The sequence below is a fragment of the Bos taurus genome, chromosome 1 (assembly GCF_002263795.3).
Source record: "Bos taurus isolate L1 Dominette 01449 registration number 42190680 breed Hereford chromosome 1, ARS-UCD2.0, whole genome shotgun sequence".
Lineage (NCBI taxonomy): Eukaryota > Metazoa > Chordata > Mammalia > Artiodactyla > Bovidae > Bos > Bos taurus.
Window position 1 is genome coordinate 107,349,078 of NC_037328.1, and position 144,179 is coordinate 107,493,256.

Consider the following 144,179-nt stretch of genomic DNA (forward strand, 5'->3'; position numbering starts at 1 on the left):
GAAAGAGTGACATTACTCCCTTGGCCTCCTGCAACTCCCTGAAGATTCTGAAACAATTTCTCTCTGAGTTGATTTGGAAGATATTTGTGTGGGGTGGGGTCAGACAGCATCTTACTCTCTATTTAAAGATAATTAAAATTAAAATCATGCCACATGTACCACATGTACACACACACACACGTAAGTATGTGTGTTATGATGTGTCTGTATGGCATGATTTTAATTTTAATTATCTTTTACATATATATATATGATTTAAATGGATCACTCTAGTGGCTCAGATGGTAAAGCATCTGTCTGCTATGCAGAAGACTCAGGTTCGATCCCTGGGTTGGGAAGATACCCTGGAGAAGGAAATGGCAGCCCACTCCAGTATTCTTGCCTGGAAAATCCCATGGATCTCGGAGCCTGGTAGGCTACCATCCATGGGGTCGCAAAGAGTTGGACATGACTGATTTATATTTATTTATAAATATAAATCATATATTTATAATATATAAATATATGATTGATATATTATATATATGTATATATATTGTGTGTATTTATTATAAATTTATATAAATATATATATGTACATTGTTAATGTACATATATATGTTAAAGGGCTTCCCTGGTGGCTCAGTGGTAAAGAATCTGCCTTCAGTGCAGGAGATGCAGGAGACATGGGTTTGATCCCTAGGTGGGGAAGATCCCCTGGAGGTGGGGATGGCAACCCACTCCAGTATTCTTGCCTGGAAAACCTCATGGACAGAGGAGCCTGGTGGGCTATGGTCCATGGGGTCTCAAAGAGTCGGACATGACTGAAGCGACTGAGCATGCACACACGTATACATGTTAAAGATTTTATTTTACTTATTAATCAATGAAGGAACCAGGTAGGCATTGTAATTCAAAGAGACATATTTATAGATCAGAAATATTGAAATGAACATGTAAATGGAAGCAAACTGATTTTTCCACAGGGGATAGGGAAATCAATTGGACCTCTACCAGACAGGACAGAATTTGCACATCTATGTAAATCATCTTGCATTACTATCAATCACTTACAACTGGAAAGGTTGTAAAATAGCTCAAAGGCAATGAAAGATTAGAATCAGATAACCCGAGGGCTGTCCTCTAGACAATGTCTAGCTTTCCAGTAAAGCACGATTCTTTTTCTACAACCTCTAACTGAAGCACCGCTTATATTGGGATAGCCTTAAATGCCAGGGTTTCTGGGATTAATATTGGTGCCAACACTTCTTTTTCTCTTCTTTTGTTTCTCTCATGGTCATTTGGTCCTTATGTAAACAGGGCTCCTGGAGACCTGCCTTGGCCTGCCAAGGTTCCAACAAGAAATGCAGAGGCTAAGCTCCTCTGGGACCCTTCCCTTGACATAATGACAAATGCTTCATTTCTATTGCTGTAATGGGCAGGGGTTGAGTGGTGGTGCAGTGGATGTTGAAGCTTGAAGACTGGTGGGGAGAAGCTGCAGCAAAGACAGGATAGGATCAAGTTGCAAACCGTCTTCTGAGCCACGCTAAGGATTTTGATCTTGACCTCAAAGGCAATGGAGAACAACCACAGTCTGCTGAAAGGGTCAGTGAAGTGATCAGGGCTGGACTTCCTTAGACAGCTGGAGAGGGCATGAAAGACACACCACAGTAAGAAAACTGAAGATGCTTCAGGAGATAGGAGAAGGAAGGTGAAATGGAGAGATGGCATGTCTTGGCTTGTAGAATTGTCTTGAATAAATGACTTTTAGAGGAATTTCTATGCGTCACAAAGATGCACCTCTCACTCTTCTCTTTAAAATCTCTCCAGCTGTGTCCTGCTATCCCTTCCTGCCTCCTTAGGGCTTTGCTTTTTACAACAGCCTCTGAACTAGGAGAACATTCAGCCACCAACCTCCGCCAGCACTGACTCACTCATGTTTCCAGTGCTTAACTGCTTGGAACCATCCATAAGGAGAGCACAGCAGTGATGATGGCATCTGATGGAGGGGCAGCAGCCTTGTGGAGGGGCTGACTGAATGGCCAAGGCTTACCCAGCTGCCTGGCCCACGTTGGAAGCCAGGTGTCTGGGACTGTGCCTGCCCTTGCTGGGAACCACACCATCTCTCTTCCATTCTGGTCCTAAACCTCCTCTTTTATTAACAGAAAAATGAGAGGGGCTGGATGTTACACGGGAGAGTCATCATTTACTCTCTCAATTCTAAAATTCTGGGCAGCTTTTCTAATTTTACTTGCAATTCCCCAGAGGCATTTAGCAGGTTTGTAGGTTGCATCCTAGCTTACTTATTTTAGAAAATGAAGTTTTATATTTACGCTCAAGCTGGTCATCTGTTTTTTTCAGAAGGTGCTGTCTCCCAAGTTGCAGAATCTGAAATGACTATCAGTATCTTAAATGAGATGAAGGCGGAGAATAGACTAAAACAAGAATAGTGGTTCTTTTTTGTTCATTTGGCCAAGTAGTAAGACAGAAATCGATTATAAGTAATAGTGACTTTTAACTCATTGAGTTGACTTTTCCCTTATGTTTTTGTTCAGTCTCTAGGTAGTGTCCAGCTCTTTGCGATCCCACGGACTGAAGCACTTGAGGCTTTCAGACCTTCACTATCTCTCGGAGCTTGCTCATACTCATCTCCATTGAGTCAGTGATGCCATCCAACCATTTCATCCTCTGTCACCCCCTTCTCCTCCTGCCTTTAATCTTTCCCAGCATTAGGATCTTTTCCAATGAGTTAGCTCTTCACATTAGGTGTCTGAAGTATTCTCTTATAATCAAGATAAAACTCAAGTTGAAAATGGCTAGAGATATGATAAATTTTAATTTGCAGAAGGGCCTTTTCAGCCATCACACAGATAACAGATGGTTTCCCACCTAGTTCTCTGATTTATCTAGCTGTTGATGATATTAACCGAAATTAGAGATCCTCAGAAAGCCTCAGAAAATGGCCTTTGAAAAAGTACATTTTATTGAGTGGGAGCGTCTTATACTCTTTCATATTTTCTGGGTTCCTGTTGAAACTTTTATAGTTAACTGACGTGACAAGATAATGATACTAACTCCAGTGGTTTTCGTGTTGCCTTTGGCCTTATTTTGCTAGGAGAATTTTATTCTTCCATCGTGTGTGAGTAAAAGAATAAAAGGTTGGGCATCTGGGAAGACAGCCAAGAAACATCGCCCAGAGAAAAACAAAAACCATGGGAATAAAAAAGATGCCATTAACTACCTTATGAGGAAATGGCACATTTAAGTGATGATGGGTAAGTGAGAAGCATTAGACCAGAGCAAGATTCCTCAAAGTGAATTGTAAAGAGAAGCTTACTAGAAAGAGTTCCATGACCGAATACTTTCTGCAGATACTGAACTAAATCATGTTGAAACACATATCATAGCACTTCTTGAACCATTAATATGTTAAAGTACATGATGTACTTCTAAGAGAAGCTATGATCTGTGGTATTTTCCAAATGTGTTTTATCATAGATTTTTTTTTTCTTTGTAAAGAAATCTACTTTGGCAAGCTCCATGCTTTACAGCATTGTTTACAATAGCCAGGACATTGAAGCAACCTAAATGTCCATCAACAAAAGAATGGATGAGGAAGATATGGTACATATACACAATATATGCAATGGAATATTACTCAACCATTAAAAGAAATGAAATTGAGTCATCTGTAGAAATGTGGATGGACTTGGAGACTGTCATAAAGAATAGCATGGCTTTTTAATTTCAACAAGGGATTCTAATTATCTGCTTATATATAGTTCTACAAAAAGATTTATTTCTACAAACAAGTTTATAAAAATTAATTTGCACAAATGAATTAAACATATCTCAGTATATGCTGTGATTACAGAGGAAAACAGAAGAAACTGGGGAGTAGGAAGAATTTTTCTCGGGCTTACTAGGCATTTCTCTACAGTTGAGAGTGCTATTTGCTAGGGCTGCCATGACAATGCATCATATACTGGGTGGCTTAAACAGCAGAAATTTATTTTCTCGTAGTTCTGGAAACTGCAAGTCCAAAGTCAAGGTATTAGCTGAACTGGCTTCTTCTGACCCCTCTCTCCTTGGCTTGCAGGTGTCTTCACTCTCCCTGTGTCTTTCTGTGGTCTTCTTTCTGTGCTTGTCTGTGTACCTTTCTCCTCTTCTCATAAGGACATAGTTGTACTGGAAAACAGTAGCTGTGATGACTTCATTTTACCTTTGTTATCTCTTTAAAATCTCATCTTCAAATACAGTCACCTGCTGGGTTAGGACTTCAATATGCGAATTTTGAGAGGACACAATTCAGTTCCTAATGGTGTGTGCATGCATGCATGCTAAGTCGCTTCAGTCCGTCTCATGACCCTAAGGACTGGGCCCCACCAGGCTCTTCTGTCCATGAGGATTCTCCAGGCAAGAGAACTGGAGTGGGTGGCCATGCCCTCCTCCAGGGGATCTTCCTGACCCAGGGATCGAAACTGCATCTCTTATGTCTCTTGCACTGGCAGGCAGGTTCTTTACCACTAGTGCCACCTAGGAAGCCCTCAGTTCCTAACAGTGGGGTGCAAACATAAATTACCAAGAACTCACTACATATTCTATCAAGACCATAATATTCTTTGCACTCTCTCCCAGTCATTCTTGAGTAGTCTTCTGAACCTAAGATGGTTTCCCCAAGAATGTTCCGACTGGAAGAAACCAGCCTCACAGCCAGACATACTCTCTTTGACCATCATATTTCCCAAGAAACTTAATACACATCAGCTTGCTGGTTTGTGTATTTTCAAGCTAATCTCTTGAAAGTTTGGCTGAGGTGCCTCAGTTTCCCTGGCCCTGATCACACCTAACTGGATGGATAAAATATGGTTTTTAAACTAACAAAGCTATGGATGAGCTATTGCCCTGTGATGCCTCTACCTCTGGGGGCAGGGTGTGGGGGAGCAAGAGAAGGGAAGAGTCACCGACTGAAAGTCAGCTATGCAGCAGGGACTCCATACAACGGCTCACATGACCTGAATGGCATTGGACACTTTACCTCATTTTATGATCTCATGTATTGTTTATAACATCTGTTTGAGATAAAAGTACTATTATTCCATCTAGATTTTAGATGAAGAAACAAAATTCTAAAGAAGATATTTACTACAGTCATACAAATAGGGAATAATTTGAAGCTTCCTGTGCTCTTAATATAATTCCACATAGTTTGTATGCTTTCACTTGATTTCATAAGGGAACATAAACTGTTTTTCTACCTTCTTAGATTCTGTACCTAGGGCCTGTGATTTAAACTGATAAAAAACAGAATATTGGAAGAAGAGACAGATTTTATTAGTTTTTTACATTCATGGGATGCTTTCCAGATGGTGTTAATGGTAAAGGATCCACCAGCCAATGCAGGAGATGCCACTGATGTGGGTTTGATCCTTGGGTTGAGAAGACCCCCTGGAGTAGGAAATGGCAACTCACTTCAGTATTCTTGCTTGAGAAATCCCATGGACAGAGGAGCTAGTGGGCTACAGTCCATGGGGTTAGAAAAGAGTCTGACACAACTTAGCAACTACACAGCTTACATGCATGGCGGCTTCACAGAAAAGTGAAAACCCAAAGACACAGTTAGATTTGAGGGTTTATATATCATTTTGACAAACAGTGATGAATTGTGAAGAAGTGATTAGATAAAAGAGGGTTGGGGCTCCTTGGTGGGGGTGGTGGGGTGGTAAATTGTGGGAAGTTAACTAGGAAATGGACAATAGATAAAGAGTTTTTTAGTAAGATTTGTTATGCTTACCCTGACCCTCTTCAGTGATTAAGCTAGTTCTCTTCCTAGTTTTGGGGCAAGGAACATCCTTACAAAAGGAAATTTATGCCCTGATTTTAGGGAGAAAGGGAGAGGGCAGAGAGCTCTTTCTATTCTGACTGCTGTTTCCTAATTGCCTTTAGCATAAAATAATCAGAATAATCAGCTCTATGCCAAAGAGCTGTGTTTGGGGATGACGTATTTGGATCCCCTTCACTTTCACTTTTCACTTTCATGCATTGGAGAAGGAAATGGCAACCCACTCCGGTGTTCTTGCCTGGAGAATCCCAGGGACGGGGGAGCCTAGTGGGCTGCCATCTATGGGGTTGCACAGAGTCGGACACGACTGAAGCGACTTAGCAGCAGCAGCAGCAGCAGCGGCAGCAGATTCTACAACACTTAGAGTTGAGGTAAATGAAGGCAAGAAGCATCCAGGGTTACAAAGCTGATGAGATGAAACTAGATTCTAAACTGATCTCTCTGACTTCAAACCCACTAGCCTATGGACCACATAAATAGAATTTTTAAAAATAAACTTTTAATTTTAGAACAGTTTTAGATTCACAGAAAAACTGCAAAGATGATACAGAGAGTTCTTAAATACTGTATCCCTGTTACTAACATTTCACATCAGTATGGTACAGTTGTGACAAATAATGAATCAGTAATGAGTTTCAGTGAACTCCAGGAGTTGGTGAGGGACAGGGAGGCCTGGCGTGCTGCGATTAATGGGGTCGCAAAAAGTCGGACACGACTGAGCGACTGATCTGATCTGATCTGATCTGAATGATACATTATTATTAACTAAAGTGCCACACTTTATTCAGATTTCCTTTGTTGTTATCTAATGTCTTTTTTCTCTTCAGCGATCCCACCCAAGATGCCCTATTACAGATAGCTGTCATGTCTCTTTAGGCTCCTCTTGTCTGTGACACTTTCTCAAACTTTCCTTGTGTTTGATGGCCTTGACAGTTTTGAGGACTGGTCAGGTATTTTAATAGAATGTCTCTCAATTGGGATTTGGCTGCTGGTTTTCTGTTGACTAGACTGGGGTTATGTGTTTTGGGAATAGACCGCAGAGGTAACATAGCATAATTTTCATCACATCGTATCAAGGGTACCTACCATCAACATGACATCACTGCTGATATTGACCTTGATCTTCTGGCTGAGGTAGAGTTTGTCAGGTTTCTCCACTGTAAATAAATAGAATATTTTATCTGTCTCTACCTGCTCCTCACCCCCCAAGTTTGCTGTTTTTTCACTCTCACAGTCCTACACTGCTTTTGTCTTTCATGCTGCGTTTTCACGGTTACTTTACGTATTTCCCTTGTGCCCATGCAGCATGTAGTAAACGCTTGTCATTTTACTATTTAGATGAGGGATTTGATCTTGCTTGTGTCCTTTGTGGGTAAGGGTGTGTGTATGTGTGTGTGTGTGTGTGCGCGCGCTCATGTGTGTAGAAGGAAATAGGTGGCTTGCTGAGGGGTTTTTGATTTGATTTGAGGATCCCGCTGACCAAAACTGTTGCCACCAAGAGGGCTGCAGGGAGGTACTGGAGCGCTGGCCAGCAGAGGGCACTTAGCAAGTGACCAGACTGAGGCTCTGAGGGCAGGCAGGAAGTTTAGAAACTAGAGAATACGGTGGAGGAAAAGTTAGATTCTGTGAATTCTAAGGTCCCTTCTTGCTTTGAAACCAAGGATCTGGAATCTGCAGGTAGAAAACTAAAACAAGTTCTTCTCCTGTATCAACTTTCTTTCTTTAATAGCTCATCACAAGCTGAAGCATTCAAAAGAATCCTGATTCCTAGTCCCTGGAGGCATTTCTTTGGCTCGAGTCACTGATTTAATGAAAATATAAACATTTCCTGTGGGAACAGATCCCAGCTCATTACTTTGCCCACACTTGCTCCCACGAAGAAGTTCGGCGCTGTTTCTACTGTGTTTTCTACCGTTTTTCTGGCTACTTTATCCAGCTATGGTGAGATAAACAGCAGTAAAAGGTTTATTGTTGATTCTCCTGGAGCACTTTAGTAAATACAGGTGGGAACTCAGTACACAATCCCCTTTTTGGCCAAAGCTGTATCCATGTCTGCATTTCTCTTAGGGTAAAAGGGTTTGGAAAATTTTATTCTTGCTTTGTGAACTTGAGAAAAATCACAGTTCATTATTTGTATCTTTGGTCATTTGCCACAAGACTTTTTTAAAAGTGAAATTTATGCTGATATGCTGATACTTCTTTTCAACCTTCTTTAATTAAATCCTATATGTTAACAATCACACTAAATATTTACAGTATCTTGTTGCAATATTTCCTTCTTCTTCTTTTTTTTTTTTTTGATAAAGTATCCTAACATTCTTCTATTCAACAGTTAACTTTTGCAAGTTAGCGACTTGCCGATTCGTAATAGGCATCTGTAATATGTTATTTTTTGCCTCCAGGTGGAAAATGAAAACTCTAGGAAGATCTCATCATGCCTCAATTTGTCTTGACTCATTTCTCCTCCTCAGAAAAGGAGAATTAAGTCTATTCTCCTATCAATTTTTCTTTGTTTTTCTGTAGTCCCATTTAAGGAAAAAAACCTTCAGTTTGTGTGCTGTCAATACCCCTGGGTTCACTTCCATCAGCTTTGGCTGGGTTGATGTTTAAAACATTTTCAGAAGGGTAAATAATTTATTTGAAAGCTGGTGGAGAAAGGCACTTAAAAAAAATTAAACCAAGTGAGTGGAATTGAAGGAAAAAATGTTACTGGGAACCAAAATATGTGGCTTAAAGAGGAGGAGAGGGTTCCATTTCAAAAGCGAAAGTAAATGTCACTTAAGCGTTGCCTTCATACATATTAACCTATGTATCTTGTTTGAGCAGATGTTTACATCCATGCAGATGTAAACATGTCTGAATTAGTAAACATGTCTTTAAAAGGTTGACTTGAAGAAATGCTCCTAAGCTTTGATACTATCTTGTAACTTATTTTTATATCACATTGCAATTTTGAACAGATTCACTAGCTCTTTAAATAAATACCATTCAGGCCCTATTTCCACAAGTTCTCTAGGATTTTGAAAAACTATCCTGCTTTATTTTTATTCTACACTCTACTTTGATTATGTCCAGAACTGCTTCTGCCATATTTAAGAAAGTTTTCTAGTTTCTAGCAACTTTCATGGAAGGCCTATCCTCAAAGTTCTGCAGAAAACATTCTTGTTGATAAGCCAAAAAAATAACCTGAGACCCTGAAGGGATGACTTATCCCACTGAACTCAGAGGAAGAGCTAGAAATAAAAACCAGGAGGCTTGTTGGACTGTTTGTGAGCCAAGGACTCACACTGGGTGTCCACCAGTTCCTCAGTAGGTGCCACCGGAGCTGGGAAACTGGAGGGTGGACCCTGCCCCTTGCCTTCGAGAACTTACAATTTAGTATGCTCTGCTTCTCATTTTAGATTCCCTTGTAGCTTAGCCGATAAAGAATCCATCTGCAGTACAGGAGACCCTGGTTCAATACCTGGGTTGGGAAGATCTCCTGGAGAAGGGATAGGCTTCCCACTCCAGCATTCTTGGGCTTCCCTTGTGGCTCAGCTGGTAAAGAATCTGCCTGCAATGCAGGAGACCTGGGTTTGATCCCTGGGTTGGGAAGCTTCTGTCAGACATTATTTATTTTTAAAAAAGTCCCAAAGAGCTGAAAAAGAATATATATATATATATATGTTTTTACATATATATTAATATTTGTTATTTATTTATTTAGGTATCTGAATCACTTGGCTATATACCAGAAACTAAGGCAACATTATAAATCAACTATACTTCAAAAAAAGAAAAAAAAAGTCCCAAAGGATTAAAACCGTTGAAAGGCAATGGATTTTACTGTATTTTATAACGTGGGGTCTAGCCTGTGAAAGGATAAAAGATGTAGTCAAAATCTCTTCAGCTCAAGGTTTTGGCTAGAGCCTGGCAAACCCGAGGGAAGGAGAATTGGTTCAAGGCTGTCCTCTCCCGTCTTTGCCCCCAACAAGACAGGTAGCCTCCTCTCTCCTTCCGCAGACCAACTATGGCCAAACTTGTCCTGAGTCCCCAGGCTCAAAGGTGTCAATGCTGGCTTGGGACCTACTTTGTCTGCCAGCTCTCCTGAGGCAGCAGATCCCACGCCTTATAGAAGTTTCTGGATAGCCTTTTCAAAATACAGATTCCTGGGGACTTCCCTGGTGGTCCAATGGCTAAGATTCAATGCAGGGGACCCAGGTTCCATCCCTGGTAGGGGAACTAGATCCCACGTGTTACAACTAAGAGTTCTCATGTTGTAACTAAATATCCCACATGCTGAAACTAAGACCTGGTGCAGCCAAATAAATACATTTTTTAAAAATGTTAAAAAACAGACAAACAAAAAAATAAAACCCTAATGCTAGCTAATGCAGATTAGACCTCCCTGGGGCAGGGGCCTGGAAATCTCTATTTTGAAAAGTTTCTCAGACGATTCTGACGCTTAACCTGGTTCCAAGCTTCTCTTCTCTAGAATTACTGAATCAAAAGACCTGGGAATTGAAGCAGCTGTATTTTAAGCAGGTAATTTTAAAAGTAATTAAAATAACCTTGAAGGTAATTCTGACCTACAGCTAGATTTTCCCTCCTATGGTTCATATGCTCCTTTAGATGATTACTTATGTATAACCTTAGCCAGTGTTTTTTTTTTTTTTTTTAACTGGAAGTCTTTATTTTTTACTTACAATCCCTCAAATTCTGGCCTCTCATCTTGGTCTCTAGAGGGAATCCACACAAATCTGAGTAAGAACCTGCTTATATCACAACTGCTTTTGTACAACACCAAATCTTTTTGGCTCTAGAGGAAACATCATGCAGGGAACATTTGTGAAAATGTGGTTGTGAAATCATGGCAATAGTAGCACAGTAACATAAATCAGAGGGAAAGAAAAAAAATTTACCCATAAACCCTTCATCTACCCCTATAAATCAAATTACCTTCATTTTGTCTGATTTTTTTTCTATCCTTGTAAGCGTGGCTACATAAACAATGGAAAAGTTGATGTGATTCTCAATGTATGCTTGCATCTCCCAGAGGTCAGACCAAAATGAGTTGATATTTCCAGATGCTTAAGCAATTACCCCCAAATTATCTGGCTTTGAACCTTCTAAAGAAATAAAAATATTTTTCAGACATCGTCTACCAGAAGCTAAATGTGGCAGTATTTTATTCTCAACTAGCTAGTTAAAATCCTCAAAGAATGTATTTTAAAACTCTTTCAAAAGAACATGTTTTCCAAAAGTGTAAAATCTATCGTTCTTCTTTCTTTTAGGAGAAGTTGATAAGTGTCAAAATGACGATAAGATGTTGGAAGTTTTGTCTTAAAGTATGCAGTTTGGGGGGTTTTTTGGCATTTGGTTTCAAATATGAACGTTTCAGTTTATCTGCTTATAGTTCCCAACAGATGAAAGTGACAATAAATATTTTTTAAGACCCAGAATTTAATTTTTTCTTTATTGTTTGCAAGTTTTAGTATCTTTCATAATTGGAGTCTTGTGCAGTGTGCTTATGTTTTATTATCCTTGAACATATGGCTAAGCAACTTTACAAAACCCACAAGGCTTTTACGTAATGTGAGCCTCTGTGACTCCCTCAGGTTCTTTTTGGCGCCATCAATATTTCATTGTTTACCATTTACTTCATGGTTTGGAATGCTTCCTGTCCTCCTCCCAACCCCATAAAACTCTGCAGCTTAAGCAGCAGCTTCAGGGAATGAGGGAGGCAAGATTGGTTGGGGTCTTCTGAAACCAGAGGACAGGTACAGGAGCCTAAACCTACTTTAAAATGAACTTGTTGGACCCTTAAGCCCATGAAAGAGAGTTTTAGGAGTTGAAATATAGGAGACAGGCCATTTTATATTTTCTGAAAGTTATCTTCTCTGATTCACGTGGCACTTCAGTGTTGCTGACATAAAATTCTTACCCTCAAAAAAAAGAAAAATCAAACTGCACACAATTATGTTTAAGAATGTATAAGCAGGCTTCCCTGGTGGCTCAGAATCTGCCTGCCAAAGTAGGAAATAGGTTCAATCCCTGGTCTGGGAAGATGCCACATGCTGTGCTCCCGTGCGTCACAACTATTGAGCCTGTGCTCTAGAGCCCACGTGCCACAACCACTGAAACCCTAGAGCCTGTGCTGCACAAGAGAAGCCGCTGCAATGAGAAGCCCATGTACTGCATGGAGAGCAGCCCCTGCTCACCGCAACTAAAGAGAATCCCCAGCGGCAGTGAAGACCCAGTGCAGTAAAAAAAAAAAAAAAAAAAATTTATAAGCATATTTTGGACACAGATTCTAAAAGCAAAAGCAATCAGTCAGTTCATTTCAGTAGCTCAGTCATGTCCGAGTCTTTGTGACCCCACAGACTGCAGCATGCCAGGCCTCTCTGACCATCACCAAGTCCCGGGGCTTGCTCAAAGTCATGTCCATCGAAGCAGTGACATCATCCAACCATCTCACCCTCTGTCATACCCTTCTCCTCCCACCTTTAATCTTTCCCAGCATCAGGATCTTTTCCAATGAGTCAGTTCTTTGCATCAGATGCCAAAATATTGGAGTTTCAGCTTCAGCATCAGTCCTTTCAATGAATATTCAGGGCTGATTTCCTTTAGGATGGACTAGTTGGATCTCCTTGCAGTCCAAGGGACTCTCAAGAGTCTTCTCCAACACCACAGTTCAAAAGCATCAATTCTTTTGCATTCAGCTTTCTTTTTAGTCCAACTCTCACATCCATACATGACCACTGGAAAAACCATAGCTTTGACTAGATGGACCTTTGTTGGCAAAGTAATGTCTCTGCTTTCTAATATGCTGTCTAGGTTGGTCATAGCTTTTCTTCCAAGGAGCAAGCGTCTTTTAATTTCATGGCTGCAGTCACCATCTGCAGTGATTATGGAGCCCAAGGAAAGAAAATCTGTTACTGTTTCCATTGTTTACCCATCTATTTCCCATAAAGTGATGGGACCAGATGCCATTATCTTAGTTTTCTGAATGTTGAGTTTTAAGCCAACTTTTTCACTCTCTTCTTTCACTTTCATCAAGAGGCTCTTTAGTTCTTCGATTTCTGCCATAAGGGTGGTGTCATTGCATAGCTGAGGTTATTGATATTTCTCCCGGCAATCTTGATTCCAGCTTGTGCATCATCCAGCCCACCATTTCGTATGATGTACTCTACATAGAAGTTAAATAAGCAGGGTGGCAATCTACAGCCTTGACATACTCCTTTCCCAATTTGGGAACTAGTCTGTTGTTCCATGTCCAGTTCTAATTGATGCTTCTTGACCTGCATACAGATTTCTGAGGAGGCAGGTCAGGTGGTCTGGTATTTCCATCTCTTTCAGAATTTTCCACAGTTTATTGTGATCCACACAGTCAAAGGCTTTGGCATAGTCAATAAAGCAAAAGTAGACATTTTTCCGGAACTCTCTTGCTTTTTGGATGATCCAACAGATGTTGGCAGTTTGACCTCTGGTTCCTCTGCCTTTTCTAAAACCAGATTGAACATCTGGAAGCTCACAGTCCACGCATTGCTGAAGCCTGGTTTGGAGAATTTTGAGCATTACTTGACTAGCGTGTGAGATGAATGCAATTGTGTGGTAGTTTGAACATTCTTTGGCATTGCCTTTCTTGGGGATTGGAATGAAAACTGACCTTTTTCAGTCCTGTGGCCACTGCTGAGTTTTCCAAATGTGCTGGCATATAGAGTGCAGCACTTTCACAGCATCATCTTTCAGGATTTGAAATAGCTCAACTGGAATTCCATCACCTCCACTAGCTTGGTTTGTAGTGATGCTTCCTAAGGCTCACTTGTCTTCGTATTCCAGGATGTCTGGCTCTAGGTGAGTGATCACACCATCGTGTTTATCTGGGTCATGAAAATCTTTTTTGTATAGTTCTTCTGTGTATTCTTGCCACCTCTTCGTAATATCTTCTGCTTTTGTTAGGTCCATACCATTTCTGTCTTTTACTGTGCCCATCTTTGCATGAAATGTTCCCTTGGTATCTCTAATTTTCTTGAAGAGATCTCTAGTCTTTCCCATTCTATTGTTTTCCTCTATTTCTTTGCACTGATCACTGAGGAAGGCTTTCTTATCTCTCCTTGCTATTCTTTGGAACTCTGCATTCAAATAGGTATATCTTTTTTTCTCTCCTTTGCCTTTAGCCTCTCTTCTTTTCATAGCTATTTGTAAGGCCTCTTCAGACAACCATTTTACCTTTGTGCATTTCTTTTCCATGGGGATGGTCTTGATCACTGCCTCCTGTACAATGTCACAAACCTCCGTCCATAGTTCTTCAGGCACTCTGTCTATCAGATCTAATCCCTTGAATCTGTTTGTCACTTCCACCGTATAAGGGATTTGATTTATGTCATACCTGAATGGTCTAGTGGTTTTCTGTACTTTCTTCAAGTCTGAATTTTGCAATAAGTAGTTCATGATCTGACCTATAATCAGCTTCCAGTCTTGTTTTTGCTGACTGTATAGAGCTTCGTTTTATAAATTTAAGGGGCATATTTTTTTTGGTTATTTGCCCAATAAAGAGTGGGATTTTATTTTGTTATTTTTTTCTAATAAAGATTTTTATTTATTTATTTAATATTTATTTATTTTGCTGAGCTGGGTCTTAGTTGCAGCACCTGGGATCTAGTTCCCTGATCAGAGATCGAGCCCAGGCCCCCTGCATTGGGAGTGTGGAGTCTTAGACACTGGCCCACCAGGGAAATCCTGGATTTTATTTTGAAGTTGCCTTTGGCATTCAATAAAAGTGTATTCTAATTTTCAGTGACATGGATGGACTTTGTCCCCATAATGGACCTAAATAGGCTAGCTTTCATGCTAATGATAAAACTCTATTGTTTTACTCTGAATCCTGCTCCTCATTAAAAGCAAATTGGCTTACAGCAAAGTGATTCAGTTATACATATACATATATCTATTCTTTTCCAGATTCTTTTCCCATATAGGTTATTATGGAATATTGAGTACAGTTTGCTGTGCTATACAGTAGGTCCTTTTGACTATCTATTTATATATATAGGTAGTACGGATATGTTTCTGTACACCTGAAACTAACGCAATATTGTAAATCAACTATGAAAAGTAAAAGTGAAAGTGTTAGTCACTTAGTTGTGTCTGACTCTTTGCGACCCCATGGACTGTAACCCACCAAGCTCCTCTGTCTGTGTGATTTTCCAGGTGAGAATACTGGAGTGGGTAGCCTTTCCTTTCTCCAGGGGATCTTCCTGACCCAAGGATTGAACCTGGGTCTCCTGCAATGCAGACAGATTCTTTACTGTGTGAGCACCAAATCAACTATACTCCTATACAAAATTTAAAAAAATTTTAATGGTAAAAAAAAAAAAGAAAGAGAGAGAAAGCAAATTGGTTTATTCCATGCTGCCTAGACTGGTACCTGTCTCCCCTAAGGCCCTGTTTCGTTTTGCGGGTCAGTGTTGAATCCACCATGCATGTTGCCGTCACTGTGTACTGATGGCCTAACTGCAGATATGATACGTGTTTTGTACTCAAAAATATTGAGTCCCCATACTAGGGTTGGATGAGTGGTTGTCATACCTCAGAACAGTTTAGTCTTGATTATGCCATTAGGCATCTCATAGCCTTATTCATCTGGGGAGTGGGGTGTTCCCCAGGGGAACTCAGATCAATTGTCTGAAGCCCTCTGCTTTATTCCCATCAGAAACTTGGTGTCGGGACTTCCCTGGTGGTCCAGTGGCTAAGATTCCAAGCTCCTAATGCAGGGAGGCCGGATTAGGGAACTAGATCCCACATGCCACAACTAAGACCAGGCACAGCCAAATAAATAAATAATAAATATTTTTAAAAAGAAAGAAAGAAATCATTGTCTTTCTCTATTCTGTTCTACAGCTTCCCACCCATAAAAAAGGGCTTCCCGGTGGCTCAGTGTTTAAAGAATCTGCTTACAATGCAGGAGACATAGGCAGATGCAGGTTCGATCCCTGGTTGGGAAGATTCCCTGGAGGAGGACATGGCAACCCACTCCAATATTTTATTATTGCCTGGAGAATCCCATGGACAGAAGAGCCTGAGTGGGCTATAGTCCATAGGGTAGCAAAGAGTTAGACATGACTGAAGTGACTGAGCAGGCACGCACCCACAAAAACAAGGGGAATATATATTTGTGCATGGTACACTGTGGGGTGGGCATGGCAGTCTATATTTGACTGTTAGAACTGTAGACTTTTATTAATATAAGCATTTGGTCATCAAGGCTTATTGTTACACAGCACACCAGAAGCTACACAATATATGGCCCGATAGCCCAGTGGAAGATGTTTCCTGAAAATTTCTATTTTGATATCCTCTGTAGTAGATGTGACCTGGAAAAAAAAAAAGAGCCAAAAGATGCTGGAACATACTAGAGTTCCACTCAGTCATGGATAATTAGTTTGGTTCATCATTATATTGTATGACTAAAATGTCTCCCAGAACAATACCACTCAGGTTTGCAGATTCCAAAAGCTGAGCATACAGCTTTACTCTTTCAGGCATCTGATACAGTCATGCTAAGAAACAACATCCTTCTGTTGCTTTGAGCCTCTCTAGAGGCAACAATGGAATATTGGATTTCCCTTGTTACATAATCCATTTATTCATTCCTCTCCTCCCAGTTATTATTTCTCCTCTCCATTTGTCCTTGATTTTAACACAAAGTTTTCCAGCTTTTGAAGGGATATTAGGTTTAGTCACTGTGCAGGTCCAGATTTCTGGCCATAGTACCAGCCTATCCAGTGCCTCCCCCTTAGTCCCCACTGTTCATATAGGGTATGGTCACATCGCAACATGGCTGCACTCATTGTCACCTTAAATTTTTCTAGGTAGAGTGAAGGCACGATGTAGCTCATGAGGCTGTTAGGAATTCTGGCATAAAGTTTTAGAAGGTATAGTTACAATTTCATGCTTAAGGAACATCCCTATTTTATCCTGCTTCAATGACCCATGGTTGCAACCATGGTCCCAGAATACTGAGTCAGTTAGGAATAAAGAAAGTTGGGGTGATGTGGGGAATAATTGTATAGTTATACTAGCATCCTCCATATGCCCCTTCCCTTAACCATCGCCCTCCAAAAAAAACAGAGGAAATCTATAGAGTGTGAGCACACACTCAGGAAAATACATAAAACCAGCTCTGCATGCCTTTATCTCCCACAATTTTTGCAGTAAATGTTTCAATTGTCCCTGCCAATTCTCTACCAAACCACTACTCTGAGGATGGTAAGCAATATGATACATCCATTAAATGTGATAGCTCTTTGCACACTGCTGCACACTATGAGCTATAAAGTGTGTTCCTTGGTCTGAAGAAACGTTAACTCATTTCCTGGTCCAAATTGGTATCGTATCTTCTGCTTCATTCCTTCCATGGTGTTTCGAGCATTCACATCTACCACTGGGTATGCGAAGTCCAGTTTGAAGTGTCTATTTCTGTCATGACCTATGTATAGACTCGTGGGGCTACTGGGCAGTGGCCCCATATATTCTACTTACCAGTTATACTTGAGGGTCTTCTCTCCGGTAATATACCTCACAGCCGTCTGCAGTCCCTGTCTTGTTGGCAGACAGGATAGTTCTGGTTGGCCCTTTGTGTCTCTCAAGTGAAGGAGGATTGTATAGACAGTCAGCCCATCTCAGCGCTGCTGCAGCTCCCCCAGAGCCACTCATTTCATAGAGCCAGTTGAACACATTAAGAGAGTACACCGAGATACCCACTTGCTGGTTTCTATCACAGTGGAATCTGGAAAAGAGATTCTCCTCCTGGACATTGACGTGTCCTGTTTAATTGTGCTGAATCGTGCTCAGTCGTGTCCGACTCTTTGTGACCCCATGGACTGTATTCTGCCAGGCTCCTCCATCCATGGGATGTCCCAGGCAAGAATACTGGAGTGGGTTGCCGTTTCCTTCTCCAGGGGATCTTCCCTGCCCAGGGATCAAACCTGTACCTCCTGCCTCTCTTGCATTAGCAGGGAGATTCTTTACCACTGAGCCACCTGAGAAGCCCTATGTACATATATAAAAGGTAATTAAAAACATGCCACACACACATATCAGCATATTATCAATCCAAATTATGGCAGTCAGCTGGTAAATCCAAATAACCCTGGGGCTTTACAGCAAATGTGAATTGTGATCCTTTTCACATGAAGGCAAACAGTAGCTGGCTCCTTTTTTAGACTGTGGTTAAGAAAAAAGCTGCAGATGACACTACTTTATTCAAGCCTTGATAATCTACTGGAAATCGCTATGAGCCATCCAGCCTTTTCATGAACCACACGGGGCTAGTGCACAGAGAATTTGTTGGCACCAGCACTCCAACTTCCAATATGTCATTAATTAAAACGGAAAAAGTTTTGTGTCCACTAGGCATCCGGTACTGTGTCAAGTTAACAACCTCTGTGTGGGCAAGCAAATCTATGGGTTCTCATTTCGTATGTTCAAATAATGAGAGCCAAAAGGCAAACTTATATACCTTCAGTTTTACAGTATAAGATACAGAAAGGGTTCCCCCGTCAGACATAATATCCATCTCAGTAATGCATTCAAGTGGAGGAAACACAACCACTTAACATTAAGTCTGTTCAAACATTCCAATTTTGATCCCAACTTTCACCTTAATCCCATCACTGCTGTATCTCCATATGTGCCCAAGCTAACCATGGCCTTCTTTAGATTTTGAGCTCACCCAGAATATTTTGTGTCCACCTTCTGGTCACTTTGCTCATACATATGAACATGGCCTTGGGTCCTCAGCTAGGGACCAGACCAAGGGACCCTGACCCTTTTTGTTACTCTTCACCCAGATTAATTTGCTGGCCCTAGCCCCCAGGGATACAAAGTTGGGTTTTTCAATGCTGTCTTTGCCTTCCAGCTTTAAAAATTTCTTTAGAATTTTAAAACTAGAGTAAATAAAATGGGTTTGTTTAAGGCCCTTTCATGTTGGGGTACCAGCCAGAGTGCCATCAGTCCACTCAACCTCCAGCAGTGCCTCATGTTTTGACCCCATCAGTGTCCTCCATATTATTCCCATTTCTTAGTAACTTAATGAAGATTTCCACCCTGGTGGGACTAACTCCTTGACTATCCCTCTTTCCTCCATTATGCTTTTGTGAATGATTCCATTTTCTTAGACTAAGGGTAGTAAGTAAAAGTAAAGTCGCTTAGTCGTGTCTGACTCTTTGCAACCCCATGGACTGTAGCCTACCAGGCTCCTCTGTCCATGGGATTTTCCAGGCAATAGTACTGGAGTGGGTTGCTAAGACTAAGGGTAAGCTAAGATAAAAATTCTGATATGATTTATTGGACTGCTGCTTGATTTTGCAGAAGTAAGTTTATATGGGGTGTCTGTGCAAAAGGGGCTCCCTTAGTCACAGCATTTGTTATAAGCTAAGTAAGGAGTATATTATGTGGATGCACACCCCAGTCATCATAAAGCCAATTCAGCATATGAGCTGCCTCATCTGGGGAGTTCCACTCAGCATTTAAGGAGAGGAGTCATCAGTTAACATTCTCAGTGAATATAAGCCATACAGTGGCTTTCATCCAGCCCCTCAGTTTAGCTGTCCCTTCAGAAACAACCTACTGTTTGTTTGAATTATATATTGCCACCTCTGATTGTTGAATAGTAAGCTATGGGTCCTGCATGAATCAAACGTGCCCTTATTCTCTGCAGCATTCAAAGCCAAGAAGACCGCTCCTAAATTAAGCATTGAGGTGGGAGGGGCTTCCCAGGTGGCCCTAGTGACAAAGAACCATCTGCCAATGCAGGAGACGTAAGAGATTCCTGGGTCATGGAATATTCCCTAAAGGAGGGCATGGCAACCCACTTCCATATTCTTGCCTGGAGAATTCCATGGACAGAGGAGCCTGGCGGGCTACGATCTGTAGGGTCGCAAGAAGTCAAACGCTACTGAACTGAGAACGTATGCACGTTACCCATTTTAGTGAAAGTTCAGGAAGCTGATGATATTGATCTACAAAATGAAATTGCTTCTTCAGACTATACCCTTTGGTTTCATAGTTCCTTGGTTTTGCACAGCCGCGTCCCTTCACCACCTGGACCACCTTTAGGGACTGTAGGGGTATTATCTGATGTGCCAGCATCATTTGTCCCTTTGGTAGTAGTCCCGAGGGCAGCAACCACAGCTCTGACCCACTGGGGCAAATCCAAGTATGGCACAGTGCCAGCATCTCCTCCTTTTACTTTCATTTTAGTAATTACAGGTAAAAATAACCAAGGGATATATATTTAATTTGTTTCTCATTGTTTTGCTCCTTTCCCCTGGGTATCCAGTTAGCCAACTCTCTGGGAATTGGATCTGCCATTTCTGACTTCCATTTGTAACCTTATCTCTGTAACTGACAGGAGTGTGCCTGGTATTCCATCTCTATTTTGAGAGATGAGGGAACTAAAGTGCAGAGAGGTTATGTAGCTTGTCCAAGGTTACACGGCAAGAGAATGACAGAGCCAGTGTTTGAAACCAGGCCTCTTTGACTTCATGGCCTTACCTGTAACCATTAGAAACACTTCCTTTTATTAGCAGATTCTAAACCTTAAAAACTAGACTTGTGGACACAGTTGGGGAAGCAAAGGGTGGGACTAATTGAGAGAGTAGCTTAGATACATACACATTACCATATGTAAAATAGTCAGTGGGAATTTGCTGCATGACACAGATACAGCTCAAACTGGTACTCTGTGACAACGGAGAGGGATGGGATGCGGTGGGAGTCAGGAGGGAGGTTCAAGAGGGAGGGGACATATGAATACCTGTGGCTTATTCATGTTGCTGTGTGGCAAAAACCAACAGAATATTATAAAGTAATTATCCTTAAATTAAAAAGAAATAAATAAAAAAATTCAAATGCCTAGATTCACTTTCTAAGGAGACTGATTTAGAGATTTCCCTGGTGGCTCAGTGGATAAGACTCCACACTCCCAGTACCAAAGGGCCCAGATTCAATCCCTGGTTGGGGAACTAGATCCTGCATGCATGCAGAAACTAAGATTTCAAGTGCCACAGTGAAGATCCCACAAGCCACAGCTGAGACCCAGAGCAGTCAAAATGAATAAATAAAAATTTTAAAAAGAGCCTGATTTAATTGGTTGATTTCTGTCTTAGTCTTCTTGGGCTGCTTTAACAAAATACCATAGACTGGGTGACTTACAAAGAACAGAAATGTTCTTAAGGCTGGGAAGTCCAAGATCCAGGTGCCAGCAACTTGGCATCTGGTGAGAACCCACTTGGTTTTTAAAAAAATTATGTATATATCTTAAAATTTGTTATTGGGAGATAATTGCTTTACAAGGTTGTACTGGTTTCTGCCATACATCAATATGAATTGGCCATAGGTATACACATGTCCCCTCCCATTTGAACTCCCCTCCCATCTCCCACCTCATCCCACCCCTCTAGGTTTTCCAGAGCACTGGGTTGAGCTCCCTATGTCACACGGCAAATTCCCGCTGGCTATCTATTTTATATATGGCAATGTATATATTTCCATGCTGCTGTCTCAGTTCATCCCACCCTCTCCCTCCCACTGTGTCCACAAGTCTGCATCTCCATCGCTGCCCTGCAAATAGGTTCATCAGAGCCATCTTTCTAGATTGCATACACATGCGGTAATATACAGTATTTGTTTTTCTTTTTCTGACCTACTTCACTCGGTGCAACAGGCTCTAGGTTTATCCACCTCATTAGGGGGGACTCAAATGCATTTTTTTTATAGCTGAGTAGTATTCCATCGTATATAGGTACCACAATTTCTGTATCCGTTCATCTGTCGATGGACATCTAGATTGCTTGCACGTCCTAGCTATTGTAAAAAAGTGTTCCAACGAACACTGGGGTACATGCATCTCTTTCAATTATGGTTTTCTCAGGGTATCATATGGTAGTTCTATTCCTAGTTTTTAAAGGAAATTCCATACTGGAGAACCCAATTTTTAGTTTATAAATAGCCTGTCTTGCTGAGTCCTTACCTGGTGAAAAGGGTGAAGAAGCTCTTTGAAGCTTCTTTTATAAGGCAGTAATACCATTCCTAGATCTGATAGATAGAATGCCTGATGAACTATGGAATGAGGTTCGTGACATTGTATAGGAGACAGGGATCAAGACCATCCCAATGGAAAAGAAATGCAAAAAAGCAAAATGGCTGTCTGGGGAGGCCTTACAAATAGCTGTGAAAAGAAGAGAAGTGAAAAGCAAAGGAGAAAAGGAAAGATATAAGCAGCTGAATGCAGTGTTACAAAGAATAGCAAGAAGAGATAAGAAAGCCTTCCTCAGCAATCAATGCAAAGAAATAGAGGAAAACAACAGAATGGGAAAGACTAGAGATCTCTTCAAGAAACTTAGAGATGCCAAGAGAACATTTTATGCAAAGATGAGCTCGATAAAGGACAGAAATGGTATGGACCTAACAGAAGCAGAAGATACTAAGAAGAGGTGGCAAGAATACACAGAAGAACTGTACAAAAAAGATCTTCACGATAATCATGATATAATAATCATATAATCACGATGATGTGATCACTGATCTAGAGCCAGACATCCTGGAATGTGAAGTCAAGTGGGCCTTAGAAAGCATCACTACGAGCTAAGCTAGTGGAGGTGATGGAATTCCAGTTGAGCTATTTCAAATCCTGAAAGATGATGCTGTGAAAGTGTTGCACTGAATATGCCAGCAAATTTGGAAAACTCAGCAGTGGCCACAGGACTGGAAAAGGTCAGTTTTCATTCCAATCCCCAAGAAAGGCAATGCCAAAGAATGTTCAAACTACCGCACAATTGCACTCATCTCACACGCTAGTAAAGTAATGCTCAAAATTCTCCAAGCTAGGCTTCAGCAATACGTGAACCATGAACTTCCTGATGTTCAAGCTGGTTTTAGAAAAGGCAGAGGAACCAGAGATCAAATTGCCAACATCCGCTGGATCATGGAAAAAGCAAGAAAGTTCCAGAAAAACATCTATTTCTGCTTTATTGACTATTCCAAAGCCTTTGACTGTGTGGATCACAATAAACTGTGGAAAATTCTGAAAGAGATGGGAATACCAGACCACCTGACCTGCCTCTTGAGAAACCTATATACAGGTCAGGAAGCAACAGTTAGAACTGGACATGGAACAACAGACTGGTTCCAAATAGGGAAAGGAGTACGTCAAGGCTGTATATTGTCACCATGCTTATTTAACTTCTATGCAGAGTACATCATGAGAAACGCTGGACTGGAAGAAACACAAGCTGGAATCAAGATTGCCGGGAGAAATACCAATAACCTCAGATATGCAGATGATACCACCCTTATGGCAGAAAGTGAAGAGGAACTCAAAAGCCTCTTGATGAAAGTGAAAGAGGAGAGTGAAAAAGTTGGCTTAAAGCTCAACATTCAGAAAACGATCATGGCATCCGGTCCCATCACTTCATGGGAAATAGATGGAGAAACAGTGGAAACAGTGTCAGACTTTCATTTTTTGGGCTCCAAAATCACTGCAGATGGTGACTGCAGCCATGAAATTAAAAGAGGCTTACTCCTTGGAAGGAAAGTGATGACCAACCTCGATAGCATATTGAGGAGCAGAGACATTACTTTGCCAACAAAGGTCCGTCTAGTCAAGGCTATGGTTTTTCCAGTGGTCATGTATGGATGTGAGAGTTGGACTGTGAAGAAGGCTGAGCGCTGAAGAATTGATGCTTTTGAAGTGTGGTGTTGGAGAAGAGTCTTGAGAGTCCCTTGGACTGCAAGAAGAACCAGCCAGTCCATTCTGAAGGAGATCAGCTCTGGGATTTCTTTGGAAGGAATGATGCTAAAGCTGAAACTCCAGTACTTTGGCCACCTCACGCGAAGAGTTGACTCATTGGAAAAGACTGTGATGCTGGGAGGGATTGGGGGCAGGAGGAGGAGGGGACGACAGAGGATGAGATGGCTGGATGGCATCACTGACTCGATGGATGTGAGTCTGAGTGAACTCTGGGAGTTGGTGATGGACAGGGAGGCCTGGCGTGCTGCGATTCATGGGGTCGCAAAGAGTCGGACACGACTGAGCGACTGAAGTGAACTGAACTGAATACCATTCATGAGGGCTCCACCCTCAAGGCCCAATCACCTCCCGAAGGCCCCACCTCCAAATAACTGCACACTGGGGATTAGGTTTTAGCAAATGAATTTTAGGAGGACAGAAACATCTAGTCTATAGCAATTATTAGTGGGTTGCACAGCAATGAAGACCCAGCACAGCCACAAATAAATAAATAAATATTTAAAAAAATTATTAGTGGGCTGAACAGTTACTCCCCAAAAGGTATATTCACTTCCTAGAACCTGTGAATGTAGCCTTCTTTGGAAAAAGGGTCTTCACAGATGTAATGAAGTTGAGGATGCTGCAATGAGATCATCTTGGATTATCCCAGTAGGGCATAATTCCAACAAGTATCCTTATAAGAGACATTCAGAGAAGAGAGACCTGAAGAAGAGGAAAGAACCATGTGAAGATGGAGGCAGTTATGCAGCCACAGCCCAGGAACATCTGGAGCCACTGGAAGTTTAAGGAGACAAGGAAAATCCACTTGAGCCTTCAAAGGCTGCTGATACCTTCAATGGCAACCCTGCTGACACCTTGATTTCAAACTTCCAGACTCCAGAATTGTGAAAGAATCAGTTTCTATTGTGTGAAGCCTCTGTGTTTCTGCTGATTTGTTGCTGTCACAGGAAATTAATACAGTTGGGGCATGGCCTGGGCAGCATATGTTTTAATCCCTGGGTGTTTCTAAGGCACAGCCAAGGTGGGAATCCCTGGATTAGGGAATTTTGGAAGCATGTCCCCTGGCAGTTTTCCTCAGCTCCGGGGATAACTGCTTTTTGCAATATGGTGGCGTCTTTTTACTTAAGCTTTTATTATTTTTTTTAGCAGAGCAAAAGAATATACAAAGTTTATGGTGCATAAAAAGATATACAGGGATTCCCAGATGGCTCAGTGGTAAAGAATCTGCCTGCCAATGCAGGAGACGCAAGAAACACACATTTGATCCCTGGGTCAGGAAGATTCCCTGGAGAAGGAAATGGCAACCCACTCCTAATCCCATGGGCAGGGGAGCCTGGCTGGGCTACAGTCCATGGGGTCGCAAAAGAATCGGACAAGACTAAGTCACTGAGCACATAGGCACAAAGGGCTTGGCTTTGTGTGGTCCTTACTCAGGGGCTCAGGTTGACAGAGCCCGCACTGTCTAGATGTTGCCAGTGCCAGGGCAAGAGGAAGGAAATATGGAGAATTACATACTGATTCTTTTTATTTTATTTTTAAATTTATATTTTATTATTATCTGGTTGAAATATAGTTAATGTACAACGTCATGTTGGTTTCAAGTGTATAGCAAAGCGATTGTTATACATATACATCTATCTATTCATTTTCAGATTCTTTTCCCTTGTAGGTTATTACAAAGTATTGAGTATAGTTCCCTGTGCTTTATGGTAGGTCCTTGTCATTTACCTATTTTATATACAGTACTGTGTATCTGTTAGTCCCAAATTCCTAATTTATCCCTCCCCCATCCTCCCCATACTGGTGCTTACATGCTTCTACCCAGAAGATGCTTCACAAGCATCTTTTCCATTCATGTTTTATTGGACTGAGCAAGTCACACGGGCATCACCTAACCTCACAGGAGCAGAGAAGTGTCCTCCCTCCTGCTAGGAAGTAGAGGGGAACAGGAAGTGGGTGGGCAATTATAATGGCTGTCGCGCCCGCTCTCACCCGGAGACAGCAGTGTGGTAGGGCTCACAAGGTGCCCTCTGCTGGAGGAGGAGCAGCTGTCCCTTTTTGCCTGAGGAGTTTCCTCAGTGCATGGCACTTTCTGTGCTAAAACGGGGTGAGTTTCAGGCCAGTTGAGATAGTGGGTCACCCGTGCTAGGTTCTGCCTTGGGTTGCTCATCCTGAGGAGGGAGATTGGAGGCATCTCTCTGCCTGCTAATACCTCATAAGGCTGATGTGGGGACTAAGCAAGACAACGCATGCAAAAGAGCTCAGCGCTATTGCCAGTTGTAGTATAAAAAGCAGTGAAAATTGAGCCAATTCATTGGAAAAGACCATGATGCTGCAAAGATTGAAGGCAAAAGGAGAAGGGAGTCGCAGAGGGCGAGATGGTAAGATAGCATCACTGACTCAATGGACATGAATTTGGGCAAACTCCAGGAGATGGTGAAGGCCAGAGAAGCCTGGCGTGCTGCAGTCCATGAGGTTGCAAAAAGTCAGACACAACTTAAGGACTGACCACCACCACCACCAACATTATTGTAAATATTCAACTGTATAATCAACTGCAGAGTGTTGATAATATTGTTGATAGTACCAAAGGGGATTTAAGATAATATATTTCATTTATTAATTTTTGGCTGCACTGAGTGGCTTGTGGAATCTTCGTTCCCCCATCAGGGACTGAACCCACGCCCTTGGCAGTGAAAGTGAGGAGTCCTAACCTCTGAATTGCTAGGGAGTTTCCAGATAATATATTTAAATACTTGCCATAATCTTTACTGAACAATAGGCACAATCACAAATGGCGGTTATTATCAATACATACATCTTCAAAATAGAAAAGAACCCCTTTCCCCACAAAAAAGGCAAGGAAATAAATGTGAATAAATATATTTCAGTTTAGATAGAATGGTATTAATATGTATTTTTCATCATCTATTTGCAGAGCAGGGATTATAAAAATAAATAAAAAATAATATTCCTTTCTCTACTGTTGTAACTGAAAATCTATTTCTTTGAGTAGGCTATGCAAAGACATTTGACCTTGAGACCTCATCCAATTTAGAACTCTGTTGAAAAGCCTTTCACTTAAATGTAACATCAGTGACAAAGAAACGAGGAGAATTAGTGGAATTCACAACAGATGATAAAAGAAACGTAGGTTGTGACCTACCGTTAAGAGATAGATGAAAGGAAATTATTGTCTCTTTCTAGAGAAAAAAATAGAAGAGATTCATTATTTGCAAAACCCAAAATAAACATTGATTTTGAGGACAGAATGCCTGAATTCTGGTCTTATCATTTTCCTGGTCCTTTAGCTGCCTTGGAACCTCCTTGGATTGGTTATAGGAACTTGGTGAAGAATGTGGAAAAAATGAGGATAAATAACAAATAATTGAAATGGTCATGATTTTATTTCTTCAAAATAGTTCTAAGAAAACATGTAAGGCTTTCTCAGTTACTTCCTGCAGAAGACTCTGAACAATGGAACAACGCAGGGGTGATTAGTTTTTTCCATCTGGGTTGCTGGGGTTTCCTTTATTGCTCATTCATATGCAAATCATCACTGATATTAATTATTAGCTTTTCTTGGTAATAGTTTTACCACAACACAAGGAGAGAAAGGGGGTTGCTGATCCTGGGACCACTGTCTTGGTGGGTGAGTCAGTTCAGATAGCTGTGTGTTTGCAGAACGTTACTAGAGTAATAAGGAACACCTTTTATTTTTTTTTTCTAATTTTATTTTATTTTTAAACTTTACATAATTGTATTAGTTTTGCCAAATATCAAAATGAATCCGCCACAGGTATACACGTGTTCCCCATCCTGAACCCTGGAACACCTTTTATTGAGAGAAAGTGTTACAGTTTTCAACTTACTTTCACACATGTAAACTCATGTGGCTGTGGCTCCAGGGTCACAGTACCAGGGCTTGAAGCTCTGTGGTCTCAGCACTCCCAGGCAGGTCACTCTGTGTGTCTGTCTTTCCCAGTTTGTGAAATGGAGGTAACACTACTGTGTTCACCTATTACATGGAGTTGCTCTGTTAGCTCAAATGAAAATATATGCCTTGCCAACTATAAAGTTCTGTGTCAATAGAAACTATCACGTTAAAGATGAGGAAATCCAGGCTGTGAAATGTCCCTGCACTTGCAAAAGGTGTCTGGGCAGGTGATGGTGGAGTTGGACTCCACCATTCTTCTTAAAAAAAAAAAACACACAGGGAGGGGCAGTCTGTCATTTTTTGGCCACCCAGCAGCTGAACCCTCTTGCCTATGTTTTGAAGACGCCCTCCTTCTCAGAGCCATACCCCTCCTCTCATCATTTAAATGCTCACTAATTAAACTGAAAATGCTACTGCTTTACCTGGCCTCACTTAAACTGGGTGGCAGACTGACCCGGGCCCCAGGGTGGCTGTTCTCACTGACCCCTCTGAGGACTGACTTGGGTTTCACTCCTGATGTTAACATTCCAAATTTGACTCTTCTGAAGGAGAGTCTGTGAACTGCCCAGTATCTTTATTTATTTAAACATTACATATTAATTATTAAAATAATAAAATTCAATATTAAATAATAATTTATTTAATAATTAAAAAATTTATTTAGCTGCACCAGGTCTTATTTGTGGCACATGGGATCTTTCATCTAGCTCCCCCATAGCACTGGGATCTTAGTTTGCTGACCACGAATCAAACCCATGTTCCCTGTGTTGCAAGGTAGATTCTTAACCACTGGACCACCAAGGAAATCCCATACCTAGTATCTTTAAAACCAGTACACCTCAAAGTGTAAGATGCACACAAATCATCATACGTGTGTGTGTGCTCAGTTGTGTCTGACTCTTTGTGGGCCCGTGGACTGTAGCTCACCAAGCTCTTCTGTCCATGGAATTTTCCAGGCAAGAATACTGGAGTGAGTTGCTGTTTCCTCCTCCAGGGGATCTTTCCAACCCAGGCATCAAACCATATCTCTTGAGTCTCCTGCATTGGCAGGAGGATTCTTTACCACTGTGCCATCTGGGAAGCCCTACAAATCACTGCTGCTGCTGCTGCTAAGTCGCTTCAGTCGTGTCCGACTCTGTGTGACTCCATAGACGGCAGCCCACCAGGCTCCCCGGTCCCTGGGATTCTCCAGGCAAGAACACTGGAGTGGGTTGCCATTTCTTTCTCCAATGCATGAAAGTGAAAAGTGAAAGTGAAGTCACTCAGTCGTGTTTGACTCTTAGCGACCCCATGGACTGTAGCCTACCAGGCTCCTCCATCCATGGGATTTTCCAGGCAAGAGTACTGGAGTGGGGTGCCATTGCCTTCTCTGTACAAATCACTAGATTATATTAAAATGTAGAATGGGACTTAAGAGCTCTGGGTGGAAGTGAGATTCTGCATTTCTAACAAGCTCCCAGGTAATGCTGCAGCTGCTGCAGCTGCTGAGGACCCCACTTTGTGCAGCATGCTTTTTCTATTTCTTTTCAGCTTAACAAATATCTTGACTAATACTTGTAGATTCTGTCATCAATAATGGGCGGGGGGTTGTGGTTTATATACAAACCAATACTGAAACACACAAAAAGGAAAATTATCGATTTTTCTGGGATGACAATTATTCTATTTATTCTATTGTTTTCTAGGGAAAAGGCTGGATGATGCTTAATTTTAAAAATTAAGGTGAGTCAAAATTGTGTTGAGTGATATTTTATTGTTCTGTAATAGCCTTTAGAGTTAATTGAAGCGATGTATGAAAGGCAATGCCAAAGAATGCTCAAACTACCGCACAATTGCACTCATCTCACACGCTAGTAAAGTAATGCTCAAAATTCTCCAAGCTAGGCTTCAGCAATACGTGAACCAACTTCCTGATGTTCAAGCTGGTTTTAGAAAAGGCAGAGGAACCAGAGATCAAATTACCAACATCCGCTGGATCATGGAAAAAGCAAGAGAGTTCCAGAAAAACATCTATTTCTGCTTTCTTGATGATGCCAAAGCCTTTGACTGTGTGGATCACAATAAACTGTGGAAAATTCTGAAAGAGATGGGAATACCAGACCACCTGACCTGCCTCTTGAGAAATCTGTATGCAGGTCAGGAAGCAACAGTTAGAACTGGACATGGAACAACAGACTGGTTCCAAATAGGAAAAGGAGTTCGTCAAGCCTGTATATTGTCACCCTGTTTATTTAACTTCTATGCAGAGTACATCATGAGAAACGCTGGACTGGAAGAAACACAAGCTGGAATCAAGATTGCCGGGAGAAATATCAATAACCTCAGATATGCAGATGATACCACCCTTATGGCAGAAAGTGAAGAGGAACTCAAAAGCCTCTTGATGAAAGTGAAAGAGGAGAGTGAAAAAGTTGGCTTAAAGCTCAACATTCAGAAAACAAAGATCACGGCATCCGGTCCCATCACTTCATGAGAAATAGATGGGGAAACAGTGGAAACAGTGTCAGACTTTATTTTTCTGGGCTCCAAAATCACTGCAGATGGTGACTGCAGCCATGAAATTAAAAGAGGCTTACTCCTTGGAAGGAAAGTTATGACCAACCTAGATAGCATATTGAGGAGCAGAGACATTACTTTGCCAACAAAGGTTCGTCTAGTCAAGGCTATGGTTTTTCCAGTGGTCATGTATGGATGTGAGAGTTGGACTGTGAAGAAGGCTGAGCGCCGAAGAATTGATGCTTTTGAAGTGTGGTGTTGGAGAAGACTCTTGAGAGTCCCTTGGACTGCAAGGAGATCCAACCAGTCCATTCTGAAGGAGATCAGCCCTGGGATTTCTTTGGAAGGAATGATGCTAAAGCTGAAACCCCAGTACTTTGGCCACCTCATGGGAAGAGCTGACTCATTGGAAAAGACTCTGATGCTGGGAGGGATTGGGGGCAGGAGGAGAAGGGGACGACAGAGGATGAGATGGCTGGATGGCATCACTGACTCGATGGACGTGGGTGAGTGAACTCCGGGAGTTGATGATGGACAGGGAGGCCTGGTGTGCTGCGATTCATGGGGTTGCAAAGAGTCGGACACGAATGAGTGACTGATCTGATCTGATCCTAAAACTAGATTTGGAAACCATTCTGTGAGGTATTTACATCTTCGGGTGCATGATTAGAGTGGGGCTGTAAGCGGTGTAGGAGGCAGAAACAATAACTTCTGACTAAATTCACTTTGCCAGAATCTTTCCCTCATGCGCTGTCTCTTTAAATAACCGAGACAAAGAGAGTTCAGCTAGATAAAGGCAGAAGCAGAGTGCATGTATGCTGGGTCACTTTAGTTGTGTCTGACTCTTTGTGACCCCATGGACTGTAGCCCACCAAGCTCCTCTGTCCATGGGATTCTCCAGGCAAGAATACTGGAGTGGATTGCCAGGCCCTTTTCCAGGAGATCTTCCTGACCCAGGGATTGAACCCACATCTCTTGTGTCTCCAGCTTTGGCAGGCGGGTTCTTTACCACTAGCACCACCTGGGAAGCCAAGAAGCAGAGTGGCCCTCCCCAGATTATGGTAACAGGTATGGACAGTAGAGGCCTAAAGACTAGTGTCTAAGTCATCTCAAGCTGCCATAACAAAACACCATAGCCTGGGTGGCTTACACAGACATTACTCTCTCACAATTGTAGAGACCAGCTGATTTGGAATTTGGTGAGGGACAGATGGCTGACTTCTTGCTATTTTTTCACATGATGGAGAAACACAGCTTTGGTGTCTCTTTTCTTATAAGGACATGAGTCTCATTTTGGAGGCCTCACTATCATGACCTCATCTAAATCTAATTCTCTCCTAAAGGCCCCACCACTTAATGCCATCACATCAGTGGGTTTAGAGTTTCAACATTTGCATTTGTAGGGGGTAGGGAAACAGACATTCGGTCCACTACAACTAGATAAAGACTCTTTTAGATAAATGATTTAGCTTCGGTGCTAGGATCCTGTCAGTTCTGGGCAGAGCTCTCTGTTACCAGTGGTGGCGTGTTTTTGCTGCAATGAATGAGCGCCCGTGGTGAGCTCTGATCGACAGCAGAGCAGTGGGCAATACCTGCTTTCCTGTGGAGCCTGGAGGGTGGCAGCGTTCTGTCAGTTGGATAACAAGCCCTGGGAGGCCGTGGATAAACAAAAAATGAATGCTCTGGTTCTAGAAAACAAACAAGGCAAACTCCAAGGTAGCTCAGAACACAAGAGAGTATATCAAATGGACTTTAGGAAGAAAACCAAGAGTTGTGTGAACACGCCAAGATTTCCCCTGGTTCATGCCAGCATCCAAAGAACATCTTACTGTTGGTTTCTTGGCTGCACATGCCTTTCCAAGGCAGAAACAGAAAGACAAAAATCTACAACACAGAGAAAACAGGCATGGAGAGAAAACTGAGTAGGTTTTGCCATAATTAAGTCAGAAAATGGCTAGCCTTCCCTTATTCACAGCTTACATAAGCAATTCTCACTCTGGTATTGTAGTATTTAAGGAATTCTCCAAGATGTCTTCAGGAAATCTTCTCTCTTCAGATCTCTCTCTACTAACACCCCTTCTAAACAATTTAACGTAAATAAACTCACATTTTAAATCTGAAAACATGCATGACTCACGTACAAATTTCATATAGTACATTAGGAATCAAAATGAGATAATTGAACTATCTTTAATGGAAAAGAGCTAAAAAATAAATAATAGTGCTAATAATAAATAAATGAATAGCAAAATTTGTAGCTAAGATGGATAGATCTTTGAGATATATTGTAGCATAAAAACAAATTGAAAAATATTGCATATATCATACAATTTTGAGGCAAACACACACAATTTTTTTTATAATATATATGAAGATGTAAGGAAAATGGTCTGGAAGAGACATTTCCATCTGAGCTGAGTAATTATCCTAGCAAAGGATTAAACAATAGCAACTACACACAAAAATCCAAGCATGGACCTTACCTAGAGAGACCCCAAAGAACAAGCCCCATTTGGGCCTCAGAGAGAGAAGACACACCATTTTTGTGGATTTAACCAAATGTGTTAGGCAAAATCATACACCAATATATTTATTTATTCTTAAAATTTTGAAAGCATCATGCTTTTACTTTTATTTATTTGGGTGTGTCATGAGCAGCATGCAGGATATTAGTTCCCCCATCAGGGATCGAACCTGTGCCCCTTGCAGTGGAAGCACAGAGTCTTAACCACTGGACCACCAGGGAAGTCCCACACCAATATACTTAAATAAAAGCGGGAGGAGAATTATCTCATTGCCCTCCTCCCCACTCAAATAATGCCTTGGATTCCACTCTCTCAGGCAAAAAGAGGCCAAAACGAAAAAAGTGAAACAAAGTAAAGATGAAGAAGTTAGTTCTGGGCCAGGTCATCCCAGTCATTTGTGGGACCCAGGGCTAGAGTACAAATGGACATCCATGTGTAATATGTCTAAACATGTAAGTTATAAGTCAAGCAAACACGCTGTTTGTTACATGAAATATATTGTGTCTTCCTGCTTTGACAAATATTCCTGCCAAATTAATAACTGACATGAGGGACAGGTCAAGTGAGAGCTGTCAGAGTCGGACATCAGCAAGAGGCAGCATTTGGAGAGCCAGCTCGTGGTCCGTGGGTCTTGTTCTTGTTTTTCTGCTGCTGGCCTGTGTGGCGAGGGGCTCTGTGCATGTGTGGACCACTAGGCTTGCACAGACAATCTCCATCCACATCCCTTTAAACAGCTACATCTGGTCTCCTCTGGCCCTGCTATGTCCCAGCCTTGGAGAATTGGAGCTGGTGAAGGTTGGACTGGGGAAAGGCCTATTTCGGGCCCTGGAAGTGAGCTTAGGGCATTTGGAGAGGAATGTGGGATCTCTCTTCCCCTGAGCTTGGGTTAGAAGTGGAGACAGGACAAAAGCTATGGAAGGGCACATCCCTTGGGCCTCATGGACTCCTTAGCCCATGGGAAGTGTGATTGAATGAGAGCTGTGGAATGGTCCTCTGAAGCCAGGATCCTGGGTTTGGGTCCCCTCTTACACTGGTCTAAAGTCAGTGCTATTCTTGATTTGGGGATGTTCTGGGCTCAGGTCCTGATGAGTTAAGGGGTTTCAAGTGTCATTTTGATTATGTTATATATAGAATCTAAGTCAGTGAATCATTCTTTTCACTTTGTGCAAAACATGGATATTTAAAAATACAGGCAACATAGCCAGTATTAAGACTTTCATCTCTGTGAGAGATACCCAGGAGTGAATCAGAGACTGACGGATAAAACCAGACCGACCTTTCTCAACTCATCTTCTCATTTCACTGGAGTAACAGGTAGAATTGTTGACACTGTAAATTGTTTTCTCTCCTGCTTTTGCAGAATGAATACGGTTAAATGTACCTTAAACTGCAAACAGTGTGATTCTACTGCACTAACTATGGGATCGTATTTCCTTTGTATTATTTTTTTGCTGCATAACAAATTACCCCCAAATATAACAGCTTAAAACAACAAATATTTATTATTTCAGAGTTTGTGTGGGTCAGGAATCTGTAAAGGGCTTAGCTGGGTGGTTGTGGCTCAAGGTCTGTCATGAGATTGTAGGCAAGCTGTCTACCAGGGCTGCAATGGTCCAAAGACTCAGGTGAGGATGAAGGATCCAATACAAGTTCACTCACGTGGTTTTTTCAGGCTTTAGTTCATTTGCTTATCATATTGTATGGGCCTCCTGGAAGCCAAAAAAACTTCTGGAAGGTGAAAAGAGTCAAGTGACATAGTAACATTCGGAAAAGGGGACTTCAGATCTGGCAGATGCAAGGTAACTTCCGAAAACAGGGTCTGCCAACAGGTGCTATGTCGGGCTACCTGGGGAGTTTATGAAAAATATACCAGTAGTATACACATCCTTATAGTTAATAATACTGTATTATATATTTGAAAGTTGCTTAGAGATTATATCTTAAAAATTCTTGGCATAAGAACAAAATTTTTGTAACTAGGTGTGGTGATGGATATGAACTAGACTTATTATGGTGAGCATTTCACATATATACACCTACCAAATCATTATATTGTACATCTGAAACTAATAAGATGGTGTATATCTAAATAAAAAATACCTGTTCCTAGGTCTACTTTTTTTTTTTTTCTTCTTCTTTTGCAAGGAAGGTGAACTCAAGAGAGTTAAATGACTTGCTCAAATGCCCATAGCTAGAAAAGGGCTGAGCTGGGGCTGGAACTCAGGCTCATCTGGAAGTCAGAGTTACTGGGAGAATGTAGCATACCAGCCTGGCTCCCCTCAAACCCATGTGAACATGAAGCCTGCCTCTCCACTGACAGCCAGGCAGCCCTGTGTGAGTTTGTTATATAATCTGTATGAACCCCAGTTAGTTTATATGTGAAGAGGGTGTAATAGTTACTTTGTGCTGTTATTATGATGACTGAGATATTTTTTAATGCTCTCTTGCCAAAGAACACTAGGAATATTTCCTATCATTTTAAGAGTTGAATTTATTACTCATTGCACTGAGGGAAATGCATACCATGGGAAACCCTGGAGGTGTGTCAGTGAGAAGGTATTAGAAAATATTATTAAAGGATTTGTTTTTTTGTTAGCTGATTGCAGGGGTGCTCAGGAAACCAGAGTTCATTCTACAAATGTATATCTTTGTAAATCTTATTCTTAGAAGGGAAGACCAGAGGGAGACTGAGGCTATAATTGGCAAAGAGGCTCTAACTGGCCAGAATGGCTGTGTGTCCACTGTGGCTTGGACGATGTTCATATTTTGTCTGTGTTTAGACATGATTAAGGAGTCTTGCTCTTGTCTTCGTACATCGTGGTCACAGAGGGGCCTTGTCTGATGCTGATGTTCTTGTTCATGTTTATGTTAAACAGAAGAACACCAAGGCCCAGTGATAGTACCAAGGCCATCTCTTTCCCAGGTATAAACCATCTAGTCATAGTGCTGGACTCAACTGGTGTTCCAGTCACTGAGCCATGACTTTTATTGTGCTCTCCCACACTGTCAGCACTGGACCTCTGAGTCACAGTGAGACACATAGGGGTGTTCTGAGGTGGAGACATTTGGAGGAAATTAAAAGACAGATGTCCCTTCAAGCGCAATGACTCCTTTTCTTCCCCAGCTTCAGGCATGCTGCTGCTGCTGCTAAGTCACTTCAGTCGTGTCCGACTCTGTGCGACCCCATAGACGGCAGCCCACCAGGCTCCCCCGTCCCTGGGATTCTCCAGGCAAGAACACTGGAGTGGGGTTGCCATTTCCTTCTCCAATGCAGGAAAGTGAAAGTGAAGTCTCTCAGTTGTTCCCAACTTGTAGCGACCCCATGGACTGCAGCCTACCAGGCTCCTCCATCTATGGGATTTTCCAGTAAGAGTACTAGAGTGGGCTGCCTTTGCCTTCTCTGGCTTCAGGCATGACATGAAGCCATTTCCATGAGGTCAAGGGCATTTCAGCCTGTGGAGAATTTCAGAAAGAGAAAAGAGGGGGCTGCAAGGTAGAGGGCTGGACTCTGCCATAGCTTCCTTCCTGCAGTAGAGGTGTACTCTGCACTTACTGTCAGACCTGGGCTTGATGCTGTGTGACACCCACCACCACGTGGAAAATAAACTAGCAAAGGACCACGCTGAGAAACGGGGTAAAAGAAGACAGGGTACCACGAGGACCACTGGCAGTCTAAGCAGTGTTTCCTATACTTTTCTGAATATTGGAATCACCTGGATCTTCCTGGATCCCACTGCACTAATCGAATTCATCTGGGATACCACTCGGAGCATCGAGATTTTAAAAACTCCCTGGGTGATCAAATGTGCAGCAAACTTGGGAAATCATTGGTTTAGCCCATCCACCCTTATAGTTTAGGGTGGAGGGGCCGGGGTCATAAGGCTGTTTAACCATATGAAAGCTGCGGTCCCTCATTCTAGACACTTGGATTTAAATATAAAATCTGAAAATAAATTTCGAGGGGCTTTCAGACCCTAGGAAGAGAATCTGGGAATTCCTCGAGGGAGGCGGGTTGTCTCGTGAAAAACGCCCAATCAGGGTGATTTGAGCTCCCTGCAGAATGGCGCTGGCCCTGCTCTTTCACAGAAGCCCCGGTATTAGCGTCACCAAACCTAGCTCCCGCAGGGAGGTAAGCAGCCACCGAGCAGCCGGTGTGCGCACGTGTGAGAGTGTGCCCGCCGGCGTGCACGCGCGGGGCAGCCGGCGAGCGTGCGTTTCCGTTCGGGAGCCCGGGCGGCCTCCGGCTGCGGCTGCAGCAGCGTGCCCGGCGCCCCCTCCCGCCCAGTCCCCTCCCCCGGTGGCTCTCGCTCGCCCTCGTCCCTCCCCCAGCAGCGTCCGCCGCCTCCGGGTGCGGAGGGCAGCGCGCTGCACGCGAACCCCTCCTGCAGGCGCCCGGGCGCTACTCCAGCGCCTTGCCCCGGGCGCGCCTGGCGCCCCCTCCCAGACGCCTAACGACGATGAGCCAAGACTCGGGGGTCGCGGAGAGCAGGTGAGCGCAGCCGCGGGGCTGGGTGGGGGCCGGGGTTTGGGAAGGAGGACGGGCAGAGCGGGGGTGGGGTGCGGCTGGCCCGGACATCGCCGCGTGGAGAAGGGGCTTTGCGGTCTTCAGCACCCTCTATCGTGGGCTCTGCTTTTCCCGTTTTCCGGCCGGGGCGGGGGCTCCACTCCCGCCCCGGCATCCCCGCTCGAGCTGCACAAACAAAGCACCCTTCGGTGGCGGCGCCTGCCTGGCGCGGGCACGGAGCATGGGGGTAGCGACTCGCTCTCCAGCCCGGACTCCAATTCCGAACCCGCCGGCAGGCCCCGGGCGGCTGCACCTGGGTCGGGCGGGCTGCGCCGGGGTCGCGCGCAGGTGCTCGCGCGGGAAGCGGTGGCGCGCGGCTGCGAGGCCCCGGGCGCCCGGCCCGGAGGAGGAGCTATGGCCGGCGCTACTGCCCCCTGCCGTCTCGGCTTGCCGGCGCCAGCAACCCGGCCCTTCGGCAGCGGCGGCGCAAAGGCGGCGGCAGGTGGGCCCGATTTGTCCACATTCACCCGGCGGCAGCGGCTGCGGGCGGCGGGCCGGTGTGGAGGGGGCTGATCGCCCTGTGGCATCCCCTTTGCTCCCAGCGCGAGTGGACTCGCGCCCTTCCCGCCTCCGCGCTGACTCCCCGCCGCCCGGGCCGGCTTCTGCTGTCCTCGTCTGCTCCCATCTCTCAAGCTTCAGCTCTCCGGATCCCCTGCGTCCACTGCACCCGTGTCGGGGAGGACTTGGAAAGTTTTTCTGAACACCACCGGCGCTTTGGCCCCTTGACTTTCAAATGGTTTGAGCTGAGAGCGGGATTATTTCCGTAATCCCCTTTTGCCCATGCGTGAAACACCCCCATCCTCCCCTTGCGCCAGTCATCCCTTCTACGCTCCCAGGGGGCCCTAATAGTGTCTTTAGCACAGAAGGCACGAGATCAACATTGCTTTTAGGATATCTCCTATTACTGTAAAGGTAGCCAATGCCTCTGTTTGTCATCAGCGTCCCACAGACCTTTAAAGGCAGCCTCTTTTCACGTGGGAATGTGTATTCAGAGCTGGTTTGGGCTGTAGTGGTCGAGTTCTCCAGAGCTCTCATCTGCAGAAGCAGACTTTTGGCATCGGATGCAGTTTCAGCACAAGACACGTGACGGCTTGTTTGTGAAATGTATCCTTTAGGTAATTCTCTCATTGCTGTAAGCACATGCCGGAAGCCCGCCCAAAACAGTGCAGAAACGCTGGGCAAAGATTCAGACTCTGCAGAGAACTTGCTTATGAGACAGTCCCTGCCACATCACAGTTTATGCACGATCAACTAGAGAATACGGAGCTTTAAAATGTCTCACGACTTCAGTGTTTCGTGAATTATTCTTTGAACATTAGGCTCATAATCTTTTAGGAAGGAGGGAAGGATTTTTTTGTTTTGTTTTATGTGTGATTTTTTTTTTTTTTTCTTTTTGTCTCTGTTCTTTAAAACACTGTTGCAAGCAGGAAGACAGTGTAGAAAAGTTTATTGTGGGGTTCTGCTGTTCAATGTCTTGACATTAGCATTAATAAAACCCCACTAGGACAAGAACTGGGTCCACTTGGGTCATCAAAAACACTTCCTTAGAGGTGGTCAGTTAGCAGGAAGACTTGCAAATGGTGGTTAAAGTGAATGTTGAATCAATCAAATACAGCAAAAGTAAAGTTTTGTTCCAAAAGAAAAGGGAAGTGAATTGAAGTGTAGTGTGTGGAATTAGCATGCACGGTTATTTACACAAACAAAGCAGAGCTAACTCAACTTCTACCTACTCCTTCCTAGTTCAGTTCAGTCGCTCAGTCGTGTTTGACTCTTTGTGACCCCATTACTCTGAAATATGGGTCCTCCCTACCTCTTTTCATAAAAACTTGCTAGCCTGCAATTGCTGATCTTTCTGGTCTCTTCAGGAAGACTTACTAATGAGTCGTTTGCACATTTCAGTGTGGCACAAAGTCTGTATAATTGTGTGTCAAACAAGGGGGAGGTGTAATTCTCAGTAAACTGTAAAGCACCCTACAGGTGTTTACTACTGTTACTTGTAATTTTTAGTAGCTGCCCGGTATGCCACTCTGATACTTAGTCATTCCCACATTTTTTGCCATTTAAACTGTTACTACTGATTTTTAAATACTAAGGAGGTCTCTATATCTAGGGACTTCCCAGATGGCTCAGTGGTAAAGAATCTGCCTGCCAATGCAGGAGGTGTGGGTTCAATCCCCGGTCCAGAAGAATCCCATGGAGAAGGAAATGGCAACCCACTCCAGTATTCTTGCTTGGAAAATCCCATGGACAGAGGAACCTGGTGGGCTACAGTCCATGAGGTTGAAAAAGAGTCGGATATGATTTAGTGACTCAGCAACAGCAACTTTATATCTAATTACCACATTGTATCTGTCATTTATCCAGTGAACCTTTTTTTTTTAATAGTGCAAACCATACACCAAACGATGTGTTAGATGCTGAGGATGTGGAATCCTTTGCTGTACACACACACACACCCCTCTTGTTCTTTAGTTCCCAAGAGTTATAAACAACTTACAAAGTACAACGTGCATGCGTGCTCAGTTGTGTCTGACTCTTTGCAACGCCGTGGACTGTAGCCTGCCAGGCTCCTCTGTCTGTGGGATTTTCCAGGCAAGAATACTGGAGTGGGTTGCCATTTCCTGCTCCAGGGGACCTTCACTATCCAGAGGTTGAACCTGTGTCTCTTGCATTTCTTGAGCAGCACAATAAAGCCATTAATTTAGGTGTGCATCAGAGCAGGGCTCAGGGAGGCGAGTAGAGAAGGGATCCCTTCATCTGGGCTGAGTAAAGGAATCACCCCACCCCATCCATTCCCAGTCAGGCCAGCTCTCCTTCTTGCCTGCCCTGGGCACTTGTGATTTCATTCTTTTCCCTTTTCTTCCTCCTCCCCTCCTTGACCCCTCACTGATAGAAGTGTTCCAGTTGCCTCCCTTCTCCCTTAAGCCAGCTCAGTTCCAGCTTTTCCTCCTGGTCCCACTTCCCTTTGGAGTACAGTATGCAGAGATTTCATTGACAGTTAGTTATAGGAGAAAGAAGGAAGTAGACCTTGAAACTGTTCACCCTAATTCCTGTCACCCCACAGCTGCCATTTGGGCCATATCCCAAATGCAGTCATCTCTTCACTTTGCCCCCTACCACTCAGGCTCATTCTCCATTCATAAATGTGGCCCGCAAAGCTAAAGGCCTATATATTTTTCCTTTCCCAAGATGCTGAAAACCCTTCCGTGAGGTGTGTGTATGTACAGTCGTACAGAAAACCCAGCATTTTAAGTGTACAGCTGATAAATTATCACCGAGTGAACACATCTGTGTAACCACCACCCAGGTCAAGAAATAGAACCTAGCATCCTAAAAGCCCCCTTCCTTTTCCTTGTACTTTCCTATCCCTTCATCCCAAAGGGACCAGAGATAGTTTTGCTAGTTTGTAAACTTTATAAAAATAGACTCATACAGCATATGCCCTTTTGTGTCTGACTTCTTTTGTGCCGTATTGTTTGTGAGATTCATCCTCTCAGTTGCGTGTAAGCAGTTTTGGATTCTCGTGGCTTACAGGACTCCATTTTAGGATGGAATCACATTTTGTTCATCCATTTTTCTCTTGATGAACATGGCAGTTGTTTCCAGGTTTTGCCTGTTACAGCTAATGATGCGTGAATCCTTTAGCCTTTTGATATCCAAAAACCTACCTGTTTGACCACTATTTTTTTTTTTTCCTTCTGGTATAACTGAAGAAAAGGAAGGGAGGGAATAGATGAAGGAGCCAGCCTGGAGAGCCAGGCCTGTGGGTTTTTCACCTTTGCTGGCACTAAATGTTTTCCAAAGCATTTAAGGCTGTGCTCTCATTCCGGGACCTGAACATAGAAGAAAAAAGTGATGGGATGGCTTACATCCCAGGTGAACTGATTATAGGTGGTGGTTATGGGATGCTTAGAATAAAGGAAGCTGGGTGATGATGGGAAGCCTGCCCAGCTTGGGAAGTGTCCCTTGGGAGAACTGACAGCTGGTGGCTCATGACTCCCACATCTCTCCTCCACCTTCCCCCTCCTGTCTGCCACTTTCCCCTATGGAGTCCATGACCCCCACTCCCCCACCTCTCCTCCCCGGCCCCAGCCTGGTCCCAGAGGGCTTGGAGTACAGGAAATCCTTCTGTCCCTATGCAAGGGGCTGTGTAGTTGGCTTCCAGACCTCAAGTCTGTGAAGACAGTTTCCTTGGAGTATGCTTTAAAGTTTCCTAGCCTCCTGTGGGATGTTTGTCATCTAGTACTACAACTTCTTGGGCAGGGAGGTCTGGCTTTTGTGGCCTGGAGACTGAGATTTTCTTTGGGGAAATGCTTGGATCTTTTGGGCTCAACATAGGCAGTTTCTGGCGTGCTTCGATTCATAGGGTTGCAAAGAGTCAGACACGACTGAGCAACTGAAGTGAACTGAACTGAGCCTGTAGGCTATCAGGGTTGCACAGCGTCAGACATTCCCCATGAGAGATGTTGATGACAGCAGATTCTGGAACCCTGCATTGTTGACTTCCTCCTTTGTGTTCAAACTTCAGATCTTCCTGAGAGGGAAGATTTAGAGACCACTCAGTGGACCAGATGATCTTTATTCAGCATCCTGGGGTTGCCATAGGCTTGGTTACAGACGTGGAATTTCTCCACCTCCCTGTCTTTCCTCATCTCCTCCCTTTCTCCCTCTGATCATGCTTGCTTTCCTCCTGTTCCTGGATCTTGATCAGTTCCTTCCTGCCTCAGACAGAAGCTGTGTGACCTCTACTCCCCCAGCCCCAATTCTTCTCTTGCCTATTCCTGCTTGTCTTTTGTGGCTGAGTTTAAATGTCACTTCCTCAGGAAGCTGCCCCCCCTGCCACCCACCCCCACCCCAATTTTTCAATCTTAGACAGCACTTCCTTTCTCAGATGCAAGTAGACAGTCTTCCCCATCAGGCTGATGGGTTCTTGAAGCCACAGCGCCAGTTGCTCTATTCATTCATGCCTGGCACATAGTCCATCTGTTTTGTTAAATGGATGAATTGATGGGTAAACTAGGAGATCTGAGACAGGTTGTAAGATTGTCTCTGCTTCTAACTTGCTGTGTGATCTTGGGTGTTTATTAGTTTCACCTCTCCTAGAATGCATCTTTCCCTCTGTGAAATAATGCATCAGACTGGAAGATCTTTATAGGTTCCTTTCCGTTTCAGTTTTTTCTGAGTCTAACAGTGAGAGGATCCTGAGGAGTGGTAGCTTTCTCTGAAAATGCAAAAGCTGACCTTTCCATTGAGGTTTAAGTGGTCTTAAGTTTCATGCCTGTGTTCTTGGCATGAGAGCTGCATTCTTCCCAGTTCACCATAGCCTGCTCTGGGCTAAAATGATAGCTTATATTGCTTTTATTGTGCTCTTCCCACATCACATACATTTTATTTCCTGATCTGTCTTCTCTTCCGTTAGTGTGCCCCTTGGGACCAGGTTCCTGTGTCATTTTTATATCCCCTCTGCTCATCACAGCGGATTTCAGTTGATGAAAAGAGATCTGTATTATAGAGAATAGTATTTTCATCGAGTTTATTCTCTGGAAAGTATAACTATTTTATGATTATGCAGATTAACTTTAGTTTGTGACTAACATAAACTCTTTTCCACTTTCTTAACCCATTTAACTTTTTTTGACCTATTTCCTGAAGGTTGATAGGAGCTGAAATAAGTAAAACACTAGTTGGTTTCGTTCTGGTGAAGAGTTAGAGGAGGATTTGGGCCTCATCATAGGTTTGTGCGCATGCATGCTCAGTCACTTTAGTCGTGTCTGACTCTTTGCGACCCTATGCTATGTAGCCCGCCAGACTCCTCTGTCCATGGGCTTCTCCAGGCAAGAGAATTGGAGCGGGTTGCCATGCCCTCCTCCAGGGGATCTTCCTGACCCAGGGACTGAACCTGTATCTCTTGTGGCTCCTTCATTGCAGATCGATTCTTTACCTGAATCGACCCATTATGGGTTTAATTATGCCTAATAACTTTTTATTATTTACTGCAAGGTGACTCTAGTTGAGAATTACCTTCACAGACAGTGACACCTGAGGAACAGAGACTAGAAAGTATTAAGTGTTTTGTCTTTACCTGCTTGGCAGAATTTTAGGATTTTGTTGTGAAATGTACTGATAAAAGCTTGGGCTCTGCAGTCAGATGGACTGGGTTTGTGGATAAGTTACCCAGCCTTATTTCCTCATCTGTGAAATGGGGATGATACTAGTTCAGCATCAGGCACTAAAAAGTTTGTTGCAAGGAGCCCATTGATGCCTGCCAGGTCCTTGGCTCAGGTTCAGGCACACAATAAATATTAAAAAAAAGTATTAGCTATTATATTATGGTTTAAATATAATAAAATGTTATATTAGTAATTATATTGATACATATTAATATATATATTATATGGTGTGCTGCAGTCCATGGGATCTTGAAGAGATGGACACAACTTGGCAACTGAACAACAATTATGGTTTTATTTTCACTTTAAGGATTGTTAAAATCTTTAACTGGAGAATTATTACTCATGGAGCCAGATTTGACTGAAACCCTTCTGGCGCCTACTATCCACCTGTCCAGGCTGCAGTCAGGTGGGAGAAAGGCTCCCTCTGGTTGGATTTTACAGTGCCAAGATGCAGCGTTTTTCTCCCCCCACTAAGGGAAAGAGACCTGTACTAGGCAGGGCCTGGGAGCTGGTAGGCATAAGGCAGCATTGACATTACACCCAGTCATCACGATTGAGTCGGGATGAAAATGTAAGGAATTTTAAAAGTGATACTTAAGTAAATGTCCACTTCCATTCCCTACTGATCTTCAGCCCCTAAATTACACTGGGAACATCTGGAATGGGTCCTCCCTCTCCATGTTTAGTTTTCCTTTTAACAAACCACATGGAAAAGCAGACAGGAAGAAGATTGTGGGGCACTAGCATCCATGTGGCGTGTCAGAGAGGAAGAAAATCTTCCTCCACCCTTCTGGGTTCTTCTAGTCTAAGGATTAAATTGACATGTGTCAGATTAACAGGAGAAAAACAAACAAAAGTTATAATAACTGGTGTACATGGAAGAGGGGCTTCCCAGGTGGTGCTAGTGGTAAAGAATTCACCTGCCAGTCCAGGAGACCTAAGAGAGCCCAGTTCGATCCCTGGGTTGGGAAGATCCCCTGGAGGAGGAAATGGAATATCTCCAGAGTTCTTATCTGGAGAATCCCATGGACAGAGGAGTCTGGTGGGCTACAGTCCATGAGGTTGCAAGAGAGTCACACATGACTTGGCGACAACAGCCATATATGGGAGATACCAAGGAAAACTTGAGTAACTCTCCAAAATGGCCAAAGCCCTCACCTTGAATACTGGCCTCAGCAGACAGACAAGGATGTTGAGGATGGGGAGACTCAGTTCTGGGAGGTCCCCAGGAAGAGCACAGTAAACCCTGGTGAGGTTGTCCTGAGATTTCTGTCCCTGCCCTTTCACTGATAAGATACAGATTTGGACTTCTTACACATGGAGATTTCCCATACAAATGTTAATGTTTCTTCCAAAAGGCTAACTCCTGCTGGGTTTTGAATGTTTTTCCTTTGCCTGCTGTTTCTTAGAGAATAACCAGCTTAAAATAATTAATATGCCAAAGAGACATATTTTAGGGTAGCAGATTCTGCTACCTCTAAAGCAGATTCCAGAGCCAGTGCAAGGGCTCTGTGGGTCCCCTGGGTTACTTCCTTCACTGGGCTGTGACTTTGGTGTTGCCCAGTGGGCGGCTCCTTCACCTCGGGCTAAGCCCCTTCCCCCATAACTGTTGGGTGTTTTGATACAGAGAGCTGACCTTCTACCCTGCAGCCTCATTATGTGGTGAAAATAAAGGTTTTCCATAAAGGTTTTCTGGTTTTTAGCAGAAGTTCTGATATCTATGCACATGCATATACATCTGGAAATAAAGATAAACAGCTGTAGAAAGGGGACTATGAAAGGGACAGTCAAGAGAAGTTTGTCACTGTTTTAAGCAGACATATTTTGTACAATAAGGATGTCTAACTCTTAATACATGTTCTCATCAGTCCAATTCAGTCGCTCAGTCATGTCCAACTCTTTGCAACCCCACAGACTGCAGCACGCCAGGCTTTCCTGTCCATCACCAACTCCTGGAGCTTGCTCAAAATCATGTCTATTGAGTCGATGATGCCATCTAACTATCTCATCCTCTTTCGTCCCCTTCTGCTCCTGACTTCAATCTTTCCCAGCATCAGGGTCTTTTCCAATGAGTCAGTTCTTCACAGCAGGTGGCCAAAGTATTGGAATCAGCATCAGTCCTTCCAGTGAATATTCAGGATTGATTTCCTTTAGGATTGACTAGTTTGATCTCCTTGCAGTCCAAGGGACTCTCAAGAGTCTTCTCCAACACCACAGTTCAAAAACATCATTCTTCGACGCTAAGCTTTCTTTACAGTTCAATTCTCACATCCATACATGACTACTGGAAAAAGCATAGCTTTGACTAGATGAACCTTTGTTGGCAAAGTAATGTCTCTGCTTTTTAATATGCTGTCTAGGTTGGTCTTAGATTTTCTTCCAAGGATCAAGTGTCTTTTAATTTCATGGCTGCAGTCACCATCTGCAGTGATTTTGGAGCCCAAGAAAATAAGTCTCTCACTGTTTCCATTGTTTCCCCATCTATTTGCCATGAAGTGGCAGGCTTCAACATTACGTGAACTCTGAACTTCCAGATGTTCAAGCTGGATTTAGAAAACACAGAGGAACCAGAGATCAAATTGCCAACATCCGTTGGATCATCAAGAAAGCAAGAGAGTTCCAGAAAAACATCTACTTCTGCTTTATTGACAGAATAAATTCTTCAAGAGATGGGAATACCAGACCACCTTACCTGCCTCCTCAGAAATCTGTATGCAGGCCAAGAAGCAACAATTAGAACTGGACGTGGAACAACAGACTCGTTCCAAATTGGGAAAGGAAAATATGTCAAGGCTGTATGTTGTCACCCTGCTTATTTATCTTATATGCAGAGTACATCATGCAAAATGCCAGGCTGGATGAAGCACAAGCTGGAATCAAGATTGCTGGGAGAAATAGCAATAACCTCAGATGGACAGATTACACCACCCTTGTGGCAGAAAGCAAAGAACTAAAGAGCCTCTTGATGAAAGTGAAAGAGGAGAGTGAAAAAGCTGGCTTCAAACTCAACATTCACAAAACTAAGATCATGGCATCTGGTCCCATTACATGTTCTCATAATTACTTTTAAATTAAAAGGTACAATGCCTGCATTATAAGAGTATGAGTCTGGAGAAAAACAATGCCATGGCTGGTCTGCTCTTGTATGCATTTTGTTGGGAACCATGTTTTAGTCTTTCTTAATGTCTTGAAACATTTCCTAATTTCAGGCTTACCACCACTCTCTGGCCTTCTGAGCCGGAGGTTAAGATTAAAAAATAAGAGGACTTGGGTCTGAAAATGAAAATGCATAGTTTTCATCGGACATGAAGCTTGGGAAATACCAAATACTTGGGAATGTTTATCAGAAAAAACCTTGAGTCAAGGAGGTTTTCAAAATCTGGAGGCTCCTGACTGACTTGACTGAAGAAGAGAAAGGAAGGGACTAGCAGTTCATCTGCTGCTTTGGCTCTGTTCTTCCTTAGTTTACTGTCACTGCCAGGATTGGGTTCAGCCGGTGAAGTGGTGGGGCGTGAAGGGAGATATGGTCCCAGGGGCTTTGAAGTCCTAATGGCCTAGGGTCAAGTGCTCCTTTTCTGTTTGTTAGCTGTGTGACCTCAAGGAAGTTAATGAACCTCTCTGAGCCCCAGTCTCTGCATTTGTCAAATGGCCTTCATAGGCTTATTGGGATGATTCAATGAGAAAATCCAGAAAGATTTTAAACACCCATAAGTGCAAATAACACCATTGTTGTTTTCTTCCTGGTTTTTCATTTATTCATCAAAGATTCTGATTTGATGGGCCCAGAAAAATGGTTTTTAGAAAGCTCTCTGAGAGTTCTAATGTCTTCAAGTCCACACCTTGTGATGAGCAGTTTGGGCATCATGGTGGAGGGCAGGGCTGTTATATGCACAAACTCTACGTGTCAGTGGGGCACACATAGCTGAGCTGCACACCTGCAAGGCTCCTGGCAGTGACTCTTTTCGGGGGAGGGTGCAGAGGGTGGTGTGTATGTGTGTGTGTGTATTATGCAGGGTGTGCTTGGGACACTGAAGAACATTCTCTCTGGGGGAGCAGGAAGGGTGGGTGACAAGGGAGCAGGGTGGGGGTCCATGCGTGCGGTGCCAGGAAGCTCAGGCCAGGAAGTAGTGAGAAGCCACAGAAGGGCAAAGACATGATATGGTCCTGCAGAGGGCAGACCAAGAGAGTGAGACAGTAATTGTTAGAGAGCGCGAGAACCAGTGAGAGAGAGAGCTTGCAGGCAGGCAGAAGCGGTGTGCAGCGAGGAGGGGAGAAGTTTGAGAGATGGGTTGGAGGAAGCATAGGAGGAGTCTGATTGTGCTGCTTGCCAAGAAAGGGGGAGCAAGAGTTAGTGATGACTCGGAGGTTCCAGTTAGGTGACCTGGTGATTCTATGCAAAGACAGGTTGGGAGGAGCAGGTTTTCTTGAAGAGGAGAGGCAAGGACTAGCTTGTGCTGACTGTATATAAAGTGCTGAAGTGACCTTCGGGCCTTAAGTACCTTGAAGTCAGGGAGGAGGCCTGGGAAGGGGTCAGTGATCAAGGATCTGAAGCTTTGGCCTGAAGGCAGGCCTGAGGCAGTGTGTGGAGGGTGCACTGAGGTGGTCCTGGGACAAAGCAAATTGCCAGGAGCTGATGGAGCTGGGAGATGAAGCACCTGGAGGTGGGAGAGGCCACCGAGCAGAGAGGAGGGAAGAGACCAGGTGAGGGGCGCTGGAAGCCACCATGGAGCCTGTCACGTGCTTCATTGAAAGGGAGGTGGTCCCTAAGGATGGAGAGGGCCCCTTGGCTTTGTAGGGCAGGGGTCCTCGGTGCCTCTAGCTCGAGTGGTTTCCATACGTGGGAAAAAGCAAAAGGCTGGTGGCTTTGAGTCTGGGAGAGGATGGGGAGTGGGAAACGGAGATGGGGAGTTCTCCCTTGAGACCTTCTGTGGGACTGAGCAGGGCAGAGCCGGGGTGGGGATGCAAACACCAGGTCAGGCAGTGGAAGGACCAGTTAATTGAATGCGGGAGCTGTCCAGGCCCTTCATTTCCCGGAAGTGCTCTATGGGAGGGAGGAGGCTGGAGAAGCAGGTGAGGAGACCTTGGAGTGAGTGGGCGAGCAGCCCTCTGTAGGAACCAGGAGGAGGGATTGGAGGCCAGTGTGGCGGGGCGAGGTGGATGGATGGGCTGGAGATGTGGGGTGTGGGGATTCAGCACAGTGACCCTGTGCGCGGTGCTGCTGGTACCCGGGGTGTGAGCAGACTGGCAGGGCTTCACCTGCACACTCCAAAGTCACCTCTATCCCTGTGGTTTTGAGTCTGGCTGGAGTGGGGAGTGAGGGGGCAAGAAGAGCCTTGAGGAGGGAGAGAGTCATTCCACCTGCCAACATTTCTGGAGAAACATAGTATGATCATTTTGAAGACTTTCATAATTATTTGTATAAAATTAGTATCCGTTTATAAAACTGTTTTTCTTTTCCTGTTCTAGTGATGATCACCATGGCTCTTTAGAAGAAAAAGGTATGAACTCTAAGTCAACGTTGAGTAACTGAAAAACTTAAGCTGCACTGTGTGGAAATTTTCATTTTTAGAAAATGATTTCTTTATTCATTTTATTTATGGGCTGCAATTGCCTCATTACATTCATGCAGTCACCAACTTACAGAAATGTGTTAAAATAATCAGTAGGTTAGGATGATAAGATAATGACAGTTTTTTAGAATTTTCTTTAAGATTATTTGTCAACAGATATTTAAAACAATGAAGTGTAAAGAATTCATACCTTTGTGGTTTTTATAACTTAAGAATAGAGAACAAATACTCTTACATCTCTTTCCTTTTAAACTCTGGCTCTAATGTTCTTTTTAACCTTATTTTAAATTTAGTAGAGTAAGAATAGAGAAGCATTGTCAATGGAATTCTATAATTGTTCTATGCATGAGTAGATATTTTCTTTAATACTTGAGTGTTATCATCAATTATAGATACTTAATGAAAATAGTAACACCTAATTCTGTCCCTGAAACTGGATCAAGTAAAACCTCTGCTGTTAAAAGAAGGTCATGGTCTAGGTTTAGGGGTTGCTGAGGCTTGAGTCCCTTCTCTCAGTTTCTCTCTCTGACCAGCAAAGTGCTGGCGCCTTCCTTACTTTGATATGGTCCTAATTTCATTTGTCTACTGCATGGTCCTTCCTTGTCCTCACACTTGCTGTTGGCTAGGACATGGGTTTTCTCCTAATTTCTGCAGAGTGCCCATCACGTGGTGGACAGTAAGTCAGTGAAGGGACAGTAGTCTCTGCCTGCGCCGAGGGGAAGCAGTCAACCAGTAATCGAGCCCCTTCTGTTCACCAGCCTGGCGTGGGTGAATGTTCCAGACAAATGAAATGGAAGAGTGCTAGGTCCTGTTGCATGAGCCATCTAATTGAGCATGGCATAAATACGGATGAGGGGCATGGTAACTAAGTGGCAGTCCTTCCCTACACAGAAGTACTCTTGCTCTAGTTGATATTGTTGGTAACTTCTGCAACACTTACCCCTTCTTGTCCTTTACTATAATATCTCCATTCCCATGCACCTACACTGGCCTCGGGTCTTATCACTTCATAGCTGAATCTCTGCAGCAGAGTTTTAGACTCTCTGGAGTCTAATGCATCCTGAACAACAGTACCCCCCGCCCACCGCCCCCAAAGTCCACCAGCATCTTTGGGAACACCATGGCCCATTTCAGCTGGAAGCACTCATGTAATTCTCCCTGTAGGAGAAACACCCCCCAAGGCCAGCTCTTCTCAATTGCGTTTGAGGTCCTCCCTAGTCTGGTCCCAACTTACCTGGATCCTCACCTCTAACCTATCTGTGTCATTTCACTAAATCGGTGATGGTTGTTTGCATCAATTGACTGTTCAGTGGGAAAGGACTCTGAGTCTTTTCTATAGTAACACTATTGTCTGCTCTTCAATTACAAAATCTAAAACCAGGTGCTTTTTTTCCCTTTCTGGTGTCAAGTTACTTAATCACCAGGGATGTTTTTGGGGAGCAGCTAAGTTGATCAAAGAGTGCCACTCCTGTGGCACAGAACTAAGAGGTTGCCAGGGACCCAACCAAAGGCCATTATAAAGTTTATTGGCTTTCTGTTTGCCTTCTCTTGGAAAAGGCTTAAGGTTGCTTGGTCTAAATCTTTTTTCCTTTGAGAATATGGCCTTGCTTACCATTGGTAACTGGATGTTAATTTGACTTGCAGTGCTGCTTTGGGTTTAAAGACGTGATTCAGGTTATAGAAGAGGATACTTCTGTTATTTTTGGTTTAGCAATATTTTACAAAAATGAACACAAACTTCTACTTTATCCTTGTATTTATACTACTAAACTTGATTTCTTTCTCAAAATTTAGATTACCCCAGCCCCAACCTAGATACTTCAGGGGACTCTAAATCAGGTAAGAGATATGATTAACATTGGTAAATGCCCAAATGAAATTTTTATAAAATAACCAATTCATCGCAAGATAAATAACAATTAATTTTTCTGTTTCACTTCAAGCAATCTGCATGAAAGATAGGAACTTTCATCTTTCTACTTAAAAGAGCTGATTAAGTTTTAAACTTTCATGGTTACTTAGCCTAGAGAAATCAGTAACTTAAAATTCGGTGATGAAGCTGTACTTAATGAAACTGAGAATTTATCTGATGAGGCAACTGGACCATTTTCTAGATTGGTTTCACTAACCTAATACAGGGTCCTCTGTGAGCCAAACCAGGTGGTGGATACTTGGCTGGGGTAGTCCTGGGAGGTTTCCCTGAGAAGGTGATGGTTGACTTGAACTCTGAAGGATGCATTGCGGTAACAGGGCAAAGGTGGGGACAAAAGTTATCTGAGTTCAAAAGACTTGCAGGTGTAAATGTCCCCATGTGGGAAAGTGCACAGTGCTTGTTTGTGGAGACTGAAGAAGGTCAGATGACTGGAATCAGAGAGCGAGGGGAAGGGTGGCAGGGCCAAAGTGTGTCTATAGAGACAGGTGGGGGCTAGATTGCATAGGACCTTTGGATTAAAAAATCTTTTCTCCACAGTGGATGTACAAATGCCCAATAAGCACATGAAAGATGCTCAATATTATTTCAGCGAAATACAATTCAAACCCACAGAAAGATGCCATTTCACAGCCACTAGGGCGGCTACAATGAAAAAGATAATAGCAAGAATTGTCAAGGATGTGGAGAAATTTGAACCCTCATACACAAGCTCAGCATTCAGAAAACTAAGATCATGGCATCTGGTCCCATCACTTCATGGGAAATAGATGGGGAAACAGTGGAAACAGTGTCAGACTTTATTTTTTGGGCTCCAAAATCACTGCAGATGGTGATTGCAGCCATGAAATTAAAGATGCTTACTCCTTGGAGGGAAAGTTAGGACTAACCTGCTGCTGCTGCTGCTGCTACTGCTAAGTCGCTTCAGTCGTGTCCGACTCTGTGTGACCCCACAGACGGCACCCCCATCCCTGGGATTCTCCAGGCAAGAACACTGGAGTGGGTTGCCATTTGCTTCTCCAGTGCAGGAAAGTGAAAGTGAAGTGAAGTCGCTCAGTTGTGTCCGACTTTCCAGACCCCATGGACTGCAGCCTACCAGGCTTCTCTGTCCATGGGAGTTTCCAGGCAAGAGTAACCTGCTGCTGCTGCTGCTAAGTCGCTTCAGTCGTGTCTGACTCTGTGCGACCCCATAGACAGCAGCCCACCAGGCTCCCCTGTCCCTGGGATTCTCCAGGCAAGAACACTGGAGTGGGTTGTCATTTCCTTCTCCAATGCATGAAAGTGAAAAGGGAAAGTCGCTCAGTTGTGTCCAACTCTTAGTGTTGTGATGGATGTACAGTTGTTGTTGCTTAGTTGCTCAGTCGTGTCCAACTCTTTTCGAACCCATGAACTGTAGCCCGCCAGGCTCCTCTGTCCATGGGGATTCTCCAGGCAAGAGTACTAGAGTGGGTTGCCATGCCCTGCTCCAGGGGATCTTCCCAACCTAGGGATCGAACCCAGTTCTCCCTCACTACAGGCGGATTCTTTACCATCGGAGCCACCAGGGAAATGTAAATATATGAAAAGCCATTGAGTTGTACACTTTGAATTGTGTAGTGTGCAGACTTCAATGCGGGAGACCCAGGTTCGATCCCTGGACTGGGAAGATCCTCTGGAGAAGGAAATGGCAATCCACTCCAGTACTCTTGTCTGGAAAATCCCATGGACAGAGGAGCATGGTAGGCTACAGTCCATGGGGTCGCAAAGAGTTGGACACGACTGAGCGACTTCACTCACTCACTCACTCAAGGTTGTTATAGAAAAATAAAAAAAGTTATATCAGAAGAAAAAAATCTAAAGCTTGTCATCCAGAAAAAAATCCATGTTTTCTTGAAAAAACTTAAGCTCAATTATTTCTGTGATTGAGAAATCACAGAAGTCACAGGGCCGTTCGTCCCGAACCATTTTCTGGGACTGTGGTCTTTGCATGCTTGATTTACTCCTGTGATTAGGTTTATGTGCAACAGAATATATTTAGGACGGACAAGTAGCAAAAGTTGTCCCTCTAATTTGTTTCCTTGCCCTTGTCATTTCTGAAAACAGGGCCACCTGGCAATCTTGTTGCCAGATAGGAGTTTTTATCTTTATATCTGGAAGATTAAGTGTATTTCCCCCTTTTTCATCAAGGTAATTTTGTACTGGTTTGATGATTACGTCAGTTATCTTTATGAGGTTTCCGTGTTCCTAGTGACTAAAGAAGATTGGTCCCTAAAGTTGTGCTAAATACCCTTTCAAATAAAAAAGTAGGAGAATGATGGTTTCGTAATATGCAACCAAAATGAAGACTGGAAGGAGACTGTGCAAGGACCGCTGTCTAAGGAAGGAGGAGAAAGCCTGCTGCTGGCAGCAGTGTCTGAAATTGAGAGTTACAAATGTTTGAATGCGGAGTGTAGTAGATAATTCAGATTCTCGAGTGAGGGGAGGGACACTTCAGGTCAGAGTGGGGTGAAGCCTTCTCAGCTGGACGAAGGGAGGCTGGTCAGGAAGTGTAGGTGGGAATCCCCTGGCGGTCCGGTGGTTAGGACTCCACACTTTCACTGCTGAGGACCGGGCTGCTAGCCCTGGGAGGGCATGGGACTTGGGATTTCAGTTTGCCTGCTGCCACATTGCCTCTGTTCCCTTTCCCACCTTTCTGTCCTTCCTTTCAATTTTTTTTTAAGGTTTATTTTTAAAAGTTTAGCCTATTTTTAGTGGAATGAAATGGGTCACAGGGGTGTAGGTTTTGTCTGGATCTAGGCTGGCATTCAGGACAGCTGGGTGTAGTCAAGGTGGAACCCATCAGGATGAGAAAATGAGAGAAAAGAAACTCAGAGTTGGGGGCTGTTTGCATGCTAGCTTCCCAAAACAGGGATCCAGCTGCCAGAGCTCTAACCTACACAAACGTGGGGAGGGTTTAGTGCTGGTGGTAGCAGGCTTGGGCTGGCCTGTCACTAGAGTTTAGGAGTGTGACCTGGTAGTAAAAACCTCTACCGCTTAAAAATCGTGACTACTGTGTATGAGGCCCCGGGCTGGTCACTCTCCACAGACATCTTATTTAGTTCTCAGATATGTGCCATGAGACAGAAAAATGGTCCTGGGGGCTTGAGGGGGCTTGCAGGGCAGAGAAGCAGAAATAGAATAAGGAGTCTTAGGCCCCAAATCAGAGGGAAGGTGAATTGAAGGGATGGCCCCAGACTCCACTTCCCAGGGACCTGGAGCAGAAGGTGGGCCTCACCTGGGGCTGGTCCAGGCAGAATTAATCCCTGCAGAGGTTCTAGGGGCTTCCTAGGTGGCGCTAGTGGTAAAGAACCTGCCTGTCAATGCAGGAGATATAAGAGACGCAGGTTCGATCCCCGGGTCAGGAAGATCACCTAGAGGAGGGCACAACAACCCACTCCAGTGTTCTTGCCTGGAGAATTCCATGGACTGAGGAGCCTGTGGGCTACAGTCCATGGGGTCTCAGAGAGTTGTACACGACTTAGCATGCACGCGCGCACACACATACATGCAGAAGTCCTAGATTGCAAGGGAATTGGCAGATAAAGACATGGTGGGGGCTGCTCGGTTCTTTAAAGCTGGGCAAAGCATCTCATGGAGCATCTCTAGGGATGGGTGCTAGGGGGATCAGGTGGTGAGACATGGCCTCAGTCCTCCAAGGCTCAGGCACCAACAGCTCAGCAAGCGGCCACTGCTTGACAGGGGGATATACGGATGGATCGGAGAGAGGCATGGCTCATCTGACTTGGTGGAGCAGAGTGAGTTGGTCAGCAGAAGTGACTGGGCTGGCTTCTCATGGATACCTTGGGGTCTGGAGGTGGGGTCTGGGGAAGGGCTATCCAGGCAATGGGATGGTGTGTCTGAGACTTGGAGGAAGGAGTCATAATCACGCTGGGGTACAGCTTGGGGAACAAGGAAGTGATTATGGTGGGTTGGTTTTAGTCCATGGTTCTCAGCCCTGGCTGTACATTCCAGTTATCTGGGGCCCTTTACCAAAAATGCTAGCCCCGATTAGTTAATTAGTACCCCCTAAGGAAGCCGATGGCACCCTACTCCAGTACTCTTGCCTGGAAAATCCCATGGACGGAGGAGCCTGGTAGGCTGCAGTCCATAGGGTCGCTAAGGGTCAGACACGACTGAGTGACTTCACTTTCACTTTTCACTTTTATGCATTGGAGAAGGAAATGGCAACGCACTCCAGTGTTCTTGCCTGGAGAATCCCAGGGACGGGGGAACCTGGTGGGCTGCCATCTCTGGGGTCGCACAGAGTTGGACACGACTGAAGCGATTTAGCAGCAGCAGCAGCAGCAAGGAAGCCAGAATCCCAGGCATGGCTGTGTGTGTGTGGAAAGCTCTCTAGGTGGCATCAGTGTGCAGCCAAGGTTGAGAACCACTGCTCTGTGCTTCAAGCCCTGGAGGACCAAGGCCGTGTCGTATCACTTTTGATTTCCCAGCCCTGTTTCAGTGCCTCGCCTTCCACTCAGGAATCATCTCATGAGGAACCTGCCTCCTCCTCCCCTTCTTCCCACTCATCCTGTCCATCACCAGGTCCTGGGTGTTAAACTGCTGAAGCAATAAGAAGCATGTTTGCACGTGAAACACCATGGTTAAGAATGCAAGTTCAAGCTAGATTACCCAAGTTGATATCTTAGCTTCAGACTCCCTGGGTGGAGAGTAGGGGTAGTGGGGTTGGTGGTGGTGGTGGTCTTACATAAGGAAATTAACTGACCTCAGCCTACCTCATTGGGCAGTTGTGAGGGCTAATGTGTTAACGTATATAAAGCTCTTACATAAATATATGTAAATACAGATATGCAAAATGAGTACATAAATGTAATTAATGAATACACGTGAATGAGTAAGTATATATACTGTATAGTGCCTGGCACGTAGTGAACACCCCAGAAAAGCTGCTCTTAGGGGCTATATTATTGTTCTCATCTTTATTCTCAAATCTTTTCTTTCCTCCGTATAGCTATTGCCTGTCTTGGTTTTGGTTGTTCGCGTGTGTATATCGAGGGAAGATCTGAGAATCATATTAATAGCTTCCCACATACTTACTCAGGGGATCCCAAGCAGGGTGAAGCAGGAGGAGCAGTTGAAGGGGGTGGATGAGGGAGAGAGAGGTGCCTTGGTGCTTGTCTGCTCTGTCAGGAACAGGTCAGGGCACCCTTGGAGGTGGGGGTTGGAATCCGCTTTGGGAGTAGATGATAGGTCCTTGTGGGGCTCTCAAGGTAGAAAGAAGGCTGGGTGTGTGTGGGAAGTGGAGCCTGGGTATTGGTAGTTGGGTGGGCTTCCCTGGTGGCTCTGATGGTAAGGAATCCGCCTGCAGTGCAGGAGACTGGGGTTTGATCACTGGGTGGGAAGATCCCGTCGAGGAGGGCATGGCAACCCACTCCAGCATTCTTGCCTGGAGAATCCCCATGGACAGAGGAGCCTGGCGGGCTACAGTCCATGGGGTGGCAAACAGTCGGACACACAGTAGGGCAGATGAAGACACACAGAGGTAGGTGGAGAACCAGGATAGATGGGAGAGCTGTGTGGACAGGAAGGGCTGCTAGATGCCTTTACCGCTGGGAACTATGGATCTGTCCCATGGGTCTGGGGTTAGTGGGCCTTTGGGGACGTCAGGGAAAGAATTCCAAGCTAACTGTGGGAACAGAAGCCTGATTGCAGTGGACAGACGGGCTGAGTTGGGGGTGAGGAAAGGGAGGGAACATTCTTGGGGTCACTCCAGAAGTAGACTCTTTGTCCTGTGCTTCAGGGAAATGGCATTTTGCATTACAGAATTCTGCACTGTTGTATCATTGAACTTGTGCATGGAACCTTCTAGATGCACAGTGCAGAGGCAAGACGGGAGCAGTAGAGGCAGGTCAGGCTGGATGAGACTTGGATGACACCAAATAAAGTGGTTATTGCAGCCAAAGTATGATTTGGGCTCATATTTAAGTAATTAAAGTATATTTCATCCAGCTCCAAAGAAGGATAAGCCTTCTTTTTCGTAAACCAGACTAGTTTGGGACTCGGTGAGAATGGAGTAAAAGGAGGAAATTAGTTGAGTTTGGGTCTGTTTTATTATATGTACAATTTAAAAAATAGTTCCTACTTTTTTATTCATTGTGTGCTTCTGTGTATCCTTTTTTTTTTTTTTTTAAGGTGAGGACAGCAGCTTTGAGAGCGGTTCTGAAGCTGAATCTGGTGAGTTATCTGTGTATGTTTTTCTTTAATAATAGAATTCTAGTTAAACATGGACACCTTTATTTTTATTTTACTGTAAAGCCCATGTCACTGATATTGCTCGAGGACATAGTAATTACAAGTGTCCTTTTGGTGAAGTACCGAAGAGTACTTATATGGTAAATAATTTCTAGTTGGCAAGTAAAGTGGCAAAACAGGATGAGCTGAGGAAGACAGACAGGAAATGGTTGCTATTAGTGAGGCAAACACTTCACCTATTCTTCCATTAGCCTGTGTGTTTTTTTCTTAGTTGTCATATGAATTTCATATGACATGATTTCAACCTTTTTTTTTTTTTCGTAGATAATGAAGAGGCAAAACCAGAAAAAACAAGTGAGTATATCCTTCCTTCTTCTGACTTTCTTTTTTGTTACTGAAAGGAAGAAAGAAGGATAGGCTTTGAGATTTTTAAGTTGCAAGTGGCTTGTTTATGATCTTTTTCTGTGTCAGATTGGGTTCAACACTGGGAAATGAATAAGCATTTTGAAAATTTGAGCTCAGTACACTTGGAATACAAGGGGTGTGTTCCTGGTCTTCGTGTGCGGCTTTGCTCTGCGGTTCCCAAAGGAGAAGAGATTGAGGGACTGACCAAAATCTACAGCCACAGCCTCTGCTTCCTCCCGTGGTGGGCACTGCTCACAGTTAATCACAGACTAGAGTGTTCACTGCTGAAAATGTGGTACCATATGTGGTTTAAAGTTTCTGGCTTGCTGTTCTGGCTGTTTATGAACAACTTGAGTCATGAAACCACTGTAAAGACATAGATTCTAAATATAAAATTTGCTTTTGGGCCAAAGTTTTGTGAAGAACTTAAGTTGCATGACTAAGCTTTTATTTTAAATGATTTTATTATGCTTTAGGATTTTTTTCCCTCCCAGTTCTTAGACTATAATCTGCTTATGAACACAAATACTATAACAAGGCAGTCAGGGGGTGTCTTTATAATATTTTAAAATAACTGAAGTCTTTTCACTCAGAAATCTTGTATTTAATCTAATTCTCTCTGCAGTTTCCCAGTGGGGAATCCATGAAGGTAACTGTAAGCTCCTTGCAGTCATGTTGTGTATAGATAAGAACCTGTAGTTATTATATAGTGTATATATAAGAACCTCTGTATCACACTTGTGGAGTAGATGTCACCATCTTATACCCATAAGGAATAATGTATACCAGCCTTCCTACTTCCAATCCTCCTTATACATAATAAGGATTATTTCATCCAATTAAATGCAATCAGAAGTCCAGCCTCCATAGATTGGACTAGAATAGAAATGAAGTCAGAGGCTGTGTCTTGGGATCACTTCTTTGTTGTCCCTGGTTAATAACTGAGTAAATGGCCATGGAGACACTGGATCCAGAGGCAGGGCCCCCAGGGTCCTGGCAGCCAGGTTTGGCCCAGGGCCTCATCAGGGTGGCAACCAGGTGGAAGGCATTAGGAGTCCATGAGGCTCAAGCTAGGCTCAGATTTGGATGGGAGGCTGGAGTCAGTGCTGTCAGACAGGGCACATGTAGGTCAGGAGCCGCTGGACCTGGCCCTTGGCCATATGAGACACCTGGATGTCCAGGGCTGTCCACAGGGCCCTGCCTTTCCCCAAGGTTATTCTCTTTGTTAAAAGACCTTTTATCCTCCACCTTGGGGAAGAGGTCAAAAAGATACCCCCCATTCACCTCCATTCTGAGGTCAGATGGGAGGACCAAATAGGCTACCCTGGGTTGCTTGCTTCTCTGTGGGTGGGCCAACTGGCCGTGCAGGCCCACCCATCATCCTTCTGATTGGATATACCTTCTATTCTGAGCCCTGAAGTCACCTGAATCACATGGATTAAAGAGAAGCCGAGAATTATGTATTGGAGAGAAGTGCATCAGTTTCTCTGCTTTGGCTGGGAAGACCTGCTGGAAGACTGTGCTGGGCAGTTAGGCTTCTCTAACAACTTTCGTTTTCTCAGCTCCCCAGGCAAATAGCAAGACACAAAAACATGGTATGTGGATGAAATGCAGTGTAGATGATCAGATCAGATCAGATCAGTCGCTTAGTCATGTCCGACTCTTTGTGACCCCATGAATCGCAGCACGCCAGGCCTCCCTGTCCATCACCAACTCCCGGAGTTCACTGAGACTCACGTCCATCGAGTCAGTGATGCCATCCAGCCATCTCATCCTCTGTCGTCCCCTTCTCCTCCTGCTCCCAATCCCTCCCAGCATCAGAGTCTTTTCCAGTGAGTCAACTCTTCACATGAGGTGGCCAAAGTACTGGAGTTTCAGCTTTAGCAGCATTCCTTCCGAAGAACACCCAGGGCTGATCTCCTTCAGAATGGACTGGTTGGATCTCCTTGCAGTCCAAGGGACTCTCAAGAGTCTTCTCCAATACCACAGTTCAAAAGCATCAATTCTTCGGCGCTCAGGCTTCTTCACAGTCCAACTCTCACATCCATACATGACCACAGGAAAAACCATAACCTTGACTAGACGAACCTTTGTTGGCAAAGTAATGTCTCTGCTTTTGAATAAAATATTTAGAATTTTATGATGCTTTTTAGGATAGCGGCTGTGGAATAAGGTTGAAAGATTTTCTGGTGCAGGACTTGGATCGGTGTTTCAGAACCTTCAGATCTATGGTATTCTGAGTCCAGAATTCTGAATACGTTTAGTTTCTATTTTCTATTTCATTTTAATGCTGTTTTTAAAATCTGGTTCTGTCTTTCAACCCCTGGTCTCCATGTGATGTCCTGAGAGCAGGCAGCTTGTGTAGCAAGGACTGGAGCCAGGGTCCTGGGTGGGCAGAGAGGGGGTCCACTGCTTCTGGGCATTGGTGGTGGCCTGGACCTTCCACGTGTGCTCAAGATGCCTGTCTCACTAATGGGACTCATCCTCCCAAAGGTTGTTCAGATCTTTCAAATATAAAACCAAGTATTCAACACATTAGATCATCTCCCAAGTGAAGGGTTATTGTCTGCTTCAGAATTATTAATGTTTTTGAGTTTCACACATCACCATAGCAAAATAATAGCACTCACTGACTGCTTGCTGAGTGCCAGGCGCAATCCCTACCTATAATTTAATTTTCTGTCTTTCTGGGGAGTGGTATTACGTTAACTCTCATTTAACAGATGAGGAAAGTAATAGACAAAGATTTCATACGTAACTAAGCCTAAACTTATAAACCAGTATCTGGTGTAGATAATAGGAAGATTCACCACTGTTCCCTTTCATAATGTATTTTTGTATTCTGTGATTCTAGTCATTCAGAAAATGAACACTTACCAGGCCCTGGGATTACAGTCCTTGTGAAACTTACATTCTAGTGGGGAGAGAGACAGGAAGCAGAAACACTGAGCTTATCATGTGCGAGGTGGTGAGCAGTGCCCTGATGAAAATGAAAGGGGGAAGAGATGTGTCAGGGAGAGGGGTGGTACGTCATGAAAGCCTCTCTGATAAGGTGATATTTGAGCAGAGACGACAGGGATGTGACTGGGTGAGCAGTGTGAATATTCAGCCTGGGAGACGGTGAGTGCAAAGGGCCTGAGGCAGGAGCATGCTTTGGTGTGGAGAGTGGTTCAGAGTGACTTGAGGGCAGTAAATGCAGGGAGGCTGACCAGAGACGAGTAGTGGGGAGCCAATGGAAAGAGTCTACATGCTAAATCAGACACTCTTACAAGACAGTTCCAGCTTAAACATGCCTAAAATCAGACATCAGTTCCTCTCTTACTGCTCTGCTCATCTCTAACTATACTAAGCTGAAGGGCTGATGCCAGTCAGGCTTTGTCTTGGGGATATCAACTCCAGCTTAGTTCCCGACTTCTGACCACTCTGAGGGACTCTTCATTGGGGCCTGCGGCTGTCCAGCCTGAGACACTGGTCTAGCCGAGGAGTGACTGGTGAAGAGTTTGTCCATGGCCACCTGCGCCCTGAGCTCTCTTTGTCTTCACAGATGGGAAACTAGGAGAGTCTTCCACCGAGGAAGCGTCTGCTCAGGGTAAGAGTGAGGCAGTGCCCTTGCCCTCTTATCTTCTCTAATGTATCCTGTTCACCCTGTGCCTGTGTGAGATGAGAGAGCTATTGTTTCAGTGTCAAAAGATCAGCTAAAGACTTAATGTGCCAAAGTAGGGTGCATGGAAACTTTCACATTCAAGCTTATTTTCCTGCTTTATACCAGGGGTCCCCAACCCCTGGGCCACTGTCTGGTACCATTAGGAGCCGGGCCACACAGCAGGAGGTGAGCGGTGAGCTAGCGAGCAAAGCCTCATCTGTATTTACAGCCACTTCCCGTTGCTTGCGTTACCGCCTGAGTGCCACCTCCTGTCAGAGCAGCGGTGGGACAAGATTGTCATGGGAATACAGACCCTACTGTGAACTGCCCATGGAACTAGGTTGCCCACTCCTTGTGAGACTTTAATGCCTAATGATCCGATTCTGCCATGTGATGTGTTGTATAAGTATTTCATTATATATCACAATGTCATAAAAATAGAAATGAAGTACACAATAAATGTAATGCACTTGAATAATCCCAAAACACCCCCCCCACTGCACCCCCTCTACCGCCCCCCGTCCTACCATCCCCTAGTCCATGGAAAAACTGTCTTCTGTGAAACCAGTCCCTCGTGCCAAAAAGTTTGGAAACTGCTGCCTTATACCTACAGCGAGACTCAAAAACGGAAAGTGTCTTGTATCACCGAATCCACTCAAAGAGATGTTTCATATACGTTTAAGGTTCCTGTTGGGCTTGCCCGGTGGCTTAAAGGTAAAGAGTCTGCCTGCAGTGCAGGAGACACAGGTTCAATCTCTGGGTCGGGACAATCTTCTGGAGCGGGAAATGACAACCCACTCCAGTATTCTTGCCTGGAGAATCCCACGGACAGCGAACCTGGCAGGCCTCAGTCTGTAGGGTCACAAAGAGTTGGACACGACTGAAGTGACTTAGCACAAAGTTCCTATTGGTTGTGAAGCTGGGTGTGGGGGGTGGGGCTTAACTGATTTACCCTGTGACTGACTTATGCCAATACATGTGTGACAATATCTGTTACAGTTGAAGAATGGGAGGATAAAGAATTGCCCACACAGCATTATAATTCAGGTATGAATTTACATTCTCCAAAATAGTCTCATTATTGCTTGAGGGGTCCTATATCTTTGAATTTTGTGATATGGTCATATCATATATATTTGTCAAAAAAATTTTGTCCAAAAATGCCAGTCACATTCCTGTAAGTAAAATTTTTTTCTCTATCATTTAGAATCTAATAAAATCCAATCTCACTGTGAACACTGTAATGCTGAAAATGTAAGTATGTTTTTAATTATAAAGGATGATTCTTTAATTTGCTTTATTGAAGAAAATGACATTTACATATGTGTTATATCTGTGCTTTTTCTCCAGAAACACAATGAACTGGTGACCCCCAGGCTTCTTTCCCGAGGACAGTTTTTGTGAGTCATTGGGAATACAGGAGACATGATACCATTCGTAATTTATCTGTCTATGTAAAAATAACCCCAAGTTGGGGAAACACAAAACAGCATAACTTAACTTCGCACATTTTATGTACTTTCTTGGATTGTTTTCTTTATATATATATATATAATTTTATTTATTTGTTTTGGCTGTGCCGAGTCTTTGTTGCTGTGGGCTTTTCTCTAGTTGCGAGGAGTGGGGGCTACTCTTCTGTGGCACACGGGCTTAGTTGCTCCGAGGTAGGTGGGATCTTCCCGGATCAGAAATCAAACCCGTGTCTCTTGCATTGGCAGGAGGCTTCTTTACTACTGAGCCACCAGGGAAAGCGTTAGATTGTTTCCTTTGATTGTGATGCTGCTTCAAAATGTCGTGGAGTTCCCTCAGTGCTTTTGAGTGAAATTAAACAACAACAAAAAAATGAATTAAAAAAAAATTTTTTAAGAAATCCTCTCCTAAACAAACATCAGGACTTGACAGGTGTTCTTATCTATCCAATACAGGCTGAAGGTGGATGGAGAGGGAACTTACCAGTGCACGGAGACTGGTCTGATATTTGAGGTTAACGGGAAAGTTGATATCAAGTATTGCGTCTTGTCCTGGAGCAAATATTCAGACCTCATTGTGAAGCCCTGGGCCGTCGGTGGACCCTTGTTTGATGTTAAATGTGACCCGCTCTGTCTTACCTCCATTCAGTTTCCACATTCCCTCTGCTTGGGTCGTGAGTATTTGTTTGCTAAAAGTTTAATTGGCGTGTGCATGTGTGGACGTGTGAGAGTATATGTGCAACACATGCAATGCCCAGAACACTAATTCAGCTTCATGTGTTGACAGACCGAGATGCCAACATGACGTTCAAAGTCTTCCATGTTAAAAGTACTGGGGCCTCATTAGAATATACTGTGGACCATTCTGCAACCCACGTCAAATGGCGTGTGAGCTCTCTTTCTCCTGTGGGACCCGTTGTTCAAAGCGAAGAGACGGTATTCCACCACGGGGCAGTGATTCTGTACAAAGCCATCGACCATAACCCGTCCTTGTCTTTTCGAGTGTATGTAGCAACCAATAATGAATCCTTCATCAAGGTAAGGCCAATGAAAGTGAATACTAAATGTTGCATACTGTGTGTTCAGACTTTATACAAGGTCTGGGTGATGTCTGTTGATCTAAGATCCGGGTGTCTCTGTTGATTTAATTGTCTCCCTATGGTGGGTCTGATGTCATGCTCACTCACAGAAGTTATAAGATCAGTGCCAGGTCCTCAGAGCCATGGAGCATGGGTGTTATACACCTGAACACCATTGGGAGGAGAGCAGATAGGAAAATAGCTCTCTAGAGGTGGGTGTGGCATGACCCAGCAGGCCTGGCCTTGGAGACGGTTGCCTGGAGAACAACCAAAGCCATCTGTTCTCTACAGCCTTGCTGCTGAACATGTGACTTGGGGACCAGGGAACCAGGAGCGGCTGGTTGCCATCAGCAAGGGTGCTCCTTAAAATGCCAAATCTCAGCACCACCCCGACCTGCAGACTCAGAGCCTACCCTGTTTAGTATTCCCAGGTGACTGGGACATTACAGTTGGCGAGGCACCTGCTCTGGATACACTGGGGGGCCATTTCAGGTCTTTGGGTCAAATGTAGGGAGACTGGAGATTCCTCCTTGGCTTAAAGCTCTGCCAGTAAGACACACCTCATTCCAGAGTAATTTTTTGGGTAAAAGTTGACGTTTGGTTCATGGGTTCAACATTCTGGGTTTTGTAGCAGCAAATATTCATGAAGCACCCAATATGTTTAAGGTAGAATGACCTGAGGGGAAGGGTTTGGATATTTGTAATGGAACCTGTTTGCCAGAATGCAGAATAAATCTATGTTGTTTAGCCTAGGTTCTGAACTATATCATTGAAAACAGAGGATTGAATCTCCTTTTATACCCTGACTCACTGTCAATACAGTTATAATGACTTAGAGGTGGGTGGAACACTGACAAAAGATAAAGCAGTGACTCAAAATTATCCTTTCAGATTCAAAATCAGGGTTTAACAGATGTGGAAAAAAATTAAGCATTCAGTTCAGTTCAGTCGCTCAGTCGTGTCTAACTCTGCAACCCCATGAACCGCAGCATGCCAGGCCTCCCTATCCATCACCAACTGCCAGAGTTTACCCAAACCCATGTCCATTGAGTCGGTGATGCCATCCAACCATCTCATCCTCTGTCGTCCCGTTCTTCTCCTGCCCGCAATCTTTCCCAGCATCAGGGTCTTTTCAAATGAGTCAGCTCTTCACATCAGGTGGCCAAAGCATTGGAGTTTCAGCTTCAACATCAGTCCTTCCAATGAACACCCAGGACTGATCTCCTTCAGAATGGACTGGTTGGATCTCCTTGCAGTCCAAGGGACTCTCAAGAGTCTTCTCCAACACCACAATTCAAAAGCATCAATTCTTCGGTGCTTAGCCTTCTTTATAGTCCAACTCTCAACATCCATGCATGACTACTGGAAAAACCATAGCCTCGACTAGATGGACCTTTGTTGACAGAGTAATGTCTCTGCTTTTGAATATGCTGTCTAGGTTGGTCCTAAGTTTCCTTCCAAGGAAGCGTCTTTTAATTTCATGGCTGCAGTCACCATCTGCAGTGATTTTGGAGCCCAGAAAAATAAAGTCAGCCACTGTTTCCACTGTTTCCCCATCTGTTTGCGATGAAGTGATGCCATGATCTTCGTTTTCTGAATGTTGAGCTTTAAGCCAACTTTTTCACTCTCCTCTTTCACTTTCATCAAGAGGCTCTTTAGTTCTTCTTCACTTTCTGCCCTAAGGGTGGTGTCATCTGCATATCTGAGGTTATTGATATTTCTCGCGGCAATCTTGATTCCAGCTTGTGCTTCCTCCAACCCAGCATTTCTCCTGATGTACTCTGCATATAAGTTAAATAAGCAGGGTGACAATATACAGCCTTGACGTACTCCTTTTCCTATTTGGAACCAGTCTGTTCCATGTCCAGTTTTAACTGTTGCTTCCTGACCTGCATACAGGTTTCCCAAGAGACAGGTCAGGTGGTCTGGTACTCCCATCTCCTTCAGAATTTTCCAGTTTATTGTGATCGACACAGCTATTGTAAAGTATACTACTTTGTGAATTATAATTTGAGTTACAGAATTTATATCAAGCTACCCATTCCCAGTGGTTTTAGGTTGTAGTATTTGCATGCTTTAAAAATGTTATATGGATTATAACTAGCAATATGTATTAAAGTGTAAAAACTTTAAGTAATAGATTTTTTTGTTTCCTCCTAAGAAAGTAAAATATGCTTCCTGTAATCTCACTAAAGATAATACTTTCAGTTGGGAAAGTAGCCTTCAAAGTGGTATAAAAATAACTGCACCTAAAGTATAATTCTTGGAGGAGGAAATGGCAACCCACTCCAGTATTCTTGCTTAGAAAATCCCATGGACAGAGGAGCCTGGTGGACTATAGCCCATGGGGTCACAAAGAGTTGGATATGACTGAGCGACTGAACACACATACATATAAAGTAGAATTAGTATAGATTTGGAAAAAGCACTATTATTTAATGAACCTTATATTTTAAAAGTAAATTCAGTTAACTGAAAGAGCATTATCCAGACTTCCTGGGAAGCTGGGGTCAGGAGCTGATTACATCAGCAGATGTGGAGAAGGCTGCCATCAGGACAATGGAGAGCGTGGCATGGGGAAGGCAGGATATCCTTCCTGGCTAGTGTTTTATTTTTATGCCTTCTCCAGTTGATTTTTTTTTTCCTGTGTAGGAAAAGATTTCCTTGAACTCTGTTTCAAGAAACCTAAATTTCATATTCAGCCATACAGCTACTTTACCAAGGGAGCTTGGGCCAGAGATTACATTCACCTCTTGGGGGGCATTGGAACAAGACATGTAAAATCGGGGTCCCCTCTAGGGCCACATCAGAAAGAGAGTTAATGACAGCAAGGATGGGGACATATCAAGTGTGGGGCAGAGACAAACTTTGAGTCAGCTGGAACCACTTCTAGTAAAAGAGGTGCTCTCTGTTCACACGATGGGCATGGAATTAGTGCCCATGTGTAGTGCAAGTGCTCATGTAATGTTCTCAGACCCTTCAGAAGCCAATTGGTGGTGCCACACAGGGTGTAAGTGACACTTCTGGCTGTAGTGCTTTTGTGGGAAGAAGTTGGGCCATGTGACCGATGCATAGAACAAGCGTGTCTCAACTTCTGGGCCTTTTCCCCTTGTGATCACTGTGGGACATCCTCCCTGGCCGTCATGTCTGTAGGAGGACGTGAAAATAATACAGCTGGCACACGCACTGCCCGGTTCTTGACTTCGACTCTCACAGTTGTTGGTGATGGATTTCAAAACCCAGACCTATTTCCACCTTTAGGATATTTCCAAGTCTGTAAAGCACTCCTCTAAGAAATTCATGAAAATCGACAAGCCTCCGGTTTGCCAGAAGTTGCTGCAGAATGGGAAGAAGTACAGGCTGATCAGTGAGCCAGAAGCTGAGATCACCCCAGAGGTAGACACTGTAAAAAATCAACTTGGCATAGCAGTGTGGGGAGCGTGTAGATTTCTTAGATACAGCATTTTGAAGATATTTAAAAATAATGCATTTTGTTCTCCTTTTTTATTTCCCAGTGTCTAAGAAAGCAGTTGTTTTGTTAAACTTGAAGTTTATTCCAAAGATGCTGTTGAATTTCAGGGTTCATCTGCAGTCATCAAAAAAGTAGACTCTTCATTTCTCTTTCCCTTTGAAAAGGTTTTCAGTTTTCTTGCATTTTAAATTAAGTTATTAAAATAATTTTAGCTTCAAAGCAATACAAAACTTAAGTTTAAGTCATGCAAAGCATTAAAGGTTAATGGAAAAGAGTTGCTAACAAAGGATATTGGGCTTTTCCCACTGGAAGGCGTTTGAAAAGTAGTTATGGGAATAAATTGTTAGATTTGAAGCATTCACTGTACACACCACGACACTTGTAAGCGATTTTGGCTTGTCGGAAATGACTTAGTTATTTTTAAAGTTTATTTTCATTATGTGCCCTGGGTGTATGCCATAGCTTATCTAGTCTGGACATCTGCATGGAAATTCCTTTTGTCTACCTCCTTTGTCTGTTTTGCAGTTTATGAAAAGTTGAAAACATGTTTTTTTTCCATTAAATTAAAAGTGGGAGGCAAGAGAGCTAATGGCCATGGTCCATATTGCGTTGTTTTATTATGTTGGTATTATCAGGGCCTTGTGCCCTGTAGAAGCAATCAGGTTGATCAGGACAGCCTTCCTTTTCAGTTTCAAAGCATTTCTGCACAAGCTTTGAACCATTTGAGCCATACAGTAACACGGCTGAGGAAACCAGTGTGCAAAGCAGGCGGGCGCTCTGCCCAGCCACACATGTGAGCAGAGCTTGCCCACGGCTTCGACTACCTTGGCTCCTGAAGCTACCATCTCCCCACTGGGATCTGAGAGGTTGATTTTCATCCCTTCCACATGGATCAGGCCCCAGCAGGTGGCACATCAAGAGACTCATGAGACTCAAACTGCAGCCTTGTCTGGGCGGTGGGACTAAATGAGAAGGGTGTGCTTTTGAGTGTGAATTTCCCTGGGGAGCTTAAAAAAAAAATTCGGTGGCCTGGGTCCCACCTCCAGAGATGCTGACTTAATTGGTCTGGGAATGGCCCAGGCATTGGACTTGTTAAAGCTCCCACGGTGACTATAATGTGCTGCCAAGGTTAAGAACCACTAGGAGAGGGAAGAATACATATTGAATGGGTGGCTGTTCCCAGAAAGAGACCGAGGGGATCCCAGGAGTTGTTTCTTACAAAAGATGTTGATAGCTAGAGGGCTTTAAACGGTCTGCATTCTAGTCGTAGTTAGTCATGTAGTTAGTGCATAGACTGTCACTAACTGTGGGCTCCCTCTTAACCAAATTTCTGGCCTATAAAATGGGGATAATCTCCCAAGATTGCTGTAAGGATCATATAAAGTAATGGTTTGGGGCACTCCTGAGAGTTGTAAAACTCCGTGTAAATATAAGGTGTCTTATTAGTTTTATACCATTAATGATTTGCTTAACTGACATCAATGTGCCTATTACCAGCCAGCCTGATAAGAGCTAAAAATTAAAAAATAAGTAAGGCACAGTCTTTTCCCTCAAAGATGCCAGTGTGGTGCGGGATATGCTCCATTCATGTAGAGAAATAATGTTACTATAACGTGGTGTTCCTTTAGAGACGAGGACCAAGTGCGGTGGGTTTCCAGGAAGGCTTTCTCGTGGGTGCTGTTGGCTCTGGGCTTGAATTCCAGAGAGACGAGCTTGGGAGAGACGAGCTTTCCCAGGCTGTCCTGGGAGAGGTGGCCCCAGGTGCCTAAGGAGGGCACGGGACCCTGCAGCTGGGCTGAGCCCCAGGAGAGTTCTGGGGAAACGAACCTGGAGGGATTTAGGAGAGTGGGGTTAGGGGAGCTGCTGTCTCAGCTTTGTAGACCTTGGTGACTGACCCTTGGAAGGTTAGGAGGATAATACTAGTGACTTGGAACAGAAAGGAAGAGGAACAGACTAAGAGCATTAGTTTGTGATGGTGACCGCCAGTGCAGTTCACTGATGTTTTTTTAAAGATGTATTTCTTGCTAGCCAGTCTGGAGAGAAGCAGAAGCACGGGAAGCCAGGAGACAGTCTGAATAGTGGTTAAGAGCTCAGACTTTGGAGTCACAGGCATGAATTCCAATTCCAGTTCCACCACTTAGATGTGGACTTGGGCAAATTCGTTCACTTCTCTGGGATCCTTTATGCATAAAATAGTGATAAAAGGATTTGTTGGGGGAAGGTGGTGTTCAGTGAGGGAATGTGGACACAACACTGCACGTAGTTCTGTAAATGTGAAATCAGTTGGACAGATCAGAGAATGATCTAAGAGAAAGGTGCTGAGGAGCTTAAAGCACCTGGGAGAGGGTGGCTGATGGTTGAGCACAGGTTCCATTTGGGGAACATGAAATGTTGGAAGTCAGGAAAGGGCCGAAAAGTTACACTTTGGAAAGCAAGGGCCATGGGACTAGAAGCTTCAATGAGGTGGAAAACAGTTCTCACTAAGAGTAAGGAGGGGCTGAAAGCGGGAGAGTGAGAGGAGGTGTGGTTAAGGAGTGGATTTACAAGGTCAGAATTTCAGTGGGTGTCCACTGAAGCACTAACCCTTCTCATTGCCTTTATTCCTTATCTGATGTTTTATGTTGTTAATTAATGCAACTTGTAAATTTAAGAAAACCACTTTTTTTTTTTTTTAAGGAAATTGAATTTGTGGATGGTTCACTTTTAAAATTGAAAAGTTATATTGAAGTGTATCTGGAGCAACCAGTGGAGTTTAAATTACTCTTGGTTGAAATGGATTCTGAGGAAATTGTATGGAAAGCAAAACTGAGAGAGTGTGAGTATCTTGTATCTTGAATTAAAACTCTGTTTGGCAGGTGGGGGGTTGGGGAGGGTTGGGGGGAGTGGCTCGGGTGGAAAGCAAATAGAGTACTCATCTGTCCCATCATCATAACATCAAAAAATTTGATTAAGAGAAGCAGAGGCCCCAGTTCTTGGGACAGACGTGCCGGCTCTGGTTCTCAGGCCCCCACCGTCAAATCCCCACACTCAGCAGGTGCACAGAGCCCATATTTGCTATTGAGGCTTTCTACTCCAGAAATAAAACCCAATCTAATCCATTTGGGATTCTGTCCTAGGTTAAGCCGGAAGCTTTTGTATAGGTGTGATTCCTGTTCTCAATATTATACCCTTAAATTAGCCAGTTTGAAACAGGCCCTTTTATCCAAACTACAGTTACTTACCCAGAGGAGTCCTAGTTTTGGGATTCTGTATTGGGGATTGTATTATTTAATTTGCTCAAATAAGTGAACCTGAAAGATGTTACTTTTTAATCATAGCAAATGCCTCAGTAATAAAGATATTTAATATGTAGCAACCTGAATAACAGATGTTCTTCCAGACTAAGTCTCTTTGCAGTTTTAAAGACCACCTTTTAAGACTCTTTTTAAAACTTACTTAATAATATTCTGCCTCATAAGATGGTTCTGGTTTCTATTATTTTGGGGAGGCCTATCCTAACGATGAACAGAAATTGCCCATCACTCATAAGATGTTTTCACTCAAGCGACCTGTGGAAGGCCTGCCCAACATGTAGGCATCTGTTAGAGCAGGGCTGAACTCATGGGGCAGGTGGTGTCAAATCATAATGAAGTTTCTGCAAAGAACCCACTAAGTATATATAATGATAATACATATATGAGATTCTTTTACGATTTGTGCGTGTGTGTGTGTTAGTCGCTTAGCCATGTCTGACTTTTTGTGACCCCATGGACTGTAGACCACCAGACTCCTCTGTCCATGGACTTCTCCAGTCAAGAATACTGGAGTGGGGTACATATAAATACACTTAAAATTTAAAGATGTTATTTATTTTTTAAAAATGTTTAAGGCTTCCTTCTCCATATGGCACATGATGTCAATGTTCTATTTATAGTAGTTTTAGATTTAGAGAAATACGGAAGGAATGACATTTCACCTGACCTCTGGGTGTGGCAGATACCATGCCAGCAGTGTGCAGATGACTGAAATATGGGAGACACTGGTCCCACCAGACATGCTGGAAGGAGTTCAAGCTCAGGGTATTTGCATACATACCAAGTTAAAACCCACATTTGAATTTGAGAGAGATTACCAAAACCCTAGAGCTTCACGTGCTTTCACACATCGATGCTTTAATTCCAATTTCATACCACTTTTCCAACTGCTGCTTATTGTACCTTAACAGGTGACTGGGTTCAGCATCATCAGAACCAGAACATTTCAAAAAGCAGCACAAGTGGTAAGTGCTTGTAAGTGGACATTAAACTCGTCTCTTCCTTCCATCCACTAGAATTTTCATTCTGCTTTGCAAATCCAGTAATGTTCAGGATCTGTTAAGTGTTCCATAACTCTTAATTATCTGAATGAGCTTTGAATCCTTTTTTAATTTGTTCTGTCAGAATGATGATTTTAAAATGATTTTTTAAAAGTTCAGCTTAAAGATGGGTGGATAATAAAACCATAAGGGAAAGCCAATTTGTTGTTGTTTTTTTTTTTTAAAGGTAACAGGCGACGAAAAATGAGTAGCAGCTTACCTGATGAGATGGTCTATGATAAAAGAATGAAGCAGATTGACAGTTCAGGTTTGTAAACATGTCCTCTGTGGCTCTCAGTCGCTTCCTCTGGTCTCCTCCAGGACGTTCATCTGACACATGTTCTCCTTGGGTCAGTCTTCCTGGAGCCATATCCCAGGTGTGCCTGCTCTCCCCCTGGGTCCAAGCTTCTCGGGCCTGGATAAAGGTCCTAGGTGGTCTGCCCCAGCCTACTTTTCCACCTTGACTGCCCCCTCCTCCCGTGCATTTGGTGAAAGTAGAAGTGGGGTCAAGGGAAGGTCTTGCAGCCTGTAGGGTCAGTGGCCGCGGCTTGTCCATCTCTGCACTTCCTACAGCACTGAGCCTGCGGCCTCTAATGTAGAAGATAAAGAGCGTTCACTGAAGAAGTGAATAGTGAATGTCCGTGTGTGCATTCACTGGCTTCCCAGTTATTCACTATCTTTGCGGGGAGGAAGCCACCAGCTCAATTATTAGAGATAAAGGTCAAGTTAATTTCTTCCATTTAAATGGCAGAGACCAAGGCTTGGTAGCTGTGAAAATACAGTAGAGATTTAAGCACTTAACAACAGTACTCCAAGGAGCCAGAAGATGGAGTATGTACCTCAAAATTCAAGTCCAAACTGAATTCACAAATTGAAGTTAAAAAACCCAGACTCAAATTACACAAGACAAGATCTTAAGGCTTTGGGGGCCTCATGTAGATGAACCCTTTCATCAAAATACCTTTTATTATTGTAAGAAGGTGTGAATCTAAAAGCAGATAAACTCTATAGACTAAAATAAGATGTTATCCGCTTGGAGTTGAAGAGGATGGTGTATGTCTGATTTTACTGTTTGTCACTAGAGAATTGTTTATTATTTCTATTAAATGAACATCAAAATAAATGAGGCTCTGGAATTATTTTTAAAACCTAACCAAATTGGGATACATATTCTTTCAGTTTTATTGAGATATAGTTGACAAATAAAAACTGTATATAAGTACACAATGGGATGCTTTGATGTAAGCATACATTGTGAAATATTTACCAATCGAATGAATTAGCACATCTATCACCTCACACAGCCACCTTTTTTTTTTTTTGGTGGTAGAACTCATAAGGCCTTCTCTTAGCAAATCTCAAGAGTACAGCATAGTATTTATTATTAACTGTAGTCATCATGTTGTATATTAGATCCTCAAAAATTATTCACTTATAACTGAATGGGACACATAGGAAAATTTTTTCCTTTTTTGCAGTTATTTGGCTATTTAAAATTAGCTCCAAGAACAAGTAGCTAGACAGAATAAAATGATCAAATACTACCTAGAAAATTAAGGATTTCCAGCCTCTTTAGAGTTGACAATGTGGTAGCAAATAAATTAATAATGATTTACTTTTGTTTAGGTATTTTCACAACATTTTTAAAGATACTGAGTCACTATCCTGATAGTTTGAGGCTCAGCATATCACCATATTGCTTTTTAAAATACAGTCATCTCTTAACTCTGAGTCACTTTGAGATCTTGTTAAAATTTAGATATAGAATCTGACACAGTATGTTTGGAGATGATCCTGAGAACTTGCATCTTTGATGGATGGATTCCCTGTGTGGTTTCTCTTGTAGTAGTTTGAGAGAGGAACACAAGCCACATGCATTAGAAGACCACTAGAGGGCAGTGGCCATCCTTTAGAAACCATTCTTGAGTTAAGGGGGTTAGGGTTCAATAGAAATGTTAGGTTCCCTTCATTAGACTATTGGCTCTAGATGAGCAAAGTGTTATGGTTCTGGAGGAGGGGCAGGAAGGATTCTTCCTCACACTCTTCTCATGGCACCTCCAGGGTTTGTAAGGCCTGGAGGATCCTTAATGAGACTCTACACCTGGTGAGCTTTGCTGCATCATAGCACAACCATCTGAAAAGTGTGAGCATAGAAAACCCAGCTGGGGCTGGTATTTTGTATTGAGGCACTGGTTTGTGTTGGTAAACATAATCCCTTCCAGAATGATGACATGGTTTCTTAGTGAACAACAGATACTGATATTACAGACACTGTGCCCCTGACTTTTCTGTGGAATATGCTCTTCCCCCTAATGCCAGGAGATGGCAGAATGGAGACTGCAGTTAATATCTCTTGCTGCCCTCTTTAGTGACTACTAAAGGTAGCACTTTGTATGTGAAGATGCAGAGATGGGCAAGGGGAAATGTATATTTTTCTTTTTGAGCCACGTAAATTATTTTTGATGCCTGATTTTTTTTTCCCTCCAACCTAATTTGTGCAGCTTTGTAAAACAATTTCATTCCCTGAATCACTGAATTATCCTTGTGAGCATTATATCCCAGTTCAACCTTATGTGTAATCATTCCCTTTGGTTCTTCTAATAGTTTGGAAAGCAGGGACTTTTTTGGCACTTAAATTTATTTTAAAAGCAGTTAAAGTTTCAAATCATGGTATCTTTTTTATATAAAGAGAATACATTTTCATTGTCAATGACTATAAATGAAGTGTTGAGAGGAACTGCTGAATTCTTCATGTGCTTTTAGATGGGGTGAAGACTAAAACCCTAACAGACACGCAGTTGTTTAACCTTGCTGAGAAGCTGGGGAAGGAGTGGTTAAAGATTGCTATTGCCAACCTGAAGCTGAATATTAGCGAAATCGATGCTATCCGGGAGAAGGAAGACAATGTTACGATCAGTAAGTTTAAGATGCTGAAGAAGTGGCAAGAAAAGGAGCAGAATAATGCCACAGCTCAGAATTTATGTAACTGCTTAAAAAATGTTGATTCAGTTGAAGTCCAAGATGTGCTGAGAGGTAAGCAGAAAATTATTTTAGTCATTTACTTGGGGTCAAGCTGTGTCTTTGCAAATAGCAAATTTATACTCTAGAAGGTGTTAGTCACGTCTAAGCTCAGGTTCAGAAGATTGCGCAAATGCTCTGCAGTAAGCATGTGGGTCATAATCTAAGTAAAGATGATTCACGTGTGGCATCAGAGGAAGCATTTGAATACCGTCTCAAGTGCTGGCTAGGTTTGTGACCAAGCAGATTTGTTTTTTTTTTTTTAATTGAAGTATACTTGATATATACAATAAGGTACAGGTGTACAATGTAGTGTTTCACAATTTTTACAGGTTATATTCTATTTACAGTTATAAAATATTGGCTATATTCCCTGTGTTGTGTAATATATCTATGACTAAGCAAATTCCTTACCTCGCATAAAGCCTCTATATTCTCATCTGTCAAATGGATGTGAAACTCCCAATGTCCTAGGTCTCTTGTGAGAATGAAAAGAGATAATGCATATAAAACTCCAGGTTCAGGCAGTGAGACTCCGGCAGGAGTAGATAATGTCCTTTGTTGTCGTTCAGTTGCTCAGTCATGTCCGACTCTTGCAGACCCCATGAGCAGCTGCATGCCGGGCTTCCCTGTCTTTCACTGTCTTCTGGAGTCTGCTCAAACTCGTGTCCATTGATAATGTCCTTAACTGGAGACCTAACTGGAAGCCTTGAGCCTTCCAGACTTCCTGTGGTATTGACGCAGTGCTCCACTTGGTGGCACTAGTGAGCCTCCAGCAGCAAAGATGGGAACAGAGCGCTAAAGGGAGTTGTTTCTGGTCTCAGTCCAGAAAACCACAGGGTTCCTTCCTTTGTTTTGAAGCACTTCTTTTTTTTGTGGCTTGACTTAGCATATTGTTAGACCCGAGGTCAAACCAATTCACAACTTGGATTTTTATTAATATGTATTGTTACCATGATTAACAAATGCTGTGTTACTTCTCAGAAGCAAGTCAGAGAGAGGTTTTTATTTGGAATTCTATTCGGACTTTTTGTTCCTTAAAGAATGTAAAAGTGTGTCAGCCACCCCAAAAGCTTATATGAAAAGTTAAAGTCTGGGGTGACCGCCCAGGATGATGTCAGGTGTGGAGGGTGAACTTTCTGAACGCCCCCACCAGTTTGGATGCAAGAGCTGCAAGGCAATAGAAGAGCCAGTTTCAATATCAAATTTCTTTTTCTTGAATATGTTGAAATTATGTAAATCACTGAGGCCCACATGTGGAAATCTCCCTATTTGCATATAGGCACTTCTGCCTATCAACAGTACTGGCCTCTGCTGTGATAAGGAAACAATCATAGCCTCGTCCATCAAAGGAAGGTTTGGAAATCTGACCATCTCACAGATCCTGTAGAATGAGTGGTTGTTTTGTTTTTATCTGCTCTTGACTTCGCTAGACGCCTAACTTGGCGCCACATAAAGCTGAATAAGGATTTGTGACATTTTTTGGCAGTGAAATGGATCATAAAAGCTTACTAGTCCAATTTGTCATTGAATAGGAGAAAAATCTTCAATAAGTTACAGACGAACAAAAAGCCGGAAATTTTCCAGTGTTTTCTGCCCTCCTGTAGTCAAAATATCTGGGTGATTGGCTGAATTTTGTGTCTTTATCAGGGCATTTTAGTGTCTTATAACTGCAGCCTTAAAAAATTGCACTGGTTTATCTTCATCTCAGGAAAACCCAGCCACTCTAGCAGTTCCTTTTTTAAACGGACAAGTGACTTTCTTTAAACGCATGTGCTCTTTCCCCACAACAATGAATCCCTGAATTCGTTTCTCTCCCTTGTTAGGCTTCTTACAGGAAACGTGAGGTTTGAAAGATGAGCTGGAAGAGGAAGCCTCAGGAACTCTGCCTTCAAAGACTGTCTCCGTGGTAATAAGGCACAGACTTCGGGACCTAGAGCTACACAGCCTGTGGGAGCAGCTCCTTTCATAGACCGCTTGCAGCTCACATTATTCAGGGGCAAAGGGAATGTGAAATATTTGGAAACCTTGAGGAAGGAAAAAAAACCTCTACAATATCAAGAATTTTTTTTTTGTACCTTCCACTCTCACCATCCCACCCGGCTTCCCCACCCAAACACATACACTTATAAAGGGTGCCTAAAATGACTCAACAGCAGTCAGGCGAGAAATGTGGTAATTTTCCTACTGGAGTCTGTGAACTATGAAATTCATATCAAGCGTTTGGAACATTTCTTTTTAGCAATTAAGTGGTGGAGTACTTAAATTGCACCAATTTCACTTAGCTTTTTTTCCTCGTGTCATTAATGATAAAGAGAGGTTCCTGTTCTTTTAGCTCCCATACAGTCAGATACCCATGTGCTGCCGGGTCCAGTATGTCTTTTTATGTGAGGTGTGATTTCCGTGTCTTACTACTAACCAGTCTGGCTGGTGGTCTGTTAAACCATTAAATCAATCATGTTACCTGGCCCAAGGGTCATTAGAAAGGATTAGAATCCTCTCCCCATCCGTGTTGGTGCAAACACTCGCAGGTGGTGGCCTCATCTCACTGGGGAAGTTCACCTGGGTCCATCGTCAGAGTCCCTGCAGATTTCATCAACCTTCTGAAATCACCAAACACTGCATTTCTTGACCTTGACCCTGGATTGTTTACTTCTGGGAGGGTTGTGGGGGGCGGGCAGTGCGGGAATGCCACTTAGAAATGGCCTTAGTCAGGACCAAGGAACATTGTCATCTCTTCTCGAAGAGGACTTGCCCCAGGGAATCATGGGCCATATTGGCTCTTGTTAATGGGTGAAATCTTTGTTTTTTTAATATGTATAGATATTGTCGCTCTCCCAGAATCATGCGTGTGGTGATTAACATTTTGGGTATGTTTTGTTAACTTATTTGAAGAAACTATAAATTACCATTAGTCTCCTGTTGACAGTAGCTGGAGAGTAAATTCAATCTTAATGAATTAATCAGAGAAACATACTTTATAGCTTTGCCTGTGAAGAACAAATTCATTTTATAGGGAAGAACGTATTGATATTATTAATGATCAGGGATCCAGTGGAATTCAAATCAGTGTCACTTTATGAGTTTTTATTTTTAATTGCTCTATATTTCAGGAAACACATGGAGTTTTAACATTCAGAAGTGTAAAATACTTAAAGGTCTTGAATTTTTTAAGTGTTTATTATTTTTTTAAGTTGTTTTCCAAAGAAAATCATAATTTCAGAGGTGCTTTGTATATAAGCTGGTTTCCTAACACTTTCCAGCCTTTTTCTTACAGTGGATAAAGGGAAGAACAATAAATATGCATCTGTACAGTGCAAATATGTCTTCTTTGTGTTATTATTTACTTACACATTACTTTTTAAAGCATGATCTTCCTTGATTGTTATTATCTTGGCTGTTCGGGCATTAGTTGGTTTTACTCCCAGACCCAGTTCTTGGAGTAAAGTTGAGTGAGGGTAAAGCAGGGGCAACTAACCCAGGAGTTTTCACAGATTCAGAAGCACCCCCACATCCCATAACCCTTCTCCCTCCAGGAATGACTCCAGGAATGAGTGTTCTCCCACCTGTGCATGGGAAGGTACGTTTATATTTAAAACCAGGTGTTTTCATAATGAGCTCCTTACCTGTGTGTCTCTGTAACAGGATTTTCCTGCACATTTGGGACATGTTTTGTTATTTTGGGGGGTGCTTTAGGGGACAGGCTTTCTCCCCTGCTTTGTCAAGTGGAAGTGTTTTCACTCCATTTTCTAAAGAGGACACCATCTTTGCTGAATTGAAGTGTGTTCTCATGAGGATGGTTGTTTTCAGCAGTTGGTCCAGCCTATTGCCATTGCTGGAAGTCCTCAGGGTGAAGCAGTCTGCTGCTTGCTGAAGGCAGAGATCCCGACTGCTGGGATTACATATCTTCCAGCCTACACACCGGGGTTTGAGCATTTCTGATAATGGTTCTGTGGCTGCTGCTACTTAACAGAGGCCCTGGGGTAGAATTCTGAGTGCAGAGTTCTGACATTCTTCCTGCTTTTTTTAACTGAGACCTCCAGCCTGGAGCCTCCAGAGGACTCATGCAATTTACTCCAATCATGTTGTAAATTCCTAGTTACGCAGCCTGGAGTTAGGCTGCCATCTTTATTCTGCAGAAGTCCATTCTTGCTGTGTGCTTTAACCTTTGACATGAGTTTCATTTTTAGAAGGGGGTCTTATCTGTGCATTTATAGCAGTGTTTTGTTTTCAAGCAAGTTGGGAAATCTAAAAGATGGTTTTGTGACATAAAAACTGCAGGGAGGGGCTTGGATGAGTTCCATGTTTTCTTTAGCTGGAGGAGCCTTTTGTGAAAGGAAGTCCACCTGGAAGCTGCATTGGTGAAACATTCGGAAGTGGCACTGCTCTGGTTTGGGGGGTTACTGAGGGCTGATGCAGGGTTGTTGAGGCGCCCTGCTGGACCCCTGCCTGGCTCCTGTTGAGCAGTGTGTGAACCAACCATTGAGATGACTGCCATTGAGATGACTGGGTCTCTCGTAGCTTGTATCTGTGACATCTTCAGTGGGAAATAACCCCATTTCCAGTTCACTGGTAATACTTCTGTGGCACATTGCTCCTGATGGACCACAGAATCCCAGACCATAGATATGTCAATTACTTAAATCATCCACCCAGAGCATGTGACAGCTGATGCTCCATCAGCCCGGGTTCTGGAAGAGAACAGCAGAGCAGAGCCCCCAGCCTATCCACAGTGAGTCTGTTCCTCAAGCAAGAAATAGACCTTTGTTTTAAGCCAGGAATCCAAAACTAGGAAGAGCCTTGGTGACTTTTACGGGTGTTCTCCCATTCTGAGCAGGTATAATTGTTTTGAGCCAAGGGAACATATGCATTTTATAATTTTTTCGTGTGATTGGAAATGATTTGATTTTTAAAAGACCTTCTTATTTATTCATAGATTAAAAATGAGAAACGTGGGAACTCATGAAAATTTGCCTTTTTCTCTCTACCATTTTTAAGTGCCAGGGCCTAAGTACACAAATACATGAGTGACACGACCTTTCCTGTACTTGCTTCTCTCACAGTGTAGTGAGGGAGAGAGAAGCATAAGTAACTTTGATGCTTTTTGCATGGTTATGATGACTTACTGTGACCTGAATTATTGTTTAGTTGCTAAGTTGTGTCTAGCTCTTTTGCGACCCTATGGACTGCAGCCCACCAGACTCCTCTGTCCATGGGATTTCCCAGGCAAGAATACTGGAGTGGGTTGCCATTTCCTTCTCCAGGGGATCTTCCTGACCCAGGAATCGAACCCATGTCTCCTGCGGCTTCTGCATTGCAGACAGATTCTTTACCACTGAGTGACCGGGGAAGCCTGTGACCTGATTATGAGAAGCAAAGGGTAAGGTTGCCAGCACAGGCCAGAACCAGGCTGCCTGGGCTCAGATCCCAGCGTTTACTACTTACTGAGTAAGCCTCTATGGTCCCTTGCTTTATTTCCTCATCCATAAAAAGGGGAAGGCAATGGTGCCTCCTCACAGGGTTTTTGAGAGGATTCTGTACATTTGTGGTATAAACACTTGCAGAAACACTCTTGGTACGTAGTAAGCACTGAGTAAGCATTAGTCCTGTTGCTTCTAGAAAAAAGTTACTTGAGTGTATTGTCTCTGATATTACATTGATGTCATAATTTATACTCATAATTTTAATATCATACTAAAAGATACATACAAATAACTAAAAGTTTTGAGTTGTTCTGACCTAGTACATGTCAACCGAAAAGCTGATACAATTCAATTTTTGAAAAATATGGTTGGACTTTCTTCCTTATTTAAAAGTTTTCTCAGTCAGCTCAGACTGCTACAACAAAATACCACAGACTGAATGGCTTAAACAACAGAAGTGTGTTCCTCAAAGTTCTGGAAGTTGGGAAATCCGAGATCAGGCTGCTGGTGGATTTGGTGTCTGGTGAAAATTTTCCCAGATTTGCAGCAGGTCACCTTATTACTGTGTCCTCACATTGGGGTTGGGGGAGACCTCTCCAAGTCTCTATTTTTTTTTTTAATTTATTAACACAAGCCCCCCCCCCCTTTTTTTTTTTCTTTTGCCACACTGCAAGTCACATGGGATCTTAATTCCCTGACTAGGGATCCAACCTGTGCCCTCTGCATTGGAAGGCGGAGTCTTAACCACTGGACCACTAGGGAAGTCCCTTCAGAGTCTCTTCTTGAAGTGAAGTGAAGTCGCTCAGTCGTGTCCAACTTTTGTGACCCATTGGACTGTAGCCTACCAAGCTCCTCTGTCCATGGGATTTTCCAGGCAATAGTACTGGAGTGGATTGCCGTTTCCTTCTCCAGGGGATCTTCCTGACCCAGGGATTGAACCCGGGTCTCCTGCATTGTAGACAGACGCTTTACCGTCTGAGCCACCAAGGGCACTAATCCCACTATGACCTAACCTCCTAAAGGCCCCACCCCTGATACCGTCACACTGGGGATCGGGGGTTCCATATGTGATGCAGACGTTCAGTCCATGGCAGTATTGTAGATGCACTTTGCCTTAAAACAGGAAGCCACAGTTATGCTAGCTGGAACCAACCGTTTAGTCCTCAAACAGGGACAACTGCGTGGCCCAGGTGACACAGCCACAGGGACTTCTGGCCTCTGTCCCTTCTGGCTTTAGACAAAGCTGGTGTTCTCCCCTTTTGACTCCCAGGCTTTCTTTCCCCATTAGGGTGTCTAAGGCCCTTGTGCATCTCTGAGTTGTAACACACCCACCTGTGGCTCTCTGGCCAGATCTCTCCCCAGAACTGACCCCTTTTCCCCAAAGCTCTGGGCCTTCAGTGGGGCCTCTGTCAGCTGTTTTTTTATGTTAATTCTCAGATTCAGTCGTTCTTATTTCCTTTTTAAAAAGTGATCTGTTATAAAATTTCTCTAATAGGCTAGATCCGAGGCCTATTTTTAGAAGGGCCCTCAGTCTTCCTAAGTTACCTTGTTCCCCACCCTCTGCTCTGAGAAGGCAGAACCCTGCTTGTTTGCCATCGTGTCTTGGCCAGACAGTCTCCTCTGCTTGAATGCCCCTAGTGGGCAACTGCCCTGGCAGGACAAGGCATCACTGAGGTCTTCAAGCAAATGATCTAACAATTTTAAAACCTTGATGTTGAGTGCAGACTAGAGGCCAGCACTGTACTGAGTCATTCAATCCTCACAATAGCACTGTGAAATAGGGCTACAGTTTTCTGAATTTCACAGATGAAAATAGTAGCAAAGAGCAAACCCATTTGGCCCATCACCAAACCTAAGGGCTAATAATCATAATCAAAAATTGCTTCTATTTATTGTGTACATATTACATGCCAGGTGCACTGGTAATGCTTTGAAGGAGTCGCTCCATGTAACCCTTGATCTGATCCTTTGAGGTAGGTTCTAGTATTATCTTCACTTTTTAGGGGTCATGTGCCACACAGCTTACAGGATCATAGTTCCCTGACCAGGGACTGAACTGGTAGCCCTGGCAGTGGAAGCACAGAGCCCTAACCATTGGACCACCAGAGAAGTCCCTATCTTCACTTTTTAGAAGAGAAAATGGGTAAGGAGAGGTTAGAACAACATGGTCACATCATACAAGTTGTAAATGGCAGACTAGGCTTAAATGAGAAAAACCAGAAAACTGGTCAAGTTTTGAAGTGAAGAATGGACTTTGTTGTAAAGATGTTTCTTGGGCTAGTAATGTTTTTGAAGGATATGTCATGGCAATTTCTGGAACCAAGGAGATACCTGTGATCCTTTGTATAAACCCAGTCTATAGCACAGTTGACAGTCTTGCCTGTCCTCATTTCCAGGCACAGACAACCGGCCAGACAACCTTGCCATTCCAAGGAGGGGCTGGGATGGGATACCGGCAACTCAATGGTGCCAGTCCATCAAAGCCACTGAGCTCTTGTCATGATCAAAGCCAGCCACCCCAAACCTAGTACTCAGAGGCAAGAAACTCCTATCTGTGAATTACCTGCTAGCCATCCAAGCTTGAGGAGGAGTCCCTAAAGAAGAGGAGGCATGTGATGGGATCTTAGCTTGATGATTTCTATCCGATTGTACATCAATTTGGCGGGGGGAGACTCTGAAAAACGAGTACGTCTCTCCACAGGTGAGGACCTGGGGTGGCCATATACACTCCCCTCCCTGTTCACTGGGATACGAATTGAGTTCTGAGGGGAGGACTCACCTGAGAAAAGATAGGGGGGACAGGGGCGGACTCTGAATAGTCCATTCTTTATGGCCTTTTCATATTAAGGAGGAATGTGATTAACAGAGTTCGAAAATTACATGGTATTCCATCAGGTAAATCTTTTAAAATTCTCATTGTTTAAAGAATTAAAAAGCACATCTCTCAAGCCAGAGCAAGGCTATTATCCATGTGGTTTGGGCAGGAGTTCTATATAATTTAAAGCGAAGGGAGAGTTTTTCTTATTGTAATTTAGAAACAGTTCTCCCCTGAGAGACCAAGGGGTCACAAAAATTAGAATAATGTAACTAGAAAGCCTCTTAATGATGTTTTTCCCTGTTGGAGGATGTTATTATGTATTTGGCTAATGCACAGTATGTTACTGAGCTGTGGTTAATAGGGAAAAACATTTTTATGTGTTTTCGAGTCAGATGTTGAACAAAAATAATAAAGTATATACTCACAGGCTGTAACTTCACTCAAATGGCCTCAGAATTAAAATAGATCAGGCTTATGAGGCTCTCTTTAAAATATGAGATTAAAGGACTTCCCTGGTGGTCTAGTGTATCCCTGGTGGCTCAGAGGTTAAAGCATCTGCCTGCAAGGTGGGAGACCCGGGTTCAATCCCTGGGTCGGGAAGATCCCCTGGAGAAGGAAATGGCAACCCACTCCAGTATTCTTGCCTGGAGAATCCCATGGACGGAGGAGCCTGGTAGGTTACAGTCCACGGGGTCGCAAAGAGTCGGAGACGACTGAGCGACTTCACTTTCACTTTCTTCTTCTGGTGGTCTAGTGGTTAAGGATCTGCCTGCCAATGCATGGGACATGGGTTCGATCCCTGGGTCTGGAAAGATTCAGATTACATGCCACAGAGGAACTAAGCCCACACTCCCCAACTACTGAGCCTATGATCTACAACAGGAGAAGCCATGGCAAAGAGAAGCCTGTGCACTGCAGCTAGAGAATAGCCCCCGGTCACTTGCTGCAACTAGAGAAAACTCACGTAGAAACCAAGACCCAGCAGAGCCAATAAATAAATAATAAAATTTTTTAGAGATGTTACAAAAATAAAATATGGGATTAAAGGAACTAGTAAATGGGCAAGGATGTTGTGGCATTCTTTCCAAGGTGATGTTTTTCGAATTTCACCAGTTTTCCGTTTTCCCACAATGTGTATTTTAGCACTCAAAGCATTCCAATCACATTAGAAAAACAGAATTACTTTTTTTTTAATTCATCCATTTTATTTTTAGAACAACATAAGATATATCTCAAATCCACTTGGGCAATAAATATCTTAATAAATATAACATAAATAAATATAAATTAGTTCACACCCTTTCATTAACATAAAATTATATAAATAAATACTTTAAAATAAATTATGTTTGAGTGTTTGTTTCTACAAACACTTTGGTACTAAAATAGCTTATAATTCCTTACTCTTCTTTTAAAGCGGAAAAAAAAGAAAATATGTTCTGTGAGGACATTTTCCCTCATCAATTTGCTCATCAAAACTTATAAAAATAACTTATGCCTAGTAAATACGAATAGACTTGATCAAAAGAATCATGTGGATAGAACAGTCACATTCTGCAAGTCTGGAGAGATGACTCATGGAAACAAGCATGAGAATTCTGTACCAGCTTCAGTAGGGACAGGTCCAGCCACCCCCTCCCCAGTTCTTAACCTATGCCCTATTACAATCTCTTTGGTTCCAATTGTTCTAAAAATGATTTTAAGGTTAGGAGAGACCTCAGCATTCTAGGAAGAACTCAGATAGCTCATCATTCTGTCGATGGTCACCGCACGAATTCTGAAGGCGTGAAGAAGGATGCAGAGCTTGACTTTTGTCTTGTAAAAATCCAGTTCTTTCAGGGAGGGTTTCTGTGGCACAGTCTCACTGTCGAAATTCAGGGCCTAGGAGAATAAATATTGAGCATGACATAGACGGTATTCCAAAATTAAAACGTTCATCTGTAAAAATGGGTGAAGCCAATACACGTCTCAGAGCCTGCAACCCACTCCCTCATTGCTTCTCCTAAACCCAACGCAAATCCACTCCCAGCCAGATGGGCAGGCAGAACCTGAGAGAAGAAGTGCTCATTATCCAAGCACATGGATCTTCAGTGAGCTCTGAAAAGACCCTGAAAGCTATTTAGAAAATCATCAGTGGGAGTTGCATTTTAGAAAGGAACAATTCTGTTAAGAGACATCTGCTGTGATATCCAATTAATTTTTGTTCGTTACATTAAGAAGCTATGTCCTTTTCAGAACAGGGAGGTGATGGATTGCTACTGATCGGAAACTGTCAGTATCAGACCTGCTGACTACAGATAGTCGTGTGAGAGTATATAAACCTGGCACTGGGTCTCCCAGTTTGAGCCCTTTAATTTGACAACACAACACAAGACCATGTGCGTGCAGTTGCTCAGTTGTGTCCGACTCTTTGTGACCCCATGGACTCTAGCCCATCAGGCGCCTCTGTCCATGGGATTATCCAGGCAAGAATACTGGAGTGGGTAGCTATTGCCTCTACCAGGGGATCTTCCTGACTCAGGGATAGAACTTGGGTCTCCTGCATTGGCAGTCAGGTTCTTTACTGCTGCGCCACCTGGGAAGCCCATATATTTGCACAAGGATCAGCATTTTTGCTTGTACTTCCTCACAAAGAGCCTAAAAGAAATGTAGAGTGGGTCATCACCCCATTTCAGAGGGGAAGAAACTGAGGCACAGAGGTACAGAATGTTTGGGCCTAGTTGTCTGATTTCTGGTGGAACTGACTCCATTCTTGGTCCTGAAAATAAAATATCATCTACAACTGTCTAGATGGTAACATTCTTTGATACTTGCATGATGTTCACTGCTTTTCAAACAAGTAATTTAGCACCCCCCCAAAAAAATGAATGAAATAAAAATAAATTTCTTTTCAGATAATCATTCTTGACACTGTATTTATCCCATGCCCTGGTCACCACAGCAGCACCCTGCTCTTTCTTAAGTGGTTATTTCTATGTTTCATATTAGCATCCTGTGTTCTGGTTATTCAGGAAATTACAAAGCAAGTTCTTGTCTCTGAGTAACACTGTGGACGTCCCCAGGTGATAGGTCATTTCTCTCTTCCATCCACATTTTGGTTCCGGATGGGTCCTATCCAGGCACTAGACTAGTGTGTCTTTACTAACAGTATTTGCAGATATGCATGCTGGCCCCTGTCATGAACATCACAGAGGTTTTTGAGATGTGTGAGAAGATGAGTGTAGTGGAATCCCCTTTTGGAGGTTTAAATCCTACCTCTGCCATTTCCAAGCTGTGTGACCTCGGACAAGCGAACAACCCTCTAAGCATGGGATTCCTCCTTTCCACAGACCCCATGTGGTTGCCGTGGGGACAGCACACGTATGAACATCTTTGCCCAGAGCCTGGGGCACACCGCATGATCAACAAGCAGGAGGCTGCTTTCCTTCATGTGATCGGCTCATGTTGCCCTCTCACTAGAGGGCACCCTAGAGACTGTCTCCCCTACTATGTAGCTGGCTTTGAAGGGGGCATTTCAGGCCTCCCCGAATCCAGGAAGGGCTGACAGTAGAGCCCTTCATCAGGGACCCTGGCTGGCTGTCTCAGCATGAAGGATGGGAGGCCTTACCTGCATCAGCTCAGCAATAGCTGCCAGCATGTTCTGGTCTAGAAAGATTTGCCTCTTAGGATCCATCAGAAGCTTTGCATTCATGGCCTGGAACTCCACGTGGTACATCTTCAAGTCCTCATAGATACTTCTAAGGCACAGGGTCTGGGTGATACAATGAAGTGGGGAAGGAACCATTGAGATGGGCTAAAAACATCCCCCCCTACCCCAATGCTGCATTTGAAGAAAGATTCTTGTGTCTTACTGTCATAAAAGAGGTCTTTCCAGAAGCCAGACAATGCCCATTCTAGAAGAAAAAAATAATGAGATATCAATGATATGAATTCATAATATGAGCTGAAACCTTCAATTTTCTGACTTACAGTTATAAAAGATGTCTCTCTGGAAGCCAGGCAACTCTCATTCTAGAGCAAAAAAAAAAAAAAAAAAATCACACATCAAAAAGATACTAATTTTTAATATAAATTTTTTGACTCCTCAAACATATCAAATTTTTTCACTGTGGTAAAAAACACATAAAATTTATCATCTTAACTATTTTAAAGTGTATAGTTCAGTAGTGTGATGTATATTTCACACTGTTGTAAAAAAACACATATTTTTACACATTTTTATTTCAAATTGAACTTCTACAATGGGGCGTGTTGACATCCCATGAGGATAGAGCCCAGAAGCATGCACATTTTTGGAAGAAGATGAGGTCTGATGCACAGTCCTTAACCATGTTATAAGCTTTGGGAGGAAAATCCTCTATACCGTGGCTAATTCCAGTGGTAAACAGGCCTCCACTGTGCTGGTTTTATCTTTGGTGATATCTTCATGATCGATCTCCTCAGAAGTGCAGGAGTAAAATTCTAGAGTTTGTCTGGCCTGTAAAATATATAAAAAAAAAAACTCAGCTTATGATATTAATAAGGCACCAGGCTCCCCATAACGCTGGCACCAAAGCAAGAGTTGGCTGCCTTTGACCGCCATCTCTGACCTGTAGAAAATTCAAGGTCTTCATAAGACCAAAGAAACAGGTCATTGACACTCTCTCCCACTCCATCCTCTCCTTTTGCTTATGACATGTTTCTCCTGATGATATGTTTCTCCGTTATGTAAATACTACAAATCATTTCAACAGGCTGTGCTAATCAGCCTCTACACCATGCTGGGACACTTGCTTCTGGTGAAAACAGTTTTTTTTCCTTTTGGCAAAGCATCTGTGTTTTATGAATATCTTTTTCAAATATAGCTTCTAGAGGGGGATTGTTAAAGTCACCACTTGACGGATATAACAAACATGCAACCATGAAAACAAGTGGAGATTTAATGTGTGGTATATACACACACACATCATCTTACAAGCATGCTGAACATACTTATGAAATTTAGCTTAAGAAGTCAATGATTTGTTGATTGAAGATCGAGATCATTTTTCCATTCAACAAGCCTGATATATGCTATGCTAGGTACTAAGGAATGTGACAAAGAAGGGGACTGTATTATTCCCGCCAGGATTCCCAGTTCAGCTGTGGAGACAGGCCAGTGCCCAAATGACCAGGGGACATGCCAGCAGGTGAGAAGGGCTGAGTTGAAGGGTCAGAAGGCTCTGAGAAGGGCGTGGAAAGAGATGAAAAGGTTCCCCAGAGATGGGACATCCTCAGAGGAGGGGGATCGTCAGGCAGAGGGAACAGCATGGGCCATGAAACAAAGCTTGAGAGTACAGGACACGTGTGGGCAACAAGTAGCAAAGCTTTCGACCCTGTCTGCTGTAGGAAGAAAAATGCCCCCGCCAGAGATATCCACCTCCCAATCCCTAGAACCTGAGACTATGTCACGTTATGTGGCAAAGGGGAATTAAGGTTGCAGATGAAATTAAGGTTGCTAATCAGCTGACATTGAAATAGATTATCCTGGAGTGTCTGGGTGGGTCTAGTGTAATCTCTGGGTCCTTGTAAATGGAAGAGAGAGGGTGGAGAGTCAAGGTCAGAGAGATGAAGCACGAGAAAGACTCATTTGTTGGCTTTGAGGATGGAAGGGGGCCACCAAGGAATGGGGGCTGCTTCTAGATGCTGGCAAAGGCAAGAAAATGAATTCTTCTCTAGAGTCTCCAGAAAGAGATACAGTTCTGCTGACACCTTAATTTTAGACTAGTGAGACCCGTTTCAGATTTCTGACCTCCAGGGCTATATGATAATAAGTTTGTGTTGCTTAAAGCCATTAAGTTTGTGGTAATTTGTTACAGCAGCAATAGAAAATGAATACACTGCTCCTGGAGGCCTGAGCAGGTTGTAAAAAGTTAGATTTGCAACTACACTGCAACAATAAAAAGAAAAAAAACTCCAAATAAGACAATAGTTTTATTTCTGTGATAATTGCGTTCCTTTGGGCTGCAGTCCATGGGGTCGCTAAGAGTCGGACACGACCGAGCTACTTCACTTTCACTTTTCACTTTTATGCGTTGGAGAAGGAAATGGCAACCCACTCCAGTGTTCTTGCCTGGAGAATCCCAGGGACGGGGCAGCCAGGGGGCTGCCGTCTATGGGGTCATACAGAGTCAGACACAACTAAAGCGACTCAGCAGCAGCAGCAGCAGCAGCAGCATTCCAAAATGAAACAGTAACTATCTATTATTATGGCATTGTTAAAAAAGATGAATCTATGAAATAGTGCCTGGCATACAGTAGGCACTCAACAAGTACTTTTTAAATGAAGAAATGAATAAATAGAGCAATATATATATATATATATATATATATGAAATGTGGGTCCAACTGTTATAGTTCTTCAAATATTTTCAGGAGAAGCTAGAAATCTGGATTCTTATATGAAAGGTCTACTTTTTCAATGACGCCAAACTCAAAAATTAAAATAAAATATAAAAGACACTGACCAAACTTTACAGATCTGTGGGCTGGATACGGCCTCTGAATCACATGCATTTGCTACCTCTGTTTTCTCTACAAGTAGCCAGCTGATTTGTTCTGGCAAATTTGACACATGAATCATACTAAAAAATCAAATTGAGTTCTGTGATCTTCTGACCTTTGGTGCTGCCTCAGGGAGTAGAAGAGTCAAATTTTTCACATGAAGTATCTATTTAAATCAGAGCTCCTAAATTTTACCCATATCATACTTTTCTTTAGGAATCAAAGGACTTATCTCTGTAGTTTTCACTTGGTGAGCTGCCTTTTTAATTCAGATGGATTGAACTGTAAGGAACAGCAGTCAGCTCATTATAAAAGGTTGGAGGTGGGGAGAGTTCGTTAAGGAGAACTTGTGGCACTGAGCTTACTTTAAGATATTCATAAAGCAACAAGCTAGAAATATTCAAGAAAGATTTTCTAGAGAGCAGGAAGATCAAAGGACATCTTTTAAAATATCAGTTGAGGCTGTTGCAGCCAAAGCAATAGATGTTGGAAAGTTTTTAAAGGAAGAAGAAGAAACACTTTTTGCATTAAAATATGAAAGCTAAAAAAAATGACTGAAGCTTTAAATAAAATTAGATAACTCGCCCCCTAGAAAAGGAAGCCTGGACATGCACTGTCATAAGCCCCCTGAAATGTGTTACTCTAACAACAAACAGCCATCAGACTGGAAGCTGGCGAGGACTGTGTGGGGCAGGGCCGATTCATCTTTGTAGCCCCCGGAGCACAGAGGCCGCCCCTAATAACAGTTTCCTGGATTGATACGTTGTCAGAGGAAGAGTGTGGGCTTGACACAATTCCATCTCTGTTGGCAGGCTACAGGGAACACTGTAAATATCCACTTTCCTCTGTGTAGGCACAGCCAAAACGAATGCCATTGTAATTTATGACCTCTCCTGCCTTCTCTGGAGACACAATTTCATTGAGACTCTTTAGCTAATAGTTGGGCCATTTGTAAAGTTCCCTCTTTCTCTCTTGACAGCTCCTGATTAACTTCCACAATTTCCCTGCAGTTCCTTCAGGTGACCAGGAGTTCAGAGATGTCCCTTAACTAGAGAGACTGCAGTGGGAACAAGGACAATGAAAAGCTCACCTTCTGTAGCGTGTTGCTGACAGCCCTCAGCAGGTTTTGGGAGTAGTCGAGGCAGCTCCTTCCTGGGCTTGCTGTGGTGGTGGGGAGGCTCCTGCCCAAACTGAGGTGGGGCAGGTGGTGGAGGAGAACCAGGGTGGATATGAGGAGGAGGCCTGCAAGGGAATCCAGGGGAAGAATGAGCAGGCTGGCCTCCACCTTCCATCTCTTCTGGCCATGTCCACCCATCTCCTTCTGGGCACCAACCTCCCACTGATCTTCTTTCAGCAACTGAGAGATGATGAATTAAGCTCTTGAAGGTCAGTGCTCTGTTCTAGGGTTGGAAACCAACTCACAGACACTATCACCTTGTGAGTTCAGACCAGGGTGCAAGGCAGAGTTCACCCAGAAAAAGTCTCCATTTCAGGAGGAGGGAAAGTGAGGTCAGGTGGGGAAGCCACCCAGTGTTTTGGAAACAGTGGGTAGACACAGCCTTGCTTTGAAGCCGACTGGCTGGGATCTGTCCTCTTAATGGTGTCGCCAAGGGAGCCTGGGCAAGAAATTATCCTGCGGGGCCTCAGTTTCTCATCTGTAAAGCGGGCATAATACTTAGCGCCTGGGGCTGTTCCACGGTTAAAAGAGAGGATGTCTTATAGGGCGCAGGATAAGCCCGCAGTGTCTCCCTGCGTCCTTCCTCCTCTGCACGAGATTGCGGTCTTCCAGTCTCCACGTAGCCCATCCCAAGTTTCTGCCTCCCGGCTGCGGTCCCCCAACCAGAGCGCTAGGCTGGTTACTCACTGCGAAGCGGGCACATGCTGAGCGGAGCGGCGGGGACGCGGAACCGAGCCGGCAGTTGGACGCAGACCGGTGCACGCGGCAGGTGAGGGTGGTGGTTGGGAGGCCAAACCAGGGGTCACATTTTTATAATTGCCCGAGGCGCGGCAGGACTTTCCCGGGACTCTGATCTCTTGCTTGCTTTCTCTCTCTGTCTCTCTCTACATCAGCTTCTCGATGACACGTGGAGTCTAGCCCGCGGGACTGGAGCGCTTTCGGATTAACTCCCCGTGCGCCCGGCCGCAGTCGTTCCGGGACGGCCCCGCCGCCTCCGGCCTGGGCCAAAACGAAAGTGAAATTCGGCGCAGCGTCGCGGCGCAGGGTCCCCGGGCAAGCCTGACCCCTGGCTCGCCCCCCTCGGACGCCCCCCGCCCCCAGCTACCCAGCCCTGGCCCCGCCGCCCCGCAGCGCCCCCTCCCGACGGAACACCGAGTAAGGCCACCCCCTGTCCACCCAAATCTAGGATGAGATCGGACCTCTCGCCTAGTTCTGGAGGAGAGTAGGCAAATCATTCAATCATCATTCATTTTTTTCATATAGTCCACGGTGTGCCAGGGTGACACCCAGGGGCATCCAGCAGTGAACTGGTCACTTTCGGCTCACTCCCACACCAAATCTGACTCAATGTGTTTTATTCCTGGGTACCATCTAAAATACAAAAAGGGATGAAACCAGACTGGCTATGCAATAACTACTCTTAGAAAATCCAGTTTCTTACAGTGTCCAGGAGAGAATCGTTAGAGTTTAGTGGGATGGATGTACAGAGTCCTGGGAGGAGAGGTCGGAGAAACGTCATCAAGGAGCATGCAATTGAGGAGGCAGCAAAAGCGCCCAGAAGGAGGGAGCTGCGACTTGATTGTTGACAGGTGAGTAGACATTAGACCGCTGCGGGTGAAAATGGGATGCAAGTTCTAGGTCGAGGGAACAGGGCTCAGATACACGGTTGGGGAAGGTAAAGGAAGGGGGTGATCTAGCAGTCCTGTACGGGGTGTGAGGTTGGAAAGGGTGAGGGTGCTGTGCTGTGGGGGTAGTAGGGTCCCTGCTGGGAAGTGTGCATTCTTCTGAGAATAGTGGGACGCAGTCTAGGGTTTTAGGCAGGAGATGCGGTTGCATTTGCATGATGGGAAAATCAGCAGTAGTGTGGACGATGGGGGCTTCCCTGGTGGCTCAAAGGTAAAAAATATGCCTGCAGTGGAGGAAACCTGGGTTCAATCCCTGGGTTGGGAAGATCCCTTGGAGGAGGAGGGCATGGCAACCCACTCCAGTATTCTTGCCTGGAGAATTCCATGGACAGAGGAGCCTGGTGGGCTACAGTCCATAGGGTCACAAAGAGTCAGACATAACTGAGTGACTAACACATACATACACACGGGGGATGGGTCCCAGGGGTCAGGAGTGGAGGGCATGACCAAGCCCTATTCAGATTGGAGCCTCAAGGGTGGGCAATGGAATCCTCAGGGTGGGGAGGGACTAAGACTTGGTAACTCCTCAGGTGAGCAGGATAGGAAGGTGCTGAGGATGGCTGAAGAGAGGTTGTTCTGGTTCCTGTGCAGGGGTTACTGTAAGAGGGGAGTGAGTTTGGAGGAGACACTGAGAAGTTCCATTTTGGATGTGTTGGGTTTGAGGTTCCTGTGGGACTTTTCAGTTCACTCATTTCTACCATGAGCGTTAGTCACCCTGGGTATGTATGAAAGGGAAGGGTGTGTTTGATCATCCACTCAGAGCCTCCAATGGATCTGACTGCACTATGGCCCCAGGACTTCAGTGTCCAGTGTCCACCTTTAGGCAGATGCACTCATCTTGTAGAGGGATAAGCCTTCTGGAGTACAGGAGAGAAGAGTGGCGCTTCCTCTGGATCCCTGTTGAAGTCTGGATGGATGAGGTCATAGTAAGCCTTGAGATGTTATCGTGAATGCAAGGCAGGGCCAACCTTTACTAAAGATGTGGTGATGAAACCAATTAGGAGAAAGCTGTGTTAACCCCTTCTCTGATTCCAGCTCTCTCTTTTGTTGGTATCAGTCCCCTTAGTAGATCATCTGCTATGAGATACTCACCATAGGGACTTTTAGATGTAAAATGAGACCAACAGTTGATCTCTAAGGCTCCTTCCAATGCTGTGGTCTTTGAATTACCCCTTGGGGATAGAGAGCAATGGATTGTCAGAAACAGTTGCATCTGCAGGTTGTGTGAAGCAAATAAGGGGTACTGAGCTGTACTGTTGCCATAGGGATTTAGGATGGAGTTATGTGTACTTAAAGTCACCCACTCCAGTGTTCTTGCCTGGGGAATCCCAGGGACGGTGGAGCCTGGTGGGCTGCTGTCTATGGGGTCGCACAGAGTCGGACACGACTGAAGCGACTTAGCAGCAGCAGCAGCAGCAGCAAAGTCAAAATGAAGTCAAGTTTAGCTGAGCCATTTCTCCCTTGGAAGGGCTGTCTCCTATGAAAAAGAATTTCTGCAGTATAAATGAACATCAGGCCTATGCTCAGAATGGATTCTTGGCCACCAGACATGATTTCTAACCTGTACTTTAGTGAAACAGTTCTCTGATGTGCTGCACATTCTGTAGCCAAGATAAAAGGACAGACTTCTTCTGAGATAACATTAATGTTCTATAAGAGACATTCTTTGGCCATGATCGCAATTACATGGTGTCTAGCACTATATTGGATGTCTTGGCCAATGAGATAAGGAAAGAAAAAGAAATGAGAGATTTAAAATTGGAAAGTGAAAAAAAAATAATAAATAAAATAAAATAAAATTGGAAAGTAAAAGACAAAACTCTCATTATTTACAGTTGATATATAAAAAAGCAACAGAAAGAATAGATCAAATACTAAACTAATAAGAGAATTAATCTGTATGAACTCTATCTATAAATTTCATTGGATACAAATACTAACTTTCAAAAATCAACCAAATTTCTCTACATCTGTAACAACCTTTTAGAAAATATAATAAAAATAATGTACCAGATAATAAATAGACAGTAATAAAAAGAAGATACCATTCACAATAGCAGCCAAACTATAAAGTAACTGCCTGTTGATGGGGAAGCAGTACAGTGGTTAAGAATATGGACTTTAAACTGTTTGAATCCAGGTTCTGCTAGTTACATGTGTTCTTGTGCAAATTACTTATCTGTCTGAGCTCAGTTTCCTTATCTGAAAAATGATGATAATAAAGGTACTGTAGGGTGGTTGTGATTATTACATGAGTTAATGTAAGCATAAAATCACCATTGGGGAAAATTCAGTCAAGAACATAGAGTGATTTAATTTAAATGGAAACACATAACCTTGGGTGGAAGATCTTAAGATATAAATAAATAGCTCAAGTCTCTTTTAGTTAATTCACATATTCAATGCAATCCCAAAACAAATTACAAATAATTTTTCTGAGGAACTTAATAATAAGCCTAATCACAGTACTCTAGCTTTGGGGCTTCCCTGGTGGCTCAGAGGTTAAAGTGTCTGCCTCTAATGTGGGAGACCTGGGTTCGATCCCTGGGTCAGGAAGATCCCCTGGAGAAGGAAATGACAACCCACTCCAGTATTCTTGCCTGGAGAATCCCACGGACGGAGGAGCCTGGTGGGCTACAGTCCATGGGGTTGCAAAGAGTCGGACACGACTGAGCGACTTAACTTTCACTAACTTTCAAAATATATAAGAATAAAAGCCCATGAATATCTAAGTTAAACCTGTAAAGAAATAATAGAGATAGGCAAATAGTCCTACCAGATATAAAGATATAGTTCAGAGCAATAGTAATAAAAATAACATTTGGCAATAAGACAGTCAAATGCACCTTTCAAACAAAATAGAAAATTATAGACAGACTCGTATGTATGTATATTTAGTATAAAGGTATGATGGCACTTAGATCAATCAGGGAAGCATGGATTGTTTAGTAGAAAATTTTATCATACAGAAGTGGAGCCACTTAGAAGTAGGTTAAAGACTAAATGTGAAAAGTAAAATTATTACAGTAGTAGAAGAAAATGTAGGACACTATCTTCATCATTCAAGAGTGGGAAGGACTTCTTAAAAAAATAGGAAAGCCCCAAGTCGTAAGTGAAATACTCAAATATTTGATTACATAAAATTAAAAATTTCTGTAGTATGATTTCCTGTTAACTATGGACAAAGTTAAGAGATAGCTGACAGACTGGGAGAAAATATTGTGCAATGTCTAAAACCAACAGGAAAGTATAGAAGGTACAGAGGTACAGAAGACTAAAAGTCAGTAAGAAAAAGAAACCCCAGTGACGATGGGCAAAACTTATGAACAGGCAGCAATATACAGAAAGGAAACCTCAAAGGCTAACCAGCATCATGAGATGCTCAAATATAGTATAATCTGAAAACTACAACAGTAAAGAAGAAGAATATATCACTTTGACCTTTTAGACCACCAAAAAAAAAATGAGTACATTGGACACTGACAAGTGTTGGTGAAAATGTAGGATCCTAGGTTCTTTTATATAATGCAAGTAGACTGATGCAGCTATACTGGAGGGCATTTTGGCGTCTGGCTTCAGTTGGATTAAGTATATGCATACCTGATTATCCAGTGTTTGCATACCTGATTATCCAGTGTTCTAGCTTGGGTATACATCCTAAAGAAATATAGATCCCAAGGTCCATAAAAGGGCATGTATGAAGATGTTCATACATGTTAAGTCATTGGTTGTAGTGGTGGGAGTTGGAGACCATCTAGCTGCCCACCAGTGGGGAAATGAATAAATAGAATGTGAGGGATCCACTTCCTGGAGTATTCTGCAACATTTAGAAGCAGTGGACTAGATGTATACACATCAATATGAGTATATCTTTAAAACATGATACTAGGTAAAAACGTAAAGATAAAACCAGAATAAGATCTGTGTATAATACTAGACACAGACAGTTAAACCTCTTGCAGTCAGGTTTGTTTAGGAATACAAAAAAATTGGATTTTAGAAAAAGAAAAGGCAGCATCTCATGATTGAACACAATATTTCTGCAGCCAAATGTAGGAATGGGTTACATTAAGTGGATAAAGGCTACAAATAACCTCATGTCCCATGCATCAGATTTTACTAAGTGAGTTTAAGGAAAAACTTTTGGGGTCCAGAGCTGTGAGGTTTCAGAATTGTGGATAAGCAATTGCAGACTTGTGTTTACTGTAATGAGAAGAATATATTCAAAATGGTACATGTTATACAAGGACACTTGCAAACAAATGAAATGTGTTAAACACATTAGGATAGATCCCACTGAGGAGTGATGGGATGAGGAATGGGGATAAAAAATATATATAAATATAAGTATGTGTGTGTGTGTTAGTCTCTCTGTCGACCTTTGCAACCCCATAGATTGTAGCCTGCCAGGCTTCTCGGTCCATGGAATTTTCCAGGCAAGAATACTGGAGTGGGTTGTTTGCAAACTTTAATTGTAGTTTGGTATACTCAGATAGTTTTTCTATTAGTCATTCTTTTCCCATTGAGTTTGAGCAGTGGACCAATCTGAGATCTCATCTAATAGATCCATCACTGGTAATCAGAGGTCTTTTCAGATATTTGGCAGAATGTTTTAAGGTCTTGTATCACTGTTTCTCAGCTGGACGTGGTCTTGTTCCCCAGAGGACGTTTGGCAATGTCTGGAACAGTTTTTGGTTGTTATAATGGGGACAGGGATTGCTACTGGCATCTAGTGGGTGGGGAAATGATGCCACGTGCTACTCAACATCCTATAGTACACAGGATGGCTTCTCCCACCCCCAAACTGAAATAAGTTACACTGTCCAAATTTATCAGTAGTGCGGGATACCTGCAGCTGTACCAAAAAAATCAGTAGTTGCTCAGACTACCTGCCTTTGTTGTTATTCTCCTTAGAAGACAATTTCACAGTCATAGACTCTGAACTGAAGACTTAGCACTGTATCTTTGGTGCCATGATTTAGAGTAGCATTCCATTCTTGGAAGAAGTGAGGTTCCAAAGAGGTTTGTGATCTGTGTGTCAATGTGAATCTGTAAGTAGGTATTGTAAACATAACATAGTGAGGACTCTGCTGTTAGTTTTCCTGCAGTTCTATTCTATAGGGATCATTGAATTTGACCATAAATCAGCTGGTGTTCTCACGCCCCACCTGACAGAGTGGGGTTCAGTACAGCTCTGCTCCTGAAAGGTGACCTGTCAGGGTAAGAAGCAGAGTCTTATATTCCTGTTATGTGCCAAAGAATTGATGCTTTTGAACTGAGGTGTTGGAGAAGACTCTTGAGAGTCCCTTGGACTGCAAGGAGATCCAACCAGTCAATCCTAGAGGAAATCAGTCCTAAATATTCATTGGAGGGACTGATGCTGAAGCTGAAGCTCCAATACTTTGGCCACCTGATGTGAAGAACTGACTCATTGGAAAAGACGATGATGCTGGGAAAGATTGAAGGCAGGAGGAGAAGGGGGATGACAGAGGATGAGATGGTTTGGCATCACTGACTCGATGGATATGAGTTTGAGCAACCTCTGGGAGTTGGTGATGGACAGGGAAGCCTGGTGTTCTGCAGTCCATGGGTCACAAAGAGTCTGACACGACTGAGTGACTGAACTGAACTGAACTGAATAGACAAGCCTCAGGCATGACATGTTAATGAGGCTGGTTCTATGGAGCAATTTTGTTTTGGCAGTGAAGTGTTTTAGCAGCAGGGAGAAAAGTAGTGAGCTGAGCCAGAAAGACTGACTTTGCATCTACGATCAGAAGACCTTAATTCTAGCTGCCTTCTGCTACTTGGTAGCTGTATAAACTAAGACAGGCCACTGCCTTTCCTAATTTTCATATCTGCAAAATGGAGATGGTAATGCCTGGTTGCCTAGTTTAGTCATGCGGATCATATTATATAATCAATCACCAGGTAAGTATTTGTAAAGTTGAAGAGAGTCATCACTATGAAATACCACTACACAGTGACAGGAGTAGTTAAGATTTTTGGATTAAGACACAGGGTCACTAGTTTCTTCCACAGCTGCCTCTTGGCAGTCGTTTAAATGTTAAGTGGCAACTTCCCAATGAGGGGAAAGGGGAGTCCTAAACGTTCATAGTATTGTTTCTATAGGCAACATTTATATGTTATCATACTGTCTTAAATAACCTCAAAAATACTGACAGTGGTCTTCAAGAAAAAATTTCCAGGAAAGATGTTATTATTGCTCATTGGTGCTCCAGAATAAAGGTTTTTATGAATATTGTTGCAAATTTTTCTGCATCTTGAGACAGTTTAACAAACAAACAAGCAAAAATGATATGGCTCCTGGCCATCACAGCCTCATGCCTAATGAGATCACCTGATGCTTAGACATTAAAAAGAAAAAGATGATAAATTTGATTATATAAAGAACAAACATTTCTACAACAAAAGGATACCATAGATAACATTTAAAGACAAATAATAACCTAGAAAAAAAAACATTTGCAACAGTATGTGACAGATCAAGGGCTCATCTCCTTAGTATATGAATATGAATATTAAAAAGAAAAAAGTCAACAATCCAATAAAAAATGGGCAAAGAATATGAATAGACATTTTGAAGAAAGATATAAATTACTTAGAAACATATGACAAATAGCTGCACTTAAAATTAGATAAATGCAAATTAAAATGATTAGATATGGTTTTTAGCCTCACACTTCACAAAACTAAAAAGTTTGATGATTTATAGGTATGTTGAAATTGGTTGCCATATTATGTTGGAGGGAGTGTAATCTAGTGCAATCTATTGGAAGCGTTAGTTGGCCATAGCTATTAAAATTTAAAAAAATACATATATACTTTTTCTCAGCATTTCTATGTCCAAGAATTTATCCTATACACTATTTGCACATATTAGAGAAGGAAATGTCAACCCACTCCAGTATTTTTGCCTGGAGAATCCCATGGACAGAGGAGCCTGGCGGGTTACAGTCCATGGGGTCGAAAAGAGTTGGACACAACTGAGCAACTAACACTTTCACATATACATGAGGACTTATTTCCATTGAAAGTATTATTTTTAATATCAAAGACCTAGAATACTCTAAATGTCCATTAATAGGGCTTATTTCATTAAAAGACAGTTCATCTTTTCAATGGACTCTTCAGTGTAGCTTGAGTTAGATTTGTATGTGTGATAGGAACAACCTTCATTATATGAAAATTCATGTGAGGAAATTCCCTAGCAGTCCAGTGGTTAAGACTTCACCTTCCAATGCAGGGAGTGTGGGTTTGACCCCTGGTTAGGCAGTTAAGATCCCCCAGGCCTCGTGACCAAAAAATCCAAAAGACATAAAACAGAAGCAATGTTGTAACAAATTCAACAAAGACTTTGAGAATGGTTCACATTTGAAAAAAATCTTGAAAAAAATAGTTATGTGAAAAATCAAGGTTCAGGGACTTCCCTGGAGGACAAGTGGTTAAGACTCCACACTTCAAATGCAAGGTGCAGTGGTTCCATCCCTGGTCAGGGAAATAACATCCCACGTGCTGTGAGCCATGCCCCCCAAAAAATTAAGGCTCAGTGTCCACTGTGTAGTATGCTTCTGTTTGTGCAAGGAAAAAGTATATACATATATATTTATACACACACATATGTATGTACACATAGATGTCAGTATAGTATCAACATAGATCTACATTCATAAGAGCATAAAAAATCAATGACCATTTCCACTAGAGAAGGAGATTGAATCTTTAAAGTACAGAGAAAATCTGATTTTTTGTTTGTTTTCTTTATTGTTTGAATTATTTAACATTCAAATATATTGCAGCTTTATTTATTTTTGTTTTGCTTTATTTGTCTTTTAAAAGATCACCTACTGGCAGGTGAAGTGAACTTCCCAGAGAGCTGCTGGGCCCATTCTGATAGCTCTTAAAAGTTTTTTTATTGAAACATAGTTGATTTACACTGTTGTATAATCTCTGGTGTTTCTCAGGTGGCACAGTGATAAAGAATCCACCTGCCATTGCAGGAGATACTAGAGACTCGGGTTCCATCTCTAGATTGGGAAGATCCCCTGGAGAAGGAAATGGCAACCTACTCCAGTATTCTTGCCTGGAAAATTCCATGGACAGAGGAGCCTGGTGGGCCAGAGGTCCATGGTGTCACAAAGAGTCGAACGTGACGGAGCACACATGCGCATGTATTCCGTCCATTCATTCATCCATCCATCCCTTTATCATTTCAGTCTGTTTTGAAGAGTATTCTGCACATGTGCTACACATCTTTCGATCTTCTCTTTTAACTATTATGTGACTCACTTTCTTTCACTGGCTGGAGCCTTTCTAGCCTCTGGCCTGGTACAGTGGAAAGAGCATGGGCTTTGCAGAACTGGTTTAAAATCTAAACATCCATTACTTTCTGTTTTCTTTTTTAATTGCAAAGTAAGTTTATTGATGACAACTTTATATAATTTACTCCCTATATTCGATGTTACAAACTTTAGGGTCTTTGAGATATGCAGGATCCTTATATGTAACTGGCATAACTCCCTATATTTGAGCTCTCTTAATTCTTTTTGTGATTTCTTTGTTTCTTCCCACAAAGACCTGTTATGTGCCTCCCATAAATGCATCCAGTAAATGGAGACATAAACTGGGATAAAAGCTGTATATTCTTACAATCTACACGGTTTCCACACAAGATATAATTTTTCAGAGGCTCTTTATGAGGATTTTCCATTGGAGCAGGCAGATCCTCCTTGCTTGTTATCTGTTTATATTGTGAACAACTTCTTCACAGCACTGCATGAGTCCCGGAATTTGTGAGGCAGACAGCAGCTGTCACGAAATGCGTCACCTTTCTCCTTCCTAGCCTACTGCAAGAGCTACCACAGAGGCCATGGTCCTTGCTCCTCCCCTTCCCTCCATCGTTTTCTAACTGTACAGTTTTCGGTTATTTCATTAACTTTTCTGAACTCCTATAAAACAGGAAGAAAAACACCTACCTGCTGGGATTGTTGGGACAATTTGTTGGGATCATGTACACACAGCTGGCCAATGGGTGAGGCCCTGTAACCCAGCAGCCTTGCCCTTAGTATGTTAGCATGTTGATAGTTTCCTTTTGTGGGGCTGGTTTCTAAACAGTGATTGATGAGGTTTTAAATAATCCCTGGAGGGCCATCACAAGCCCTATTCTTCAGTGAGTAGAAGGGCTGAGGTTAGTGTTTTGATGCTGTATGGCCCCTCATGTGGAAGGAAACAGATTATTCCTTTTTTTGTTGTCTTAGTTAAGACAATCCTTTTTTGATTCTTAAAAAACAGTGAAAATTTCTCAACATACAAGACCTGAAAAGCAGGCTAGCTAGTACTAGCTTTTTTAAAGTCTCCAAATAGTCATTTTTATAGTTTTATATAGTCATTATTCATGTTTATTTTCCAGTGTTTTTTATTCCTCCACATTTTTATGATCTTATACCAGAGATAATTGTTCTTTCTGCCTAAAGGGCTCCTATTAGATTTCTTTGTTTTAAAGCACGGGTCTGCTGGCAACAAATCCTCTTACTTTTTGTCTTAAATGTTTTTATTTCACCTTAATATTTGAAATATACTTTTGCTTGGCCGTTATTTTCTTTTAGCATTTAGAAGATGTTATCCCAGAGTCCTTTGACTTCCATTACTTCTGTTTCTCATTGTTCTCCTGAGGGTAATATGGAAGATAGTCTGACTGATTTTAGGGAGGATTTTCTTTTTTTGTTTTGTTTTCTTGGAAATTTGGTTATGCTATTCCTAGATGTGTTTTCCTTTGGATTTATCTTGCTCAAGGTTTGTAGTACTTCTTGAATCTATAACTTGATCCCTTTAAATCTATAACTTGATCCCTTCAAATTGATTTTGAAAAATTCTCAAATATTGCCCCTATTGCTCCAATTCAGTTTCACTCTAGAACCCTTCTGGAATTTTAATTACACATATGTTCAACCTTTTCACAATGTCTTACATATCTTTATGCTATTTTCTGTATTTTTCACCTTTTTCTTCTTTTTTTGATTTGGATGCTTCCATCTGGATATTTTCTATTAACCAATCTTCTGAATTGCTAATGCATTTTTCATCTATCTAAACTGTTGTTAAATTCATTTACTGAACTTTAATTTCATCTGTCTAAACTGCTATTAAATTCATTTATTATATTTTGCAGTTTGGGAATTTATATTTGGCTTTTTATTTTTAATACATAGATTTCAAATCTCTGATGAAATTCTCCATCTTGTCATCTATTTTCTTGAACATGTTGATCACAGTTATTTTGCATTCTGTGACAGATAATTCTAGTGTCTGGATCATCTCTGTATCTGTTTCTATTGTGTATTTTTTCTCTTGCCCCGTCCCTTTGTATGTCTGGTAATTTTTGATTGAATGCCAGACATTGCATATGAAAAGTTATAAAGACTCTCAATGATGTTAACTCTGGCAAATGGTCAGATTAAAAGCAGAATACCTTAAACTAATAAGGGAATAAGCTGACTTGAGCCTGGATTTTTAAGCCTTTACAGGGCTGATCTGCATCTCAGAGATCAGATCAGATCAGTCGCTCAGTCATGTCCGACTCTTTGTGAACCCATGAATCACAGCACGCCAGGCCTCCCTGTCCATCACCAACTCCCAGAGTTTACCGAGACTCACATCCATTGAGTCAGTGATGCCATCCAGCCATCTCATCCTCTGTCGTCCCCTTCTCCTCCTGCCCCCAATCCCTCCCAGCATCAGAGTCTTTTCCAATGAGTCAACTCTTTGCATGAGGTGGCCAAAGTACTGGGGTTTCAGCTTTAGCATCATTCCTTCCAAAGAAATCCCAGGGCTGATCTCCTTCAGAATGGACTGGTTGGATCTCCTTGCAGTCCAAGGGATTCTCAAGAGTCTTCTCCAACACCACAGTTCAAAAGCATCAATTCTTTGGCACTCAGCCTTCTTCACAGTCCAACTCTCACATCCATACATGACCATACGAAAAACCATAGCCTTGACTAGACGAACCTTTGTTGGCAAAGTAATGTCTCTGCTTTTGAATATGCTATCTAGGTTGGTTACCCTTATTTCTAGAATGTAGTTCAATCAGTTCCACTGAAAGCAGGAAATGTTTACAAAACCCACTCTGCTTTGCTAGGCTCTGAGTGCTAATGTTTATTTATCCAGCACTATCGTACTGTCATTCGGAGAAGGCAATGGCACCCCACTCCAGTACTCTTGCCTGGAAAATCCCATGGATGGAGGAGCCTGGTAGGCTGCAGTCCATGGGGTCGAGGAGAGTTGGACATGACTGAGCGACTTCACTTTCAATTTTCACTTTCCTTCATTGGAGAAGGAAATGGTAACCCACTCCAGTGTTCTTGCCTGGGGAATCCCAGGGATTGGGGAGCCTCGTGGGCTGCCATCTATGGGGTCGCATAGAATCGGACACGACTGAAGTGACTTAGCAGCAGCAGCAGCAGCAGCAGCAGCATGGTACTGTCATTAGCTCTGTTTAGTTTCTCAGTCTCTTAATAGCCTTTTGTTCTGCCTCTCTAACTCTTGGTCTGCTCTGCTTACTAATTCGCAAATATGTAGAGGTAAAAACTAGATAATTCTATTTAAATCAGTTCTCTGCACTTTTTTCCCCTCCAAAATCTTAGTGTCTCAATCCTGGTTGTTTCAGTGGCCCTGAGCTTCAATATTTGTCTCTCCAATGAGTCTGCCAAAACTCCTGCTCACCTTTTCTGCTTTTCAAAAGCCACTTTCTGCTCAGGTTCTCTATCCTCTATCCATTATGCATGTGAGTCAACAGATACTCAGTAGGGATTGTAGAATGTCAGGTTTGTCTTAATGAGTTTGCCTTCTTTTAGGGATATTGATTTGCCTCTTGAAGCCCTGGCTACCTCAGTGGCTCTTCAATGTTTTCAGACATTAACATTAAAAAAAATTTTTTTTTAGTTCTTCTAGCTATTTTCATGGGAAGATTTTTTTTTTTTTTAACTACAAGCCAGCCTGCCATGGCTAGAAATAGAAACCAAATAGCCCTTTTAAATACATGGTCTGCTAGGCATTCCAAAGTTAAAGCTTAAATTCAGAGTGATTATGACAATGGATGGACTTCTTCTTTTTAAAAATAATATACTATCCTTGGCACTAGAAGAGCTGTGATGAACACAGAATAATAGGAATGACCTTTGGGACTTCCCAGGTGGCGCTAACATTAAAGAACCTGCCTGTCAATGCAGGAGATATAAGAGATGCGGGTTAAGATATAAGAGATCCTTGGGTTGGGAAGATCCTCTGGAGAAGGAAATGACAGCTCACTCCAATATTCTTGCCTGGAGAATTCCATGGACAGAGGAGCCTGGCAGGCTACAGTCTGTGGGGTTGCAAAGAATTGGACATGACTGAAGCTACTTAGCACAGGCTCCCCTGGTACCTTAGCTGGTAAAGAATCCACCTGCAATTCAGGAGGCCCCAGTTTGATTCCTGGGTCAGGAAGATCCCCTGAAGAAGGCATAGGCTACCACTTCAGTATTCTTGAGATTCCCTGGTGGCTTAGTGGGTAAAGAATTGGGTTTGATCCCTGAGTTGGGAAGATCCCCTGGAGAAGGGGATGGCTACCCACTCCAGTATCCTGGCCTGGAGAATTCCATGGACAGAGGAGCCTGGCAGACTACAGTGTATAGGGTGGCAAAAAGTTGGACATGACTGAGCAACTTTCACTTTCAGTTTTCACTTAGCACAGCACAGCATATGACATAGGTATTATCATCCCCATTTTTATAGATGAGGAAATTGAGGAACAGGACATCTTAGTGAGTCACTGAAAATTATATTTAGCAAGGAACGGTACTGGGATTTGAATCTATGTGGGCTCTGATATTCTTAGCAGAAGCTTAGAACTTTAAACAAGGTCTTATTATTGAGAAGGTAATATGATAATCTTTCTTTCTCTTCTGTAACAGGTAATGAGAAATATACAGAGAGACCTTTACACCATAGCATCCTTCAGGAACTCATTGCATCCTTCTTTTCCATTTGTATCCCCTGCATGCCTTGCCCAGAGATGGGCACATGCAGAATCACAATAAAACCTTTTGATTTCCAGGTTGGAGCTGAGATCTGAAGTTATGTTTTATCATTTGTCCTGTTGCTTTTCTTATGTTACTGTTAAGAATTCAGCAACACACATGGCACTTGAGAAAATGAATTTTAGGGTTACACCGTATGATTGTGTAGGCCAAAGAGATAGTTTAGAGCAAAATCTACCCTGCGCTTTGCTTGTCAAACTAAGTGATAGCCACTGCAGCAAGGAGGAAGGAGTACCTTTCTCTTACTCAGATTCTGGACAATTCCAAGAATTTTTCTTTGTCTATCTCACAAGAAGCATTACCCATCTTTTTTGGCCAAACCAGTTGGACAGAAAGACGTCTAAACCCAACTGCTTGTTATCATATACTTCTGTTTATTTGGGACCCACTGCAAGGGAAATTTACAGGGTCTGATAACACTGATCTCAGAGTAGGGAGAAGGAAAATAGGGCAGGAAAACACTGGCCGTATTTGTACTTCAGAAAGGGAAGAGTTGAATCAGTTTTCTGTCCCGAGATGCTACCTTTGGTATCAGACCAGAGTAGATTTCCAGAGAAGAAACTCCAGGTGAAAGCAGCAGTCAGGACCTTTTCTGATATCCTACAATTTCATTTCCTCTGTTGTTTTCACAGCATGAAATGCCCCAGTGTTTCTCTCCTAACCAATGGTGTAAATTTACCCAGTGTCAAGGAACTTCAAAGAACTTGGTGGTGGTACTGGTTTAGTCGCTAAGTCGTGTCCATCTCTTGCGATCCCATGGACTGTAGCCTGCCAGGCTCCTCTGTCCATGGGATTCTCCAGGCAAGAATGCCGGAGTGGGTGGCCATTTCCTTCTCCAGCGGATCTTCCTGACCCAGGAATCAAACCCAGGTCTCCTGCATTGCAAGCAGCTGATTTACCAACTGAGCTATGAGGGAAGCCCAAGGAACTTAAAACTGTATATTTATTCTACTGATAGTAATAGCCTTTTAGACAATGGACACAGAGCACTATTGAGCAGTTTCTCTCCATCAGCTGAGAACCAATGTTTCCACACCCAGTAAATATTTAGCTCTATAGAAAGATTAATCAAATATATTCCCATAAAGCACTTGAAATTGATCTATTTTGGATTAAATAGAGCTAAACTAATTTCCTGCAGCAATTTTAGGACATCTATCTAATAAACAAGTTTCCACAATTGATTTCATTTATTAATACCTTGGGATCATCTCAACTGAAGAGTCTGAGAATAGTCAAATAAAAAACTCACAGAATTCTAAGCAAAGTTCCAGCGGACCTTTCAGATTATTAAATAATTAGAAAAACTTTTTCTTTGTTAAGTTGTTCAGGGACTTTTTTTTAAAAAAGACATTGATCTCTTCTGAGAGGCTGTGACCAAAACATAATAGATTGAAGGTTATGAAGTCTGTTTATAATGATGAATTACAAGGCTGTTTATGTTGATTCCTTCTCTTGCTGGAAAAAAAATCCAAATTTGAGCCATTGACCCTTAAATAAATATTTCCCTTGGAATAATAAAGAAAAACATACCATTGTTAAAATAATGTATAGAGGGTAGATAACACCTTTCAGTAGACCCTTTTTGCTTCCAGGTGGAAACCAAATAGGTGAGTATTTTTAGAATACTGAGGCTTTGTGTATGGATACAATAATTGAGTGACTTCAGCTATTTCAACAGGGAAGCTTGGTACTTTTTATGACTGTGTTTAGGGGATTTTGCACCCAAATATTGCTCTGGCTAGCAGTAATTTGGGGAAGGGTGATGTTACTGGTTACTGGTAACATTAACTACATGAGAGCTGCTAATATTGACTACCTGATACGTTCTAGGGCCTGTACTAAGCAATTCTATGTTATTTAATTTAACCCTCACAGCAACTCTTTGAGCTAGATAACCATTACTATCCCTGATTTACAAATGAGGACACTGAGCTTTAGTGAGGTTAAATAACTTCCCTAAGATAGTAGAGCTGGGATTTGAACCCAGCATCTCTTTGCTACTCTCTTAAAATGCTGTGGCATGAGCGGGATGGTTGAGAGTAGTGGGAGAGTCTAAGTTAATATAAACTTTTTGGAAAGCAGTTTTGAAATACTTGTCAAAAGACTCATTTTTTGACCAAGTAATTATACTTCTGAGGGTCTAGTTTAGGACATTGTTTAGAGATTTAAATAATGATTATGTATAAGGATATTCACTGAAACATTATTTATAAGAGTTTATAATATAGATTGAAAACTACTGTTCTCTAGCCCCTATTAATTGTAATAGACACATAATATAAATTATGACAAAGGCATAGTTGGAACATTGTGTATCTTTTAGTAATAATATTAAAAAATGTATTTGGGGGAAAAAGTTCAGAATTTGTTGTCAGATGAAAAAGAGAGATGTAAAACTATACATATATAGTATGATCATAGTGATGTTTAGAAAGGAAGGAAATCCAGCAAAATGTCTTCTGTGAATAATGAATTATGAGTAGTTTTTATTTTCTCCTTTATGCTTTTTGATATTTAAAATATTTTTCTAGAATGAGTACAAAGTACTTTCATAACCAGAAGAAAATACTATTATTAATTTGTTTAAAGAACAGTAAATTAGCCAACATTGCAATTTCCATTATCAGCAAATCACCTTTCTTCTTTGAATTAAAAAAATTTCTTTTGCTCTTAGTCTTATTTTTTGCTGTGCAATTTCTATACTATCACTGGAGAAGAAATCCTTATCCCAAGCAGATAATTACCTTGGGAGAGAGTAAAGCCCTGTGTTTACTCAAACCTTGCCCTAAACACTGTCTGTGGGTGCTCTCCTTGTGCTCACTCAGCCGTGTCTAACTCTTTGTGACCCCACAGGCTGGGCCCATCAGGCTCCTCTGTCCATGGGATTCTCCTGGCAAAAATACTGGAGTGGGTTGCCATTTCCTCCTCCAGGGAATCTTCCCCATCAAACCCATGTCTCCTGTCTGCTGTCTCCTGCACTGGCAAGAAGATTCTTTAGCATTGAACCACCTGGAATCCCTAAAGTATTTATTGGGCTGCTCTGGGTCTTAGTAGTGGTATGTGGGATCTAGTTCCTGGACCAAGGATCAAACCCAATCCCCCTACATTGGAAATGTGGAGTCTTATTAACCACTGAACCACCAGGGAAGTCCCAAGCTCTCTTTGGACACATTTAAATCCCCTGAACCTTCCCAGAAGATTGTAAGGAGACACTCAAAGGCAGGGCCCAGGGAACTGTAATCAAAGTGCATCAGAATTGAAGAACGTGGTCAGAATGTGTCCCCTGAAACTGACACTAAGCAAAATAATAGGATAGAGCTTCTTCCTACAAAGTAAAGGTGCCTTCAGAGAAAATTTGTGAATATTCTTTTGTTTATCCAGTATATATTTATAGATCACCTTCCATGTTAAAAATTCTGTGTTAGGAGGACTTGGGAAAGTTCATATGGATTTAAGTCAGCCGTGATGAACCCATGTGGCTGCCTGAGTTTTTATTAAGATGATAGAGGTCTCCGATCATGGGAGCAGGGAATCTCTCAGCTTAGTTAAGATGCCAGCAAAAGGAGTTTTCAGATCTCATTGAAGTTGGGAGATATCCTAAGACTTCATAATAAGACCTGCATAATGGACGCTTAAATCGCTTTCCATATACATAGTCCTACATGTGTTCCATTCTTGCCAGACCCTAGTCATAAGTGGGAAAGTGGAGTTGGGAGAGGGGAAGAAGGAATGCAGACATCTATTAAGCAGTGTTTAGTGAATAGAAGACGAAGCAGTGGTAAAACACAGCTAAAACAGACCCAGTTCCATCTTTCTTCTCCTTTTAATAGTCTCAGGCTAGAGTCTCATTCCTTTAGCCAAGATCATAACGAGTTGGAACACCTCTACAAGTGCTCATCCCTAATTCTCCAGTCTGACCTGGCCACCTCTCCATCTGGATTTCCCACAACGCTCCCTCTTATTCCAGTCTCTCCAGAGACACTGGCTTTTTGGCCATGATGCATGCCAGCCGTGTTCCCACGTCAGATGTTTTGGCTTTCCTGTTCCCTCTCTGTACTGTTGTCCCCACAGGCATGCACATGTCTGATATCATGTCTCTTCCTCATAGTCCCTTCCCCACCATCTTATGTAAAACACTCTATTTCCTCCCCTGACCCCTGGGGCTCTCCACCCCGCTACTCAGTTTTATTGTGCTTTTGTAACACTTACCACTATTTGACAATATATGTTTAGTTGTTTGTTTATTGTCCTACATTAGAATGTACATTCCATAAGGGCAGAGACTTTGTCCATTTTATTCACTCTTGTATTTCCAGCACATAAAACAGTGTTTGGTACATAGTAAGTGCTCAAAAAATAGTTATTGTGTAAATGAATAAAACATACTTTTCTGGAGGGTGGTTTGGGAATATGTGTCAAAACATAAAATGATATATACCTTTGACCTAGCTAATCCAACTTCTTTGATTTGTATTAAGGAGATAATCATACAGTTGAAAAATAATATACACAATGAGGTTAGTCACAGGATTGTTTAGAGCAACACACAGAATAAGAATCCAAATATCCATCAGTGGAACACTGTGATAGAGGCAAACTGATTGACATCATTATATGTAGATCAATATTTATCAAAATGGAAAAATGTTTACAACGTATTAGAGGGTGAGGAAAATTGACTCTGGAAGAGCTTGTATGGAATAATTGCATCTAATAAGATTCTATCATATGTTGTATGTATCTGTGTATAGAATAATGTGAGGGCAAGTATTCACCAAAATAATAACAGTAATCTTGGTGGCTGAGAGTGGGATTTGGGGTAATTTTTACTTATCCTGTATACTTTGTGTATTTTTTAAAATAAATGACTTTGTATATTTCTGAAACAAATTTAAACAAAGTTAACAGAGCTGTTTTATAAAGTTTTTTCTACTTCAGAGTCGATTTTAGTTTGCCCTGTGTCACAGTAGCACCCAGGTGACTGACTCGCGATGCCTGAGGAAGTGCTGCAGGTTCATCCCGGTTCCTGCAGGAGTGGTTCGCTGAGCTTCTAGATGTTTTAGTGCCTTTTCTGCATTGCCCTGCCACTGCCCTAATAAACACTCTTTCCTGGTTACACGGCCCTGATAGCAGCTGCCCCCTATTCCTGCCCCCTCCTGTCTGTCTTCTCCAATGGAGCAAACTACAGTGGCTCCCCATGACCCACAATGGACCCCACACTCTCGGCTGGTCATCCGGAGCCGTCCGCACACACAGCCCCAGCTTCTTTCCCTGACCTTGTCCTCAGCCACTCCATTATTTTGCCATTTCATCTGCCTGGTGTCTTGGGCTGTGTCCTAATGCCCGCCTTTCTTTTTCTCTGGAATTCCTTCTCTTTTGGCCCATCTCACCTTTGTCTTTTTCAATCAAAACCCTACAGAATGACCTTCCAGAAAAACTATGGTACCTAAAAATCTGTATTAATCCTTTGCCTCTTAGGAAATGAGTTTCTTCTGGTTTACGTAATGGGTATGTATGACTGGTAAGCTCTTCGAAGGCAGGAAGTGTGTCTTATGCTTCCTCACATTATGCATTGAATCTATTTGTTTATTCATTCAGCAGATTTTTGTTAAGCACTTGCTGTATACATGACCCTGGGCTAGGTTCTTCTTCTTTTTTTCTGTGATAGGTTCTTGAAGAGAACAGTGAACACACAGGAACTTCTAGTCCAGGATGCCACTATGGAGGGCCTTACTCGTCTTCCGTCTCTGGAGTGATAAGCTTCCTTATAAACTGCACATCTACCGGTAATGCAGATGTGCCTTCAACAAGGGAATGGTTTGTAAGGAAGAGGGATCAGTAACTTACACTTGATTCTCTCTATTATCAATAAGGACTAACAGAAAGGTTTTTGAAAAGAAATAGTCTCTTCTCTTGGTCCTTCAGGCACTACAGACCCTAGACTGTATAGAAGGAAACCTTCATCAGATTTCTTTTTTTTAATATGCGTTTGGCTTTTTGTTATTACTATGTTTTAATAGATATTTATTTATTTATGGCTGCGCTGCATCTTCGTTGCTGGGCGAGGGTTTTCTCTGGTTGCAGCGAGTGGGAACTACTCTCCATCGCATGTGTCAGCTTCTCATTGTGCTGATTTCTCTCACTGCAGAGCGTGTGTTCTAGGACTCATTCAGTAGTCGTGGTGCATAGGCTTAGCTGCTCTGAGACATGTGGGATCTTCCTGGATCAGGGATCCACCCTGTGTCCCCTGTGTTGGCAGGTGGATTCTTAGCCACTGGACCACCAGGGAAATCCTCCATCAGATTTCTTGATGAACAAAGTCTACTGAACCAGGCAAGCTTCCTGCTGAAGAGAGGACTGTCATAATACTAGAAGTGAGATCCTGAATGTTCCCAGACCTTTATGAACTGTCAAATGGATCATTCTAGGATATAATTTCCTCTGTGAACTGGAGCAATTATGTAATATTATACCATGTACTTCCTAAGTTTTTCATGATATTAGAAACCATGAGGTTAAATCTAAGAATGTTGAGTTTACTGTTTTTTTTTTTTAATTTAAAATATAAAGTTATTAGATTTCTCTGGCAGCCCAGTGGTTAAGACTCTGACCTTCCATTATAGCCGCAAGGGTTCAATCCCTGTTTGGGAAACTAAGATCCCACATGCCTCACAGTGTGGTTAAAAAAAAAAAAAAAAGTGAAGTTATCATCAATAAGTTGGAAAAGTTGCAAAAATATGAGTAAGAAATCAAAGATCTCAGCAGCTAAATTAATGAAATTCACACATCTCAGTACTTACCCTAGGTGTTTTAGGGGGATTCTTGGTCAATAATTCCCCTTGCTTTGCCAGGTCACAAATTAAGTTGTTAATTCATTTTATTGAGAAGTGAATGAAAGATTCAGAACTCTCAGAGACAAACATAATTTAAAAGGCATTTTCAATAGAATCCCTTTTGCTGTCTACTCAAGGTAACATTAAATATTGATCAGTAATGTTATTGCTAGATTTTTTTCCTTTTGTCTCAAAGGTCTCAATGGGTATAGTTGCCTAACCCCTTTCTTTAACCAAGATGATTCTCAATAGACATCCAATTACAACATTTCCTTTCTCATTTAGACACTGAAAAGTCAACATTATTTTAATAGAAATATCACAAAGTAGCCTCTATCTGTAATTTTTCAAGACACAGAGCAAATGTAAGATTTTTCAAAGGTATCTTTTTTCTTTTTTTTTTCTATTAGGAAAAATGGAAAGAGGACTATGCATTATCTTTAAAAAAATTTTTTTGTTTTTTAATTTTTACAATATTGTGTTGGTTTCTGCCATACAACAAAGTGAATCAGCCATAATTATACATATATCCCCTCTATCTTGAGCCTTCCTCCCTTCTCCCCATCATACCCCTCTAGGGCATCACAGACTGGGCTCCCTGTGCTGTATAAAAACTTCTCATCAGTTAACCATGTATCATTACACATGATAGTGTATTTTAGGGCTTCCTTGGTGCCCAGATGGTAAAGAATCTGCCTGCAATACAGGAGACCTGGGTTCAACCCCTGGGCTGGGAAGATCCCCTGGAGGAGGGCATGGCAACCGACTTCAGCATTCTTGCCTGGAGAATTCCATGGACAGAGGAGCCTGTGGGCTGCAGTCCATGGGGTGACGAAAGAGTCAGACACAACTGAGCATAGCACTGCAGAGTGTGCATATGTATATATATATATTGATGCTACTTTCTCCATTCGTCCCACTCACTCCCTCCCTTTCCTACTATGTCCACAAGTTCATTTTCTAGACCTGAGTCTCCAATTCTTCCCTGAAAATAGGTTTATCAATACCATTTTTTCTAGATTCCATATATATATATGCATTAATAAACTGTATTTCTTCTTCTCTTTCTGACTTCACTCTGTATAACAGGCTCTAGAAGGATGTAAATATTGGTGTTCTTTAAGAGACAAAGGTCAATAAAATAGACAGTTCTCTGGATCAGTTTCCTAACAATGTGGGTTGAAGCAGCCAGGGTGGGTTTGGTGGCTATGTGGGATTAGGGACCAGTCTTCTTCAATCTTCTTGCTACATCATGACATGCGGCTTCTACTCTGTGGGCCAACAGGACTGTTCTGGCTTTAGTCAGCACATCTGCATTTCAGCTGGTGGGAAGGGGATAGATGGAAGGAGAGAGCACACTTCTTTCTGTGAAGGGTAAAACCCCAAATTTGCGTATATCATTCTCATCATTCTACTTATCTCCCACTGGCCAAAACTTAGCCACATGGCTATACCAAGCTACAAGGGTGGCTAAGAAATATCAACTTTACTTATGTGGCTTTATGATGAACTAAAAACTCTATTCACGTGTAAGAAGATGAGAATGGAAATAAGGGGAAAACTGGCAGTCCCATTCCCATGTATAAACAAGAAGGGAAAAGAAAGGAAAATGAAAATTGGGGACGTTAAGAAAGGGAGAAAGAGAAGGAAAAGTCAAAGGTTGTTTTGGTAAAGGCAGACTATATTTTACGGTGTTTTCTTATTTGCTGTTGTTCAGTTGATTCTGGTTGTCCAAATTTATTTCTCATCACTGCAATTTGCAATGCTATATAACAGACTTAAACTTCTTTTTATCTCTTTTTAGTAGCTCTTAATTATGGAATTCCTTTCAAAGAATAAATATTTGTGGGTGCTTTCTTCAAACCTGAAACTGTAGTAGGTGTCAGACATACAGTGGAGAATAAGAAAGATGAGTCCCTACTTTCCAAGAATGATATGAAAGCATGAGGTGGGGGAACAGATACTAATTGAGTAATGGAAAAGTGATGAATGATAAAAATGAGGGGCACAGGGGGCTATGGTAGCATAGGGGTAAGCACCCAGGCTTTGCTGGGGAGGGAATGATTTCTCCTCTTAAATGTCTTTTGAGTAAGACACCCATATAAGCCTATTAGAATGTGAAACTTATTTTTCACCTTCAATTATTTCACCTTTCAATTATTCTTTTGATCCCAAGAATGTTACATGTGAGCATGCTAAGTCGCTTTAGTCATATCCGACTCTTAGTGACCTTATGGACTATAGCCTGCCAGGCTCCTCTGTCCATGGGATTCTCCAGGCAAGAATACTGGAGTAGGTTGCCATGTCCTCCTCCAGAGGAGCTTCCTGACCCAGGGATCAAGCCCATCTCCTGCACTGGCAGATGGGTTCTTTACCACTAGCACCACCTGGAAAGCCTAGAGGCTAAATAGTCAAGTCCATTTAATTGAACGCGCATATTAAAAAGCAGAGACATTACTTTGCCAACAACAAAGGTCTGTCTAGTCAAGGCTATGGTTTTTCCAGTAGTCATGTATGGATGTGAGAGTTGGACTGTGAAGAAAGCTGAGCGCTGAAGAATTGATGCTTTTGAACTGTGGTGTTGGAGAAGACTGTTGAGAGTCCCTTGGACTGCAAGGAGATCCAACCAGTTCATTCTAAAGGAGATCAGCCCTGGGATTTCTTTGGAAAGAATGATGCTAAAGCTGAAACTCCAGTACTTTGGCCACCTCATGTGAAGAGTTGACTCATTGGAAAAGACTCTGATGCTGGGAGGGATTGAGGGCAGGAGGAGAAGGGGACGATAGAGGATGAGATGGCTGGATGGCATCACTGACTCGATGGACGTGAGTCTGAGTGAACTCCGGGAGTTGGTGATGGACAGGAAGGCCTGGCGTGCTGCGATTCATGGGGTCACAGAGTCGGACACAACTGAGCGACTGAACTGAACTGAATGAAACAACCATGTTGTCAGTATCTACTGTGTCTGAGATACTGGACCAGGCACTCTGGGGGCTACAAAGGAGAACAAGAGAGGGTCTCCCATCTTAAGTAGCTCTAGTGAAGGAGACAACAGTGCAACTCAAGGCATCGTGATCAAAAGCTACAGTAGAGATGTCCATGAGGCCTAAAGGGGAAGGCGGATGAATGTTAACTTGCTGTGGGCTCAGTTTCAGGGAGAACATGGCATGCTAGCTGAGCCTTGAATACTGTGATTTGATAGTAGGGTCTTTTAGGAGGACACAGCTGGAACAAAAGGCACAAAATGCAGGGTATGTTTAAGGACTGACCTTTAGTCAAAGGTAGCTGCTGGAGTGCTGGGGACAGAGGGCTGTCATGTGACCCGAGACATGGAAGGTTAGAATAGATGCAGGGAGGCCTGGGTCACAGCACTAAGGACTTTCTTCTGCAGGCCAGGGGAATTTGATAATCAGTTGTACTCTGCTTTTAGATGCTGACCACAGAGAGGGGAAATCTGAGGCAAGAAAGCCAGAAAGGAGGGCTTTATTCTTTAAGTTTATTTTTTATTTTGGGCTGCACTGGGTTTTCATTGCTTCACGGGCTTTCTCTAGTTGTGGTGAGCAGGGACTACTCTGTTGTGGTGCGTGGGCTTCTCCTTAAGGTGGCTTCTTTTGTTGCAGAGCACAGGCTCTAGAGCACGTGGGCTTCAGTAGTTGTGGCTCATGGACTTAGTTGCCCCTCGGCATGTGGGATCTTCCTAGACCAGGGATCAAACCCACGTCCCCTGCATTGGCAGGAGGATTCTTAACCCCTTGGACCACCAGGGAAGTATGAAAGTTGGGCTTTAAAATGTAAGGATGAAGGAGAGAGGCCTTAGTGAGGGGGCTGAGCATCTGTTTGTATGTTTGCAGGAGTGAAGATGGGGAGGAGAAGCACAGAGGAGAAGAAAACTCTGAGGTTTTAAACCTGAGCGATTGGGAGGAGGTTGCTGACATTTAGTGCTTCAGGGAAGAAAAGGAGACAAGAAGTGTTGGCTAAACACTCCTGGCTGTCTACCCCAACAGCCATGTCACTGCTCTTCACAGAGCCTGATTTTGTCAAATGTCAACCATTCTCAGCCCTTTAAGAGTGTCCTGATTGGTGTAAGCCAGTCAGCTCAAGGCATTGCCCCTGCAGACTGTCAATGGTTTAGGGGTGGACATGGGACTTAATTGGCCCTGCCCTATTGAGTGCATATTGCTGGTTTGGGAACACACACTTCATGTACCAAGTGCACAGCAGAGTCAGGTAGCTAGACACTGAGATGGAAAAGGGAAGCCCCAGGGAACTGAAAAGAACAAGATGATCTTAAAGAAAAAAGAGCTGAGAAAATCAACCCCATCAGGTTGTTTATGAACCCCCTCACCCTTGATCTGTACATGTATAGACCTGGCCCTAAATAGGTTGCTGAAGACAACTGAGAACTGAGCTATGTGACAGGCCACCATGCTGGTCTCACACTGGTCCCTGGATGGCACATACAGTAGCCCTGCAAACTCAGAGAATTCAACTGTCATTACGACTGCAACCCACAGAGGACTGGTCAGAACATGTGACCTGAACCCAACCAGATCAATTGCCTGCTAAGACAGAAATATAAAAATGCTCCGTAGGATTTAAACAAGATCCTGAGCCTCATTACCTAACAATCAAAATATCAAATCTACAATCCAAAATTGCCATCATACAAAGAAACAGGGAAATGTCAACTCATAGGAGACAAGGTAAGTGACAGAAGCCAACAGATTTTGGAATTATAACTTTAAAAAAATTATTTATTTATTTATGGCTTCACAAGCCTTCTCTAGTTTCAGAGAGCCGAGGCTACTCTCTTGCGGTGAGTAGGGTTCTCATTTTGGTGGCTTCTCTTGTTGTGAACTGTACATGGAACAACAGACTGGTTCCAAATAGGAAAAGGAGTATGTCAAGGCTGTATACTGTCACCCTGCTTATTTAACTTCTATGCAGAGTACATCATGAGAAACTCTGGGCTGGTGGAAGCACAAGCTGGAATCAAGATTGCCGGGAGAAATACCAATAACCTCAGATATGCAGATGACACCACCCTTAAGGTAGAAAGTGAAGAAGAACTAAAGAGTCTCTTGATGAAAGTGAAAGAGGAGAGTGGAAAAAGTTGGCTTAAAGGTCAACATTCAGAAAACTAAGATCATGGCATCTGGTTCTATCACCTCATGGCAGGTAGATGGGGAAACAGTGGTAACAGTGTCAGACTTTATATTTTGGGGCTCCAAAATCACTGCAGATGGTGATTGCAGCCATGAAATTAAAAGACGCTTACTCCTTGGAAGGAAAGTTATGACCAACCTAGATAGCATATTCAAAAGCAGAGACATTACTTTGCCAACAAAGGTCGGTCTGGTCAAGGCTATGGTTTTTCCAGTGGTCATGTATGGATGTGAGAGTTGGACTGTGAAGAAAGCTGAGCGCTGAAGAATTGATGCTTTTGAACTGTGGTGTTGGAGAAGACTCTTGAGAGTCCCTTGGACTGCGAGGAGATCCAACCAGTCCATCTTAAAGGAGATCAGTCCTGGGTGTTCATTGGTAGGACTGATGTTGAAGCTGAAACTCCAATACTTTGGATACCTGATGCAAAGAGCTGACTCATTTGAAAAGACCTTGATGCTGGGAAAGATTAGGGCAGGAGGAGAAAGGGATGACAGAGGCTGAGATGGTTGGATGGCATCACCAACACAACAGACATGGGTTTGGGTGGACTCCGGGAGTTGGTGATGGACAGGGAGGCCTGGCGTGCTGCAGTTCATGGGGTCGCAAGGAGTTGGACATGACTGAGTGACTGAACAACTAAAACAGAGATTCTCAGTCCTTTTTCACAGTATGGTCCTTGAAGAAAATGATAATATCTGTAAGATATATTGGAATAAACCATAGGAAGGCTGGAGGCAATTTTCTATAGTTTGGTGAAAAATTTTAGTGTGTTTTTATATTATATAGTTATGAAGACCCAGCACAACATAAATAAATAATATTTTTTAAAAAGATTATATGCCTGAAAGAGTTATCAATATCCATTTGTGTTGACTTTTTAATGATCATCTCTTATTAGTCAATATGAATGAGAAACTTTGTTCATATAATTTGTTAATTTTAAATATTTAGTTTTTAATTTTTAAAATGTATAATAGTTGCCAAGAGAATCTAACAGCTTTTTATTCTTTCATAGGCAAATGTGATACTGAAATTTGCTGTGATGATGCAAATAGATTTTTCAAATCAATGTAGCTTTTTCGTATTATGTGCTTCAAAGAAGTGATGAAGCTCTTTAATGTGAAGAAAAGACTGGTGTTATCTGAGCAGTTACCTTGCAAGTAGTTTGAATGTCATTAAAAGAATCCATTGGCACAAAAATGTGGCTGCATCTCCTGTGTGTCAGGACCAAGACTTCAAGCTGATGGCTGGTGAAGTGCCTGCCCTGAGCCTCTTTGGGTTGTGATCTGGGCCTGTGGGCACTTGGTACCAAAACCCCTCCAGCAGCTCCATGATCCCAGGGCTACAAGGCAGAGATGTGCTCTTGCCTGGCTAGAGGGCACCCCTTGGATTGGTTTAACAGATTGGGACAAAGCAAGGAGTGTGGGATGTGGCTGGTTGTGCTCATTGCTAATAGTGATCTCATAGTCAGAATTGTTCTGCTTGGGACTCTCTCTTGAGTCTCCAAGGATCCTCTTGATTGTAGGTGACTAGCTACAAGTGGCCGCATCAGACCTTCCCTGACTGCCGCAGTCAGTGTTTTACAGAGCAACCGAGTCCCACTCTCAGTGCAACAGTGGATGGCACGAAGCACACCATGGAAAGCTCCAGTCTAGAAAGCCCAAGGAAGAAAATATTGACATTAATAAAAGAGTGAAAAGAATGACTTAATATATGAAAGCTACACACATATAGGGGCTTCTCAGCTAGCTTAGTGGTAAAGAACCCACCTGGCAATGCAGGAGATGCAAGAGACACAGGTTCAATCCCTAGGTTGTGGAGAGCCCCTGGAGTAGGAAATGGCAACCCACTCCAGTATTCTTGCCTGGAGAATTCCATGGACAGAGTTGCCTGGCAGGCTATAGTCCACGGGGTCGCAAAGAGTCAGACATGACTGAACGACTGAGGACACCTGCATACACGCACACATGCACATATATATTAAGATAAATATCTGAAAATCACTGGATTTTCTATTTACTAACAATAACTAGTGATGAAACATAATGGAGAAAAATATTGCATTCCCAATAGCAACAAAAGAGATGAAATAGCTAGGAATAACTTAACAAGAACTATGAAAGATTTATATGAATAAATGACAAGATTTTACTACAAGATATAAAAGAAGGCTTCAATAAATAGAACCATACTGTGTTCTTGGATGGGAGAACTGAATATTATAAAAAATGTCAATTTCCTGCCAAATTAATTTATAGTTATAATATAACTCCAATAAAAATCCCAATAGGGTTATTTTTGGAATATGACAAAATCATTCTAAAATGCAGCTGGAGGACAACAGGCAATAGGAACTACTATATTTTGAGAAAGCAAAACAAAACAGGTGGATGGCAGAGAGGGATTAGTTTTCCCAGAAAGTGAAAGACAACAGAAGAACAATAACGCTTTCAATTTGTTTCCATTACTAGTATAGTTTAGTGAAACAGAATAGATAGGCCAGAAACAGACCAAGGTTCGATCACTGGGTAGGGAAGATGCCCTGGAGGAGGGCATGGCAACCCACTCCAGTACTCTTGCCTGGAGAATCCCATGGACAGAGGAGCCTGGAGGGCTACGTCCATAGGGTCTCTAAGAGTCCAATGTGACTGAAGCGACTTAGCACAGCAGGGCCTGAGTTCACGTGATGATATGATGATGATAAAGATGGTGTCACAGAAAGGACTCAAGTGGAAGATTCTCTGATGAAGAGCGCTAGATATTTATTGGTGTGGACAGGAGGGGTGGAGAAAGGAAGGGAGAGAAACTCTTCCTAAATGTGTGTTTCTGTGCACAGAGTCTTCACCTCGAGTCCCATGCCCCACTTCTCTCCTGAGTCCTCACTTTCTCCTTCCTAGAATGAGAGGAGGGAAATACTTCACGATGAGTTTGGAAGAAGAAATAGAGTGTTAAGTGGCTCAGGCTCCTCCTCTCTTGGATCTGCTGGGCTGCAGACTGCTGTTCTGCCCTTTGCTCTGTGGCCTCTTATTGAGGAAGTTCTTGCTCCTGTCTGATGGGAATTCACTGGGGTCTAGCACAACCTGCTTCCCGGGTGGTGCTAGTGGTAAAGAACTTGCCTGCCAAAGCAGGAGACATAAGACATAATAAGCAGATTCTATCCCTGGGTCTGGAAGAGCTCCTGGAGAAAGGCATGACAACCCATTCCAATATTCTTACCTGGAGAATCGCATGGACAGAGGAGGCTGGTAGGCTACAGTCCATAGGGTCTCAAAGAGTCGGACACAGCTGAATTGACTTAGAAGGGCCTGAGTTCATGTGACTCCAACAGTTTAGTCCAGGGGTGAGGTGTATTAACAGGTTATTCTGGCTGTTTATCTAAAATTACATGTTCTAATCAGCTTTACCCAGAAAGAAAGAAGACAACATCTGGCTGCATTGTGCGTTGTGTCTTTATCTCTTAATAGGTTTCCAATTCATGATGGGGAAAAGATATTATTTGTTGGTCCATCTAAAACTCCAAAACTGGACCAAATGGTTGACTGATTGGGGGAAAAATTCATATCATAGCACATGCAAATATATGAAGATTAGCTTTTATAAATGACAAACTATTAGAAACAAAAACTGGAAAATAATATAAAATGTCTGGATCAGAGAAGACTCTCCATGGTTACAAACAAATGCAAAGATCCCAAAGGCAAAGATACAAAGCTCTAACAAGATTTAAAAATGGTGTGTACATATTAAGAAGAAAAAAATGAATGAAAAGGCAATTTTCAAGCCAGAAAATTATTTCTAGCAAACATTACACACAATTACTGCAATAGATTTCTCAATAACATAGACAAAATGACCAAGAACATGAATATCTCAATGGATGAATGGGGAGAGATATTCAATAGGCAATCCACAAAAGGAAAAGTACATATAGCTAATGAATATGTGAAAAATATCATATTCACAAATGATCAAAGAGATGCAATTAAAGTGAAACACTATTCTTTGTGTATCCAGTTGAAAAAAATGATAAAACAAAAAGATTAGTACTGGTGAGGGTATAATGAAGTGATCACTGCAACTAATAGGAACATAAATCAGTACTATTTTTCTGAAAAGAAATTTGGCTAAATTTATCATGAGTCTTAAAATGCTTAGGCCTTTTGCTCCAATAAATCTAGGAATCTACCGTTAAGAATTTGCAGAAATGTCAAATAAAGATTTATGTACCTAGGCTTTTATGATAAATGGAAAAACATATGTTATGTCCAACATTAGTGAAAGTAAGTACATTATCATAGAATATTATATGACCATCAAAATTAATCTACAAAGTACAAAGTGCTTTAAAATTACCTAAGAAACTAGAACACATCAACAACAAACTTAAAACCCTATTAAAACAAAATCATTTAAGTCTGCTTGTGAGTAGATTTAAAATTCAGCAAGATTGCCTAAGTTAGAAGTAGGTGAGGGAAAGAGGACAGAAGAGTAGGGACAAAATAGAGCTGGAAAGAACCTATTACAAAAATGAAAACAATTGCTCAAATCTAAACATTGGCTGGGGTTGGGCAACAAGTCTGACTCTACACAGATACAAAAGGGAAAGATGTTTTGGAACATCACAGTGTGGAATTTGCTAGGGAGGCAACTTGAGATAAATACAAAGATTGTTGTTGTTTAGTTGCTAAATCGTATCGAACTCTTTTATGACCCCCATGAACTGTAGCCAGGCTCCTCTGTCCATGGGATTCTTCAGGCAAGAATACTGGAGTGGTTTGCTGTTCCCTTCTCCAGAGGATTTTCTTGACCCAGGGATTGAACCCATGTCTCCTGCTTGGCAGGTGGATTCTTTACCCCTGAGCCACCTGGGAAGCCCACAGAGATCGTTAGTCATGATTAAAGTCACATATGAGTTCAGCAATATGATTTTGTGGAGGATCCCCTTGGCAGGCCTCTGTGATTTTTCTCCAGCGACTCTCAGCAGCTTGAAAATAGCAGAAGCCTCAGCATCAGAGGCTGAGAAAATGAGTGTTGGGTAGATTCAAGTTTGAAAATGGACACAATGAAGGTGGGAGAAAACTAGGATGGTAAAAGTATCTGGGGTGCTGGGTTGAGAAATCACATTTATTCACTCAACAAAAAGTTGCACTTTTTGACACATACTGTGTGCCAGGCACTGTCCTATTGATTCTTGGATACATCAGTGAACATAACTTTAAGGTCTCTTTATATGAGAGTGGGTGGGGAGAGGGCACAGCATAAATAATAATCACAATAGCACTGCTGTGCTCAGTCGGTCCGACTCCTTGCGACCCCCTGGGCTGTAGCCCGCCAAGCTTCTCAGTCCTACAGTCCTCCAGGCAAGAATATTGGAGTGGGTTGCCAGTCCATTCTCTAGGGGATCTTTCTGACACAGTGATAGAACCCTGGTCTCCTGCATTGCAAGCAGATTCTTTACCATCTAAGCCACCAAGGAATCCCCAATAATCACAAGACATGTGCATAATTAAGAACAACAGAAGTGACTGGGCAGAGTGTAGGGCATTGGGAGTGTGGGCTAGGACGGGGGAAGGGTGTGTGATCCGGCAGTGAGACTTAGTGGGGGTGAGGGGTGAGTCAGGAAGATGTCCGGACCACCAGGGTCTGGAACAGGCAGTGAGGAAAGAGGGATGAAACAGGGACCTAGGTCTTAGATGGAGAGAGTGAGAAGGTCTGGGCACAGTTCATGTGGGAAAGAGAGAGAGAAATCACAAAGCTGTCCCAGGAGTGGGGAATTCCTGAGCTTGGAATTTTAGCTATTCACAACTCTTAAGCTCATTTTCCTTACAGAATTATCAGTATGTTAAGATTTTCCAGTTACTCTTTTCTTCCTTTGTTTCTTCTTGTTTGACTTTTATAATGGCTGAAGAATCTTTACTTAAATGTAGGCTAGGTTTTCCCCCCCTCAATTTTGGTTTAACGAGGTCAGAACAAGTCAGAAATTTCCAAGCAAAAACCTGATGTCTCCAAACATCTTGAGAAGAATTTAGAAGACTGGTGGAAAATGTGTGGTTAAATTGTTAGAAAACATGTTGGAAAATAATCAAATAAAAATAGATAATTATTCACTTTAGAGGATATACAAAACAGTACAGGAAAGGGCATATAAATCATAGCACAACTTCTGACTCAGTTTGAGTAATGTTATCAGAATGAGTGAGCAAGAGGAACTCAGTAAGGGGGAGGCAGCGGTCAGACCCCACTCAGACCCAGTGCCTGGGAGCTGTCTGAACCATGCACAAAGGGGAACATGGGCCAGCTTGGCACCAAACCAAGAAAGGGTCTGACTCTCCCCGTATGACCACCACTGGCCTGCCACCCTTTACAGAGATTTCATTTGCTTGCTAAAGAATTGGTCCAAAATGGCTTGCAAAAAATATCCCAGCAGGCTCTTGACAAACCCCCAAATGGGATGGGAAAGAGTTAAACAGGATTGGATTGTCAATAAATGATATGTAAGAACATCAACATAAAAAGCTTTCCTGTCTGTCTCAATTATTTAATCTCTGACAGTTCAGATGTTTATCCTCCCTGTCCCAGTGTTAATAAACACTGACATCTGAAGTGAAGTGAGCTGTTTCTACATCCTTCAGAAATGGAAATGGAGGTGTTGAGGGAATGTAGATGAATTCAGCTCCTTTTTAGTTGTTTCCTGCAGGAAGTTGGTCCAAATAACCTGTGACATTACCAGAAATAGGAGAGGTTGCAAGGTTTTTTTACATGGAGTGAGGATTCCAGGGGGAATGATCAGAAGTTTTCTTGGAAAAAAAAAATGATAATGGAGGGAGATGGTGAAAGATATTCTAAGGAATATAGAATTAAGAATATGTGAGATACCAGAAACTAAGAGAGGCTTGCCTTATGGACTATGGTTTAGGGGTATAAGGAATTATGGTATTAACTAGTCTCTAGCTTCCAGAGAGGAAAGGCAAAGACCCTCAGTGATATCAGTCTAATAACTGGTCACACTTAGAGACTGGGGCTACAGGCACCACCTTTACCAGTAATACAGCAAAGTTCTGCGAATCCATGATTCTCTGTGATCCTGGAGGCTCCTCTTCCTGCAAGGTTAGGAAGGGAACTCTTTGGTTCCAAGACTGCTCATGTCTTGCAAAAATTAGCAGTGATGCTCAATGGCTTGGAAGTCTCTGTGTAGTCATTGTAATTTGGGATACTGTCTATGATAGGAATAATGAACATCACCCATTTAAAAAGACTGTATTCATTTTATCATTTCAAGTAGTTCTAGAAGTTTATAGTTATAACTTTGTTTTATTTCACATCATTGTGGCCCCTGTGATGTATGAAATGCTGAAATTCAGAGAGAAGACAACCCTAATTATGAATTTCCCTAAGGGAAAATAGGTCATGCTTTTTAACGTAATTACAGCTATATTAACATATATGTGTGCTCAGTCATTTCTGACTCTTTGCGACCCTGTGGACTGTAGCCCACTAAGCTCCTCTGTCCATAGGATTTCCCAGGCAAGAATACTGGAGTGGGTTGCCATGCCCTTCTCCAAGGGATCTTCCTGACCCAAGGATCAAACCCATGTCTCTTGAGTCTCCTGAATTGGCACACCAATTCATTGCCACTAATGCCACATATACAGAAAGAAAATCCCTAAGAAAACACATCAACTATTGACAGTGAATTTTTAATTGTACGTGCAGATGTTTCTTTGGTTTCTAAAATGTATACAATAAGCATAAATTATTTTATAATAAAAAACAACAAAGGTTGTCTTGGAACAGAAACAGAACTTTCTTCTCTGCAGCTGAATCAGAACAATCCCCAAATTCTCTGTCATGTGGGATAAGAATGCAATTTTAAAATAGAAAATACTGAAGAGTAAGTTCTTGGGATGTGGGAGGAAGTGTCTTCAGTTCCCACGTGTTGGAAATAAGGTCAAAAGCTAGCAGTTCACAGGAAATGTAGCTTCTGTCTTGTCTATAAGAATTTGGTTTGCCTGGAAGTAGTCACCCATCAGTTGTAAGCTACCCCAGATTTATGAAATCCAGAAAAAACTTTGATTGAGTCACTCACTTTGTCTGGAAGGTTCTTCTGGATAGGAGCCCTGACCTTGTCTTGGTACTGAAAACCGAGAGAGAGAGTGCAAGCCTAACTTTCTTCTTGCCTCAGTCTCACTTTATAGATGCACTTGATGGAAACATGTTCTTCAGGTAAAGTGTAAATATTTTAAATACTCATGGGTCAGACATTACCAGTGCTTTAATTTTTCAAACATTTATTTATTTTTGGCTGTGCTGGGTCTTCATTGTGGTATGCAGGCTTAGCTGCCCTGCAGCACACACAATCTTAGTTCCCTGACCAGGGATTGAACTTGTGTCCCCTGCACTGGAAGGCAGATTCTTACCACTGGACCACCAGGGAAGTCCCCCATCACTGCTTTCAGATCAGCTTTTGGAAATGAAAATTTCAAAATTCCATTTGGTAAGATAGAGGGTTCTACTTTGGTTCCCTCCAGCAATTCAATGAACAGCAGTTGAACAACCTGTACAGTTGACTTGGCTCTGTATCGTCCCAGTGATTTTAGGAGAATCACCTTGGTCTCTGCTTTTGACATCTGGTTGCTTGCCTTCCAGATGACCCCCAATATTTCCTGCCTCCTCCTATCCATACCCTTGGATAGTCCCCTCCCACTCTGTACCAGGTAAATAAATGGGTATTTTAGTGTATATTCTATATGCAAGAAACTGAGCCTCAAAGGAGTTAAGTACCTCGGTTAGTATAATGGGCTAAAGCTGATATCAAACCCAAGACTTAGTTCACCTTCTCATGATGCTGTTCCTTGAAAGGAGAGGAAATGAAATGAATGAAATCGGGTGTTTTCCACTGATTCAAATGGTTGCTCACAGGGTTAAGCAGTGCTCTCCCAGCCAGTGGCAATATACAAACACATATTTACGCTTCAAAATTCTTTTCAATTAAATACATTAATAAATGATGAGTAACATCAAGAGGCATGTGCACCTTGCCTCCTGTCCTCCTCTGTCTTTTTAATTAATCAACCCACCCCCTCTTATGTTGGTACCGAGATAGATTTACATAATATCCTTGTTGCCATGGCTGATATTGCCCTTTGTTAGTTAACTTTTAAAGGGGGAGTCGTGTAAAAGCCTGTAAATGACCGCATGAATTATGCATAAGGGCTCAACTCAAGTCATGCATATAAAATGGGCATTAAGATTGCAACCTTTACTATCTTATTCTTGTACAAAGATCTCCACACAGGGCTTGCTAGCCTAAGTTGCAGCTCTCTCCTGGCACGAAATGGAGTTTGATTTATTGGTTTGAACTAATTTACAAAATGGAGACCAGTAACCAAGAAAATCAAGTTGTATAAACACAGTTGGCATCTGGCAAATGATAATTATACACTTTTTAAAGTTTCCTTGTACCTTGTAGAACATTATATAAAACTCTGTGGTCACAGTGAGTGATGGAATTTAATTCCTTTTCCTCTTGCCCAGCCAAGAAGAACCAGTTTGAGACTGGTGAATGTATATGCTGGAAAGTTCAGAAGGTACTAGAGGAGATTCATATTCAGACCTCATCTCCTATTCTCCAACCTTAATCTCTGTGAAGCCTTTGAAGATCAAACTGAGGGACAGTCCATTGCTAACTTTAGAAAGATGGTGATACAGTTAGTTCAAACCCATCTTCTCACCAAATGCTTAGGCTCTTAAAGATTCAAGGATACCTCACCAAGGGTGTCTTGTCTGTTCTTTTGTCCGAGACTCTAACTAAACTCTGGGCTTCCCAGGGGGCGCTAGTGGTAAAGAACTCGCTTGCCAATGCAGGAGACACAAGAGATGCAGGTTTGATCTCTGGGTTGTGAAGATCCCCTGGAGGAGGAAATGGCAACACACTCCTGTATTCTTGCCTGAAGAATCCCATGGACAGAGGAACCTGGTGGGCCATGGTTTGTAGGGTCACAAAGAGTCAGCCACAGCTGATTGACTTAGCATGCACACTAACTAAACTATAGCATGGCCTGTTGGAAAAGGGCATCCCTACATGGTTTGATTGGATCTTGTTTGGGAGAATTTGGTTTTGTGTTTCAACCTAAGTATAGCTTGTTGATGCTTTCTGATGATGGTAATGGAAAAATCAAGATTTGGGTCAGCTGGTAAGCATGCCTAGTATAAGCCATGGCCATCCTCACCAGGCTTCCTGTCCCTTATGTGGTCTCCCTGCCTCCCTGCTCACTCCTGCCCATTTCCACACAGGAGCTGAAACCACCAATGGCTTCCTGTCACACTTAGCAAAAAGTCTAAGCTGCTCACCCTGGTCTGTGATGCCTCTATGATATGGCCCCGCCTGCCTTTCCTAACTAATTTTATACTACCCTCCCCTTGCCCATCACTTTCCAACCCCTGTTTCTTTTCAGTTTTTTGAACATATTAAGCTTGCTTCTACCTTTGGCCTTGTTCCTTTTGCCTGGAATGACCCCAATGCCATATCATTGCCTTTCCAGCTCCTTCCTGTCATTTCCATTTCTTATTAAAAGTCATTTCTCTGGAGAACCCTTCCCTGACCACTCAATCTGAATTAGTAATTTGAGCACATAACTTGGTTTCATTTTCATCTTATTATGTCCTGAAATTTCCTTGTTTATCCAATCTATTTAACTGTCTGGCTTTCCCCTACCAAACGATAAGCTCCAAAGGCAGGAACCTGCTTTGTAGAACTGCTAGTGGCTGGCACTAGCAAATGAATGAATAAGTGCCTTTGCTTTTGTTTGCATCATCATTTTGGAAAAATACGTTGGTCTCTTTTGATTTGAATTGAGTTCAATCGTTTTGTAAAAACTAATCTTTCCTAGTTAAAATCAATTCATAGTTTAATAAAAACAACTACAGGAGCCAGCTCAGGCTTCCATAAGTTAGTGTGGGGCTTCCCAGGTGGCTCAGTGGGTAAAGAATCCACCTGCAATGCAGGAGACGCAAGAGATGCCAGTTCAATCCCTGGGTCGAGAAGATCCCCTGGAGGAGGGCATGGTAACCCACTCCAGTATTCTTGCTTGGAGAACCCCATGGACAGAGGAGCCTGGTAGGCTATAGTTCATAGAGTCACAAAGAGTTGGATATGACTAAGCACACACCTCTCACATGTATAATTCAAATCTCTGACTCAGATACTTGCAAACACCATTCAAGTTACAAAGACTGGTTCTGAGACTGTGTTCCTTTGCCTTCATGAGGGCTCCAAGGACCCAACATAAGTCCTGTGTTTTCCGTAAATTTACTGACCCACAGAATTGCTGTCCTCCTCAACTCCCTCCTCCTTTTATAGTACTGAGTATTCCACTCATCATCCCTTAGAGATGATAATTAACTATTAGATAATCTCTGCTCTGTTGGGGGGTGGGAGTTGCAGGTAGGTTGTTAACTCTTTGAAGACGGCATGAGGGTCTTTGTCCCTTTCTTTCTCCTGAGCTTCTGTCTTAGACCCTTTCACACTGTGCTTGTCCTATGAATAGACTGTTGACCTGCAGAACCCAACTCCAGCGGCTTTTCCTCCAGCTTTGTTTATTTTTAAATGACTGTCAACTCTTAGCAGTGGTGGAGTCCCAGGACAGTGTGCCCCTAATTTTGGTCATGGTCTATGGCAGCAGGCAGGGCAGAGTTCAAAGTGGGGATTGAATAGTAGAGGGCTTCCCCTTTTACTTGTGGTTGAGAACACTCAGTGGGTGAAGTCATTCTTAGCTAGAAATGGGTTGTAAAAAGGCAACAACTAGATTCCTTTATCTCCCAGAATAGCTTTTCCCGAAAGAGGGAGATCTTTGCAGCTGAGATAAAGCCTAATTTTAGCTGATGCTGCTGGGCATCTGTTGGGCACCCTGGACCATGACATTCTCCCTCCATGGCCAGGGACCCATGAGCATCCCTTGCCAGATAAATGATGAGGCATTAACAACAGGCTCCAGACATCTTCTTCCCCTGGAAAGCAGTTTGAATCTTGGAATAAACCATAGTATAAAGTCCTTAGTATAAAGATACGTGTCGCCGTCCATGGGGTTGCAAGGAGTTGGACACGACTGAGCAACTGAACAACAATAAAATGGTGAAAATCTCACTTTTCTTCACAGCAGACAACATTTCCTCTCTCTGTAGGAAAACTGCTACTCTTAAGTGATTCTTTTTTAAAGACATTTGGCAGGAGGGTGGGCATCTGAGTTATAATCTTAGGTCCTGGCACTGCCGTCTGAGGAAGGTGCATTCCAACAATTAAAAAAGCACAAGGACAACTCCTTCCCCCAGTTCTTTCTCACTGGCAAGGTGTTTCTTCTCTCCTACAGATTAATCCTTTCATCGTAAAAGCCTTTCTGCCTTTCTGTACTGTACTTTTATTAAAACATAACTCTCCCTGACAGGGATGGACCCAAAGACGTCCATCAAGGGATCGTTATGGAGGTGGTCCTTCATGTACACTGCTTGGAGTCCTGTAATAGTATAACAATCCTATAGTATAGAATTGACCACACTACTTTTTTCACGATTGTCATCCCACCAAGTAGACAGGGACCCTAGATAGCAGACACCTTATCTTAGCCATCTTTTCACCCCCAGGGTCTAGTCCAGTGCCTGGCATACAATGGGGCCTTAGAAACATTTCTGAATGAATGGCTAACAGTGTTAGATGCTTTCAAGTCTAGAAGCCAGCTGAGCCGAAGAATAGCGCACAGATGCTGGCACAGGGTAGTGGGGAAGGGGTCTCCACAAACAAAGGGAAGAGGACCCCAAGACTTCAGAATCGTTTGCCTGTGGTGACACACAACACAGACGATAACAAGGAGAACTGCCTCAGTAGGGAGAGAGTGAAGATTCTTGAGAGATGCCTCTGTCCTACTGACAAGCCCAGGCCCCTCCTTCTGTGACTGTGACGACTGACTGAAGCTGTTTCATCTCCTCACTCATCAGTAAAATTTTTCCTTGGCTACAGCATTTGGAGTGCGAATTCTAAAGATAACCCTGGGAACGACACCTTCACTAAACTGAGGGAATTAATCTGGGCTTCAGGATGGGCTGTGCCTGAGATAATGGCAACTTGATTTTCTCAGGTCAAATCTCCCCCTGAAAGGCGAAAAGCATATTTCCTTGCCGACTCCATGCTGAGGGCTGAGGCTGGTAGTGGCTGCTGCCCGGCCACAGGACGGTCCCCGTGGTGCATAGGATGATAGAACAGTGGGCCCCTGTATAGCCACCCCCACCCCATGGCTTCCCACGTGGAGTGAGGCAGGATCCTGGGGGCTTGGCTGAGATGGATTATCCCCTAAAGCACAGGACAGTCAGTGCCACAGTAGGCATTTCAAAAAGAGTTTGCAGCATGCTGTCAAGATGCGTACTTGTCACCGAGCGGTGTCTGGGTTCCTGTGGCAATTTTCTGGCTAGGAGCTATTGCTGCTTCTGTCATGACAACAGCAACAACTAATCTTCTTAGGAAGCACTTAGTTTGCGCGAGGCATAGTTCTAAATGATTGTGCATGTACATGTGTGCATGTGTGCTCAGTCCCTTCGTTGTGTCCACCTCTTTGAGACCCCTTGGACGGTAGCCCACCAGGCCCCTCTGTCCTTGGGATTCTCCAGGCAAGAGTACTGGAGTGGGTTGCCGTTTTCTTACTCCAGGGGAATCTTCCCAACTCAGGGATTGAACTCTCTTCTCTTGTGTCTCCTGCATTGGCACGAGGATTCTTTACCACTACTGCCACCTGGGAAGCCGCAGGTGATCATTCGTGTATGAATTTACCTAATCCTCATAGCACCCCTGTGAGGCAAGACTATAAGCTTCCCCGATTCACAGATGGGAACAGATAAAGATGGGCACAGTTTCAGGGCTGAACCTTAGCGGTCCTTTTCCCATTTGAGAGTAATGTTTGTACAACAAGGCTGGGCTTTTGGGTTTCCCATATCAGGGACTCTCTGTCTGACTGGTTCCACCTCCTGGCTGTCTGCCCTCCTTGTGGGACCCTTACCTTGACCTTTCATTTCCACTGAATGTCTGACAGTCAATTCTGAGTTCTGTCTGAGTGCCCTGGGCCCATACCACAAACCAGCCCTGCCTCACCCCAGCACATAAAGAGCTGGCCTCTGGAATCCCTGCCTGGGGTCAGATGGGTGGTTCCACAGGCTGCCAGGCTCCAGAGGGAAAGCACATGGTGGGGCAGAAACACCAGGTCCTCTTGGGAAAGCAGACACCCAGCCACGGGCAGGGCTTCCTATGGAGGCAGAGGAAGCCCATGGACGTTCCATTTCTATCATTGGGAGTGCTCTCCAGCTGCTGAGACTTTGGAGGACAACCTCAAGTCCATTGCATGGGCATCAAGTATTCTGATATTGGATGGAGGACTTCCTTAAAATTGGCCTCCTCCGTTACTGTCTGCCTTTCTTCTATACAATCTAAATCTAGACTAACCTCCTACTTGTTCTTTTAGACTTTATTTTTTAGGTCTTCACAGACTTAAAAAATACATATTCATTTATTTGGCTGCCTCAGTTCTTAGTTGCATCACATGGGATCGCCGTTGCAGTGCTCGGACTCTAGTTGCGCTAGGCAGGCTCACTGGCTGTGCAATGTGGACTTAGTTCCTCCGAGGCCTATGGAAACTTACTCCCCTGGGCAGGGATCGAACCCATGTCCCCTGCATTGGAAGGCAGATTCTCAACCATGGGACTACCAGGGAAGTCCCTTCATAGACTTTTTTAAAGAGCAGTCTTAGATTCAGTGCAAAACTGAGTAGAAAGTACAGAGCTTCCCGGTCTATCCTCTTTCCCTGTGCATGCCCTTCTTTCCTCCACTATGAGCATCCTGCCCCAGAGAGGTACATCTGTTAAAATCAGCGAACCTAGAGTAACACACTGTGATCCCCCAGAAGCCATAGCTTACATTAGGGTTCACTCTCAGTGTTGTACAGTATGGGTTTAGATGACTATGTAATGATATGTGTCCATCACTAACAGTATTGCCCTAAATATCCTCTGTGCTCTGCCTGTTCATCCCTCCCATGCCCTTAACTGTTGGCAACCACCAATCTTTTTATCGTCCCCAGAGTTTTGCCTTTTCCAGAATGTTATAGAGTTGGAATGATTCAGTGTGAAGCCTTTTCAGAGTCAACCTTCTACTTTTCATCTTTCTATTACTTCCTTTCTCAGACCCTTTTCAAATTCAAGGTTTGGGTCCTTGGTCGTCCTGGGTAGTCACATAGTGAGCACAGCTGGTGGGGCATCTACATAAAGAAAAAGACCGGGGAACACAAGGGATCTTCAATGGCCAGAAATTCCCCTCCCACTCTACCTTCAGTTGAGACTGCCCTTTCGGTTAAGATGTTGAAGTTCCCTGTTAAAATACAAACGTAGTATCTGAAGGGGTGATTATTATTAAATTATTAAACAATAACATTCTGACTCAATAGCTAAAGGATAACAAGAATCTGGGTGAATGTGCCCAAAAGGTAGGGCTTCTGGGAGCCAAGGAACTAACTAAGGAGTTTCTTGGGTTTGTGTAGTTGCACAGTCTTGACACCTGGAAAAGTGGAGAAACATAGAAAAATGTGTTGGCATCATGGAAGGAACACACACTTGGGGGTCAAGGAACAGAATAAAGTATTCCCTAGTATCTTAGTTATCTGTTTCTATGTTGCAAATTACCCCCCAAATATAGTGGCTTGAAACAATGAATATTTGTTATCTCACAGTTTCTATGTGTCAGAAATTTGGGAGCCACTTAGCTGGTAGGTTCTGGCTTACGGTCTCTTGTGAACATGTAGTCAATATGTTAGCTGAAGTTGCAGTCATCTGAACACCTGACTGGGTCTAGATCCTTTTCCAAGGTGGCTTACTCACAAAGCTGTTGCCAGGAGCCTCATTTCTTTGCTGCCTGTTGGACAGGGGCCTTAGTTCTCTCCACAGGGCTGCTTGAGTGCCCTTACAACATGGTCACTGACTTCCCCAAGGGTGATGAGGTCAAACAGGGAGAAGGCCACAATGCTTTTTATGACCTGGTTACTATACAGTCATTTCTACCATATTCTTTTTTTTATTAAACATCAGTTACTAAGTCCATTTCAGGCTGAAAGAAAGAGGAATTAGTAGACTCTACTTCTTTTAAGAAGGAGTTTTGGAGAATCTGTGGACATATTTTAAAACTTCTCTATTTTTTTTATGCTATATATATTTACATAGCCTGAACTCTTGGAAAAGTGGAGAGATAGAGAGAAATGTGGTATAGTGGAAAGAATAATCTATTTGGCATCGAAGCCCTGGTTTGAGTTCTGGCTTTTCCATTCACCAGCTGGTGACTCCTAGGAAATCACAAGTACTCTGAACCTTCCTTTTCATTATCAGAATTAAGTGGACAATATGCCTTCCTTACAAACTGCAAGCCTTGTAGAGGCTGAGCATGATGTGTGTGAAAATGTATTTGTACATCATAAAATGTTATGCAGATTTATGCTGCTTTTATTTTTTATTATTATTATTTTTAATTTGGGCCACTCTAGTCTTTGTTTCAGTGTGTAGGCTTTTTGTTGCAGTACGTGGGCTTGTTTAGAGCATGGGCTCTAGAGCGTGGGCTCAGAGGTTTCCGTGCCAGGGCTTAATTGCCCTATGGCATGTGGGGTCTTAGTTCCCCAACCAGGAGTCAAACCCATAGCCACTGCACTGGAAGGTGGATTTTCAACCACTGGACCACCAGGGAAGTCCCAACTTACTCTGTTTTTATATTCGGGCTGGCTTTACATGTGGTAAAGCAAAATTTACCCTCTTCTCTTGTGGGCAGAACCCAAATATCTGCCCCTTTCTCATCATAAAGTGATGGTCCCAGAGTTCTTATGCAGTTTTCTTTCAGGATCAGGGTTTTAGGTTTCAGGAAATTCATGGGGTTAGAACTTTTTGTTACTTACCCTTTCCCAAATTCCGCCGGAGGCCTGGGTGAAACATTCTATGAAGACAGCAGTCCCATTTCTTGTAGAAACAAGTGGAAGACATCTCTAATTAGGATCAGACTCCAATTCAGAAAACAGATGCATTTTTGTACCAACAGAACATTTTATTTACAGCCGTTTCTTCCTATTGCTAAGCCATGCTTTATTTTCTGTTTTGTTTAGTAATGTGGTAGCAAATTTTCATTGAAATGATATAAAAACAAATTTGTGTGTTGGGGATGGTATAATTTTCTTTCCTTTAAACTCATTTCCATTGGTTATTGCAGGTCAGGTCCATTTTTAAAAGAATTGTTTGAGTCATTAAGCACTGAAAAATGTAGACCTTAAACAACAGACTGGTTCCAAATAGGAAAAGGAGTACGTCAAGGCTGTATATTGTCACCTTGCTTATTTAACTTCTATGCAGAGTACATCATGAGAAACGCTGGGCTGGAAGAAGCACAAGCTGGAATCAAGATTGCTGGGAGAAATATCAATAACCTCAGATATGCAGATGACACCACCCTTATGGCAGAAAGTGAAGAGGAACTAAAGAGCCTCTTGATGAAAGTGAAAGAGGAGAGTGAAAAAGTTGGCTTAAAGCTCAACATTCAGAAAATGAAGATCATGGCATCTGGTCCCTTCACTTCATGGGAAATAGATGGGGAAACAGTGGAAACAGTGTCAGACTTTATTTTTTGGGGCTCCAAAATCACTGCAGATGGTGACTGCAGCCATGAAATTAAAAGACGCTTACTCCTTGGAACGAAAGTTATGTCCAACCTAGATAGCATATTAAAAAGCAGAGACATTACTTTGCCAACAAAGGTCTGTCTGGTCAAGGCTATTTTTTTTCCAGTGGTCATGTATGGATGTGAGAGTTGGACTATGAAGAAAGCTGAGCACTGAAGAATTGATGCTTTTGAAGTGTGGTGTTGGAGAAGACTCTTGAGAGTCCCTTGGACTGCAAGGAGATCCAACCAGTCCATCCTGAAGGAGATCAGCCCTGGGATTTCTTTGGAAGGAATGATGCTAAAGCTGAAACTCCAGTACTTTGGCCACCTGATGCGAAGAGCTGACTCATTTGAAAAGACCCTGATGCTGGGAGGGATTAGGGGCAGGAGGAGAAAGGGATGACAGAGGATGAGATGGCTGGATGGCATCACCGACTCGATGGACATGAGTTTGGGTAAACTCTGGGAGTTGGTGGTGGACAGGGAGGCCTGGCGTGCTGCGATTCATGGGGTCGCAAACAGTCGGACACAGCTGAGCGACTGAACTGAACTAAAGGCTTGTAATGATGCCAAATGATGTGCTTGTTCCAAGGGACCCTGTGATTTCCACCTTTATCTCCTAAAAGCTTCCCATGTTGGGAACGATGTTGGAATTGTAAAAGATTGTAGACGTTTAGATTTTATGGAGTAATCAGTGAAATCAGTTTAAGCAGTGTAGCCATTCAAACAGGTATCATCCAAAATATTGTCTAGATGGACGGTTAAGAGGGAAGGAAATACCTCTTGAAAACTGGAAATGGGCTCCTGCAAAATTCACTGTAACCTTTATTTTTCAACCAGGCCAAAACTACCAGCCAATCAGGACTTTCCCAGTGGTCCAATGGTTAAGAATCCGCCTTCCAAAGCAGGGGAGGCAGGTTTGACCCCTGGTTGGGGAAGTAAGGTTCCACATGCTGCAGGGCAGCTAAGCCTACATGCCTCAACTGAGACTCGACACAGCTCCCCCATCCCCCCACCAAAAAAACTACCAGCCAATCATGTGTGGCTTTCTCTGTGAGATGACTGAATGTGACTCTATTTTTTAGGGTCTTGGTCCACGTAACATTTCCACTCTTCTGGGACATGATGGACCCAAGCAGACTGAGCCCAGATTATTTTTAGGGCAAGTCTCCCCTTCAACCCAGTCACAGGGGATTCCCGTTATCTCAAGGTACTTAACACTCGTACAGTAAAGTCAGTTTAAATTCTCTAGAAAGTATTTAATAATGGATGAGAGATATATTTTTTAACCAAAAGATTGGCTAAAGTAGAGGAAGATAGGGATGAGTAGCTGGAATCAAGATTGCTGGGAGAAATATCAATAACCTCAGATATGCAGATGACACCACCCTTATGGCAGAAAGTGAAGAGGAACTAAAGAGCCTCTTGATGAAAGTGAAAGTGGAGAGTGAAAAAGTTGGTTTAAAGCTCAATATTCAGAAAATGAAGATCATGGCATCTGGTCCCTTCACTTCATGGGAAATAGATGGGGAAACAGTGGAAACAGTGTCAGACTTTATTTTTTTGGGCTCCAAAATCACTGCAGAGGATGACTGCAGCCATGAAATTAAAAGACGCTTACTCCTTGGAAGAAAAGTTACAACCAACCTAGATAGCATATGCAAAAGCATATGCAAAAGACATTACTTTGCCAACAAAGGTCCGTCTAGTCAAGGCTATGGTTTTTCCAGTGATCATGTATGGATGTGAGAGTTGGACTGTGAAGAAAGCTGAGCACTAAAGAATTGATGCTTTTGAAGTGTGGTGTTGGAGAAGACTCTTGAAAGTCCCTTGGACAGCAAGGAGATCCAACCAGTCCATTCTGAAGGAGATCAGCCCTGGGATTTCTTTGGAAGGAATGATGCTAAAGCTGAAACTCCAGTACTTTGGCCACCTCATGCGAAGAGTTGACTCATTGGAAAAGACTCTGATGCTGGGAGGGATTGGGGGCAGGAGGAGAAGGGGATAACAGAGGATGAAATGGCTGGATGGCATTGCTGACTCGATGGACGTGAGTCTGAGTGAACTCTGGGAGTTGGTGATGGACAGGGAGGCCTGGCGTGCTGCGATTCATGGGGTCGCAAAGAGTCAGACACAAGTGAGCGACTGAACTGAACTGAACTGATGGCTCCAAATTGGAAACGATTCATTTTCTATACAAGCCCCTTTCTTCACTATGGCAGAGATCGCCAGTTGTTAAAGTGTCAGAGTTTTCCCTTTACTCTCCAGAATTTACAGAAACATGCCTCTAGTTTTTATTGAATAATTAAACTTCAAATATGTATTTATTTATTTGGCATGCCAGGTCTTAGCTGTGGCCCACAGGGTCTTTGATCTTTGTTACAGCACATGGGATCTTTAAGCTATGGCATGTGAACACTTAGTTGCACCATATAGGATCTATTTCCCTGACTAGGGATCAGACCAGTGTCCCCTGCATTGGAAGCATGGAGTCTTAGCCACTGGACCCTCAAGGAAGTCCCATGCTTCTAGTTTTTAGCTGGACACAAGGTCATCCAACATCACTTGCAGCTCTGTACACTGTGTACTGAAGTTCTGGGTGATGTTACGTTAAACAGAAATAGGGTCTGCACTTCCCAGGAAGTTTTCTCGAAAGGTGGAGCTCTTGCTCCTCCCCTTTTCCTCTTCTAGTGACTGGAATGCAGATATGATGGCTAGAACTGGAGATGTCATCTTAGATTGGGAGGTGGTTTTAGAAATGGGAACCACATACAGCAGAGTCATAGAATAAAAATAGCCAGGCCTACCCTTTAACTCCACACATCCACTGAAAGTTTGTCCAGCTGGCATCTTGACCTTACCATGTTGCCTCATGATGCTGTGACCATAGGAACAGTGTTACCTGGTGGTTAAGAATGCCAGCTTCCCAAGTCAAGTGATTTGGGTTGAAATCCTGGCTTCACCATTTACTAGCTGTGTGACCTTGGGCAAAAATGGCAACCCACTCCAGAATTCTTGCCTGGAGAATCCCATGGACAGAGGAGTCTGGTGGGCTATAGTCCATAGGGTTGCAAAGAGTCAGACACGACTGAAGCAATTTAGCACAGCACATGATCATGTAGTTCAGTTCAGTTCAGTCGCTCAGTCGTGTCTGACTCTTTGCGACCCCATGAATCACAGCATGCCAGGCCTCCCTGTCCATCACCAACTCCCAGAGTTCACTCAGACTCACGTCTATCGAGTCAGTGATGCCATCCAGCCATTTCATCCTCTGTCATCCCCTTCTCCTCCTGCCCCCAATCCCTCCCAGCATCAGGGTCTTTTCCAATGAGTCAGGTCTTCGCATGAGGTGGCCAAAGTACTGGAGTTTCAGCTTTAGCATTATTCCTTCCAAAGAAATCCCAGGGCTGATCTTCAGAATGGACTGGTTGGATCTCCTTGCTGTCCAAGGGACTCTCAAGAGTCTTCTCCAACACCACAGTTCAAAGGCATCAATTCTTTAGTGCTCAGCTTTCTTCATAGTCCAACTCTCACATCCATACATGACCACTGGAAAAACCATAGCCTTGACTAGACGGACCTTATGTAGTATCAAGTGACAAATTCCTCCCATTTTGCATACTGGTACATTTTAGGTCAGAAATTTAGATAGGGCATATCAGGACAGTTGGTCTCTGCTCTCTGGTGTCTGGGGCCTTAGCTGGAAACTAACAGGCTGAGGGGGTAGCTCTGCAGCTGGGGGCTGACATCATCTGAAAGCTCCTTCACTCCCACTTCTAGCTGTTGAGGCTGGCTGGCAGCTGGGACCTCAGCTGAGACTATCAGCCAAAGAACTGCACACAGCCTCTTCATATGGCTTGGGCTTCTTCTCTATGGTGGTTATACTCCGACAGCAAGTGTCCTGAGGAAGCCAAGTGGAAACTGGATCACTTTGCTGAAAAAGTGAAAGTCGCTCAGTCATGTCTGACTCTCTGCGACCACATGCCATGTAATTCTCCAGGCCAGAATGCTGGTGTGGGTAGCCTTTCTCTTCTCCAGGCAATCTTCCCAATCCAGGGATCAAACCCAGGTTTCTCACAGTACAGGCAGATTCTTTACCAGCTGAGCCACAAGGGAAGCCTGCTTTGCTGATCTAGCCCCAGAAGTCACACAGCATTTCTTCTGTAACATTCTGCTCATTGAGACAGTCACACAGCCCTTCACCCCCACCCCCAGGTTCTAGGGGAGGGGAGATGGATGCCAACTCTGATGGGGAAGTGACGAGGTTCTGGAAGAGCATGTGTGCTTGGAACTATTATTGGAGCTAATTTTGGAAAAGAAAGTCTGCCATACTGTCTCAAGCTTCTTGTTCTTCATCTGCAAATGAGAATAACCATATCTAACCTCATACGGTAGCAGAGACACTGAAAATATGTAATCAGGAGTATAGCCTGGACACTTACCAATCACAACAGTCACCAGCATGAAACCTTTAGTCTAGAGGACAGTCCTGGATGTCCCCAGAGAAGAGAAAGGCTGGAGAGAAGGTTGTGAACATGGGGAGGAGGGCTGTCACTCAGTGGTCCCTGGGCAGTGCATATTTTACCAACCAGTAAAGAAGATTTCGGAGAAGGCGATGGCACCCCACTCCAGTACTCTTGCCTGGAAAATCCCATGCACGGAGGAACCTCGTAGGCCGCAGTCCATGGGGTCGCTAAGAGTCAGACATGACTGAGCGACTTTGTTTTCACTTTTCACTTTCATGCATTGGAGAAGGAAATGGCAACCCACTCCAGTGTTCTTGCCTGGAGAATCCCAGGGACAGGGGAGCCTGGTGGGCTGCTGTCTATGGAGTCGCACAGAGTCAGACATGTCTGAAGTGACTTAGCAGCAGCAGCAGTAAAGAAGTATTTCAGTAGCTTAAAAACCTACTGAAGGCTGAATGTCAGCTCTGCTCGTAAGGTTGTTTCGAGGGTTAAATAAGACACATGTGCTTGGCACATGGTGAATAAACAGAATAGACAGCAGCTATTATTGTTATAGATGGTTTTGGTACTTTTCCATTCTAACATGCAATGTGAAGACTAAAAGCTTAAAAACACGAGACCTCTCTGTAATGTTTCTCTTTCCTTTAACATGAGGACTCACTGTCTTTACCCCCCCACAAGCTTAAAGGCCCTGTGAGCATCCAAGGTCTTTAACAAAACAAGTGGATGACCTTTCAATGGATAGATTTTTCTCAAGAAATAAGGAGCCTGTTTTTTTTTTTTTTTTTTTCCTTCTTACTGGAAACCATGAGTCAATGACAGCATTGCTCTGTTTAAGTCTCTGCAACAGTTGTACAAAGCTTGAGATTTTCCTCCATGTTTTGGTTACACGTTGTCTGTGAATTGACCTGGTGACGGAATAGAAACAAAAGAGCATTGCCCGGCTGTCATTTCAGAAGGGATTTCTGTGGCTTCATAGAGAAGTGTGCTTTGCACCATGGAACCTCGTATCCTAAATTTAGAATAGGCTGAGAGAGACAGTTCAGAGCTGTAGTTCCTCATAGCATAGGAACCTTCTTTAATAGTGAAATTAGGCTTCCAGAACCTGACTCACTAGCACATTTCCTGGACATGAAAGAGCTCTCCAGAGCTGGGCTGGCAGATATCTGAATTCTCTGGAAAAAGGCTGAGTGATGGTGAAGGATTTTCCACAATGCTGGGGAGCCACATTTTCTTCCACATCAGCTGAGAAGGTTCAAATGAAAGCTGATAAATGCTGACAGGAAGGAAAGCTAACTTTAGCTTTGAGCAGCTACACAGCCGTCTAGGCCAGAACACCCAGATATCTCCTTTGTTCTGTTCCCTGAGCCACTCCCTAGTTCTCTGGGCTGCTATTCAGTGTGTTTCTGCTGCAGGAGTAGGCTCCACACTGTTCCTGCTGGCGTCTGATTAGGACCTGTTTCAGCCATGGTCTTCTCCACCCTGAGGCAGTCTCTGGGATGCTATGAATGTTGGGATTTCACCCTGTGTGGATTGAGGTGTGTGTGCTCAGTTGCTCAGTTGCTTGGTTGTATCCGACACTTTGTGAACCCTGTAGCCTGCCAGGCTCCTCTGTCCATGGGATTCTCCCGGCAAGTATACTGGAGTGGGTTGCCATTTCCTACTCCAGGGGATCTTCCCAATTCGGGATTGAACCCACATTTCTTGAGTCTTCTGCACTGGCAGGTGGATTCTTCACCATCTGAGCCACGTGGGAAGCCTGTGTGGACTGAGGTGGGAGACAGTAAGTCCCCCATAGCTCCTGAATTAGTACAGGAAGGGTGCTGTATGACACTAAACTCCCTTGGGCAAAACTGGGGGACTGCTGAAAGGCAGTGTGTACGTGGCACCCGGAAATTTCTTTCCTCGCCCGTCTTCACTGGTTTCCGGTCTGGCCCTCCACCATCTTCTCAGGCCTCTAGGTGAGCTCCTGGGCCATCAGGGAAATCCTGGAGTGGCTGAGTCTGCCTCTACCCATTCCTTCTCTGTTTTTCTTTTTGTAGCCCAAACACGGAACCCTTCTTCCTCTCTCAGGTGTTATTTATTTGCTTTCACAGGCAAATAACTGACCTCTTGGCAACACTCACTGGGGCCACCATATATGAGAAGTGAACAGGTATCTCCTAGATCTTTTACTGTGACCTGGAGACCTTCACTTAACCCCGTTAATCAGAGGAAGATGAATTTTAATTGGGTTCTCATCCAGTCATCTACTATGAAAGCAAATTTCATTAACCTCTTGGTTAATGAAAGGCCTTAACAAAGCTACATGTACTTCACCTAGCTGATCTTTACTGATAGCAGATCCATTCTCTTTTATTTATTTATTTATTTTTTATTCAGCAAACACTTACCGAGTGCCTATTGCATACAGGGCACTGAGTTGTGGGGAGGCAATGACAGTAAATATGACAGAGGCATCCCACTTTGGTGAGAGACAAATGAAGAGATGAGGTGGGAGCAGAGTGGGGTCACTCATTCAGCCTGGGCTCACTGGAGTCTGCTTCCCAAACTCAGCACCCAACTGGAAACATGATCAGAAACTTAAGACCGTTGGAAAGCTTTTTCAGTGGGTAGGATAAAGTGTTCAGGAAATAGTCGCTCGTGTGTTTTCTCAGCTCCTGAGAACCACGGAGAGGGAGGGGATCTTGAGGACACATTGAACAAACCTGGAAGGCTCTCAAATGTCTCCAGTGAGCCCAGCTAGGTAGGCAGTAAGGAAAACTTTGGAAGGGTTTCTGTTTAGTCCACTCATTGTGGAAACTCAATAGTCTACATTTTGAAGAAACTTTTTATTTCGAAGATCAAAGCCAGTGTTTCTCAAGTGTTTTTAGAGTAGGATTTCTACATCATGTTCCAGTAACCCTATATATTTAAAAAATGATTTCTACCTGAAAATTGGTTCACAAAACAATACTTAAACTATGTGAAATGCACTCTATTTTCTCTCTTTTTCTTTTTCCCTTCTCTTCCCTTCCTCTTCTCCTTTCCCTTCCTTCCTCCCTTTCTTCTTTCTCTCTTTCCCTCCTTCTCTCCCCATCTCCCTCTCCTGCTGGTAACTACCCACTAAAATAATTTAACAGATAACTAATGAGTTTTTAATGCCCACCTCTAGAACCCTGAGGGCTTCCCTGATAGCTCAGTTGGTAAAGGCGTATCTTGGGCTCTGCCCATCATGTCTGCAAGAAAGGCACTTAGAGGTCAAGGTGGGAGCCCTGGCTGGGACAGGAAGGCTCGCCAGAACAACATTTTGCTCTGCACAACTGAGTGAGTTTATTTTTCTTCCTGTGACTCATGAAGCTTTCAAGATTGGCTACAGCAGGTCTTGCTGCACCATAGAACAACTTTATTCTATAATCCTCAGAGCTTTCTGAACCCAATAAATCCAAACACTTGGAAATGACTTCAAATTGTTAATTGGAGTCATTTTAGAGACGTCAACATCAGAATTAGTTCATGCTCATAAAGAATACTCAGCTCACATTTAATACTTTTATTTCTTGAATCCGAGTAGTTGTTAGAAAAACCCTATTCAGCGTGGTTCAGTGGCTGGGGTTCCTGCCAGAAGTCAGGCATGTCACTAAACAGAGGGTGCCCCAGTTGGTTCATCCATTAAATGGAGGTAATAGGGGAGCTCCCTGATGGTCAAGGGGTTACGACTTCACCTTCCAGGGCAGGGGGTTCAGGTTAGGGAGCTAAGGTTACATATACCTTCAGCCAAAAAACCAAAACATAAAACAGAGGCAATATTATAACAAATTCAATAAAGACTTAAAAAATGGTCCGCATCAAAAAAAAATCTTTAAAAATAAATGGGGTCAATAAGTCCTGCTTTCATAAAAGTGTTGTGAGAATTAAAGGGTAGCAGGCTGTCATGATCTTCACAGAATTCCTGGCTTAGGGCAGATGCACAGTGGCAGCTGAGGTTCGGTAGTGCTGCTCTCCAGCACGCCGACTCCAAACTCATCGCCTTATCCACCTTGCTCAGGTCAGCAGTCCCTGCCCATAGCTCTAGGAGAGGGTTTTGCTGAGATATATACTAGGCATATTGAGATTTCTTTGTTTAGATCCTGCTTGATTCCCCCCCCACCCCAGACAACCTGCCTCACTTGTTGGAAAATAGGAGAGCACTTGACTACAACGAGGAAGTGAAACTCTCCACTGCTTTTCAGGAGGATGCATAAGTGAGGCTGTCCCTATGCATGAATATGCAGTTGCTCAGTCAGTCCGACTCTTTGCGACCCTTTATTGACCATAGCCCGCCAGGCTCCTCTGTCCATGGGATTTTCTAGGCAAGAATACAGGAGTGGGTTGCACTGCCCTTCTCCAGGGGCTCTTCCCAACCTAGGGATTGAACATGGGTCTCTTAAACATCTCTTGCATTGGCAGGTGGGTTCTTTACCATTAGTGCCACCTGGGAAGTCCCCAGACTTCCCATAACTATTTTTGTGGGGATGTCCTCTATGCAGAAGACTCCCCCTTAAGGGAGAGACACAGACAAGACTCCTAAATGTGACTGAGTTTGGATTAAAGAGTGACAACCATGATCTGTGATTTGGGAAAGGGGAGAATGGGGACTGAGGGGGATTCCATGGACAACTGAAACCTGGAGAGCATTTACTATAAAACATTTATTTTGCACCTTCTGTTCACACTATCCCGTACCAAAACACACAGACCAGCAAGAGCTTGCTAACTAATTGAGAGTTAAAATACATTTGTAGATTAACTTTCAAAACTGACAAGAACTCATGGGCCACTGAAGAATGATGCTCCA

The 144,179-nt window shown here is 43.0% G+C and overlaps 2 protein-coding genes and 1 pseudogene across 2 annotated transcripts; 1 reads left to right on the forward strand and 2 right to left on the reverse strand.

Annotated features, from left to right (window-relative positions):
• Window positions 1–36,633: 36,633 nt before the first annotated feature.
• Window positions 36,634–77,781, forward strand: LOC511229 (NACHT, LRR and PYD domains-containing protein 1a). The gene is made up of 18 exons (XM_059889866.1): window positions 36,634–36,782; window positions 36,859–37,062; window positions 48,777–48,808; window positions 50,675–50,719; window positions 56,982–57,023; window positions 57,366–57,395; window positions 60,991–61,035; window positions 62,089–62,136; window positions 62,297–62,343; window positions 62,440–62,489; window positions 63,015–63,232; window positions 63,346–63,596; window positions 66,899–67,033; window positions 69,786–69,924; window positions 71,314–71,367; window positions 71,630–71,710; window positions 74,206–74,475; window positions 76,287–77,781. The coding sequence occupies exons 1-18, from the start codon at window positions 36,634–36,636 to the stop codon at window positions 76,304–76,306; spliced, it is 1,860 nt and encodes a 619-aa protein (XP_059745849.1). The 3' UTR covers window positions 76,307–77,781.
• Window positions 77,782–84,404: 6,623 nt separating this feature from the next.
• Window positions 84,405–91,103, reverse strand: IL12A (interleukin 12A). Its single transcript, NM_174355.2, is given in 7 exon segments — window positions 84,405–84,582; window positions 86,309–86,452; window positions 86,553–86,594; window positions 86,671–86,712; window positions 87,065–87,178; window positions 90,314–90,465; window positions 91,088–91,103. Coding segments are annotated over 7 exon segments (666 nt in total). The 3' UTR covers window positions 84,405–84,426.
• Window positions 91,104–100,545: 9,442 nt separating this feature from the next.
• Window positions 100,546–110,197, reverse strand: LOC100295715 (small ribosomal subunit protein bS18m-like; annotated as a pseudogene).
• Window positions 110,198–144,179: the final 33,982 nt, after the last annotated feature.

What these genes read in the sequence shown, in the direction of transcription:
- LOC511229 (XM_059889866.1), top strand. Translation starts at nt 36,634, where the DNA reads ATGGCGCTGGCCCTGCTCTTTCACAGAAGCCCCGGTATTAGCGTCACC. An exon ending in TCGGGGGTCGCGGAGAGCAG is followed by an intron (nt 37,063 to 48,776) that starts GTGAGCGCAGCC and finishes TTCCTGTTCTAG; the next exon opens with TGATGATCACCATGGCTCTT. An exon ending in TTCAAAAAGCAGCACAAGTG is followed by an intron (nt 71,368 to 71,629) that starts GTAAGTGCTTGT and finishes TTTTTTTTAAAG; the next exon opens with GTAACAGGCGACGAAAAATG.